The sequence below is a fragment of the Rhinichthys klamathensis genome, unplaced genomic scaffold, assembly GCF_029890125.1.
Source record: "Rhinichthys klamathensis goyatoka isolate OS25496 unplaced genomic scaffold, OSU_Roscu_1.1 h1tg000783l_1, whole genome shotgun sequence".
Taxonomy (NCBI): Eukaryota; Metazoa; Chordata; class Actinopteri; order Cypriniformes; family Leuciscidae; genus Rhinichthys; species Rhinichthys klamathensis.
In genome coordinates this window covers 12,501-122,300 of record NW_026607180.1, presented here as the reverse complement: position 1 = coordinate 122,300, position 109,800 = coordinate 12,501, and the positions used below count along the sequence as shown (strand labels likewise).

The 109,800-nt window shown below is 42.0% G+C and overlaps 1 protein-coding gene across 4 annotated transcripts; it reads right to left on the bottom strand.

Annotated features, from left to right (window-relative positions):
* Positions 1-4,923: 4,923 nt before the first annotated feature.
* On the bottom strand, positions 4,924-82,961 carry cdh19 (cadherin 19, type 2). Of its 4 annotated transcripts, none has more exons than XM_056243265.1 (13): positions 82,802-82,961; positions 68,419-68,756; positions 65,215-65,509; positions 61,955-62,074; positions 54,137-54,304; positions 48,911-49,098; positions 48,322-48,575; positions 45,669-45,805; positions 42,282-42,403; positions 41,750-41,867; positions 31,379-31,630; positions 31,170-31,215; positions 5,892-5,978 (listed from the first exon to the last, which is right to left on the bottom strand). In XM_056243265.1, the coding sequence occupies exons 2-12, from the start codon at positions 68,623-68,625 to the stop codon at positions 31,199-31,201; spliced, it is 1,878 nt and encodes a 625-aa protein (XP_056099240.1). In that variant the 5' UTR covers positions 68,626-68,756; positions 82,802-82,961; the 3' UTR covers positions 5,892-5,978; positions 31,170-31,198. The 4 variants fall into 4 exon arrangements, with proteins under 4 accessions (XP_056099239.1, XP_056099238.1, XP_056099240.1 ...); XM_056243266.1 differs by having other exon boundaries at positions 31,170-31,212; XM_056243264.1 differs by lacking the exon at positions 31,170-31,215 and having other exon boundaries at positions 4,924-5,978; positions 31,379-31,558; positions 82,802-82,959.
* Between the last annotated feature and the right edge of the window lie 26,839 nt (positions 82,962-109,800).

Here is a 109,800-nt window from a genome sequence, read left to right as displayed (position 1 = left end):
ATCTAGTCCCATCTAGACTATCCATCTAGTCCCTATCGGGTCAGTTTAACGTCATGACCAGGACATGTATATACACATATATATAAATATATATTTCTTTATTTATAAACTTTGAGTGTTTTATAGGACTCTTTTTGCTGTGATCAGTGTAGTCTGGCCACTGCACAAACGATCGCCCCGAGCAGTTTCTCCTTTTATCATCGCGGGAGGAACGCTCGGAGGCGACGAACTCACGAGATGCAGTGTCCTCCGCCCGAGCCGAAGAAGCGCCGAGGCACGCTTCGGTAGTCAGGCAAAAGGACATCGCGATCTAGAGAGCGAGCGAGCGAAAAGGACACACCCGTCTCTCGCTCCTCAGCCAGATCGACACGCGAGCTCCACAATCGCATTGCGGGTGCTACCCCTTTGAAATAAGCAAAGCGAACGCGAAGCACTTAACTGTGAACATTCGACTCTGCTCGCAATCACCATGCTCAAACGCAAGGGCTGCATGCTCTTTCCCCAAACAAACAAAGCAGTGAGTGTGTGTATCCAGTTCTGACATAGAACGTGAACATGGAGGGACACAGCGCTTACTCTGTTGACTCATTTCTCTTTCTCTTTTTACTTTTTCTAAACTCTTTTTAGATCGTTGAGAGATGAGAAAGAGAAAATCTGCACACTGCTCAGTGATAAAATAAATAACTCCTAACAAAGATCTGTAGTAGATAGAGAGGAGATAAATGCTTGCACACCAAACACAGAGAGTTCTCTGAAGACAAAAGACCTGACGATGCACCTGCGGCTCATCTAATTATAGCCTCGTGTCGCGGGTGCGCTGATGACGTTACCGACCGAGGCTATATTACTTCGGCTCGATTAAATCAACGTGTTTACACACTATATTCACCGCGGGTCACAATTAAAGATGTTCCCCAATGCGCTAAGCAGCGCAGCATCGGTTGTAGCTTTTGAAAGGGAACTACATTTATCAAACTTATCGGACGGAAGGAAGTACAGTCTAAAGGCCTGTACACACCGGGACGAATATCGGCTCGCGTTATTCGTCAGCGTTTTTCAACGCGTTTTTTGTGTTCACACCCAAGCGATTTTCGCTGACGATGAGCCGAGTGAACACGCAAATTCATTCCCTGACATTAGATGGCGCTTAATGTAAAACAGAAATACCCCGGTCCACAAAGTGGCGCTGCGCAACTACGCTTCTGACACTCGCTTGTCACTCAGAAGAAGAGAGCAAGTTTGTCGCGTTTGTCATATAGTTCTTTATTGTCGTTGGTGTCTCTTTATAAAGACACCAACAAGACCAGCAGCTCTACATTCATCTAGCCTTGCATCTTCCTCGTCTTATTTCTTCCCGGCAGAGTATAGACGCTGTATATCTTCTTCGCCATTACGTATGTGTGCTCAGCAAGACCGTTTTGTGTTTGAGCGCCCCCAAGTTGTGTTTTACTGTAACTTCAGAAGCTCCAGACACGTGAGCAAAAGCGGCAATCTCATTGGTCGGAAAGTTTTTGACGTGGCGCGTCAAACCAAAAAAACGAACCCGAGGCGTTTTTTAAAAAATGACGCTTTTACGCGTGGCGTTTTACGCGTCGGTGTGCACACTCGCATAGGCGCCCTTTGTTTAGTCACGAGGCGTTAAACGTCGGCGAATAACGCGCGCGAAATTCGTCCCGGTGTGAACAGGCCTTAATGGGTCAAAAGAAGAGAGATAGAAGCCTGACTGAAGGTCTGAGGGAGAAGGCCTTTTTCCAATTATTCATGAAACATATCCAATAATCCAAAACCAAAAGGTTTTGCCAAAACACTTTATAGAATTCCACCAGGTATCCGTCTGGTCCTGGACTTTCCCCAGACTGTAAAGAAGAAACAGCTACATAAAGTTCTTTGATAGTAATTGGCTAATCTAATTCATCCGAAGATGATTTTTCAATGGAAGGCATAAAAAAATTACTGCAAAAAAAATCATCAAAGCTGGAGGAATTAAAAGAAAGCTCTGATGAATACAAGGACATTTAAAGATCTTTGAATACAGAATTAATCTGTAAAGGATTTGTAGTAATACCCGAGCCAGTTCGAATCTGGGGAGTTTGATTTGTAGGTACGTAATTTCAAATATTCGATTAGAAAACTATTCGATTAATGCAACCTCTGATGTGATCTGAACATGAAACTCACAGAGTGATTAAACTACTCAATCCTGAGCACTGAGAAATGCTTCAACAACACTGCAATGATAAAGGGGGAACTTAAACTTGTGTGGCTTAAAAATATGTTTCATGATAATGTTGCTTTATGTATGAACCCACACGCGCAGTGCTGTCAGCATCATTAGGGCAGGACTCATTCTGGGAAACAGAGAGAGCAATAGAGCAGAACTGTTGCATGTAAGCGCTGTCTGTGTCAACATGATAAACAAATGCACGCATGCCACCCACACACACACAGCAGCCCAGGCATGTCTAATGATGACAAACACAGAACAAACTGTAAACTGAACTTAATTATACGCATCAAGACTCATAACCCAACCCCCCCCCCCTTCTTTAAAGTTGTGTAGAGAGAGAAGTGTGGTGTAAAGCTCATAAATCATGTACAGTAAGGTCTGAAGAGACTCATGAAGTCAAAAAGGGGATGAGAAGCCAGTCAGTGGAGTTTGTGGCAAAACCTTTTACAGTGCTTGAGTATTATTGTCTTTTACTGCATATGATAATTCATACATAGAAAGGGGAAGTGAAATGACATTCATTACAAGATTATTAGTTAAAACATTTCAAATGCACCTGCAGACTATTTTTCACGTCATGTATTTCATCATTGAGGATTTCTTACAAATACTTTGTAAAAATCTCTTCTCGTCTCGTTCTCGTGAACTCAAACTGTCTCATCACACCCTAGGAAATATATATTTGCTAAGCAAATTAAGCCATCTAATGTGATTCATTCATATCAGTATCGGACTTGTTCTGGAAAAAGTGGTATCGGTGCATCCCTAATATATACAGTATATATAGTATGTACAGTATATTATATTATATTATATTCTTGAGATAAGGGACAAAACATGTCCTACACACAAAAGCCCTCTTTATCTAAAAAAATAAAGACATTCATCAAAATAAAAATATTTAAAAAGATACATCTAAAGGAAATCTGGATACTCAGGACATTCATTGCTTTTATTTTTAAATAGTTTTGTTAGTATTATTTTAAATACATGCTCTATACTTGGAAAATACATGTAATTTAACCTGTCCTCAGCATTAGGTCATAATGTAAAACAGCCAAACAAGTGTTTAAAAATGCGACAAAAAAATAAAAAAAATCATTTAAATTGAAAGGCATAGATCTGTAATATATCAAACAATATAAAAAGTAAATCTTGAATTATATTTTCCATAAAAAAATACCTATCAAAATTGTGTCCTCACTTTGCGTCAACTCCTTCAGGATTTTTTATAATTCTGAATAAATCAGGCAATGTCATGGTCATAACTCTGAGGACCCCTTTTCTATTTCCTGCTCATTGTGGATCTCACACTAAGACACACAGTCCTAAACGTTTTATATATTTTTTGTACTTTATGTAAACAGTGTTGAAGTCTCTGCAGTCATAGCTTTAACACGTCAACTTCGTCATCCCAGTGTTATAGTTTCTGTAAATAGTTGTGATATATCTATACATTTTTTATAGATAATATCTAGACATTTTTTATGTTTATTAAGGCAGCTACAACTAAAAAAAGTTTAGGAAAAAAACAAAATTGCTTCCCGGCACAACACGTGGCGAAGGTGGAAATATGCAGTTTTGTCAACTCTGTCAGGTTTTATGTCTGATGGAGTTGACAAGTGCTCACAAAACTTGTCATATAGTTATATTATTATTATTTATTTATTTATTTTAGCATATGGGGAATTATTCTAATGTTGTTTCATGATTTTATTTACATATATATTTGGCCCGATTTACACGCCTTATATACATGGCATCTTTACATCTACTGTCACCATGAAATCAAAATGAATAATTCTTCTTTTTTTTTTATGGAATATTGCAGTTCATATTATAAATGGTAAATGGAGGTCGGCACAAATTAAATGTACGTAATTGATGTGGGTTAGGGTTAGGGTTAGGCTTTTGCTAAACTCAGGCTACAGATCCTCTGGATTCACATTAGGGAGATTTCTGTTTCTGCTACAGGGCGGCACATAATAATGCTTACCATTACACTCAACCTAAAATACGCTTCTCCTATTCTGTGAGCTAGTGGAGACCCAGAATGAGATGCACTGTACCGCTAAAAGGAGAGAAATAAACCTCTGGAAGGATTGTTGTTTTAAATTAAATATTAATTTGTTGTCTTGTCAATCGTTTGTTGTACCCTCAGTTGGACCTTTGTCAACAGTTTTTAACACCGTCAGATGAAGGTTTCTATTAATTTTGAAAGAAATATTTTATTCTTTTTTTCCACTTGTTTTTTTCTATTTCCATTATGTCTGATTTACCTAAGAACATTGGTTATATATGTTTAATATTAAAAAGGAGGGTAGAGATTTAAGGAATTTAGGAACTGATAACCCCAACCGAATTTTTTTTATATACCAGTATTACATAATTGAAGACTTTACATTGTTGTTGGATAAATCAAAATAAAATAGCATGCTTTTTAATGTGTTTTTAAGTTATGCAATTAGGTTATGAAGTGAATAAATTACATTTTTAGAAAAGAAAATAAACATTTTCAGAAAAACCTGTTCCCTCACATGGTTAATTAGCTGAGACCTTTTCTACAAATATATCAGTTTATAATTAATGTACTATTAAATAATTAAAACTAACTTCTAAAACATGTTTTGTCCCTTATCAGTGATTATTATTATTATATTATTATCATTGTAATAACACTGATGTAGAAGAACCTAACCCTGGTTGCAATCCTAAACTTTAACTTTAAACTTGTCCCTCAAATCTTATTGGTTGATTGGAATGTTGTTCCAGGAACATGTTGCACTTCTGCGTGTAGGACAGTTCAACTTTTATTTTTTATTTTTTTAGTGGCGGGTCCAACTCGCAACCGCCAATAGCAGGATTCGAACCGGCATGAGAGGTGGGCACGTTAACAAGAGCGCTAAAAAAACTACACCGCTTTACCATCAGTCGCTAGTGCTCCTCTTGAGATATAAATATAAATTCAATTATTATTATTATAATGTTACATAAAGATGGATGTGTGTATGTACACATGATTATTAGTGCCATATAGGACCATCATACCAATGTTAGGGTCTCTGCAATATACATTCTCTGATCCCCAAAGAGTTTCAGAAGTAGTAGTAGTAGAAGAACAGGGTTCAAGATCCTTCTTCGTTTTGACCCCTAAAAGTTCAGTTCAGTCACTCCAAGATTTGTAGGTATGATCATAAAAGCCACAGTGAGAATAGTTTTTTGTCGTCAGGTCAGAATAAGGTGTCATCATCTGCTGCTCCCAGCCATGGCGAGAGCCTCAAGAGCTGTGGCCCCGAATCACGAGTTTGACTCACGCAAGGGTCAGATGTGTCAGACTCCAGCGAGCTCGGGGACCCCGTGACCTCAGACTCCAGCGAGCTCAGTGACCCCGAGACCGACCCCGTCCCCTCAAACGCATATGTGTGCAGACAGTCAAAGGGTGGGACGCAGGGGTCTTCATCTGCCTCAGCCAGACGATCCATAATAAACTGTTGAAAGACCCCGTCTTCTGGTCCTATGAGGTGAGAGTGGCGTAGAGACATGCGGATGCTGGTGGTGACTTGTTCTCGGCAGAGCTTGCGCTCTCGCCGGTGCGGATGCCGAAGAGAAACTGTTTGGTTGGACTGTGTCTCTGGGACTGTAAAACTCAGGATTTTCTCAGAGAACTCTTCTGTTTCCAGCTCTTGTGTTGCCATTTTCTCCTGCCGTAATGTCTTGTATTTTCGCACAGCTAGAATTAACGTGGATAGCACTGCAGGGCAAGCCAGAGAGAGAAGTGTTTTACAATACAATACAATACAATACAATATCTATTTATAAAGCACATGTATAAACAACCAAAGCTGACCAAAGTGCTGTACAGAACAGAACAGAATAAAACTAAGAAAAAAAAAATTACTACTTTTTAAACTGGATACAATTAAGAAAATCTTACCAGGGTCAGGTCCAGGACTTCATAAAAATATCAAATACATTAAAACCGGTATTAAAATATGTAAAAATTTTGGATTACAATTAGGAATATCCCAAGCCGATCTCAAGGATCAGGATCAGGGCTGATTAAGCATTTCTTTAACTGATCGGTATCGGCTACTCTAAGCCCGAGCCTTTATTTTACATCAACTGTCACGCCGGTGTTGTGTAGTAGGATTGCCAACCAGCGACTGCCATTAAATGGAAAAGAAGAAGCTCAAATGTGCTCAAGAACCAATGTGGTCTGTTCTAGCATGTCTCACACACACGTTCAAGCTTCCATGTTTAGCATATTTGATGTACACTCGAACGTCATTTATTTACTATTAAATGTTAACTGCCGTCAGACTATCTTAGACATCTTTCCCATCATGTGTTGCTGTCGGTTGCGTCTTGGTTCGGACTTGACTGACAGACTGGCATTCTGACACCGGGAGCATCATGCTTTCTAACCTAAAATCCACTTTTTCCCCTTTATGTTGCAATTATTCTGCTTATATAAAAACATAATAAAATAAAAAATAGAAGAAGTTTATATCAGTAGTCTCATATTCAAAATTGTGACAACACAGTCATGTTTACATCTACTAATGTCTTTATACAGTGTGTGTACATAGACATATGTATCAGGGGCGTTTCCTCCGAGGAGGAAAAGGAGGCAGTGTCTCCTCCAAAAAAAAATCAATATTACAAAAATAAAATGATTGGATGTGATCAGTTATGATTGGATATGATTGGTTTGTGCGATAAATCCTTGGTCTTGTTTTCGTGTGGATTCTCGAATCGTCCCAAATGAAGACGATGGCGTTAATGGGAAAGCTAATTAAAAAGTAAGTAAACAACACTTAAGCCCTATTCGCACGGGATAAGTATTACCTGGGGACGTGTGATTTAGAAATCACCCCTCCCACATCTGAATTTCGTGTGGCACATTCGCACGGGATAAGTGAAGCCTGTGATTTTACTCAAATTTACTGACTTATCTCCCGGATATGATGTCAATAGGCTATTGCTTGGACAAGTCTTGTAGTTATAGGTCTAGCTGTATGATATATCATAAACAGAATAATGTTCCTTACCGCATGCTGCTATATACATGTCAGTCATCTCCATCTTATCATTAGGTGTTCAAGCACGAAGTGCTGAAAACCTATTGTATTTGTACTGATTTTTATTATTATTATTATTAGGTGTTCAAGCACGAAGTGCTGAAAACCTATTGTATTTGTAAGGATTTTTATTATTATTATTATTATTCTGCCGTAAAACGCATCGTGCAGACCAAACCGTAAGAGCTAGAGACTTGATATTTGGGATTAAGGTAGCACAGAAATCGAGGAGAGGTTATCAAAATATGAGCCCGATTGGCCCATAGGTGGCGCTGTAGCGCAAAAAACAAAAAAATTCGACTATTTTGCTTAAATCTCAATAACCCTTTGTCCCAGCATCAAGTGTCTTATATCATTGGAATCCTTGGCTCAAGCCGAACAAAAAAGGCCTCAAGGATTTCATTTCCGGTATGCAAATTTTTTCGCTATTTCCGGTTTTGTCCAAAACCTACTTTTGCGAACTAGTCCCTGGTTTTTTGCCCGATTGGAACCAAACCAGTGCAGAAAGATTCTCTGGACACTGAATATCAATAATTATCGAAAAAAAGTTGAAATTTCGATTCACGGTCGCTAGGGGGTGCCCAAACGTTCGAAGGAGGCGGAGCTAATTTTACTAAAATGGGTATAACTCGTGAACAAAATGAAATATTTTCACCAAACTTGGTACACATGTGTATGAGCTCAATTCGAGGTCACAGTAAAAAAACCGCGGTGATTGGCCTCATGGTGGCGCTATAACATTAAAAAAACATAAAAGGGGGTGTGGCCACCTGACCGTTAGTCCGATTGACTTGAAATTTGGTATGCAGTGTCTTGGACCAAGGTACCATGTATGTGTAAAAGGATATTGGAGTATCTCAAAAAACATGGCCGCCATCGGCCAATGAAGTTTGAGCACCTGTGAGACGAGGTTAACGGAGGCCGATCGGAACGAAACTCAATGGGCATGTTCGACTCATGGCCCAAGAGGTCTGTAAGAGTTTTGAAAGAAATCGGCCACTAGTTGGCGCTAACGAGTTTTATGGCTCTGTAATCACGTGGTGTTGCACACATCCCCCCAAAATGCATATCAATTGAACGATCTCCTCATGCTGAACAACTTTGCCTCTAGAACTATTGCTGTCAATCAAATCGTTCATTAAATATTCATGAATATGTTAAAAACCTACTTTTGCAAACTAGTCCCTGGTTTTTTGCCCGATCAAAACCAGACCAGTCTAGGACAATTCTCAGGACTCTCTAGATCAATAATTATCGAAAAAAAGTTGAACTTTGCCATTTGGTTCATTATAACAGGTTCATTTATAAAAAGGGGCGTGTCAAAACACTCTCAAAAGCCTATAAATCATAAATAAAAACTCAGAACTTCACAAAAATTGGTGAGCATATGTGACATAACATCATGAACATGCATGCAAAGTTTTATGGAGATCGGACAATAGGTGGCGCTATAACTGTTGAAAAGCTTTAAAACCATGTATTTCCTATGGTAAATTGCCTGTATTGGCTGTAAATGGTGTGTTCCATCTATGATCATATAATATTTATATCAAAATGTTCAAAATCAGTGCAGTACAATTCTCTGGACTCTCTAGATAAATAATTATCAGAAAATTTATAACTTTTTCATTTGGATGGCTATAATAGGGTCACTTCAATATGTAGCCTTGACCAAGAAAGCCTATATCTCTTCAATGAATGCTCAGATCTTCTTAAAAACAAGTCAGAACATGTGACTCTAAATAAGATAAGAAATAATGCATCTATAACAGTTAAAAAGGTGAAAATTATAACATAATGGCATATTAAGCCAATAATTGGTATTCTACTGCCCCCTGCTGTTTAAAATAGTCATTTTGTCATGCTACTAACTAATAATATTCTATAATTCTTATTTAGACTTTATAAAATCACTATTTTAACATTTACACTCACATTTTGTCAAAATGCATCTATTGAAGCATTGTGTCACAGACAAATGTTAATCCTGAATGAGACACAGTTCAGATCACTTTATCTACAACAGAATGTGTGTGTGTAGTCCCATGTTTCTGAATAAATCCTGAATAATCTGATTAATAGCTTGCAAAGACATATATTTTAATGGTCTATAAGCATTTCATATATTTTCATAATGACTTGTGTGTGTGTGTGTGTGTGTCTAGATATGAATGCAAAAAGACTTTATTAATAAGTAGAGTGGCCAGCAGAGGGCAGTAGAAGACCACTTATTGGCTCACTTTCATTTTAACAGCCTTGAGTTTCAACAAAATTCTGAACTAAAGCAAACCAGTTTTTCCATGTTAACTGCATTAGCCATGCTTACTATAAAATCCATTATATAACAATTACTATTATAACACAATCATATTTTGTCAGAGTGTAACACTTTATTTGTACTGACACATTCTAGATGCATGGTAAATCATACTAGAACGCAGTAAATCATGGTAAACAATGGTAAATCATGCTAGAACAGGGTAAATCATGTAAAGCATACTTCAACATGGAATATCATGGTAAAACTATGGTAAATCATGCGAGATTCATGGTAAATCATACCAGAGCGTGGTAAATCATGGTAAACGATGGTAAATTATGCTACAACAGGGTAAATCATGTGAAGCATACTAGAACATTGTGAATCATGCTAGATTCATGGTAAATCATACTAGAACATGGTAAATCATGGTAAAACTATGGTGAATCATGCTAGATTCATGGTAAATCATACTAGAACATGGTAAATCATGGTAAAACTATGGTAAATCATGCTAGATTCATGGTAAATCATACCAGAGCGTGGTAAATCATGGTAAACGATGGTAAATTATGCTACAACAGGGTAAATCATGTAAAGCATACTAGAACATTGTGAATCATGCTAGATTCATGGTAAATCATACTAGAACATGGTTAATCATGGTAAAACTATGGTAAATCATGCTAGTATCATGGTAAATCATGGTAAACGGTTTTCCATCTATTATGTCAGTGGTTACATGCTTGCTAAATGTCTTTAATGCTTATGTGCTAAAAGGCTTAACTGCTTGATTATTATTATTTTTCTTCTGCCGTAAAACGCATCGTGCAGCCCAAACCGTAAGTGCTGGAGCCTTGAAACTTTGCCAGATGGTAGTACAAAAATCGAGGAGAGGTTATCAAAGTATGAGCCCGATTGGCCCATAGGTGGCGCCACAGCAACACGATTTACTAAAATGGCTATAACTCCTCAGCCGTTTGACCTAGAATCAAGATTTTCACATCCCTGTGATCCCTGGCTCAAGACGAACAAGATGTATATCTCGGATTCGCGATTTGAGCCTCGGAAAAAATTTTATGGCCGATTTTGTCCAAAACCTACTTTTGCAAACTAGTCCCTGGTTTTTTGCCTGATCGGAACCAAACTGGTGCAGAAATGTTCTCTGGAGTGAGAGGATCAATAATTATCGAAAAAAAGTTGAAAATTTGCATTTGGTTGGCTATAACAGGGTCATTTAGGAAATGGTTCAGGGCAAAATGCAGTCAAAAGCCTATAAATCCTGAAGAAAAAGTCCGAAGTTCACCAAAATTGATGAGCATATGTGTCCTAACATGCTGAGGAAGCATGCAAAGTTTCATGGAGATCGGACCATAGGTGGCGCTATAACCGCCAAAAAGGTCGCTTATTATTAGGTGTTCAAGCACAAAGTGCTGAAAACCTATTGTAATTGTAAGGATTTTTAGGTGTTCAAGCACGAAGTGCTGAAAACCTATTGTATTTGTACTGATTTTTATTATTAGGTGTTCAAGCACGAAGTGCTGAAAACCTATTGTATTTGTAAGGATTTTTATTATTATTATTATTATTCTGCCGTAAAACGCATCGTGCAGACCAAACCGTAAGAGCTAGAGACTTGATATTTGGGATTAAGGTAGCACAGAAATCGAGGAGAGGTTATCAAAATATGAGCCCGATTGGCCCATAGGTGGCGCTGTAGCGCAAAAAACAAAAAAATTCGACTATTTTGCTTAAATCTCAATAACCCTTTGTCCCAGCATCAAGTGTCTTATATCATTGGAATCCTTGGCTCAAGCCGAACAAAAAAGGCCTCAAGGATTTCATTTCCGGTATGCAAATTTTTTCGCTATTTCCGGTTTTGTCCAAAACCTACTTTTGCGAACTAGTCCCTGGTTTTTTGCCCGATTGGAACCAAACCAGTACAGAAAGATTCTCTGGACACTGAATATCAATAATTATCGAAAAAAAGTTGAAATTTCGATTCACGGTCGCTAGGGGGTGCCCAAACGTTCGAAGGAGGCGGAGCTAATTTTACTAAAATGGGTATAACTCGTGAACAAAATGAAATATTTTCACCAAACTTGGTACACATGTGTATGAGCTCAATTCGAGGTCACAGTAAAAAAACCGCGGTGATTGGCCTCATGGTGGCGCTATAACATTAAAAAAACATAAAAGGGGGTGTGGCCACCTGACCGTTAGTCCGATTGACTTAAAATTTGGTATGCAGTGTCTTGGACCAAGGTACCATGTATGTGTAAAAGGATATTGGAGTATCTCAAAAAACATGGCCGCCATCGACCAATGAAGTTTGAGCACCTGTGAGACGAGGTTAACGGAGGCCGATCGGAACGAAACTCAATGGGCATGTTCGACTCATGGCCCAAGAGGTCTGTAAGAGTTTTGAAAGAAATCGGCCACTAGTTGGCGCTAACGAGTTTTATGGCTCTGTAATCACGTGGTGTTGCACACATCCCCCCAAAATGCATATCAATTGATAGATCTCCTCATGCTGAACAACTTTGCCTCTAGAACCATTGCTGTCAATCAAATCGTTCATTAAATATTCACGAATATGTTAAAAACCTACTTTTGCGAACTAGTCCCTGGTTTTTTGCCCGATCAAAACCAGACCAGTCTAGGACAATTCTCAGGACTCTCTAGATCAATAATTATCGAAAAAAAGTTGAACTTTGCCATTTGGTTCATTATAACAGGTTCATTTATAAAAAGGGGTGTGTCAAAACACTCTCAAAAGCCTATAAATCATAAATAAAAACTCAGAACTTCACAAAAATTGGTGAGCATATGTGACATAACATCATGAACATGCATGCAAAGTTTTATGGAGATCGGACAATAGGTGGCGCTATAACTGTTGAAAAGCTTTAAAACCATGTATTTCCTATGGTAAATTGCCTGTATTGGCTGTAAATGGTGTGTTCCATCTATGATCATATAATATTTATATCAAAATGTTCAAAATCAGTGCAGTACAATTCTCTGGACTCTCTAGATAAATAATTATCAGAAAATTTATAACTTTTTCATTTGGATGGCTATAATAGGGTCACTTCAATATGTAGCCTTGACCAAGAAAGCCTATATCTCTTCAATGAATGCTCAGATCTTCTTAAAAACAAGTCAGAACATGTGACTCTAAATAAGATAAGAAATAATGCATCTATAACAGTTAAAAAGGTGAAAATTATAACATAATGGCATATTAAGCCAATAATTGGTATTCTACTGCCCCCTGCTGTTTAAAATAGTCATTTTGTCATGCTACTAACTAATAATATTCTATAATTCTTATTTAGACTTTATAAAATCACTATTTTAACATTTACACTCACATTTTGTCAAAATGCATCTATTGAAGCATTGTGTCACAGACAAATGTTAATCCTGAATGAGACACAGTTCAGATCACTTTATCTACAACAGTGTGTGTGTAGTCCCATGTTTCTGAATAAATCCTGAATAATCTGATTAATAGCTTGCAAAGACATATATTTTAATGGTCTATAAGCATTTCATATATTTTCATAATGACTTGTGTGTGTGTGTGTGTGTGTCTAGATATGAATGCAAAAAGACTTTATTAATAAGTAGAGTGGCCAGCAGAGGGCAGTAGAAGACCACTTATTGGCTCACTTTCATTTTAACAGCCTTGAGTTTCAACAAAATTCTGAACTAAAGCAAACCACTTTTTCCATGTTAACTGCATTAGCCATGCTTACTATAAAATCCATTATATAACAATTACTATTATAACACAATCATATTTTGTCAGAGTGTAACACTTTATTTGTACTGACACATGCTAGATGCATGGTAAATCATACTAGAACGCAGTAAATCATGGTAAACAATGGTAAATCATGCTAGAACAGGGTAAATCATGTAAAGCATACTACAACATGGAATATCATGGTAAAACTATGGTAAATCATGCGAGATTCATGGTAAATCATACCAGAGCGTGGTAAATCATGGTAAACGATGGTAAATTATGCTACAACAGGGTAAATCATGTGAAGCATACTAGAACATTGTGAATCATACTAGATTCATGGTAAATCATACTAGAACATGGTAAATCATGGTAAAACTATGGTGAATCATGCTAGATTCATGGTAAATCATACTAGAACATGGTAAATCATGGTAAAACTATGGTAAATCATGCTAGATTCATGGTAAATCATACCAGAGCGTGGTAAATCATGGTAAACGATGGTAAATTATGCTACAACAGGGTAAATCATGTAAAGCATACTAGAACATTGTGAATCATGCTAGATTCATGGTAAATCATACTAGAACATGGTTAATCATGGTAAAACTATGGTGAATCATGCTAGATTCATGGTAAATCATACTAGAACATGGTTAATCATGGTAAAACTATGGTAAATCATGCTAGTATCATGTTAAATCATGGTAAACGGTTTTCCATCTATTATGTCAGTGGTTACATGCTTGCTAAATGTCTTTAATGCTTATGTGCTAAAAGGCTTAACTGCTTGAACACCGCTAAAATGCTGCTTGCAGCTTTAATTATTATTATTATTATTATTCTTCTGCCGTAAAACGCATCGTGCAGAACAAACCGTAAGTGCTGGAGCTCTGAAACTTTGTCAGATGGTAGTACAAAAATCGAGGAGAGCCTCAGAAAGTATGACCCCGATTGGCCTATAGGTGGCGCTACAGCAATCAATTGCGCGAAACTGCTCATAACTCCTAAACCGTATGTCGTAGACTCAAGTGTCTTATATCATTGGAAAGCTGGAGGCCTGAAGAACAAAACGTATATCTCCGATTTCATTTCCGGTATGCAAATTTTTCCGCCATTTTGAATTTTGTCAAAAACCTACTTTTGCGAACTAGTCCCTGGTTTTTCGCCCGATCAAAACCAGACAAATGCATACATGTTCTCTGGAGTCTGAATATCAATATTCATTGAAAAAAAGTTGAATTTTCGATTCACGGTCGCTAGGGGGAGTAAAATGATCGTTGTGGGAGGAGCCTATTTTACTAAAATGGCTATAACTCGAGAAAGAAATGAGATATCTTCACCAAACTTGGAACACATGTGTATGAGTTCAATCTGAGGTCACAGTAAAAAAATCGCGTCGACCTAACACTAGGTGGCGCTATAACACACAAAAAACCTAAATGGGGCTATGACAACCTGACCGTTAGTCCGATTGACTTGAAAATTGGTATGCAGTGTCTTGGTCCAAGGTGCCATGTATGTGTATGAGGAAATTGGCGTAACTAAAAAAACATGGCCGCCATCGGCCAATGAATTTGAGCACCTATTAGACGAGGTTAACGGAGGCCAATCGGAACGAAACTCGATGGGCATGTTCGACTCATGGCCAAAGAGGTCTTTAAGAGTTTTGAAAGAAATTGGCCACTAGTTGGCGCTAACGAGTTTTACGGCTCTGTAATCACGTGGTGTTGCACACATCCCCAAAATATGCATATCATTTGATACATCTCCTCAGGTTGAACAACTTTGCCTCTAGAACCATTGCTGTCAATCAAATCGTTCATTAAATATTCACGAATATGTTAAAAACCTACTTTTGCGAACTAGTCCCTGGATTTTCGCCCGATCGGAACCAGACCAGTCTAGGACAATTCTCTGGACTCTCTAGATCAATAATCATTGAAAAAAAGTTGAACTTTTGCATTTTTCGTATGGCTATAACAGGGTCATTTAGAAAAGGGGCGTGTCAAATACACACAAAAGCCTATAAATCATAAATAAAAACTCAGTACTAAACAAAAATTGGTGAGCATATGTGTCATAACATGGTGAAGAAGCATGCAAAGTTTCATGGAGATCGGACCATAGTTGGCGCTAAAACTGTCAAAAAGCTTTAAAACCATACATTTCCTATGGTAAATTGCCTGTATTGGCTGTAAATGCTGATCTCTTAAATGAATGCTCAGATCTTCTTTAAAAACCGTCAAGAACATGTGTAATATCACTCTGTACGGCATTGAAAAATTTCAGACAAATCAGATAAAATTTGCCTCTATAATTAATTGTCACAGGAAGCCTCAAAACGAAAGTAAAACATTGGGCCACGCCCCCCAAGTACAAATTCACTCATAACTCGAAAACGGAAAGTCTCTGCGCGCTCAAATTTTGATGGTAAGGTCCTCTCGGGGATCTTGATCCAAATCTATCGTCGCGGGGCTCGGGAGCGCCCCCCCCCGCCCGCCCGAGGATCGCTAATCTGTGAGAACCCCAACTTGAAACGGCTGTAACTCTTGATCCAGACCATCTAGATCCTTGTGGAAGAGCTTGTTGGAAAGGGCCCGTCCTCATCTAGCTTCGATTCGAGTTTGGTGCGATTTGGCCTGGGCATTCCCGAGATATAAGCCCACAAAGATATGCATTTAAACGGACATTACTCCCGCCCCCAATCACCCAGCAACACCGGAATGGTCTTGATCAACAGAGCTCCTCTAACACTATCTAAGTTCTGAGTTTCAGATTTTTTCACTTTCTCGTTCCCGAGATATAAGTAAAAAAAAAAACGAATTTCCTGTCATTCATTTCAACCGTTTATGTAGGCTGTAAAACCGCTGTTGTCCACTAGAGGGAGCAACAGCATTAGATATTTTTAATCTTTTTTAACCAGTTTTCAGCAATGGCTAACAAACAAATGCTTATAATATAATATTAAATAATGATTTATTAGAAAGTTTAATATTTTTACATCACAAATAAATATCTGAAATGCTTAAGGACCACAAAAAGAGATTTTCACAATATCATAACCCACAATTGTGTGTGTGTGTGTGTGTGTGTGTGTGTGTGTGTGTGTGTGTGTGTGTGTGTGTGTGTGTGTGTGTGTGTGTGTGTGTGTGTGTGTGTGTGTGTGTTGTGTGTAAGCATGCATAATGGTATTCACATTGAAAGAATGGTTTGCTTTAGTGCACAATACTCAGGGTTTCTGCAGGGTTTAGTCAGTCAAATTTAAGACCTTTTAAGACCTTTTTATGACCAATATGATTTAAATTTATGACCTACTCGAATTACGAAAAATAACTTCCTTTCAAAAGTCTTTTTTTTATTGACTTTCATTAAAAGTAATAAGTTTAATTATTTAAAGGTTCCATTTTCTTAAGAGTAACAAACTGAAGGCTCCCTTTTCCTAAGTATCAATAACACAGGAACAACACAACACTTATCACGATAATATATCAGTCAATATCGATAATTATGACGATAAATGTCAATTCTTTATTTCTTTGAACTTTGAAGGCTTTCTTAGTTTTAACTTTTAGTTTTACGGCTCTGTTATCACGTGGTGTTGCACACAACCCCACAAAATGCATATCATTTGATAGAAACCAGAGCGTTAATTGTGGTTTTAAACTACTCTTTATTGTCAAAACATATCATGACAAACACTTGCCAAACAGGTGAACATTTCACAAATCTGAGGTAGAACATTCAAACATTTGTATTTTTTCCTTAACAAAAATAATATCTTTATTTCAAAATTAATTTCTTAGTTTCTGCATGTGCTAATGGGGGATATTGTTTCAAGTCTTGAAACAGGTTTGTGTTGCCTGACTTTGATGGCACGTATATTTATGAAATGTATGAAAAACAGTAGGCTATAGCCTAAATACATAAATACTGTAATTATATTCCATTAGTCCTTTAATACATTGTCTACATTAATAATATAATACAATTCAATATGTATCCCACATTTCATGGTGCAGTTAATATTACTAGGCTAACGTTACAGTAAAACCATGGTAAAGGATGTAAATGTGTAGATGGAAAAGCTTTCTGACTGTATAGTTGCGCACAGTGTTTCTCCTGTTCGTCAGCGCTGTTTCATCTGCCTTTAAACTGGTTTAAATCACTGAGACATTTGTGTTCTTCGCTGAATTCAAGTGCTTCTCACTGGATCTCGTGATCGAGACTGATCAAAGTTAACCATAGACAGTAAAAGAACGCGTCTGCTCTAGTGAGCTTGATCGCGCTACGCTGCCGTTTGGACTTTGAGCCGAGCGGATAAACGCTCCGTGAGGCGCGCGCGGTTCAAATGAGTTTCGTTCCGCTTTTGGCGCATAAACATGATCTAACATTTATCGAACTCTTAATATCATTTTATAGAGAAAACATTATATCGCGATAATGAATGAATGAGCATATCAATTTAAGATGTGGCTAAATGTAATTTATGACCTTGTATGGAAAAACCGGACGTTTTTATGACTTTTTATTGCCTAAAATTCTTATTATTAAATTTAAGACGTTTTATGACTTTTTATGACCCCGCGGAAACCCTGATACTGATTAAACCAAGTAGTTCAAAATAAAAGTGGTACTATAGCAATAAGTGGTCTTCTACTACCCTCTGCTGGACATTATACTTATTAATAGTCTTTTCACATGTGCTTTTGCATTCATATATTCAGACACTAAAAAATAACCTTATGTGACAATTACTATAATAACACAATCATATTTTGTCTTTCAATTCACTTTACTGTTCTGAAGCTTCACATAATTGCTAACAACGTGGTAAATCATAGTAAATCATGCTACAATCCTACTGAATCATTCTAGAATGTGGTATATCATGATAAATTATTGTGTAACATTCAGTCACAACAAGGTAACATCAAGGTAAACTAAGACAAACCATGGTAAACTGACTATTGTAGTACATTGAGAAATATGAATCCTGAAGGACCATTGCAGTAAACATTTCTTTTTTCCATCACATAGTTCAAATATCTGTATCTACAACAGAATGTGTGTGTGTAGTCCTAGGTTTCTGAATAAATGCTGAATAATCTGATTAATAGCTTGCAAAGACATTAAATGCTTATAGACCATTAAAATATATTTATATAATGACTTTGTGTGTATGTGTGTGTGTGTGTGTGTGATCAAATGTCTACATATGAGTGCAAAAGCACCTGTGAAAACACTTTATTAATAAGTAGAATGGCCAGCAGAGGGCAGTAGAAGACCACTTATTGTCTCACTCTCATTTTGACACACTTGATTTTCAACAGTAAATCAAAGCACTAAAGCAAACCAGTTTTTCCATGTTAACTATTATAACACAATCATTTTTTGTCAGAGTTTATCACTTCATTTTTATTGGCCCTTCACATCAATGCAGCAATGTGGTAAATCATGGTAAATCACGATAGAAACATGGTAAATCATAGTAAAAAATACTATTACATGGTGGATCATGGCAAATCATGCTAGCAATGTGATGAATCATGGTAAATCATGCTACAATCCTGGTAAATCATTCTAGAATGTGGTATATCATGGTAAATCATCCTATAACATGGGAAATCATGGTAAACTGTGGTAAATCATGCTAGATTCATGGTAAATCATACTGGAACATGGTAGATCATGAAAAATCACACTAAATTTGGTATATCATGGTAAATCATGCTAAAACATGGTCTATTCCATCTATGATGTCAATGTTTAAATGCTTGCTACATAAAACTTAATGTCTTTTGATGTTTTTGTGCTTAACGGCCTTAAAGGCCTTAACTGCTTGAACACCGCTAAATGCTGCTAGCAGCTTTAATTATTATTATTATTATTATTATTCTTCTGCCGTAAAACGCATCGTGCAGAACAAACCGTAAGTGCTGGAGCTCTGAAACTTTGTCAGATGGTAGTACAAAAATCGAGGAGAGCCTCAGAAAGTATGACCCCGATTGGCCTATAGGTGGCGCTACAGCAATCAATTGCGCGAAACTGCTCATAACTCCTAAACCGTATGTCGTAGACTCAAGTGTCTTATATCATTGGAAAGCTGGAGGCCTGAAGAACAAAACCTATATCTCCGATTTCATTTCCGGTATGCAAATTTTTCCGCCATTTTGAATTTTGTCAAAAACCTACTTTTGCGAACTAGTCCCTGGTTTTTCGCCCGATCAAAACCAGACAAATGCATACATGTTCTCTGGAGTCTGAATATCAATAATCATTGAAAAAAAGTTGAATTTTCGATTCACGGTCGCTAGGGGGAGTAAAATGATCGTTGTGGGAGGAGCCTATTTTACTAATATGGCTATAACTCGAGAAGTAAATGAGATATCTTCACCAATCTTGGAACACATGTGTATGAGTTCAATCTGAGGTCACAGTAAAAAAATCGCGTCGACCTAACACTAGGTGGCGCTATAACACACAAAAAACCTAAATCGGGCTATGACCACCTGACCGTTAGTCCGATTGACTTAAAAATTGGTATGCAGTGTCTTGGTCCAAGGTGCCATGTATGTGTATGAGGAAATTGGTGTAACTCAAAAAACATGGCCGCCATCGGCCAATGAATTTGAGCACCTATTACACGAGGTTAACGGAGGCCAATCGGAACGAAACTTGACGGACATGTTTGACTCATGGCCCAAGAGGTCTGTAAGAGTTTTGAAAGAAATTGGCCACTAGTTGGCGCTAACGAGTTTTACGGCTCTGTAATCACGTGGTGTTGCACACATCCCGAAAATATGCATATCATTTGATAGATCTCCTCAGGATGAACAACTTTGCCTCTAGAACCATTGCTGTCAATCAAATCGTTCATTAAATATTCACGAATATGTTAAAAACCTACTTTTGCGAACTAGTCCCTGGATTTTTGCCCGATCGGAACCAGACCAGTCTAGGACAATTCTCTGGACTCTCTAGATCAATAATCATTGAAAAAAAGTTGAACTTTTGCATTTTTCGTATGGCTATAACAGGGTCATTTAGAAAAGGGGCGTGTCAAATACACACAAAAGCCTATAAATCATAAATAAAAACTCAGAACTAAACAAAAATTGGTGAGCATATGTGTCATAACATGGTGAAGAAGCATGCAAAGTTTCATGGAGATCGGACCATAGTTGGCGCTATAACTGTCAAAAAGCTTTAAAACCATACATTTCCAATGGCAAATTGCCTGTATTGGCTGTAAATGCTGATCTCTTAAATGAATGCTCAGATCTTCTTTAAAAAAGGTCAAGAACATGTGTAATATCACTCTGTACGGCATTGAAAAATTTCAGACAAATCAGACAAAATTTGCCTCTATAATTAATTGTCACAGGAAGCCTCAAAACGAAAGTAAAACATTGGGCCACGCCCCCCCAAGCACGAATTCACTCATAACTCGAAAACGGATAGTCTCTGCCCGCTCAAATTTTGATGGTAAGGTCCTCTCGGGGATCTTGATCCAAATCTTTCGTCGCGGGGCTCGGGAGCGCCCCCCCGCGGATCGCTAATCTGTGAGAACCCCAACTTGAAACGGCTGTAACTCTTGATCCACACCATCTAGATCCTTGTGGAAGAGCTTGTTGGAAAGGGCTCGTCCTCATCTAGCTTCGATTCGAGTTTGGTGCGATTTGGCCTGGGCATTCCCGAGATATAAGCCCACAAAGATATGCATTTAAACGGACATTACTCCCGACAGCAATCACTCAGCAACACGGGGATGGTCTTGTTCAAGAGGGCTCCTCTAACCCTATCTAAGTTCTGAGTTTCAGATTTTTTCACTTTCTCGTTCCCGAGATATAAGTAAAAAAAAAAAACGAATTTCCTGTCATTCATTTCAACCGTTTATGTAGGCTGTAAAACCGCTGTTGTCCACTAGAGGGAGCAACAGCATTAGATATTTTTAATCTTTTTTAACCAGTTTTCAGCAATGGCTAACAAACAAATGCTTATAATATAATATTAAATAATGATTTATTAGAAAGTTTAATATTTTTACATCACAAATAAATATCTGAAATGCTTAAGGACCACAAAAAGAGATTTTCACAATATCATAACCCACAATTGTGTGTGTGTGTGTGTGTGTGTTTGTGTGTGTGTGTAAGCATGCATAATGGTATTCACATTGAAAGACTGGTTTGCTTTAGTGCACAATACTCAGGGTTTCTGCAGGGTTTAGTCAGTCAAATTTAAGACCTTTTAAGACCTTTTTATGACCAATATTATTTAAATTTATGACCTACTCGAATTACGAAAAATAACTTCCTTTCAAAAGTCTTTTTTTATTGACTTTCATTAAAAGTAATAAGTTTAATTATTTAAAGGTTCCATTTTCTTAAGAGTAACAAACTGAAGTCTCCCTTTTCCTAAGTATCAATAACACAGGAACAACACAACACTTATCACGATAATATCAGTCAATATCGATAATTATGACGATAAATGTCAATTCTTTATTTCTTTGAACTTTGAAGGCAGATTTTTGTTCCTAACTGAAAGTTGTAGAAACCAGAGCGTTAATTGTGGTTTTAAACTACTCTTTATTGTCAAAACATATCATGACAAACACTTGCCAAACAGGTGAACATTTCACAAATCTGAGGTAGAACATTCAAACATTTGTATTTTTTCCTTAACAAAAATAATATCTTTATTTCAAAATTAATTTCTTAGTTTCTGCATGTGCTAATGGGGGATATTGTTTCAAGTCTTGAAACAGGTTTGTGTTGCCTGACTTTGATGGCACGTATCTTTATGAAATGTATGAAAAACAGTAGGCTATAGCCTAAATACATAAATACTGTAATTATATTCCATTAGTCCTTTAATACATTGTCTACATTAATAATATAATACAATTCAATATGTATCCCACATTTCATGGTGCAGTTAATATTACTAGGCTAACGTTACAGTAAAACCATGGTAAAGGATGTAAATGTGTAGATGGAAAAGCTTTCTGACTGTATAGTTGCGCACAGTGTTTCTCCTGTTCGTCAGCGCTGTTTCATCTGCCTTTAAACTGGTTTAAATCACTGAGACATTTGTGTTCTTCGCTGAATTCAAGTGCTTCTCACTGGATCTCGTGATCGAGACTGATCAAAGTTAACCATAGACAGTAAAAGAACGCGTCTGCTCTAGTGAGCTTGATCGCGCTACGCTGCCGTTTGGACTTTGAGCCGAGCGGATAAACGCTCCGTGAGGCGCGCGCGGTTCAAATGAGTTTCGTTCCGCTTTTGGCGCATAAACATGATCTAACATTTATCGAACTCTTAATATCGTTTTATAGAGAAAACATTATATCGCGATAATGAATGAATGAGCATATCAATTTAAGATGTGGCTAAATGTAATTTATGACCTTGTATGGAAAAGCCGGACGTTTTTATGACTTTTTATTGCCTAAAATTCTTATTATTAAATTTAAGACGTTTTATGACTTTTTATGACCCCGCGGAAACCCTGATACTGATTAAACCAAGTAGTTCAAAATAAAAGTGGTACTATAGCAATAAGTGGTCTTCTACTACCCTCTGCTGGACATTATACTTATTAATAGTCTTTTCACATGTGCTTTTGCATTCATATATTCAGACACTAAAAAATAACCTTATGTGACAATTACTATAATAACACAATCATATTTTGTCTTTCAATTCACTTTACTGTTCTGAAGCTTCACATAATTGCTAACAACGTGGTAAATCATAGTAAATCATGCTACAATCCTGCTGAATCATTCTAGAATGTGGTATATCATGATAAATTATTGTGTAACATTCGGTCACAACAAGGTAACATCAAGGTAAACTAAGACAAACCATGGTAAACTGACTATTGTAGTACATTGAGAAATATGAATCCTGAAGGACAATTGCAGTAAACATTTCTTTTTTCCATCACATAGTTCAAATATCTGTATCTACAACAGAATGTGTGTGTGTAGTCCTAGGTTTCTGAATAAATGCTGAATAATCTGATTAATAGCTTGCAAAGACATTAAATGCTTATAGACCATTAAAATATATTTATATAATGACTTTGTGTGTATGTGTGTGTGTGTGTGTGATCAAATGTCTACATATGAGTGTAAAAGCACCTGTGAAAACACTTTATTAATAAGTAGAATGGCCAGCAGAGGGCAGTAGAAGACCACTTATTGTCTCACTCTCATTTTGACACACTTGATTTTCAACAGTAAATCAAAGCACTAAAGCAAACCAGTTTTTCCATGTTAACTATTATAACACAATCATTTTTTGTCAGAGTTTATCACTTCATTTTTATTGGCCCTTCACATCAATGCAGCAATGTGGTAAATCATGGTAAATCACGATAGAAACATGGTAAATCATAGTAAAAAATACTATTACATGGTGGATCATGGCAAATCATGCTAGCAATGTGATGAATCATGGTAAATCATGCTACAATCCTGGTAAATCATTCTAGAATGTGGTATATCATGGTAAATCATCCTATAACATGGGAAATCATGGTAAACTGTGGTAAATCATGCTAGATTCATGGTAAATCATACTGGAACATGGTAGATCATGAAAAATCACACTAAATTTGGTATATCATGGTAAATCATGCTAAAACATGGTCTATTCCATCTATGATGTCAATGTTTAAATGCTTGCTACATAAAACTTAATGTCTTTTGATGTTTTTGTGCTTAACGGCCTTAAAGGCCTTAACTGCTTGAACACCGCTAAATGCTGCTAGCAGCTTTAATTCTTTTTGTTTTTGCTCTTCTGATGGTTTTCAGCTTTCTCTTTCTGCAAATTGTATAGTTGTATGGTGTATAGACCCAGCACCCAAAATACTATCAAAACACTCCATTATTCACGAAAGACTGATAAAAATGTTTTTTCCCGTGTGTTCAGTGTCGTAACTTGACATGTCTAAAATGTACACAAGCTCTTAGAAGCTCTAAACAAGCTCTTTGCCGTTGTACTGTACACTGAATTCAGAAAAATGTTGTTCTCTTTCAAGGGAACTCGTGTTGTGTCAAAACGCTGCACAGACCGATCGGTTTATGACATCAAAGTACTGCGAGAGCGATTGAAAAGCAAACGGAGCCGTCTGTCATGTCATTCACCGATCGCTCTGTGCAGCGCCGGCTCAAGTCGAACAAGCCTATTGTGTTGTGAAGCAGGAATGAAATCAGTCCAACGGCGTGACAAACATCATCGACCGGGAAACTGTAAAGCACACCTGAATCAAACAGTGTTAGCTTCTGCGCCTTCAGCTAGCGCTCTGTGTGAAATGTCTCTGTCTTTTTATCCATTTATTGTTTGTTTGTGACAAGCATATCAAGACACGAGTATAATGGCGAGCAAACAGCTTTTTGAATCGTGTGTCCCTCCCTGCCCTCGCTACATTAGAGAAATCAGCAATTTAAACAAGTGTCATTTCGTCGGATATGATGTCATTTACAGGCGACGAAATGACACTTGTTAAAATTGCTGATTTCTCTAATGTAGCGAGGGCAGGGAGGGACACACGATTCAAAAAGCTGTTTGCTCGCCATTATACTCGTGTCTTGATATGCTTGAGACGCCAAAGATGCTTAACCCCCTGGGGTCGGCTATCGCGCCGGCGCGATTGTCTCGCTTTTTTTCTTATCAGTGTAAAAGAGACTCAAAATACTCGGTTAATTTTGATCTTACATATAAGTGTTGTACATCATTAGATCCTGTTAAGTTTCTATTTTTTTTGTGGATACTCACAATAAAAACAAAGTGTTGTGCTTTTCACCAAATAAAGAAAAACAAACATGATGCGAGTTCTGCGTTCTCTCTGTCAGTGCAGTCCATTCTGAAACGCGTCCTAAGATTAACTGTAACTCCGCGATTACTTGTCACACAGGCACGAGAGGTTTTTCTTTATGAAGCTTAAATTCTCTTCTTTTAAATGAAGTAATTTATATAAAAAACAAATATTCTCAGTTTATGCAATCTGTATGAAAAGAGAGTGCTGTCAGTATTTTTTTCCCCAGCTCATTACACTTCATTACGCGTTAATCTGACACGCGCACGGAGGACGCGCGCTATTCAAACGCAAATGTCGAGGCAAGCCATGACAATGCCCACATCAGCCGTTCCACCGCGGCGGTAAAATGTGTGGTGTATTTGCTGCCTTTTACCGCTAAGAGGCGCTACAATCATAGACTCTGAAAAGTGTTTGTTTATTCCGGTTTATTCTCTCTAATGCGTAATCTGCTGCCGCACCGCGCTGATTCAGAGCGATTGAAAGCTGGTAGCAGAAGAATTCAACAAGTGAAATGTAGTTAAAATAATTCATAATCACAATACTGAAATTAGGCTACTGAAATGTAATTGAATAAATAATGAAAACATTTCAACATAAAACATTGCAATAAAAACATTTAGGCTACATGAATGAGGCTTTACAATAGACAGTAGCTCAGTGATCAACGCAACAACACGAGCTTCGAGGAGCTTCATTCGACCCGAGATCGAATCTCAATGTAGCATACATGTTGTTAACCGATGTTGTCCTACGTTTATATTTTCCCACCTTGATGCTTAAATAGGTAACTGTTTATATCTGTTTACTTATTTAAAGTCAAGAGTTTTGTTTGATTATCATTACAACATAAATTTGCTACATTCCTGTAGAACCGCAGCCGCTGCACAAACGACAAAAACTGATGAAGGAAGATTGTCAGCCGATTGCATCAGAAAATGAAAATGAAGAAGCTCGTCTTTAGTCTGCTAAATTATTGTGTAATGTAAAAGAACACAAAAATGACTTATGTTTGAAACCAAGTTCGAACATTTCAAGGTTTAAATAAAGTGTCGGGACAGTTTTTTTTTTAATTTAAAACAGGGTTGCATCGGTTTAGAGTTTATTTCTTTTGCGATGCAAAATAAGAAACCCTAGGCTAATCTTATTCTTGCGACATTTTAAATTCGTATTGCCAAAGAAATTACAGCTAAATTAAACAATTAAAACAGTACAAAACGAAAATTGTCCAAAGAAACATATTTAAATTAAAAACATGCGTTTCTCTTTGCCTCTCTCGCGCTGGATCTCTTTTTAACAAGTTTATTTAGTCTCCCTCGCTCTGATAATACTACTGTATATGTCGCTGTGTGTCAGCCATACAAATCACGAAAAAATTATTTAGCCTTTAATTGTTGCTTCAAAGACACAGCATGCCTTGTTGAATTCACCGTACAATAACTTCAATTGAAATTTTGTGTGAAAAAAAAACTTTAAATAGGCTACAATAAATAAACTACAATATTTATAATATACTAAAACTACTATTATAAATTTATATAAAATATGGGGCCTACATTTGGACACAGATTTATCCTTACAATAATTTTGCCTGCTCATCAGGCTGGCTATCCGACACTCTCCATATGAAAGAGGAACATTAACACCTTTGTCCAGCAACTGTCCCTCCAACCCCCCACAGGCTATCGGAGTCTGAGGCTGACTTAACATAGCCTCGTGAGACCATCCTGATCTCGCGAGCTTTCAAGGTTTCACTCGCAGATCAGTCTGGATACTTTCCGTTAAAGAAAATTTGGGAGCAGTTCACCAAACGAACGTCCAATCAGCGTTGGCTTTGAGGCGGGTTGAGGTGTGACGCAACGAGAAGCGCGTCAGTTCAGTCTAAAGAACATGTCGGCTTCAGCGGATGAAACTAGCATCAGCGTGGCTATCGAGCAAGTTTTATCGGAATTACAGAGTATTTCTTCACTGAAAGAAGAGCAAAACACTGCTCTGGAGGCTTTTCTCAGAGGAAAAGATACGCTCTGTTAGTACGTCATATGCTTCGTTGATCTGATTGGTTGATTTGGCCCGTCTATCACCAACATAGGCCAATCAGCTAACCAGTATTTTCGCCCCTTACCAAAACTACTTCAACGGAAGGTTTCCAGATGGATATGCGGAGCAAATCCATCTGGCGGAGTCAGGTTAGACTTAACACAAAGAGAAGTCGCAATTCACACTTAAATCGCTATTCTAGACAGTGTTGATAATGAAGGAATTAAATGGAATTACATGTAGCCTAGTGATATTTCTGTCATAAAAGTTTATTACTAAATATTTCATTATTTCAATAATTGATGAAATAAAACTGGTTTGGGGCAGCTTTTTCCAAGCAAAACTAAATATAATCTGAAAAAACGCTTGTTAATTTGTTGTCATGAACAAAATGTTCAACTCAATATTAAATTCTACAGGGATCTTTGGATCCTTACAACCAGGCATGCAATTTGTGAATTAAGTTTTTATTTGATTTTGTATTATTCAAATAAATATCGAAACACGGTGCTTCGTGGTAATGCTGCTAAATTAAATAACATTTATAGAACAATTATGAACTTAAATGAAACAATATCGCAACATTTCGACAAATACATTATTTGATCTGTTTTTACATTTTAATTCAGGGCGATTTAGCCTACATTTAATTAGAGCGAGATTTTCACTCTTGTCATTTTCTCATTGGGAAGCGCTTACATTGCATGTTTGAGTAGATCCTCTGTTCCTCTAGTTTTCATATGGATTAGCCTATAATCAGATAACATTTATTAGCCTAAATATTTAGACATTTAAAGGCTTTAGACATAGCCGATTTCTTATCGTGACTGAGCTGAAGTGGCTTTCGGTTAATTTTTGTTACGCGCAGTTCCCGGAGACAGAGACGACAGATAGCCTATACTGTTTTTGTCGTTAGCCTAATATGAATACAAGTTTACAGTTTTGAACGATGTAAGCTACTCTACTCTTATCTGTATGACCAAAAAATTACGGAGTCGCCTACTAAGTTATTTTAGCTGTAATAATGAGAAAAATAAATTAATCTAAATGAACGCGCCGCCGTGTTTGTCGAACACTAACTCACCATGCCAGAATAAAACCCGACTTTAGAAAAATGCATAGGGCCACTCGGCGTGGTCTGCCAAAACACTTAATTATAAACTTCAATATTTCATTCAAAATAATCTCAACACGCTTTGTGAAATTTGAAAAGCCGTGCATGCATTAAGGCCACTGGAACTAATGAACAACTGAAACGCTGGTTTTGATTTTATTGTTTGTCGTTTAAACGTGCCTGTTGCATATCTCTATTTTATATATTTGATATTGGTGAAGTAGCCTATAGCATTGATTAGCTGTGGAGGGAGGGGTGTGGGGATTAAAATAATTCAGCAGAAGCAGGGATGTTTAGACCAGAAGGAAATCACAATCCCCCCTGGCAAATCACACTTTACTTAAAACAATGTTTTTAAAAACTCTAGGTTAGGGAACAGACCTCTCTGCCATGCGCGCGCACGGTTTGGAGCACAATATCTGTCTCGCATGCACGCTCGCTCTAGATAGATTACGGGATATTTTAACTAATTTGCGGTATAATAACTAGTCGATCACGAGTGGCTCAACAGGTATCTATAGATAAACTATATCCTTCAGGAATTTGACCGACCGGGTTGACACTTCAGCGTGAGAAATCGGGGGTGTGGCATGAGAGCCTGGAATAAAAAAAATAATATATATATAGCCTATATATATAGGCTATATATAATTTATTTTTTTACAGAACTGCTTTTGAAATTACGATTGGTAGCCTATTATTATACAGATGCAAAGTCGTTCTGTTGGATACTATTTTGTTTTTTTTGTATTTTTACTTAGTGTGAAATGGAAATGCATGATAATTGTATTTTATAAATATAAGCAAAAAAAAAAAACTGTATGGTGTAACAGAGTTTTAGAGCTAGACAAATCTCTTTGCAATAATAAACATAAAATTTACAGCAGACCATGTTTGTGCGGGATTTGAACCCGTGTCATCTTGGTGATGAACCGTAAGTTCTACCGCTCAGCTATGAATTTTCTCTCTGAGAAATACCCAAACGTCTGTTTCTGACATGAGCGAGAAAACGTTTTGTCTTTAGCCTGTGAGAGTGTAGGCCTACTTTAGCCTTTTAAAGTTTTAAAAGATTATATCTTATCTGTATGACCAACAATTTGTTGTAGGCTTATTTGGAAATTACCATAACTTGTAGTATTTCATCCTTAGGCTACTGTTAATAGACATTAGCCCCACTTACGTTTTGCTAAATGTCCCTTTGCGCCACCTGGCGGTCATTTCGCGAACGACTTTGCAATGCGACTGGTTTATTTTTACCGCGGTGGATGGCTAAAAATGGTATGTGGATGGCTAAAAGGTGTGACTATAAATGTGCTTTTGGCTTTCATTTAAATTTTGATTGTTTGTATATATATATATATATATATATATATATATATATATATGTGTGTGTGTGTGTGTGTGTGTATAAACATTTTATTTATATACACTACCGTTCAAAAGTTCGGGGTCGGTACGATTTTAAATACTTTTAAAAGAATTCTCTTCTGCTAACCATGGCTGCGCTTATTTGATTAAAAATACAACAAAAATCAGTTATAGTATTAAATATTATCTCCAGTGTAAATCAGCTGTTTTCTGTGTGAATATATAGTAAAGTGTAATTTATTCCTGTGATCAAAGCTGAATTTTCAGCATCACCAGTGTCAGTGTCTTCAGTGTCAAATGATCCTTCACAAATCAGTATAATATGAGGATTTGATGCTCAAGAAACATTTATTATTATTATCAATGTTGAAACAAATGTTGGTCAGTCAGTTGTACAGTTTTTTTGTTTGTTTTAGGATTCTTTGATGAATAGGAAGTTCAAAAGACTTTTGTAACATTATAAATGTCTTTACTGTCACTTTCGATCAAATTAATTATTCCTTGATAAATAAAAGTATTGTTTTCTTTCCTCCAAAAAATAAAAATAAAATTCTCACTGACCCCAAACTTTTGAACGGTAGTGTATATATATTGTCCTTGCATTCTTTCTTGTGTGACACCCCTGAATGAAAGGCTCATTAGTATGCAGACTGCTCAGGTGAGAACTGCCTAATTATTCATGAGGGGGTTGGGCCGTTCCGCCCATCCGCATATTGCCTTTGCAAACAAAAAAATGTTTTTCACAATTTAAAACAATCTATTGTTTTATGTGAATGATAAGGCAGAATGATTTTCAGATCAATTTGAAGCAAAAACTCTAGGCGATAACATCCACTAGTCAAAAGTCTTGTGGACAAATATTTAGTATGTTATTTGTGGCCTTATATTATAAACTTTATTTTTTAGTTTTTTCAATAACCACGCATAATATTCTCTAAAAAATACAAACATGTACATACATGTTGCTCACATATTATGGTAGCCCTGTGTGTGCTATATAGAGTGTAATTTCACCTGTGCCATTAATATGTTTATAAGCAACTGAAAAAAGCACAAATGTCAGAGCATGCCAAAACATCTCAAGGACCCCGAAAACACCTCAGACCCCAGAGGGTTAAATAAATGATGTGTTTTATTAGACAGGTGAGCAACTGTTTGGATACCTTTATCGACAGAAAACGAATCATTGTAATACATGCTCAAACTTTTGGTGATACTATTTATCTAGATTAGGTATGGTGAAGATCACAAGTCTTCATTAGACCTAGATTAGGTCTATTTAACGACTGACTTTGAAGAATGCTCATTATGTTATACCCAATATTGCACATCTGCAAATTATATATGCAGTCTCATTTGTGTACAGTATGTAATTAGCATTATGACACTTGATCAAGCATCAATGTTATTATATTAGTGTGAGGTCACACTGGTATATCAGTATATTGATTATGAGAGCTTATTAGATTGTTCACTGCTGTCATACTTGCCTGGTTGAAGTTTGAAGAATATTCCCTCATTAACACAAAAGCTCTGCTAGAAAAGAGAGTCTTGTGATTCAGTACTAATGCAACCTCAAATGTATCCCACAATTAAAGACAAATGGAGAAATCTATCCTGGGCTATGTACCACTTTTAAAAGATTCCCTTAGAATCAGATGGTCATAATTGCATAGTGCCACTTCTCATTTAGCCTCACCTGCAAGTGTGATGAGGCAAACGGACAGGCCCAGTAGAATCTGCATGTTGAGATCCAGAGCGAGCGCCTGGGCTTCAACACCAGCTGATGGACAGTGACCGTTCGGCTGGCACACACACACCCTGATGGTGAGAGTGGTGGTGCTGGACAGAATGGGGGATCCGCTGTCTCTGATCACCACTGGAAGATAATAGTGTGTGCGGTCATGTTGGGTGAAGGTGCTCCGCCGTGCCAGAATGCTAGCTGTGTTATCTGCAACAGTTTCAGATTACCATACAATTATATACACACAGTGCATTATACAAAAAAGTATCCAGAAGACTTGATCATTTGATCTGTATGTCAGTGGCATGCAGTGCTTTTCTGAAATGAGGAGGCAAAGTCCTCATTATTATATAATGCTTTATTTGAATCTATTGTAAATTAATGTTCCAGTTGCACTTAATGTTAACAAATTTTCCAGGTTAAATAAACATTACAGTTTAAAGAGAAATCCCGTCCACACATGCCAGGCGGCGATTTAACCCTAACCGCAAAGCCACGTTGGCCAATCAGAAGCCTAACAAAAAGTTATTACCGGTTCCGGTAGGCGGACAACGGCGCACACTCTGACGTCAAACACAGCGGATAACGGCGCACACTCTGACGTCAAACACAACGGATAACGGCGCACACTCTGACGTCAAACACAGCGGATAACGGCGCACTATCTGACGTCAAACAGCGGATAACGGCACACACTCTGACGTCAAACACACCGGATAACGGCACACACTCTGACGTCAAACACAGCGGATAACGGCGCGCACTCTGACGTCAAACACAGCGGATAACGGCGCACACTCTGACGTCAAACACAGCGGATAACGGCGCACACTCTGACGTCAAACACAGCGGATAACGGCGCACACTCTGACTTCAAACACAGCGGATAACGGCGCGCACTCTGACGTCAAACACAGCGGATAACGGCGCACACTCTGACGTCAAACACAGTGGATAACGGCGCACACTCTGACGTCAAACACAGCGGATAACGGCGCGCACTCTGACGTCAAACACAGCGGATAACGGCGCACATTCTGACGTCAAACACAGCGGATAACGGCGCGCACTCTGACGTCAAACACAGCGTATAACGGCGCGCACTCTGACGTCAAACACAGCGGATAACGGCGCACACTCTGACGTCAAACACAGCGGATAACGGCGCGCACTCTGACGTCAAACACAGCGGATAACGGCGCACATTCTGACGTCAAACACAGCGGATAACGGCGCGCACTCTGACGTCAAACACAGCGTATAACGGCGCGCACTCTGACGTCAAACACAGCGGATAACGGCGCACACTCTGACGTCAAACACAGCGGATAACGGCGCGCACTCTGACGTCAAACACAGCGGATAACGGCGCTCACTCTGACGTCAAACACAGCGGATAACGGCGCACTATCTGACGTCAAACAGCGGATAACGGCGCACACTCTGACGTCAAACACAGCGGATAACGGCGCACACTCTGACGTCAAACACAGCGGATAACGGCGCGCACTCTGACGTCAAACACAGCGGATAACGGCGCGCACTCTGACGTCAAACACAGCGGATAACGGCGCGCACTCTGACGTCAAACACAGCGGATAACGCCGCGCACTCTGACGTCAAACACAGCGGATAACGGCGCACTATCTGACGTCAAACAGCGGATAACGGCGCACACTCTGACGTCAAACACAGCGGATAACGGCGCACACTCTGACGTCAAACACAGTGGATAACGGCGCACACTCTGACGTCAAACACAGCGGATAACGGCACGCACTCTGACGTCAAACACAGCGGATAACGGCGCACACTCTGACGTCAAACACAGCGGATAACGGCGCGCACTCTGACGTCAAACACAGCGAATAACGGCGCGCACTCTGACGTCAAACACAGCGGATAACGGTGCACACTCTGACGTCAAACACAGCGGATAACGGCGCGCAATCTGACGTCAAACACAGCGGATAACGGCGATCACTCTGACGTCAAACACAGCGGATAACGGCGCACTATCTGACGTCAAACAGCGGATAACGGCGCACACTCTGACGTCAAACACAGCGGATAACGGCGCACACTCTGACGTCAAACACAGCGGATAACGGCGCGCACTCTGACGTCAAACACAGCGGATAACGGCGCGCACTCTGACGTCAAACACAGCGGATAACGGCGCGCACTCTGACGTCAAACACAGCGGATAACGGCGCACTATCTGACGTCAAACAGCGGATAACGGCGCACACTCTGACGTCAAACACAGCGGATAACGGCGCACACTCTGACGTCAAACACAGCGGATAACGGCGCGCACTCTGACGTCAAACACAGCGGATAACGGCGCGCACTCTGACGTCAAACACAGCGGATAACGGCGCACACTCTGACGTCAAACACAGCGGATAACGGCGCACACTCTGACGTCAAACACAGCGGATAACGGCGCGCACTCTGACGTCAAACACAGCGGATAACGGCGCGCACTCTGACGTCAAACACAGCGGATAACGGCGCGCACTCTGACGTCAAACACAGCGGATAACGCCGCGCACTCTGACGTCAAACACAGCGGATAACGGCGCGCACTCTGACGTCAAACACAGCGAATAACGGCGCGCACTCTGACGTCAAACACAGCGGATAACGGTGCACACTCTGACGTCAAACACAGCGGATAACGGCGCGCACTCTGACGTCAAACACAGCGGATAACGGCGCTCACTCTGACGTCAAACACAGCGGATAACGGCGCACTATCTGACGTCAAACAGCGGATAAAGGCGCACACTCTGACGTCAAACACAGCGGATAACGGCGCACACTCTGACGTCAAACACAGCGGATAACGGCGCGCACTCTGACGTCAAACACAGCGGATAACGGCGCGCACTCTGACGTCAAACACAGCGGATAACGGCGCGCACTCTGACGTCAAACACAGCGGATAACGGCGCACTATCTGACGTCAAACAGCGGATAACGGCGCACACTCTGACGTCAAACACAGCGGATAACGGCGCACACTCTGACGTCAAACACAGCGGATAACGGCGCGCACTCTGACGTCAAACACAGCGGATAACGGCGCGCACTCTGACGTCAAACACAGCGGATAACGCCGCGCACTCTGACGTCAAACACAGCGGATAACGGCGCACTATCTGACGTCAAACAGCGGATAACGGCGCACACTCTGACGTCAAACACAGCGGATAACGGCGCACACTCTGACGTCAAACACAGCGGATAACGGCGCGCACTCTGACGTCAAACACAGCGGATAACGGCGCGCACTCTGACGTCAAACACAGCGGATAACGGCGCACACTCTGACGTCAAACACAACGGATAACGGCGCGCACTCTGACGTCAAACACAGCGGATAACGGCGCGCACTCTGACGTCAAACACAGTGGATAACGGCGCACACTCTGACGTCAAACACAGCGGATAACGCCGCGCACTCTGACGTCAAACACAGCGGATAACGGCGCGCACTCTGACGTCAAACACAGCGGATAACGGCGCACACTCTGACGTCAAACACAGCGGATAACGGCGCGCACTCTGACGTCAAACACAGCGGATAACGGCGCTCACTCTGACGTCAAACACAGTGGATAACGGCGCACACTCAGACGTCAAACACAGCGGATAACGCCGCGCACTCTGACGTCAAACACAGCGGATAACTGCGCACACTCTGAAGTCAAACACAGCGGATAACGGCGCGCACTCTGACGTCAAACACAGCGGATAACGGCGCGCACTCTGACGTCAAACACAGCGGATAACGGCGCGCACTCTGACGTCAAACACAGCGGATAACGGCGCACACTCTGACGTCAAACACAGTTGATAACGGCGCACACTCTGACGTCAAACACAGCGGATAACGCCGCGCACTCTGACGTCAAACACAGCGGATAACGGCGCACACTCTGACGTCAAACACAGCGGATAACTGCGCACTCTGACGTCAAACACAGCTGATAACTGCGCACACTCTGACGTCAAACACAGCGGATAACGGCGCACACTCTGACGTCAAACACAGCGGATAACGGCGCACACTCTGAAGTCAAACACAGCGGATAACGGCGCACACTCTGACGTCAAACACAGCGGATAACGGCGCGCACTCTGACGTCAAACACAGCGGATAACGGCGCGCACTCTGACGTCAAACACAGCGGATAACGGCGCACACTCTGACGTCAAACACAGTTGATAACGGCGCACACTCTGACGTCAAACACAGCGGATAACGCCGCGCACTCTGACGTCAAACACAGCGGATAACGGCGCACACTCTGACGTCAAACACAGCGGATAACTGCGCACTCTGACGTCAAACACAGCTGATAACTGCGCACACTGTGACGTCAAACACAACGGATAACGTCGCGCACTCTTACGTCAAACACAGCGGATAACGGCGCACACTCTGACGTCAAACACAGCGGATAACGCCGCGTACTCTGACGTCAAACACAGGGGATATCGGCGCACACTCTGACGTCAAACACAGCGGATAACGGCGCACACTCTGACGTCAAACACAACGGACAACGGCGCACACTCTGAGGTCAAACACAGCGGATAACGGCGCACACTCTGACGTCAAACACAGCGGATAACGCCGCGCACTCTTACGTCAAACACAGCGGATAACGGCGCACACTCTGACGTCAAACACAGCGGATAACGCCGCGCACTCTGACGTCAAACACAGTGGATATCGGCGCACACTCTGACGTCAAACACAGCGGATAACGGCGCACACTCTGACGTCAAACACAACGGACAACGGTGCACACTCTGACGTCAAACACAGTGGATAACGGCGCACACTCTGACATCAAACACAGCGGATAACGCCGCGCACTCTGACGTCAAACACAGCGGATAACGGCGCGCACTCTGACGTCAAACACAGCGGATAACGGCGCACACTCTGACGTCAAACACAGCGGATAACGGCGCACACTCTGACGTCAAACACAACGGATAACGGCGCGCACTCTGACGTCAAACACAGCGGATAACGGCGCACACTCTGACGTCAAACAGCGGATAACGGCGCACACTCTGACGTCAAACACAGCGGATAACGGCGCGCACTCTGACGTCAAACACAGCGCACTCTGACGTCAAACACAGCGGATAACGCCGCGCACTCTGACGTCAAACACAGCGGATAACTGCGCGCACTCTGAAGTCAAACACAGCGGATAACGGCGCGCACTCTGACGTCAAACACAGCGGATAACGGCGCACACTCGGACGTCAAACACAGCGGATAACGCCACGCACTCTGACGTCAAACAAAGCGGATAACGGCGCGCACTCTGACGTCAAACACAGCGGATAACGGCGCACACTCTGACGTCAAACACAGCGGATAACGCCGCGCACTCTTACGTCAAACACAGCGGATAACGGCGCACACTCTGACGTCAAACACAGCGGATAACGCCGCGCACTCTGACGTCAAACACAGTGGATATCGGCGCACACTCTGACGTCAAACACAGCGGATAACGGCGCACACTCTGACGTCAAACACAACGGACAACGGCGCACACTCTGACGTCCAACACAGCGGATAACGGCGCGCACTCTGACGTCAAACACAGCGGATAACGGCGCACACTCTGACGTCAAACACAGCGGATAACGCCGCGCACTCTTACGTCAAACACAGCGGATAACGGCGCACACTCTGACATCAAACACAGCGGATAACGCCGCGCACTCTGACGTCAAACACAGCGGATAACGGCGCGCACTCTGACGTCAAACACAGCGGATAACGGCGCACACTCTGACGTCAAACACAGCGGATAACGGCGCACACTCTGACGTCAAACACAACGGATAACGGCGCACACTCTGACGTCAAACACAGCGGATAACGGCGCACACTCGGACGTCAAACACAGCGGATATCGGCGCACACTCTGACGTCAAACACAGCGGATAACGGCGCACACTCGGACGTCAAACACAGCGGATATCGGCGCACACTCTGACGTCAAACACAGCGGATAACGCCGCGCACTCTGACGTCAAACACAGCGGATAACGCCGCACACTCTGACGTCAAACACAGCGGATAACGGCGCACACTCTGACGTCAAACACAGCGGATAACGGCGCACAATCGGACGTCAAACACAGCGGATAACGGCGCACACTCGGACGTCAAACACAGCGGATATCGGCGCGCACTCTGACGTCAAACACAGCGGATAACGCCGCGCACTCTGACGTCAAACACAACGGATAACGGCGTGCACTCTGACGTCAAACACAGTGGATAACGGCGCACACTCTGACGTCAAACACAACGGATAACGGCGCACACTCTGACGTCAAACACAGCGGATAACGCCGCGCACTCTGACGTCAAACACAGCGGATAACGGCGCACACTCGGACGTCAAACACAGCGGATATCGGCGCACACTCTGACGTCAAACACAGCGGATAACGCCGCGCACTCTGACGTCAAACACAGCGGATAACGGCGCACACTCTGACGTCAAACACAGCGGATAACGCCGCGCACTCTGACGTCAAACACAGCGGATAACGCCGCGCACTCTGACGTCAAACACAGCGGATAACGCCGCGCACTCTGACGTCAAACACAGCGGATAACGGCGCACACTCTGACGTCAAACACAGCGGATAACGGCGCGCACTCTGACGTCAAACACAGCGGATAACGGCGCACACTCTGACGTCAAACACAGCGGATATCGGCGCACACTGTGACGTCAAACACAGCGGATAACGCCGCGCACTCTGACGTCAAACACAACGGATAACGGCGTGCACTCTGACGTCAAACACAGTGGATAACGGCGCACACTCTGACGTCAAACACAACGGATAACGGCGCACACTCTGACGTCAAACACAGCGGATAACGCCGCGCACTCTGACGTCAAACACAGCGGATAACGGCGCACACTCGGACGTCAAACACAGCGGATATCGGCGCACACTCTGACGTCAAACACAGCGGATAACGCCGCGCACTCTGACGTCAAACACAGCGGATAACGGCGCACACTCTGACGTCAAACACAGCGGATAACGGCGCACACTCTGACGTCAAACACAACGGATAACGGCGCACACTCTGACGTCAAACACAGCGGATATCGGCGCACACTCTGACGTCAAACACAGCGGACAACGCCGCGCACTCTGACGTCAAACACAGCGGATAACGGCGCACACTCTGACGTCAAACACAGCGGATAACGGCGCACACTCTGACGTCAAACACAGCGGATAACGGCGCACACTCTGACGTCAAACACAGCGGATAACGCCGCGCACCCTGACGTCAAACACAGCGGATAACGCCGCGCACTCTGACGTCAAACACAGCGGATAACGGCGCACACTCTGACGTCAAACACAGCGGATATCGGCGCACACTGTGACGTCAAACACAGCGGATAACGCCGCGCACTCTGACGTCAAACACAGCGGATAACGGCGCACACTCTGACGTCAAACACAACGGATAACGGCGCACACTCTGACGTCAAACACAGCGGATATCGGCGCACACTCTGACGTCAAACACAGCGGACAACGCCGCGCACTCTGACGTCAAACACAGCGGATAACGGCTTACACTCTGACGTCAAACACAGCGGATAACGGCGCACACTCTGACGTCAAACACAGCGGATAACGGCGCACACTCGGACGTCAAACACAGCGGATAACGGCGCACACTCTGACGTCAAACACAGCGGATAACGGCGCGCACTCGGACGTCAAACACAGCGGATATCGGCGCACACTCTGACGTCAAACACAGCGGTTAACGGCGCGCACTCTGACGTCAAACACAGCGGATAACGGCGCGCACTCTGACGTCAAACACAGCTGATAACGGCACGCACTCTGATGTCAAATACAGCGGATATCGGCGCACACTCTGACGTCAAACACAGCGGATAACGGCGCACACTCTGACGTCAAACACAGCGGATAACGGCGCACACTCTGACGTCAAACACAACGGATAACGGCGCACACTCTGACGTCAAACACAGCGGATATCGGCGCACACTCTGACGTCAAACACAGCGGACAACGCCGCGCACTCTGACGTCAAACACAGCGGATAACGGCGCACACTCTGACGTCAAACACAGCGGATAACGGCGCACACTCTGACGTCAAACACAGCGGATAACGGCGCACACTCGGACGTCAAACACAGCGGATAACGGCGCACACTCTGACGTCAAACACAGCGGATAACGGCGCGCACTCGGACGTCAAACACAGCGGATATCGGCGCACACTCTGACGTCAAACACAGCGGATAACGGCGCGCACTCTGACGTCAAACACAGCGGATAACGGCGCGCACTCTGACGTCAAACACAGCTGATAACGGCACGCACTCTGACGTCAAATACAGCGGATATCGGCGCACACTCTGACGTCAAACACAGCGGATAACGGCGCACACTCTGACGTCAAACACAACGGATAACGGCGCACACTCTGACGTCAAACACAGCTGATAACGGCACGCACTCTGACGTCAAATACAGCGGATTTCGGCGCACACTCTGACGTCAAACACAGCTGATAACGCCGCACACTCTGACGTCAAACACAACGGATAACGGCGCACACTCTGACGTCAAACACAGCGGATAACGCCGCGCACTCTGACGTCAAACACAGCGGATAACGGCGCACACTCGGACGTCAAACACAGCGGATAACGGCGCACACTCGGACGTCAAACACAGCGGATATCGGCGCACACTCTGACGTCAAACACAGCGGATAACGCCGCGCACTCTGACGTCAAACACAGCGGATAACGGCGCACACTCTGACGTCAAACACAGCGGATAGCGCCGCGCACTCTGACGTCAAACACAGCGGATAACGGCGCACACTCTGACGTCAAACACAGCGGATAACGGCGCACACTCGGACGTCAAACACAGCGGATAACGGTGCGCACTCTGACGTCAAACACAGCGGATAACGGCGCGCACTCGGACGTCAAACACAGCGGATAACGGCGCGCACTCGGACGTCAAACACAGCGGATATCGGCGCACACTCTTACGTCAAACACAGCGGATAACGGCGCGCACTCTGACGTCAAACACAGCGGATAACGGCGCGCACTCTGACGTCAAACACAGCTGATAACGGCACGCACTCTGACGTCAAACACAGCGGATATCGGCGCACACTCTGACGTCAAACACAGCGGATAACGGCGCACACTCTGACGTCAAACACAGTTGATAACGCCGCGCACTCTGACGTCAAACACAGCGGATAACGCCGCGCACTCTGACGTCAAACACAGCGGATAACGCTGCGCACTCTGACGTTTTTTTATTAAAAATGATTGCTTGCAAGAAGCTTGCGATCCCAATTGTCTGTGCGCTGATTTGCAGAGAAAAGGAGAAAAGAAAAACAGATTATGCAGGAGGAAATGGTTGGGGAGACGAGAGCAAGGATTGTGTGTTCTGCAAAGAGAGTTGGGAGTAAAAAAAAATTATTTTGCAATATGCTGCTGGTCAAGCAAATGTGTAGGCTACTTTGTTTCTGTTTGATATAATTGTAAATATATCTATTAAAATACTGATATTCTGGTCTAACTCCTCCCCGAACATCCTGCTGTCCTGTATCTTGCTCTCTCATTGGCTGTCGGTCATCGCCGATGTAGTTTTCAGTCAGAACACATTTACACAGCAGGATTTTGAATCGCCGACAGGTCCAGATATTTGGCATGCTAAATATCTGGACTCGTCGGCAATTCTCTCAGATCGCGTCTTTGCTCATTCACACTGCGTGATTGTCAATCGCGTGAACGAGCACCGATTTGCCTTTGATTTCGGGCCTTTGTCGGCGATTTCTCAAAACCTGTCGGCGAGCCAAAATTGGGGCTAAAATCGTGCAGTCTGAACTCGGCTTAAGTTTCCCACCAATTATTAGTTTCTAAGGACACTGATTAAACGTCACAGCTGCTTATCATTTAGATCATTGTTTCTGTCTATTTAAGTTCCTCTGTTTGTATCACTCATTGTCTGGTATTATTTGTGCACAGCACAAAGTTTTTTATTGATGGATCGTTGTTTGTTTAACTATAGTTATTTAATAAGTCTTGTTTTATTTTAAAATCAACTTCATCTTCCTTGGAAAGCGTTACACCAATATAGGCAGCAAAAGGCACTGTTTGTGCCGCAGGTGTAAGATGTGTGAAACTGGCCATTCTAAACGTAGAAAGCTAATGTTGTGACAAACCTTGGTTGTCTCTGATGGTGAAGTTGGGATTGATGTGTTTGTCTGGGATCATGGAGAAATAGAAATGATGGCCATCTACAGGATCATCTGCATCAGTGGCACTGATCAACTCAATTAGCTTCAAGTGAGACATACAGAGAACATTATGATCTGTGCATGTACATGAATTCATCGACAGTTCAAATGCAACCAGTTAGAACCTTGCCAATAGGACATATACTTTGATTATTGTGTGTGTATATACAGTATATCTGGGGATTGTTGAAATGTTGGTTTTATGTAAAAAAAAAAAAAATCATCCAGTTAGATACAGAATATGCACTTATTAGTGTAAATATATTTGTTTTGTATGTTTTTAATACATCGGGCCACTGTTAGCTGTTAATCTTTCTGTGATTTCTCTTCTTCACTGATCTAAATAGTTATTGTAACTAAAAGGGGTGAGCAAGTAATTCTCATAGGAGACAGAAAAAGCTCTATAATGTCAGGACCGATTATGAAAAAATTTAAACTGGCCATTTGTGTGTGTTACCTCTCCTGCCTGTGTGTCCTCACATACATAGGGCTGATAGTCTTGTGACAGGGTAGGCACATTGTCATTGACATCCAGGACTGAGATGAGTAAAGACACAGAGGAGGACAGCTGGTCATCTCCTGAAAGGTGCAGCAACACATACATGTTACTGTCTGTTGCCCATCAATTAATCAATCTTGTTCATTTTCAAAGTGTGTTTAAGTAACTATAAAAGATATATCTTAGAAAAACGACACTATAGTCTGAAATGAGTGATATTGTAACCTCGCTCCTTCCTTGAATCATATGAGGCAATTCATTAGGAAGAGAATAGGCTCTTGGCATAGATTGGTGGATCCCCACTAGGGGTCGCTAGAAATTTTTGAGGGGTTGCCAAACTCACTCTCAGTTTGAGGGTTATAAGAGTAAGAAATGTTTTCTTTTATTATTAATTGAAACGACACAATAAATAATTCTTTGAATAAAAAAAGAGAAGTAACTTTCTTAAAGTGTCATGTCAAAAAATATGTGCAGTACATTAAAGATGCTGAAATAGGGCATTCTTTTGTCTACTAATTTGTCAACAACACCATGCAGAGAAGATATTTTCCACGCAATTGACACATACTTCACGAAGAAAAAAATTCCCTATAATTATTTAGTCACATGCTGCACATATGGAGCTGCTTCAGTTATGGTGAAAAATAAGTGTTTGAAAGAAAAGACTCCCCAATGTCTCGTGATTCACTGTGATACATTATCAAGCCCTGGCCAACAAACACCTCTTTGATGAGCTGAATAAAATGCATTCGCCAACATGAACATCTACATTACAAAATCAATCTGGTCGAATGCGTTTTCTACTACCTCTGAAAGTGGTCGGCGTCATCCACTTGTGATGATAGATGATAGATTGAGATATGTTATTCTCAGCCGGGGTAAACTTGCCGCCATACATGCTCAGAACTCTCTTGGACAATCAAAGAAAAGTTCTGTGCAGGGGATTATGTGGAAAAAAACATCTTTTGCCAGCAGCCATATCACCCTGTAGCCCAAGACTGGTTGCCCACTGAAACTAAGCAGGGTTGAGCCTGGTTAGTACCTGGATGGGAGACCTTCTGGGAAAACTAGTTTGCTGCTGAAAGAGGTGTTAGTGAGGCCAGTAGGGGGCGCTGTTCACCCTGTGGTCTGTGTGGGTCCTAACGCCCCAGTATAGTGATGGGGACACTATACTGTAACAAGCACCGTCCTTCGGATGAGACGTTAAATCGAGGTCCTGACTCTCTGTGGTCATTAAAAATCCCATGGCACTTCTCGTAAAGAGTAGGGGTGTAACCCCGGTGTCCTGGCCAAATTCCATCCATTGGCCCTTGCTAATCATGGCCTCCTAATAATCCCCATCCATTGAATTGGCTCTATCACTCTCTCTCTCCTCTCCACTGCTGTGTGGTGAGCCCACTGGCGCCGTTGTACTGTGGTTGCTGTTGTATCATCCAAGTGGATGCTGCACACTGGTGGTGGTTGAGTAGAGATCCCCTGATATGATTGTAAAGTGCTTTGGGTGTACAGTAGTACATATGAAAGCGCTATATAAATGCCTCATTCATTCATTCATTCAATCATTCATTCATCTTTCAGATTGACTGTGAACTAGTCATTCTGATTAATTGAATGAAAAAGAGTCACTTCACTGAATACTTGCCGGCTATGAAATAAATAATTATTACGTTTGCAACAGGAGAGATAGCCAGGAGACAAGCGGTTTGTAAGTAGCTCAAGTGCAAATGACAAACACCTGTGTCTTGTTTCAGTAATTGGTGTGGAAAGACTGGATAAAAGCCACCGGGTAACAGGAAGCTGGAGAGAGATTGACTTAGGGCTTGTGGCGATCGGGTCAATGCTCTGGAGAGCTGCCGTTGGATTGTGGAAAGTGTCTGTTGTGAAACTCAGCGTGTCACTGACAAAACATTTACAAAAAAAAAATGTGCATATCTTACCGTTGTCTTCAAATTCTATCCTTCAAATACAATAGTATTTTTCATAATATTGGGAAGACCCCGAAAACCTGTCTGTGCATGACACCAACAGCACCTGCTTGCAGCAGAGGTTTTACAGCCTACTGTCATCAGACATATTCAATCCGGCCAATGGACTGTTCGATCACCGAGCGTGTCCTTCAGTGTCTGTCATTATAGGGCTACTGACTATGTTGCTAAGCCATCTGCTTAGACGAAGTGCACATCATTGATCATTACTTGCGCACAAATATTTTCTTAGAACATTAGTTCTGCTATTTAGAACACAATTCAAAGCGAAATTGTCATGCGCCAAGGAATCCTAGCTGTAGTTAAAACATTAAAACACAGCATTCCATAGAAAAAAGTGAGCTCAAGATCTCTTCCACCCTCAGTACCCTCGACGTTGGGACGACCAGGGGGCTATACAGACGTCCCAGAGGTGGAAAGTGCTGTTGCGGGCCATGTATGCCCACAAAATGCCACCACCTGTCAGGATGGTCCCAGACTCCTGTCCAAGCCCCGTAAGTTCACTTCGTCTCTAACGAAGGCTTATAGTGCTGCTGGATAGGCCGCCTATGTCCTGCATGCCATGGCCATTCTGCAGGTCCATCAGGCCAAAGCTTTAAAAGAGCTGCAAGAGGGTAGTTCTGAGCCAGAATTGATGCAGGAACTGCACTTGGGGACAGACTTTGCTCTCCGAGCTACAAAGGTCACAGCACAGGCTCTCTGCCAGGCAATGAACTAGCGCTGATGAAAGCCGACTGTGTTGTCGCCTCGCGTCGGGGTAAAAAGCTGCACTTGAACACACCGAGAGAACTACTGCCGACTGTTAGCTAGAATGCACGTTCTGCGCCGGCGTGTAAATGAGACAACTGTCTATTTCTGCACATATATTCGTCTATATTCGTCATTCAAAAAGAGAAACCGACACTGCAGGCTGCAGATACACACCGTAAACAAAGCAGTGCGTGCTTACCGTTTTGAATATCAATCCTGCTAAACATTTTCTTCATTTCACTCCGCTCATGTTGATATTAAAATATTCGCCAAGGAACACTCAGGTAAGATGACGTAACATAAGAACAGCCTTCTATCTGTACAGTTTTGACTGCTTTGCTCGCTGTTTGGCTATTATTCTCGTGCACTGACTCTTTCACTAAGCTGATCAGCCAATCAGAGTTCCCTCTTTCACAGACGGCCCGACGCGGATTCAACTTGTCGAATCGGCTGAAACAAAGCCGACGAGGACCAATTTCAGCCGACGGTGCGGAACACACTGAGAAAACTTAGTCGGCCGACGCACAAAAACTGCCCGACGGCCGACCATCGGCTTGGTGTGTTCCAGGCTTTAGAGGTTGATGCATGTTAATGACAAGAATGTGCTCACTGATCTCTCTGGCGTTGATGGTCAAGTTGTACCAGGCTGCTGTTTCTCGATCCAAATGGTTGGCCACACACACTGTCCCATTACTAGGATCAATTCTGAATATCTGTCGTGTGTCACTGCTCTTTGAAATGCTGTATCTGTTCAAGGAAAACAATTGTTATTTGGGGCAATTTTTCTCATATACTTCTATTGTTTGTTACCACATGCAGATTTCAACTATCCACAAAATATGTGGACTGTCTGGACAAGCACATGGACTATATGGCAAACATAATGTATTCTGTTCTGTAGATTCAGAATCTTTCGGTCTGTTTCTCCAGATTGCTCCAAATTTACAGGGGGTTCTCTTCTGGTCTAACAATATTAAACACAAAGTGATTGATGAATGTAAGCTAAGTAATTAAGTTAATGTTTGGAAATGTATGGTATTGGAATTTAACCCTCTGGGGACGGCAAACCCACCGGTGCGTTTTGGCTTTTTTTTTTCAGATAGCAGAAAAATAGACTTAAACTACTCCATCATTTCTGGTCATACAGAGTTAAGACATATTAAAAAATAAACTGTTAAATGTCTACTTTTTTATGTGCCCACCTACAATCGAAATAAAATATTGTGCTTTTGTAAAATAAAGAAAAAAACAGGGTGATCGTTCTGCCTCTCCATGTCCGTGAACTTAACTCAGTGAATACTATTCACCCAGACATGAGCAATATATGTTTATGATCATTTAAGTTTGTACTTTTAAATTATCTAATTTAAAACTAAAATAAATTTTCTCTGTTTATGTAATCTATATAAAAATAGTGAGGTGTCAGCCGTTCTCATTATCGTTCTCGCATCTCATTATTCCGCTAATGTGACACGCCCACGGAGAGCGCGCGCTATTCAAACGCTAATGATCTGAAGCAACACATTGAGACGTGTAAACGCCCACATAAACTCGGTAAACACACTATATTTAGTCAGATTAATGTACTGTCGTCTTGCGCGGCTGTGAGGAATAATCCTGGGACATTTACCTACCTCAGAACAAGTGCTGGTTTATTTTCACTTCGAGGAGCGAGCTGAACTGTAAGTGTTTTTATTCTTGTGCTTTGTTCTAATCGCGATATATAATAACGTTAGTGTCTGTAAACACAAAAATAGCCTACTGTTTAAATTTGAATCATGTTTCTGTGTGTGTGTGTGTGTGTGTGTGTGTGTGTGTGTGTGTGTGTGTGTGTGTGTGTGTGTGTGTGTGTGTGTGTGTGTGTGTGTGTGTGTGACTAGTTTTGGATAGATTATAAAGTTTTAACTCTAAAATAGACATCAAATAAGCTTTTGTTAGCAGTTTCTGCTCATATGTTAAATATATAGTATGTTTTGTCAATAAACTAATCAACTAAGAATAGTGTTTGTTCCAATGCAAGCTATATCAAAATAATGAATCCTTAACTTTGAAATATGTATGATAAAATGTATTGGCCTACTAAGACATTTATGGAAAAAGACAATTTTCTTTTCAAGATGTTTCCAACTCTAACTTTGAACCAATTCTGTAGAATGGCCCATATAACCTATTTGAACAGGATTTGTTTCCAGGTATGACTAAAAATGTGCTTTTGACTTTCATTTATATTTTGATTACATATATATATATATATATATATATATATATATATGTATGTATGTATGTGTGTGTGTGTGTGTGTGTATATTGTCCTTGCATTCTTTCTTGTGTGACACACCTGAATGAAAGGCTCATTAATATGCGGGTCGTCTTTGTCTTCTCAACCACCTAATTATTCACAATGGGGTTGGGCAGTTCACCCCCATTCGCATATTGCCTTGGCTAACAAAAAATGTTTTTCACAATTTAAAAGAATCTATTGTGTTATGTGAATGATTAGACAGGATGATTTTCAGATCATTTTGAAGCAAAAACTCTAGGCCACAACTTCCATTAGTCAAAAGTCTTGTGGACACATATTTAGTATGTGTTTTGTGGCTTTATTTCAGAAACTTTAATTTTTAGTTTTTTCAATAACCATGCATAAACAATATTCTCTCAGAAATATAAACATGTACATACATGTTGCTCACATATTATGGTAGCCCTGTTTGTGCTAAATAGAGTGTAATTTCACCTGTGCCATTAATATGTTTATAAGCAACTGAAAAAAGCACAAATGTCAGGACATGTCAAAACATCTCAAGGACCCCAAAAACACCTTGGTCCCCAGAGGGTTAAAGCAGCTCCTCTCCTAGCATGGGTTGTGATGGACCTAGATAAGATCATGGATCCACCCCTGGGTGCAAGGCCAACATGGATAAGAGTCGAATGCCTACAAAACACCATACATGTCTGCCTCAATTGGCGCGAAACAGCATATTCTCAATAAAGTCTCCTGATCTTCACTTCTGAGTTTCCTACAATAGCCCTGATTCTCACTAGCCTGACAGTAGAAAGGCGGCTATTGTGTCATGTTGCTAGGTGGGCTTTGAGGGGTTGAGTTTTTTTTTTTTGGCGTTTGGGTTCATGTTTTTTTGATCTGGCCCTTGCAGTTCTGCCCTGGACGTATTACATTGGTTGAGTTAGAGTCACCTGGCATTTAAGGGTTAGTATGGGTCCAAACGGGAAAGGAGAAAATGAAAAATAAAAATGAAAATTACCTTATGGGGTTGTTGGTTGTGTCTGTGTCTCTAGCATAGATTGTACCGACTTGAGTGCCAATTTGGGCGCTTTCTAGAACTTTCCAGCTATAAGGTGTTTCAGAAAAGATGGGTGGTTCGTCCACATTTGTCACAGTAATTTTGAGTGTTGTCCTGTCTTGAAACTCATATGCACTTAAAAAACGTGTGTCTATGTTTTCATTGATGGCCTCTACAGCAATGACAAACCGCCTCTTGCTCTCAAAATCCAGTGGCTACAGAGAAGAGAGAACACTTATAAAAGACAGAAAACACATAAAAGATCTCCCAATGGGGGATGTAAGGCTTTTTGTATATCTAAAAGTACTGCCTCAATATGATTGAATGTTTCATAATATAATATAATATAATATAATATAATATAATATAATAAATTAAAATAATATCAACACATTTTAATGATTAATTAAAATATTATTCAACAAAATTGTATATAAAAATAAAGTGTCTTGAATGTTTGATGCTTGAATCTGAGAACATCATGTCCAACATTTGTAAACAATTATTAGATGATAATACATATACATATAAAAGGATTGTACTATGAGACCTGATCCAGTATGACAATCCCCTCTTGAGTGTCAGGGTCCGTCTGGATTGTGAAGGTGCTGCTCTCCTCGAGATCCTCTAAGCTGTAGTTCATTTTAGCGTTCAGACCAACATCACTGTCATCTGCCATTATTCTTCCCACTGTGGTGCCCACTGGGGCTGACTCTGATATAGCAAATGTGTACAAATCTGGACATAAAGAGGAAAATGATAGAACACTTTCAATGTTCATGTGCTTTGGCAACAGAAAAACAAAAACTACATAATGTAATAAATCACTGAATGCTGATAATGACATAAATTGTCACCACTCACACACCTATGTGTTTTTTTTCTGCTACTGTGCAAATGTTCCATGGACATCTATTATTTAACCCTCTTAGAAATAGTTTCCATCACCACATTATAAGATGTTATATAATGTTATTTATTAAGCTGTTTTCTATGTGAGCAACATTGGCTGCTCTACAAAAAAAAGCATAAATTGAGTCTCTTTTATAGTTTTTTACTGTGCAACTGCAACGTGTCAGTGTAGAAGGCAGGGAGTATATATGAGGGTGATAATAATGAACTAAATAAGACAGCAGATAATCATAAGTAACCATAGAAACTAACAGGGACATGATCAGAAATCGAAACTAAACGGCAGGAAACAGGAACTTAAGGGAAGCACAACAGAATATCAAAAAGAGAGTCAGAGACCGTGACAGTAGTTTCCCCTCCCGGAAGGTGAGTCCTCGCGCCATAACTGAACTTCCAACAGTGGAGGGGTGGAGAGGGCTTTGGAGGTGGGCGTGGAGCAGGTGATGGACGGGGATGAGGAGTAGTTGGTGGAGACGAACACCACGGAGGAGGGTGCCAGGGTACGTGGAAGAACCGGCAGAGCAGAGCGGCTGACGGACCAGGGCGACACCCACCGCCCGGAAGCCCAAAGTGGAGCTGCTGACTCGCGGGACCGAGGCTGAGACTCGGCTGACCGGGGCGATGATGGAGCAATCGAGGACGATCGAGAAGCCCAGAGAGAAGGAGAAGCCAGGTGGAGCTGAAGGGGTGGAGGGTCGAGGCACAGCCAGGGACCCAGAAGTCCGAGTTGGAAGCTGAGCGCTGACCGACCGAGGCTGGTTCAGATGGATGAGGGAGCCCAGAGGAGTCCTAGGGCAGACCTAGATATGGCCACTGTAGAGTAGACTGGGGGGGCGGGGGCGGGGGGGGGGTGGGGGGGGGGTGCAGAGCCAAGGAGCTAGATGACACCAGTGGTACAAGGAAGGAAGATCTACACCAGAGCTTGAATTTACGCAGAAAGGCAAAGCTTTTTAAAGCATTTCAACCCCAGCAATTAAGCAATAACCCTGGATGACAGCATCAACCAAGAAGCTAAAGCTTACTTCTGGAATTGTTTGCTGTTTGGGTAAGTTATTTAAAATCAAATAGGTAACAGGACTAAGTTTATTCTGGCCGCTGCCGCTGTTTTATATGTTAAGCCTTAGTTTAGAAAAGTTATTTTGCAGAATTACTGGTCAGTCTGAGCGCTGTCATGATGGCTTACATTAAATTCTGTTGGTTTTGTGGCCAGTTGTCACCATATTCCACTGAAATTGTCACGATCCACACTCAAGGAGACAGAGAAGATCCAAGCGCAGTATATTTATTAAGGGCCAATCCGTTACATCATAATCCAGTCCATGCAGAGGTCAAAATCCAAAGAAGCAATCCAACACAAGAACAAAACAAGACACAGTCAACAACCGACCTAAGAAGTGGTGTGATACAAACAAGGACTCCGTGACACATACTGAAACAGACAGGGTTATATACACAGGGAAATGACAATGCTAATGGGGAACAGGCTGAGTGCAATAATCAGTGATAAGAGACAGCTGAGTGCAATGAAAAGACAAGGATCATGGGGGATGTAGTTCAAGAGTGTGATGGACACCGTGGGGAAGGAGGACATCTAGTGGTGACCCAAGGAACATAAACCAGACACTGTGACAGAAATAACACACAGATTGTGTGATGATGCAATTTTTTGTAATGATTTGCATTTTATTACTTTTTGTATAATTTTGGTGTTAACTCTCATGCTCACTCTGATGTTTGCTTGTGGCATTTCTTGTCAAAGGTAACATGCAGTATTATAGAAGAGGACACAGTAAGCTAGGCTGATTTTAGGCTGAGTTTACTTTTTTACAGATGGGATAAGGGGGTGAGAGGGCCAAGATTTCCATTACACGAGAGTAGATGTTAAAACTTCATGCTGATTTGTACTCGGCTTTCGCCAAGATAAGCAACACTAAGACGTAGCTTTACAGTAAACTATGCTTCACCCATTTACGCTTCTTTCCATATGGTGGTGTGACTCCCCTTCTGTCCGGCGTTAACGACTGCAGTGTACTTGGCGCGTCAGCACACACGACGGCTGCAACTACAGTGTGGTCTCCCTAGTGGACCAGCACGACAACCGTCTGGATTGAGCCAAGTAGGGGACATCTCTAGGGTCTTCAAGTGGGCACCTTCCGTCCTCAGTGTTTCGTCGACTAGCCCACGACACCTCAAGAGGGCTCGACAGTGACTCTGGCGTCCCAGAGTCACCCCCCTCCGTCCCCCACTCAACTCAGCCCAGCTTACTGACCTCTACATCCCTCCTGCTGCTGAGACCTAACCACAATCTCACAATCTCTCCGTAAACCCAACCATACGCGCCAACCCGTTTGACTAAGGCTGTCGAGCCCCACTGGTGCGTTAATATGCAGTTTCAGTGGCAACGGTTCCGTATGGCATACCACCTACCGCAAAACACAATATCTGCCCAACCACCCTTCATTCACGCAATATACACAGGAACGTAATGACTGTAAATACTATACAACCTATACAAATAAACCAACAGACTCTTCAAGTTTTCAAGAATTCTACGAAACCGTAGCGTGGCGGCCTGTACACAGCCAGCTAGAATCTTTCCGTCTCAACCACAGCCAGTTGCTGCTCCTTTCTGCTGCTTCAGATAAGTTCTTTACTGTGCGACGCAACTCTTGGCCACTGAATCCGACGTCTCTGAGGAACCGGGTTGTAGAGTGTGCCACAAAACCTCGACAACCCACTTCCACTGGATAAACCTGGACTCTCCATCCTCGCTGTTCTGCTTCAGTGGCCAGATGAGCATACCGCAGTTTCTTCCTCTCATATGCCTCATCTACTGCATCCTCCCATGGCACTGTTAACTCTATCAGTTGAACAATGCGTGCTGATCCAGACCACAAAACAATATCTGGTCGTAGGTTAGTGGTGGCAATCTCAGGTGGAAAAATAAGCCGTTGATCAAGATCAGCCAGCATCTTCCAGTCCCCAGCAGCTTCCAGTTGTCCTGGGCGAGAATTGGTGTTAGCACCTTTTCTTGGTGGTTGCTCGCCTGGGCGGAGGAATATTGTCTTCTGCGTGTAATGTTTTGCTAGAACAGGCGGCAACTTATTGGTCATACTACGCTTGCCTTCCAATGCTAAAGCCAAACATCGCAATACTTGGTCATGGCGCCAAGTAAACCGACCTTGGCTAAGAGCCACCTTACATCCTGTCAAAATGTGCCTTAATGTGGCAGGTGATGAAGACAAAGGACAAGAGGGATCCTCTCCTACCCAGAGGTTTAGGTTCTGCGGTGATGGGAGAACATCATATGTTGACCTAATAAAGAAACTGATCCTACTCTCTTCCATTGACCAAAGGTCTTGTCAGCCCATTTTGCGTTGTTCCACACTCTCCCATCTCATCCACTCTCCCTGCTTGGCCTGGGAAATGGCCTTTATACATCTCATCTTCTCCTCCTGCTTTCGCACCTCGTTGACTACCAGATTCCTCCTTTGAGCTGGGCCTGCCTTGTGCCATTTAGGAGGAGCTAAACTGAGCCCAAAACCCCCTCTTCCATGCTGTACCTGTCCCACGATATCCCCAATTTGAAGGTCAGCCTTTGCCTCTACTACAGATTTCTTTGCTGACCACTTTCTACCAGTTTTTAACACAGGGGCTGCCTCCCTTACACATTTGTCGCGTGACTCTACTAAGGTAATTTCCAGTCTGACCTTGGCACACTTAAACTCCTCGGTTAAAGCAGAGACTGGCAGCTGCAATACTCCTTTACTATAAAGTCCCACTCTGCTGAGGCAGCGTGGAACTCCCAACCATTTCCTGATGTATGAACTTATTAACGCTTCCAGCTTATCCACTGTTGTCAAAGAAACCTCGTACACAGTCAGTGGCCACAGCAACCTTGGCAGTAGACCAAACTGAAAGCACCAGAGTTTTAGTTTGCCTGGTAGAGCACAGCTGTTTATGCTCTTCAACCCTTCCACTGCTTGTCGTCTAACTTCTCCCACTCGAACTGTGTCCTTTAGATCCCCATCGTACCATCTCCCAAGACTCTTCACTGGCTTCTCAGAAACTGTTGGTATTGCCTCACCATTAATGAAGAATGTTTTATCTACTACCTTTCTTTTAACTATCGAGATGCTCCTTGATTTAGAGGGCTTAAATTGCATTCGTGCCCATTCAATATTATCTGTTAACTTCCCCAATAACCGATTAGTGCAGGCTACTGTTGTAGTCATGGTTGTCATGTCATCCATGTATGCTCTGATTGGTGGTAGTCGCATCACAGAAGCCAAGCGCTCTCCTACTACCCATCTTGATGCCCTAATGATTACTTCCATTGCCATGGTAAAAGCCAGTGGAGAACTGGTGCATCCTGCCATTATTCCAACCTCTAAGCAGTGCCATGCGGTGCTGAATTTTGGAGTTGAGAAACTAAATTGCAAATCTCCAAAATAGGCTTTCACTAAATTTGTTATTGACATTGGTACTCTGAAAAAATCCAATGCTGCCAAAGAAGCTCATGTGGCACTGAACCATATGCATTAGCCAAATCCAGGAATGTCACATGGAGCTCCTTCCTCTCCTTTTTAGCTGACTGAATTCGTTGCCAGATAACATTGTTGTTTTCTAAGCATCCTGAGAACCCTGGAATGCCCGCCCAAGGTTCGAGAGTCACGGTTCGCTACTGATATATTCAAATTTGATATTTAAGAAAACCTAAAACCTTTCAAAGAAATATAATATAATAATATATAATGTGATAAAGCCATTTTTAATGGGTATAAAAGGTCCTGTCTTTCCCATAAGTTTAATATAATTAATTTGTTTGTTTGATTGACTGATGTGTCATGTTTTGGATTCTCACTGTGCTGGAAAGTGGGTCCGTTGTCATTGACATCCATTAGGCTGATGGTCACGGTGGTTGTGGCGCTGTAGCCTCCATTAAGTCCCAGCATATCTTTCACCTGAACCACAACCAGATATACCTCCCTGGCTTCTCTGTCCATATTAGACCATGACGTCACAATTATACCTGTGTTGGAGAGAAATAAGAATAAACATTAAGCACAGACTGTCCTTGTTCAAGAGTGCTAAATGTTATTTCTAGTAAGACATGTACGTTTGCACTATATCAGGGTTTCTCAAATCTTGCCCTGGAGGGCCAATGCCCTGCAGAGTTTAGCTCCAACCCTGATCAAACACACCTGAGCAAGCTTATCAAGGACTTCAAGATCACAAGGGTTCCGTTCCACTCCACTTTTAGACACGCACTCGCAAACTTCCCTAAGCACTTTCCCTCAGGGGGATCCCAGCCGCCATTTTGAAGTGTGTTCTACTTCGTGAAGTGGACGAGGCAAGTTCTATGTCAAGTCTTTGTCGTCAGTTAGGAACCTGGGTGTGCTCTTTGATACCTTTCTTTCATTTGAAAGCCACGTTTCTAGCATCTGTAAAACTGCATTCTTCCATCTTAAAAAATATATCTAAATTATGCTATATGCTTTCAATGACAAATGTGGAACAGTTCGTTCATGTCTTCATGACCTCAAGGCTAGATTAATGTAATGCTCTACAGGGTGGTTGCCCTACACACTTAATGAACAAACTCCAGCTGGTCCAAAACGCAGCAGTTCGAGTTCTTACTAGAACCAGGAAGTATGACCATATTAGCCCGGTTCTGTCAACACTGCATTGGCTCCCTATTAAACATCGTATACATTTTTAAATCTTGCTGATTACTTACAAAGCATTAAATGGTTTAGCTCCCAAGTACTTGAGCGAGCTCTTAATGCATTATAGTCCTTCACGTCTATTGCTAGGGCTGGGCGATAAAACGATGGTTATCGCGATATAATTTTTCATATCAAGAGTTCGATAAATGTTCGATAATGTTTATGTGCCTCACGGACTGTTTTTCCGCTCGGCTCAAAGTCCAAACGGCAGCGCGAGCTCACTAGAGCAGACGCGTTTACTCTGATCGGCCTCGGTCACGAGATCCAGTGAGAAGCGCTTGAGTTCAGCGAAGAACACAAATGTCTCAGTGATTTAAACCAGTTTAAAGGCAGATGAAACAGCGCTGACGAACAGGAGAAACACTTTGCGCAACGATACAGTCAGAAGGCTTTTCCGTCTACAAATTCCCATCATTTACCATGGATTTACTGTAACGTTCGCCCTACTAATATTAACTGCACTATGCAATGTGGGATATTCATATTGAATTGTATTATATTATTAATGTAGACAATGTGAGGACTAATGGAATATAATAACATTATTTAATAATGTATTTAGGCTTCAGTTTTTCATACAAATACCATAGAAACCATAAAGTAACATATTGCCATGATAGTGAGGTGCTATAGGCTATGCCCGGTTTTATCTGTGGTTATCATTATCTAAATGCATGATGCTGGATGACCAATGGTTAATTTTAATAAAACTCAAACAGTCAGAATATTACATTTTACCAAATAAACATTAGCACATTTAGAAACTAATATTTTTTTTCTATTAAGATATTTATTTTGTTAAGGAAAAATGACACGTTTGAATGTTCTAACTCAGATTTGGCAAATGTTCTCGTGTTTGGCAAGTGTTTGTCATGATATGTTCTGACAATAAAGAGTAGTTTAAAACCACAATTAACGCTCTGGTTTCTACAACTTTCACTTAGGAGCAAAAAATCTGCCTTTAAACTTGAAAGAAATAAAGATTTGACATGTATCGTGATAATTTATCGATATCGACTGATATAAAAAAATTATCGTGATCATTTTTTATGGCCACATCGCCCAGCCCTATCTATTGCTATTTCAAAATTCTGGCCAGTTCACGAGTTCACACTTACATCAATTAAACAGAGTAAAGATTATGCGTATTTGGCGTGCTGTCCGGGGGGAGGGCTCCGAGCTCGGAATTTTGCCCGAACCCAGAGTACTCCCCCCGTTGTTGTAAGAGTATTAGGACTATAAGTGAGGAGATGGGGTGGTGGAGGGATGCTGTTAAACTGTCAATGAACCGAGGTAAGTTTGCTGTATATATACACAGCGCTTAACTCGTTGATTAAGCACCACTCGTGTCTAATTAGGTTTGATTATCTGAATGTGCTCCACGTGTGTTTAATTAGGTTTAATTATCTGAACGTGCTCCTCCCGAACTTTGTTAATAAAGCATCATTTCACGAGTTCACACTTACATCAATTAAACAGAGTAAAGATTATGCGTATTTGGCGTGCTGTCCGGGGGGAGGGCTCCGAGCTCGGAATTTTGCCCGAACCCAGAGTACTCCCCCAAAAGGCAAAAAGAGCAAAGGACAGCCGCCAGACTAAAGACCCCCCAAAACGCAGAGAATTTGGCGGGCCTGGTTGCTTGACCAGGAGGGCCTGCTGGCTCACGAACGGGGAGCAGTCGTAATTTGGAACAACAGTCGGGAGGGCTCGCACCGTTTCTCGACGGGAGTAGCTCACAGCGTCAGACAGGCGAGCTCTACCGGCTGATGAACAGCGTGATTTATGCCGCCTGACCAGGAGGGCCCATGTTGCTTCTGGCGGAAGCAGCTCACTGCGCTAGGCGGACGGGCCCTATTGGCTGACGAATGAGGAGCAGCAAGATTTGGGAATGACGGGTGATCTCTGCCGACCGATGGGCGGGGAGCAGCGAGATCTAAGATGGCCGACCGATAGGGCCCATGTAGCTTCCGACGGGAGCAGCTCACAGGCTCTACCGGCCGACGGCGGAGTGACAAATTTTGGAAGCCCGGCCGGGAGATTTCTTGCTGTGTCTGCTGGGAAATCAATACCTGCTGGATGGGAAAGAGGAAACATAGATGAATGCTACGTCCGCTGGGAGACCAAAGCTTGCTGGACGGAGAAGGAATAACAGATGCATGCTATGACTGCTAGGAGACCAATGCTCGCTGGACAGAGGAAGAGGAAACAGATGCATGCAACGTCCGCTGGGAGACCAATGCTCGCTGGACAGAGAAAGAGGAAACATAGATGCATGCAACGTCCGCTGGGAGACCATTGCTCGCTGGACGGAGAAAGAGGAAACAGATGCATGCAACGTCCGCTGGGAGACCAATGCTCGCTGGACAGAGAAAGAGGAAACATAGATGCATGCAATGTCCGCTGGGAGACCAATGCTCGCTGGACAGAGAAAGAGGAAACATAGATGCATGCGACGTCCGCTGGGAGACCAATGCTCGCTGGACAGAGAAAGAGGAAACATAGATGCATGCAACGTCCGCTGGGAGACCAATGCTCGCTGGACGGAGAAAGAGGAAACATAGATGCATGCAACGTCCGCTGGGAGACCAATTGCTCGCTGGACAGAGAAAGAGGAAACAGAGGCATGCAACGTCCGCTGGGAGACCAATGCTCGCTGGACAGAGAAAGAGGCATCACGTAGGGGTTTTAACAGGAATATTAATTCTGAATAGTGAGGTACTGGAGAGGAGACATCACTGCTGCGGCAGTGGAAAAAAAGCCAGAGAAACAGAGCTCCTGCGGGAGCAGAGGAGACATCACTGCTGCGGCAGTGGAGAAAATAGCCAGAGAAACAGAGCTCCTGCGGGAGCAGAGGAGACATCACTGCTGCGGCAGTGGAGAAAATAGCCAGAGAAACAGAGCTCCTGCGGGAGCAGAGGAGACATCACTGCTGCGGCAGTGGAGAAAATAGCCAGGGAAACAGAGCTCCTGCGGGAGCAGAGACATCACTGCTGCGGCAGTGGAGAAAATAGCCAGGGAAACAGAGCTCTTGCGGGAGCAGAGGAGACGTCACTGCTGTGGCAGTGGAGAAACTTACCTGGAGAAAAAAGAGCTCCTGTGGGAGCAGAGATATCACTGCTGCGGCAGTGGAGAAAATTGCCAGAGAAACAGAGCTCCTGCGGGAGCAGAGGAGACATCACTGCTGTGGCAGTGGAGAAAATAGCCAGAGAAACAGAGCCCCCGCGGGAGCAGAGGAGACATCACTGCAGCGGCAGTGGAGAAAATAGCCAGAGAAACAGATCAGATTATTTTATTTAATGCCATGTCGGCATTCAGAGCTATTTTCATGGCAAAAATTCAATTACAAAAATACAAATATCATATAAATACAATAGAAACAAAGCAAATATAAACAACAAGTCATATTATATAATTTTAAATTAACATGATAAAAAAAAAAATCCAAAACCTTTTCAGGCATAATCTTATTAAATATGTCCTTCAATGAAAAAAACTTCATAAAAGAGCATTCTGCTTGCGTTAAGGCCAGAACAATCTAATAAAACATGTTTGACAGATAAGGGAATTTTACAAAACATACACAAAGTTGGGTCTTCAACTTTAAGCAAAAAGCATGGGTCAAACTTGTGTCCAGAGAAACCGAGCTCCTGCGGGAGCAGAAAACTTACCTGGAGAAATGAGCTCCTGCGGGAACAGAGAAGACATCACTGCTGCGGCAGTGGAGAAATTTACCTGGACAAATTGAGTTCCTCTGGTGTGAGGCTGAGCAAAGGGAGGAGTAGATTGGGGCCTGGTGGGCCGATGCTCGTCTTCTTGCGCGTTAATCAAAAACGCGAAGAGGAGGTGAGAGATTAAATCCTTGCAGGATTATGCGCATCTGAAGTTTAAGTGGCCGAGCAAAGATAGCAGTTCGCGTTTTAGAACAGTGGGAAGGTGGACGAGATCAAAAATATCCTATCGATTTTTTTCTTGTGCAGTGAGGCCTGGAAAACAACTGTATCCAAGTAAATGCACAGAATTCAAATGGACGAGGCTGAACCCATGGTTTTAACCTGTGCAATTGGAATCCCGAGCTCAGCAGAAACTGTACGGGCTGAGAGATCGATTATTAAACGTACGAAAATGTTCTTATTTTCTCAGTTTATTTTGATCATTTCTATGGGTCATATTCCCTGCCGATTTGTTCGTTCTGAATCAGAAAAACCAATAGTGAAACTGTGGGTTTAAACTAGCCTACCTACTTCAAAAAATAAATAAAAATACCTTTATGCTATAACTTTAAGTTTCTAAGCGATTTTTGTAAATAAATTGCAGGACAGTGTTAACGAAAGGTTCTTAATGATTCTGTGTGCAATCTGCACGTAATGTGCGACCTATTGTTTACGTGTGAGTTTACCACAAGGAAGCATCGCGTTAATGAACGGCAAATCATTTGTACGGAAACTATTTAACGCGTGTTCCCCCGATCAAAATTATTATCCAGATAGCATAACTTGCTCGTGATTCAACAACTGAAGTGATGCGAAGTTCAATTAGGGACAGAAAACGAAAAGGTTTTGAGCTGAGCACTCAGAGTTGACCCGGCAGATGTTGAGTGTGGACTGACCGGGACTGAATCTGCAGCGCGGCTTACTTAGGGTCTGCTGCGGCGGCCTGACGCTGGAGGAAGACCCGTTCCTTCGAATTAAGAGGGCGGCATTGCCTTATGACCATTTCTCTACGGCAGGAATTATTGAATGGTCCGGTTTAAAAAAATACGCGGAAGTAGATTGTGGATGTTTCGCCCGCGGTGGCGTTTGTTTGGCCTGACGCCCACGAGATAATACCAGAGGATTGTGGCAAAGATTCCTAATCCTGAAGGACGAAAGATTCTTCATCAAACGGGAAGAGCTCGATTCGGACATGTTAGGAAGGTACTGCGGGGCCAAATGCTGTTAAACTGTCAATGAACGGAGGTAAGTTTGCTGTATATATACACACAGCGCTTAACTCGTTGATTAAGCACCACTCGTGTCTAATTAGGTTTGATTATCTGAATGTGCTCCACGTGTGTTTAATTAGGTTTAATTATCTGAACGTGCTCCTCCCGAACTTTGTTAATAAAGCATCATTTTATAATACCTAGAATATCTAAATCGACTGCTGGCAGTAGATCTTTTTCCTATTTTGCACCAAAACTCTGGAACAGTCTTCCAGCATTGTTCAAGAAGCAGACACACTCTGTCAGTTTAAACCCAGACTAAAAACACATCTCTTTGACCTGGCATACACATAGAACATTATAAATGTCTATTATTCCAATCAGTTAAATGATTGTTAGGCCGCATAAACTAGGTCAGTCGGAACCGGGAACACTATTGACACTATTATATGAGAACTGAACTGAAATCAATGTTTTCTCCAGAGTGGCTGTATAGATAAATGAACTAAATTAATACATTTTTAACAGCAAAAATTAACCATCACTGAACTATTTTCTTCTAGATCTGCTGTACAGCCGAAACAAACTTTTGTTGCATTATTTTCCTGTTATTGCTGTAAAGCTGCTTTGAAACAATCTGTATTGTAAAAACATTATATAAATAAAGGTGACTTGACTTGACTATTGATATTGCGATATATCGTTACCATGAATTATTTTGTCCACGATAACCATGGTGTGAAAAATCTGATATTGTGACAGCCCTGATGTTTATTTATGTATTGTTTGGTATTGACATGCCTGAGTGTTCCCCTGTTTATTAAAATCGTTGTTATTTCTGCGTCACATATTTAGGAATTACAACTACATTATGTTACAATTTATTTCTTGTTCCTGGGCTAGTAAATAAGACACTGCATTAGCACAATAATTATTTGTTATATTTCATAAATTACCCACAACCCACCCCCTGCCACTTTTAGCAAGCGAACTAGGCCTCTAAGATTGCGCCAGGCTCCAGTGTTGTCTTTTCATTCATCAAAGATCTCTCTTTTTCATGAATACAACTCCCAACAAGGACTAACTGGAGCCTTAACAAATTAAATCAGGACACAATTTCAAATGAAATGTATCAAGCTCAGTGTTATAATTATCACCTGCCCAGCCTGACACTGGACAGACCTCCTTTAAAGAAACAGCAGAGACAATTTTTTTTTATCTTTTCAAAAATGCACAATGGTTTTGTTTGGAGAAAAAGGGACATTGCACACCAACACCAAAACCTCTTTCCAACTGCGAAGCATTGCAATTGAATTTCATTGAATGAACAATGAATTTAACAGGAGAATGCCAGAACAGCATTTTTTAACTTAAAGCTTTAGAGAGGTTGGGTGGTGCAGCAAAATAACGATCCAAAGCAAACAAGTAAAGAACACAAGTAAATCTGTGTTAGATAACTATTCATAAACAAATATTCATAAACAAATATTCATAAACTGAAACCGATTTGTGGAGAAGAATGGTAATTAGTACATAATTTGTCAGAATTCATATAGGCAGCTAGAAGAAAGAGCCTCTGTTGTTAAAGGAGGTTATTAGAAGGTTCACTGACTTTCTCGACCCTGCACTGTGAATGATTGCTCAGTGTATTAAATAAAAATGTGCAAAAGTAAGGGGAGGACCAGAGACACAAAAAACTGACAGAGAAGCAAAAAGGAAAGAAACAAACAACATAAACAATTGTGCCATGACCCTGCCACAAAAGATTAAAAGCCAAACGACCAGCCCGAAGTATCAGGACTTTGAAACGGGTATCCTAGCAGAGTAACAGGTGTAGTTTATAAAATGGACATGTTTCACAATACTTCATTGTGACACAGTATCTTCGTTTTAATCACTATACTGTACTTACAATGTTGTCTTTATTTTACATAAATGCCATTTAACCCTAACCCTAATGCATTGAGATTCAGATAACTTTAAACATGACTGTTTAAAGCACAAAGGTTATTGCTGAGCAAGGAATCTGCACCTGTTTTGGGTTCCACTGAGAAGTAGGGCTCCCCCTGCAGGATTGAATAGATGAGTTTAGCATTGTTCCCAAACAAAGGGTCATCTGCATCTGTGGCTGTTACCTGGATAACTGTGGTCCCTGTAGAGAAGAGAGAAGGGTGAATGAGTGAATAGTGGTTCATTCACACATATTTATTGTGCTACTGTCCATTGAATCTGCCATTGCGTGTCTGTCTCTCATTCTCAATTTTTTTCTCCATTCTGTCACTGATGGGGTTTGGGTTGTTGCCACTGTCGTCTTTGGCTTGCTTAAGGTAAGCATACACTGTGCGATTTCAGCATGGTAACCTACTGACACTGTACGAGTAGATCGCATGTGATGTAAAGCCAAAGCTCGGATTTACAGTGGAGAAAATATGTATTTGATCCCCTGATGATTTTGTAAGTTTGCCCACTTACAAAGAAATGAAGGGTCTTTTATGGTAGGTTTATTTTAATGGATAGAGACAGAATATCAACCAAAAAATCCAGAAAAAAAACACATTATATAAAGGTTATGAATTGATTAGCATTTGATTGAGTGAAATAAGTATTTGATCCTCAACCAACCAGCAAGAATCCTGGCTCCCACAGATTGGTAATGTGCCCATGTGAAACACAGATTAGTCCTGTCACTTTAAGAAAGTTTTCCTAATGTCAGCTCGTTATGAGTAAAAAAAACTATATCTTCCATTCCATCCTTTCCACCACCATGGGCAATACCAAAGAGCTGTCGAAGGACATCGGGGACAAGATTGTAAACCTGCACAAGGCTGGAATGGGCTACAAGACCATCAGCAAGAAGCTTGGTAAGAAGACAACTGTTGGTGCCATTATTCGGAAATGGAAGAAATACAAAATAACCATCCATCGCCCTCGGTCTGTAGCTCCATGCAAGATCTGGGCTCATGGGGTGCAGATGATCATGAGAATGAGTTAAGGATGATCATGAGAAAGGTGAGGGATCAGCCCAGAACTACACGGGAGGAGCTTGTTAATGATCTTAAGGCAGTTGGGACCACAGTCACCAAGCAAACCATTGGTAACACACTACGCCGCAATGGTTTGAAATCCTGCAGCGCCAGCAAGGTCCTCCTGCTCAAGGCGGCACATGTACAGGCCCTTTTGAAGTTTGCCAATGAACATCTATGATTCAGAGAAGGCTTGGGAGAAAGTACGGTGGCCAGATGAGCTCTTTGGCATCAACTCAACTCGTCATGTTTGGAAGAAGTGAAATGCTGACTATGACCCCGAGAACACCATCCCTACAGTCAAGCACGGAGGTGGAAACATCATGCTTTTGGGCTGTTTCTCTACCGTAAAATCTTGGACGAGATCCTCCTTCCCTCAGCCAGAACACTGAAGATGGGTCGTGGATGGGTCTTCCAGCATGACAATGACCCAAAACATACTGCCAAGGCAACAAAAGAGTGGCTCAAGAAGAAGCACATTAAGGTCTTGGAGTGGCCTAGCCAGTCTCCAGACCGTAATCCTATATGCATTCAGTTCTCATCCGATAGCGTCAGTGCATTCAAGTCAATAATACTGCTGAATATTAAGTGTCCCCAACTAAGCAAGCCAGAGGCGACAGTGGCAAGAACCCAAACTTAATCGGTGACAGAAATGGAGAAAAACAAAAACAAAAAACCCTGGGAGAAACTCAGTCGAGGGGCCAGCTCTCCTCTGGCCAACTAACGAACATGGTGTGATTATGATTTCAGGCTGCATCAAAAAGTCAGATTGTGGATTGATATTCAACACCAGACTCAGTAAACCATTTATGGAACTTCTCTTTCTGAATAGGGGTATTGCCATTTTGGAACAGAAAGGACTCTCCCCAAATTGCTGTAACAGCTTTGCAAAAACAAACTTTTCCAGGATGTCATTGTGTGAGCCTTTTCACAGAGCAAATATCAACCAAGCTTTCTGTGAATATTTGGTTTCTCTAAAACATTTAATGTAGTAGCTTAATCATTTTGTTGTCTCTCTTTCAGAATCAAACTGTGTAACACTTTAGAAAGTGTTCCTTCATTAATGAATAACTACACAGGAACAAATGAGTAACGCATTATTAACACTCTATTAACTACTATTAACTAACAATAAACTCTGATTAACTGATTAGTAAGAGTGCTCAGTTCAAGGAGGTAGTTCACCGGAAGGAATTACTATCCAATACCTTACAAAAAAACTCAAAAACTTACAATGCCTTCAGCCAATATTAAGGAGTTATTATGGTTTTCACAGAATACTGATCCAAATAATTAGTAGTTCCTTCTGAAGGATTTGATAATACTTGAGTCATTACTATCCAATACTTTACAAAAACCTGAAAGCTTACAGTGATTTCAGTCATTACTAGTGAGTTTTCATGCTTTTCACTTTTTAGAATAATGATGCAAAAAATAATTCCTTTAGATGGATGTAGTAACACTTGAGTCATTAGTAGTGGCTTACCATGATATTTACTTATTTAATTATACATTAATTATGCATTATTCATGTTAATTATGAACCTGTATATCATAGTTCTTAGTAGTTGTCTGGGAGGTAAGAAAATATATTTCTTTTTGATTAGCTAATAGTGAACTACCTCATTCAACTGAGTGCTATTACTTACTAATTTGTTAATCAGAGTTTCTTGTTAGTTAATAGTAGTAACTAGAGTGTTAATATTATTAATAATATTAATAATAATTTGTTACATCTATATAGGGCTTTTCTGGGTACTCAAAGCACTTCACATAAAAGGGGGTGGAATCTCCTCAACCACCACCAATGTGCAGCGCCACCTGGATGATGCGATGGCAGCCATATTGCGCCAGAACGCCCACCACACACCAGCTTACTGGTGGAGAGGAGACAGAGTAATGAAGCCAATCAGAATGTATGGGGATGATTAGGAGGCCATGATGGACAGGGGCCAATGGGCAAATTTGGCCAGGATGCCAGAGTTACACCCCTACTCTTTTTTCCGAAGGATATCCTGAGATTTTTAATGACCACAGAGAGTCAGGACCTCAGTTTAACGTCTCATCCGAATGACGGGTATTGTTACTCATTTGTTACTGTGTAGTTATTCATTAATGACAGAACAGTATTCTAAAGTGTCACCTCAAACTGTGTATGAACAAACTTTTTTTTTTAGCACTGATAAGATAATTTATTAACATAGACCATGCATAATATTTTAAGTTTTCTTTATTTTTCATGAACATATGGAACAGTGGGTCAACGCACCTGTGGGACACATCTCTGGGATGCTGGATATGTAAGGCTCATTGATAAATTCTGGAGCATTGTCATTGATGTCCTGGACTTTAATGATAAACTCAGATTCAGGTTCAACAGGCTGTTTGGATCTGCGGTTGATGGCCTGGGCTTGCAGTAAGTAGAAGGACTTCAGCTCGCGGTCCAGACACTGTAATGAGTGAAGGTCACCTGTGTACTCATCAATGATGAATATCTCACCAGCTCCTTCACCTGATAGGATGTACTTGATAGTAAAGTCGCCTGTGTCGTAATCTGATTTCAGCTGAAGGAAAATAAACAGGATGTAAAAGAGATTTTGCAAGACATATCAACTATATATCAATATCTAATTATAATTGAGAAGTGCTAGGACTGTCACTTGTGCCCCTTAGAAAAAAGACACCCTTGAGTCCTCACATTGACTACACCATCTGTCACGGTTTGGTGGCTGTAGTGAAGCGCATGATGAGGAAGTAAACAAAATAGTATTTAATTGCAAATTCAAAACAAAGAAACACGCAGGAGATCACTTGGAGACCACTTGAAGACCACTTGGAGACATATAGCAACCACTACAACATAAATTTTAAATAATACAGAACAAGAAACAGACTGAAACTTAGGGCTTAAAGGGTTAGTTCGCCCATTTAAGACATGAAGTTGTATGCAATCCTTACCAGCACTATAGTGCATACACCCTGACCCACTCTGTTGTCACCTCCCTGGTCAGAGTTCTGGCCGCTGGAAGTTTTTCAATAAAGTACTCCCGGTTATTTTCCGGGGCCACAAAACTGTGCGTTTTTACGTGAAAAAATGATTTGCGTTTCAAAGCTTGATTAATTTACCACACAAAAAACACGCCGGTCAAAATTCATAACTCAGTTTTAATCGGCACTATTTTCTATCCATTTCTATCAATCCGCGCTGCTGTCAACGTCAACAGTGCGCACGTTCCGATCAGCTGTTCCATAGTGTTTACACAATCGATTGACAACGACGTAAAAAGTATTAAATTAACAATGGTGCGAACTTGTAAATTCCCAGGCTGTGACCACAAGGATGTGCCGGGATCAAAGTTCAGATTCCATCGTTTTCCTGTTTCGAATATAACTATGAGACAGCTTTGGCTGGTTGCCATCGGCTTCTCTGCGGGAGCTAAAATATCCAGAATAAAGGATTTTCGTGTGTGTAGTGCTCACTTCAGCGAAGACGATTACATCCCCAACCAAGGAGGAAAAGGAAAATTAAAGAGTTTTGCTGTACCAGTACCACGGGTAAGCTCTATTTACTAACTTTATGATCCCATGTCTAAACTGTACGGTAAACAAGCTGATGTTTAGGGTGTACTCACACTAGGCACGGTTGCCATGAACCGGGCCCGAGTACGATTGTCCCCCCTCCCCACTCCCCCTCTGGCCTGCACTCACATAGGGTTTCAGCATTCGTGCCGGAGCACGCTTACTTCATTATGGTGCGTGCGACGGTTTCGGGATAAACAAGAAGAGCGGCGCTCTCTGAACACAATGAAGTCCATCGCTCTGTTTTCTTTGTGGATAATTTTGTGTCGTTTGGTCCACGGTGGTCCACAGCCTGTTGTTAAACAGATGCGTCGCCTTAGTGGCGCGAAAATTTTCACGTAATCGTGCTGCTCGTATGAGGAGGTTTGCAAGGTACCAGCTGAAGTGCAGCAAGGACTTTGCAGCTTTGATTACGGACTGTGTTGGTTTTGGAGCGTCGCAAAACCATGACGCCACGCGTCCTGTTCCGTGCTCCAGCACGGTTAGCGCTCACACTGCATGCGAACCGCGCCCGAGTCCAACTGAACCGTGCTCTGGCCCACCTCTTCCAAGCGGGCCAGGGCCGGCTAATCGAGCCGCGCCCGGGCACGGTTCGGAGCACTCACACTAGTCAAACGAACCGCGCTTTGGTGGTCAAACGCACTCGGGCACGGTTCAAACTGGCTAGTGTGAGTACACCCTTAGACTCCATTATAAAACACGTGAAAAGATGTCTAATATAAAAACAGTATATAGGGATATTGGTACAATTTGCTGAGAAAACTATTTGATTGAACACACACACAATTGAGGTTTTGTGTTGCAATCAATAACATTGTCGTTGTGCTAAAATTACTTTCATCATCTGATCCGTCTGACATTGTGCTAAAATTGGTTTCATCATCAGAAGTTTCGCAGTCAGACATGCTGTCAGCGAGTCGCGCTATCAACAGCTGATCGGAACGTGCGCACTGTTGACGTTGAGAGCAGCGTGGATTGATAGAAATGGATAGAAAATAGTGCTGGTTAAAACTGAGTTATGAATTTTGACCGGCGTGTTTTTTGTGTGGTAAATTAATCAAGCTTTGAAACGCAAATCATTTTTTCACGTAAAAACGCATAGTTTTGTGGCCCGGAAAATAACCGGGAGTACTTTATTGAAAAACTTCCAGCGGCCAGAACTCTGACCAGGGAGGTGACAACAGAGTGGGTCAGTGTGTATGCACTATAGTGCTGGTAAGGATTGCATACAACTTCATGTCTTAAATGGGCGAACTAACCCTTTAAATACATGAGGGCAAATAAAGGAGCTGGTGAGTTAACACGACACACCTGAACAGAATACTCAAATCAATCAGAAACCATGGAAACCAACAGGCAGGTGACGAGGAAGACAGAACTAATTAACAGACTAACAGCAAACTCTCGAACAGAAAAGGAAAGCTAAATCAAACAATACAAAGCGTGAAAACAGACTCAGACTCTGACACCAGCTGAGCTGAGTAAGTACTATATTGCTATTGGAGACTAAAATGTGAATATGCTTAAATGAGCGTTAATACGGTTTAATGTTTTATTGGTTTACTGTTCAAAAGTACATGTAATTGGGTATGTAAGACATTGCTTACAATTTTATTGAAATAATTAACAACATTTTCTGAACTCACACTTTAATAATAATAATATTATACTTTAATAACATTTAATAATATTTTTATTATTGCAACTTAATATCGTAATGTTAGGTTTTAGGGGTTATTATTATTATATTTGCTGGTAAATAAAATGGCTGTCACTGTAAGACTGTCACAGAATTCATTCATGAGCTCCCCATCCCTGTCTTTAAGCTATGTGACCTTTTCTCACATTTCTTTAGTTTAGAGGTGTCAAAGCCCTTTGTGAACTACAGTTATACCTGACCAATCTTCCTTGGTGTTGGATCTTCTTCTTCAACAAATATTTGGCTCCAAATCCAGCCACGTCTCACTCTCAGATGTGACCCACGAGAGGCTTTACTCGAACGGATCTCTTGCTGTTTTCTTGAGATAATAGGGTCACCCCCAAGCCAGCCAGGTATGATGAAGATCATGAGGAGCACATGAAGAACAGAACAGTTGTCCATTGTTGAGAAGTTTTTTGAATCAGTGTTTCATTGAGTGTTAGGGCTGGATGTCAGGGTGATAATGCCAACGGGGGAGACGGACTCAAACAGGATATGAGGCAAAACTCCATTAGAAGGAAATGATGTCTTTTCTGTTATTGAGAAAGAGGAAAGAGATTCTTAGAATGATTTATAGGGTTGAGGTGAAGGTGAACAGAATTCTTCAATAGACTGAAGTGTTGGAGTCTAGTTGGAGCACAAAAAAATCCATTAGAGTGAGACTACTGGGTAATGATCAGGCTAGGTGTAATCTGCAAGGGTTTTTTCATTTTATGAAAAAAACAACAACAACAACCATCTCATATATTTAATCATGTTTTAAATGTTTTAAAATATGCAACCAAAATGTTTAATAAACAGAAATGCAAGAGGCAGATTAATTATTTATTATTAATTATTATATATATAATTATTAAATATTAATACAATTTTACTATTAATAACTATTTGTAGATAATATTTAGATCATGCTTCTGTTTCTTTTGTACCGTTGTATTATGTGGAGTTTTAGTTGGTCTCTTCTGATCCTGTGTTTCTCCTCGTCAGCCTTGATTGTTCCCAGCTGTGATTAGTTATTATTATCAGCCCTTGTGTTTCCTGTATTCATTGTTCTGTGTTGTTCTTTAATGGCTGTCATGTATGTGAGCACAGTTTTGTCTCCTTGGTTGTGTGATCTATGTATTTTTGTTATTATTTTATTAAAGGTGATATATTATGCCCCTTTTCACAAGTTGTAATATAAATCTATGGTGTCCCCAGAATGTGTCTGTGAAATTTCAGCTCAAATTACCCCCCAGATCATTTATTATAGCTTGTCAAATATGCCTCTTTTGGGGTGTGAGCAAAAACCCGCCGTTTTTGTGTGTGTCCCTTTAAATGCAAATGAGCTGCTGACCGGGTTGTTTCAATGTAAATGAGCAGCTAACTGGGTTGACACTTTTCACGTTTTCTGGGATGGTACATGCACCGGGGACCCGATTACAGCACTTAAACACGAAAAAATCTGATTTTCATGATATGTCCCCTTTAAACATTACATTGCATTTGGATCCCTACTAGTGATGGTTAGTCTGAGGTCCTGAAGCTCTGTGTTCGGTCCACGTTAAGGCGCAAAGCACAAACGGGACAGAGCAAAGCAAGGGCTGGGTCTTTGTGGGTCACTCGTTTATGAATACAGAGCATAATCAGACTGAAACGCTCGGCTCTGAAGCGAAAGCTTGAAGTGAGATCACACATGCGCTCCCATATACCCTCTCAGGCGAGATCCCAATTCATCAGTTCAATTCTGGCATAACGTTGAACGTGACTGACAGGGAAACGGTTCTTTCAGATGGTTCTTTTCAATAAACCAGTTAAAAAAACCTGATTCAGCGTTTCTTTTATGTAAACGGGTTATGGCAGTAGTCGAATATGTTTAACATCTTAGTGTCATGGTATGATCACGCTGAAACATTCAAATAAATGTGTGAACTCATATTGCAGATTACTTTTCATCCACTTAAGTTAATGTTGTTTGTCACAGTTTCCTTTTGTGATCCTGCATGTCGAATAAAGTGACATATATTGAGTATACAGGTTCAAGCAGGTGGAGAGGCCATGATAGATATATTATGGAATATCGGCAATAAAATCTGGCAAACAGGCGAATGGCCTACACCATGGACTCAATCGTTGATAATCACCCTCCTGAAGAAAGGCAACCTTCAGCTATGATTAATTATCGCACCATTAGTCTAATCAGTCACCCAAGCAAAGTGGTGCTGAAAATCCTACTAAACAGATTGAGACCGCAAGCAGAGGAGATCATTGCCGAAGAACAAGCAGGCTTTAGAACAGGTCGCAGCACGACAGAACAAATCTTCAATATTAGAATAATTTGTGAGAAATACCTACAACACCAGCAAGAACTCTATCATGTATTCATAGATTTCAAAAAGGCATTCGATAGGGTCTGGCATGCAGCTTTATGGGCTACCATGAGGTTATATAACATCAATGCCAACCTGATCAACACAATAGAAAGCCTATATGACAAGGCTACTAGTGCAGTCTACTTCAATAACACCATAGGAGAATGGTTTCGAACCACAGTCAGAGTCCGCCAAGGCTGCCTGCTCTCCCCCATTCTCTTCAACATCTATTTAGAACGAATTATGACCAACGCATTGGAATATCATGAAGGTACAGTCAGCATCGGAGGCAGGACGATTACAAACTTGCGTTTTGCCGATGACATCGATGGATTCGCTGGAAAAGAACAGGAACTCATCAATCTTGTGAAACATCTTAACGAGGCCTCGGCAGCATTTAACATGCAGATTAATGCAGAGAAAACCAAGCTGATGACCAACAACCCCAATGGAATCAGAACTGAGATCAAGATAAACAATAAGAAGCTTGAGAATGTTAACAGCTTTAAGTACCTGGGAGCCATCGTTTCGGATGAAGGATCTAAGCCAGAAATACTCTCTAGGATAGCACAGACCATAGCCGCCATGACTAAATTGAATGTCATCTGGAACGACAATAACATCGCCATTGGCTCAAAGATCAGGCTGATGCGTTCCCTGGTCATGTCAATATTCCTATACGCATGCGAGTCATGGACGTTGACAGCATATATTGAGAGAAGGATTCAGGCGGTGGAGATGAGATTCTTCCGCAGACTTCTTGGCATCTCCTACAGAGATCACATCAATAATGTAGAAGTGAAAGCCCGAATTGAGAGCGCCATTGGGTCATATGAAGACCTCCTATCTTCAGTAAAAAAAACGCAAGCTAAACTGGTATGGGCATGTCACAAGATCACCAGGACTTGCCCACATAATATTACAAGGCACAGTACAGGGAAGTAGATGAAGAGGCAGACAGAGGAAGAGATGGGAAGACAACATTAGAGAGTGGACAGGTCTAGAGCTGAGTGACACAGTGCGGAAAGCAGAGAACCGGGAGGAATGGAAGAAGTTGGTTGCCAAGTCTTCAGTGGTGCCCCTACGGTCCAAAAGACTACGGGATAAGTGAAGTGAAGTGAAGTGATATTGAGTAACCTAATCTTATTTGGAAGTTTTCTAAATTAAAGTTTTACAACTGAAGTAAACAATGCAGAAATTGCTGCACAAATGCAGATTGAATAATAGTATCGGACATCTGCCTGTCGGTTTGATTCTTTGGTTCAAGAACCGGTCTTGTGGCTCTTACTGTAGCCTTTAAAGTAATTAATTTTCAAACTGGGTCTCCAGCTTGTGTCAAGGCACACACACTGGCTTGTTGATCTGTGCATTTATAAACGTTTTATTCGGCCACTGCTAGTAACGTGAGACATATGGCAATTCCTGAGTAATCTTCTGCAAACTTCGACACTTAGTTGAACCGGCTCATTTGGTTCTTGCATGCTACTTTGGCTCAATCCCAATTCTCAATCTCTGTCGTATGGGCTGTATGCATCTTTCTGCACTTGTCTGCCACAATGCGGACAAGAAAATGGAGACATCTTCAACGCCTAGGAATGCTGATGGATACGTTTGTGGTATGTTTCCCGTAGCCCTCCGATCGGAGTGTGCCTCTGAAAAATCTCCGTTTCGAGGGCTATGTAGCCCTACCCCTTCGCCCTACCCTCTATTGCAACAAGAATCGGGACACCCTACCCCTAGACGTGAACGTGCAAAATGGAGGGGTAGGGCAAAGGGGTGAATTAGGATTGAGCCTTTGTCTGTTCGTCTTGCATCATCAACCCAGAACTAACGTTGGATTCAGTTTGATTTTGTGAATCGTTTCGACCGGTTCCTTCCTATTAACCAAGAACAAATCATTCAAGAATTGGACATCACTAATCCCTGCTCTCCCTCATTTCTGAGTTTGCCTAACTTTACAGTTTACATGTAGAAATATGTATATTTTTGTAAGTTTGTATATATGCTTGACTGTACAATTTGGATGTATTGACAGTATCTGACAGGTAAAATATTTACTTGCACACAGCTTTTGAAACTTAAAGCTGCTGTAGGTAACTTTTGAAAAAAAATATTTTTTACATATTTGTTAAAACTGTCATTATGTCCTGACAGTAGAATATGAGACAGATAATCTGTGAAAAAATCAAGCTCCTTTGGCTCCTCCCAGTGGTCCTATTGCCATTTGCAGAAATACACCGCTCCCGGTCAGAAACAACCAATCAGAGGCAGGAGGAATGTCTTAGCAGTGTCAATCACGCTCATGTACGCGCTGACCACACCCCTCTCTTGCACAGCGCATACCGTCGTTCAAACCAAACTCAAGATTGCCAGTGTGCCGCAGCTGTGCTAATGGCGGAGAAACAACCTAAACTGCCAATTTCTCGAGTGGCACCTGCTCATAAAACAAAGATGGGTAAAAGGAAAAAGACCGATGACGATAAACAAGCGAAAAAGAAAGAATTAGACAGAGCCCATTGACTCGGTGTCAAAACTCTAGCCGCGTAACATGTAGATAAAATGTCACGCACTGTGCAAAGCAACAATTGAAACCTGCTAATTCACTGGCTTGTCATGTTGCTGAAATAATGTTGTGGCGAGCAGGACGAGGCCGAGGGACGTGAGAGCGGCGCGAGGCCGGTGGCGTGAGTGATAATGAACGACACCTGTGAGACGCACCTGTCTCGTATCTCTCACGGAGGAGCGTAAGCATAAAGGAGAAGCCACGACAGTGGAGAGAGGAACAGGCCTGATTTTACGTTGTGATTTTATGTTCTGTTTTGTGTGCCAGCAGTCGTCCGTGAGGGGCTGCTGGCTTATACTTTCATTTTGTATTTGTTTATTTATTATTAAACTTGTTGAACGTTCGCCGGTTCCCGCCTCCTTTTTCCCATAACAACTGAACCCCATTACAAATGTACTAGCAAACCTTATCTAGCATTAGGCCTACATATCGCTAGAATAATTACTTGAATTATATTATATATGTTATGTTAGTTACCGTTATATTATCTTACTAGCTATTTATAACTTATAGAAAGGGTGCAACGTTATAAAGTTACATTACATTTATTGCAAAATACGTAATGATTTGAGGACCAAGTTTGTAGTCAAAGTATGGGCAGGCCTTGGTCAATGTAAAGCATATTGTTGATGTTTCGTCCCTACTAGTGAATGTGCCATAACTGGTTATCCGCCGTCAACGGTGGCCCTGCTTACGAGCCTGCGCATTCACGGCAGGCTCTTCTGTGGGGGAGGAGCTGTGGAGGGAGGAGCTGTGGGGGAGAAGCTGTGGAGGGAGGAGCTGTGGAGGGAGGAGCTGTGGGGGAGAAGCTGTGGAGGGAGGAGCTGTGGAGGGAGGAGCTGTGGGGGAGGAGCTGTGGAGGGAGGAGCTGTGGGTGAGGAGCTGTGGGGGAGGAGCTGTGGGGGGAGGAGCTGTGGAGGGAGGAGCTGTGGGGGAGGAGCTGTGGAGGGAGGAGCTGTGGAGGGAGGAGCTGTGGGGGAGAAGCTGTGGAGGGAGGAGCTGTGGAGGGAGGAGCTGTGGAGGGAGGAGCTGTGGGGGAGAAGCTGTGGAGGGAGGAGCTGTGGGTGAGGAGCTGTGGGGGAGGAGCTGTGGGGGAGGAGCTGTGGAGGGAGGAGCTGTGGAGGGAGGAGCTGTGGAGGGAGGAGCTGTGGGGGAGGAGCTGTGGAGGGAGGAGCTGTGGAGGGAGGAGCTGTGGGTGAGGAGCTGTGGGTGAGGAGCTGTGGAGGGAGGAGCTGTGGGGAGGAGCTGTGGAGGGAGGAGCTGTGGGTGAGGAGCTGTGGGGGAGGAGCTGTGGAGGGAGGAGCTGTGGGGGAGGAGCTGTGGGGGAGGAGCTGTGGAGGGAGGAGCTGTGGGTGAGGAGCTGTGGGTGAGGAGCTGTGGAGGGAGGAGCTGTGGGTGAGGAGCTGTGGGGTGAGGAGCTGTGGAGGGAGGAGCTGTGGGGGAGGAGCTGTGGAGGGAGGAGCTGTGGGGGAGGAGCTGTGGAGGGAGGAGCTGTGGAGGGAGGAGCTGTGGGTGAGGAGCTGTGGAGGGAGGAGCTGTGGGGGAGGAGCTGTGGAGGGAGGAGCTGTGGGGGAGGAGCTGTGGAGGGAGGAGCTGTGGAGGGAGGAGCTGTGGGTGAGGAGCTGTGGAGGGAGGAGCTGTGGGGGAGGAGCTATGGAGGGAGGAGCTGTGGAGGGAGGAGCTGTGGAGGGAGGAGCTGTGGAGGGAGGGCTGAAGCGCAGCAGAGAGCAAGGGGGTGGGACCTGTAAGTTGTGCTTGTTCAAATTTTCAGGCTAAGTCAGGCTAAGGCAGCTTTAATATGATTCCCTTATATTTATATAATAAATATAGTTTGCTTCATAATAAATTAATTTTGCAACAGTCTCAGTCATTGAATTAAATTGAGCTGAATAATGACACTATTGTCTTTTTGAAACTTATTCACAGATGAAATTGTATATGTTCCATAATTGAAGAACTATGCATAATTAATACTGTTATTTAATCCTGTTAATTACAGTAAAGCTGCTTTAAAACAATGTTTTGTTAAAGCGCTATAAAAAATAATGTGACGACATAAAAAAAGGTATTTTATAATCGGACAAAAAGACAAACATACAAGACTGTTTCCTTCCTGTGAGGGAAACTACAATTCAATGAAGTATTTTGGCAGCTCTCTGATTGGTGAAATTTTCTCTATATGTTGTTTTTCAACACAAATTCAGATGTTACACATTATTATTTTATAAATAATATGAAATAAAGTGAACGAATGGCTTCAACAACATATAAGTATGAAATATGGTATTGTATGAAAGTTTTCACCCCTTCATTTGAAGGTCTATGGGAATTTGGGCCTGTTCGTAAGCCCAATATTGGAATTCTGTAAGTCGGATCAATTAGACAAGATATAGCATACTTAGTGTTAATAATAAATACACTTTTAGTGTAGTGTTAGTGTGATTTTATTTTTAACCAAACCAATTGCAGTGATATGTTATTTTTATATTTTATTTTTTATGTTTTAAATAAATTATTGTGACTAACATTTACCTGCCTGTTACCTGTGTTTTTCTGTTGTTGTTGTTGTTGTTGTTGTTGTTGTTGTTTTAATTGTCAAGAAATGGGTTATGTTTAGGGGTGTCGGCCTGTAAACCGGACTGAAAAATAAATTCAACATTTTTCACTTAAATAGTATCAAAATTCATTTCAAATTCAAATTCAACAGTGTTGAAATTAACAAAATGACAAATAAAAATGTGTTAATTTTGCTGAATGAGATTGAACAAGAGAGTCAGTAAAATGACTTGATGTTCCCATCACTGTTACCCAGAATATTAGGGACAACAAATAGTTCATTGTACATGAAGAATGAAGATGAAACTATTTTGAACACAGTTCATTCAGTATGACAAGAGTTTTCCATCTTGTGAAAGTCTTTTAATTTAGTTATGATATCACAGAGCAGGAATGCATGTGTGTTGCTATTTTAAATTTCTCATTATAGTTTATAATTCACTATAAACCAAACCTAAAATGAAATCTTATTTTGCAAAGCTGTGAAACAATTATACCACAATATCAACAAAAATATATAAATAAGTGCCTAACCAGCCAAATATGTCTTGGGTCAAAATCCCAAGCTAGTATATTTTACTTTTAATCTATGTGTCAGAACGTGGTTGAGGCAAAGATGAAAAAAACTGGAAGCTGGATCTAGACAGTAGTATTTCAAACAAAATCAAATGTTACAAACTCAAACCAGATCAGACGTTACACTGCAGCAATGGATGTATAACTTTAAGCAATTGGAGTCCTTTTTGTTGTCTTTTGAGTGGCATTGTAGGTTGATTCTTATCATGAACCTAATCAACCTAATGTAGCAGAGAATTTAAAATCTAATGTTTCAAGGTATTTATGCTCGGATATGGGTTCATAAAATGTGCTACTTCTGCTATTTCAAGTAAAAATAAATAAATATATATATATATATATATATATATATATATATATATATACACTCACCTAAAGGATTATTAGGAACACCTGTTCAATTTCTCATTAATGCAATTATCTAATCAACCAATCACATGGCAGTTGCCTCAATGCATTTAGGGGTGTGGTCCTGGTCAAGACAACCTCCTGAACTCCAAACTGAATGTCAGAATGGGAAAGAAAGGTGATTTAAGCAATTTTGAGCGTGGCATGATTGTTGGTGCCAGATGGGCCGGTCTGAGTATTTCACAATCTGCTCAGTTACTGGGATTTTCACGCACAACCATTTCTAGGGTTTACAAAGAATGGTGTGAAAAGGGAAAAACATCCAGTATGCGGCAGTCCTGTGGGCGAAAATGCCTTGTTGATGCTAGAGGTCAGAGGAGAATGGGCCGACTGATTCAAGCTGATAGAAGAGCAACTTTGACTGAAATAACCACTCGTTACAACCGAGGTATGCAGCAAAGCATTTGTGAAGCCACAACACGCACAACCTTGAGGCGGATGGGCTACAACAGCAGAAGACCCCACCGGGTACCACTCATCTCCACTACAAAGAGGAAAAAGAGGCTACAATTTGCAAGAGCTCACCAAAATTGGACAGTTGAAGACTGGAAAAATGTTGCCTGGTCTGATGAGTCTCGATTTCTGTTGAGACATTCAGATGGTAGAGTCAGAATTTGGCGTAAACAGAATGAGAACATGGATCCATCATGCCTTGTTACCACTGTGCAGGCTGGTGGTGGTGGTGTAATGGTGTGGGGGATGTTTTCTTGGCACACTTTAGGCCCCTTAGTGCCAATTGGGCATCGTTTAAATGCCACGGCCTACCTGAGCATTGTTTCTGACCATGTCCATCCCTTTATGGCCACCATGTACCCATCCTCTGATGGCTACTTCCAGCAGGATAATGCACCATGTCACAAAGCTCGAATCATTTCAAATTGGTTTCTTGATCAGGACAATGAGTTCACTGTACTAAAATGGCCCCCACAGTCACCAGATCTCAACCCAATAGAGCATCTTTGGGATGTGGTGGAACGGGAGCTTCGTGCCCTGGATGTGCATCCCACAAATCTCCATCAACTGCAAGATGCTATCCTATCAATATGGGACAACATTTCTAAAGAATGCTTTCAGCACCTTGTTGAATCAATGCCACGTAGAATTAAGGGAGTTCTGAAGGCAAAAGGGGGTCAAACACAGTATTAGTATGGTGTTCCTAATAATCCTTTAGGTGAGTGTATATATACACGTATATATACAGGTGAATCGTGACAATTTCACTGATTTACACCCTTAAATAACCCTTATCATACGAGTGGTTATATAATGGTAAATTAATAAATCTCAATTAAATAAAGATTATTATTTCCATAAGTCATATTTACTATCTCTTTAAAAGTACTTCCCCCCTTAACAGGTTTTTTGATCACTTTATTTTAAGGATCCATAATTATGCATTAGTTAAATGGTAACTCTGAACAATAGCTACAGTGAGTCGTACAAAACCTTTCTTTTTAGTAAACTTTGTGTACACAAACAATGTAGTCAATGCTCAAGTTCATGTCTAGAGCCCCTGGTGATACTTCGAGCACAGTTTTATGTTGTGTCAAGCCTTCTTGGTGTTTTAAAAATAGCGATTTTGATGCTATCATAGAAGTGCCCCATGCACTCCCATTCAAAAGGCAATTTGACCTAAAAGGAAAATACGGTCAATCTTAAAAGTGGCGTTTCCATTCTAATTATGCTTTTACACAAAAGTTTGACTCGGGTAGATTAACAAAAAGAGCCTAGGTTCAATTTTGGCAAGAGTTGCCCTTTAAGCATGAATGCACTAGTAATTAGTGTTTAACTTGTTCATAATTATATATTAGTTAAGCACCAACACACTAGTGATTAATGATTAACTTAACATAGCCATTGAAGAATCCACATTAATTGTCTTTATTTGAATTGGGTTAGTGACAGTTTAGCCACAATTATTGGCTTATTCTGGTCTAACTTAAATATCACTCAATAAGTGCCATAATTAATAAGGATATAACTTTCACTTTAGAACAGGTGATAAAATTGTCTTTTTACACTATTATAGCAATTTATAACTAGAAACAACACTAATTAAACATTGTTATTAGCTTCATATTGTTCAGTTAACTTAATAGATGGTGAATCACTGAAATATAACCAAGTACATTACTACACAAAAATACTACATGGTTTGCTATGTTGAAAATAATGGCTAAGAGACATTTACTGTTTATTCAGTTAATTATTAATTACTAGCTTATTTTTGCTTATATCGCATGAATGTGGATCCTTAAAATGTTTTTAAAAAATGTAAAGAATAACTAATATGCCCTTACTATATGTTAAAGTCCCACTCCGATCATATTTTGAGCTATTTTTAAACATTCCCAGTGGTCTTTAAATTATGACAATGCCATTTTTAGCCAAAATCACAAAACCTGTGCCGTTTTCTGGGACTTCGCTTCAGCAGAGCGGCAGTAGCTCATTAGCAATTCGCCTCTGCGTTGGGGGCGGAGCCGTTGGCACGGAGACGACCCTCCCCCTGCCCGTTGCTGAGAGCTCTGTCTCTCCCGCTAGCTTACACCCCCCAATACCGGTGGGGCAACAGTATTATATACACGTTAATTATTATTATCCGAAGTTAATCAAAGTTATCACCGATCACCGATCATTATTTCACTCCAAGACGTCGCGTGTGGAGACGCCCAGTGGAGTTACTACGTCACAACTCCAGTCTATTTTAGCCGGCATTTTAGCGTCTGCTACTGATTCACAGCCATTTGAATGTAGAAATACTCAGAAATACAACTTTGAGCTTATTTTTCTCAAGATATGTCCTCTAACATCAGAAAAATGGCACAAGAACATGTTAACACCTAGAAAAACATTATTTTCATCGGAGTGGGTCTTTAAGTTAATCATTAATTACTAGTGTATTTTTGCTTAACTAATGCATAATTCTGGACCCTTAAAATAAAGTGTTACCAGTTTTTTTTTACACCACACAACTCAAACACATTTAACCTCTCAGGGTAACACATTCTGCTGCTTTATACTGAACTAAAGCATTATTTAGATTTCATACACATCCATGCATGGCATAAGTGAAAATAATTAGAATTTTTTTGATATAGAGACACTAGTGTTTGAGTACTATATATATATCTTCTTTCGGATTGTTTCAGCGGCCATTCTATCATATATTGCATTTGGAAAATTTCAACTCCCCATCTTTCTCCGAAATTTATTAGGATCCGTGACATGAAATTATTTAACAGTGATTTATTTATAAATGATGTGAGAAGAATAAATTGGAATAGACTTAGCCTAATTCCTGATGCGGAAGCTGCTTTGAATTTCTTTTATACAGAATTTGTGCAAGTTATTGATAAGCATGCCCCATGGACAACTATTAAGGTCAAAGGTCATCATTTACCTTGGGTAAATGGGGATCTTATCAGTCTGTTTAAGCAGAGGGATAGGGCGTGGAATAAACACAAATATACAAAACTTTCAAGTGATCGGGAGGAATACAAACGGCTTCGAAACACGTGCACTACTCAAAAAAGAAATGCTAAAGCCAATTACAACATAAATAGCTTGTCAAATGATTTCAATAATCCTAAACAATTTTGGAAAAAAATGAATACGTTACTTGACAAATCTAACAATACCAGGAGTAATATGACAATTAATAATGAAACTGTTAATGATCCAGCAGTGATCTCAAATGCATTTAGTTTGCATTTCTCCCAAACACCGCAGGTACAGCCATCGCTCTTTCACCCAGAGCTGACTGTTAATTCTCAGCCCTGCGTTAGTTCTTTCACATTTCGTCAGGCTAGCTCAGCTGATGTCCGGCTGGCCATTAGCAACCTTATCCTCTAGCAGTGGACCTGGCCCTGACGGCATTGAGGGTAAGTTTATTAAACTTTCTTCACATGTCCTATCTTCTCCATTGGCTGAGCTTTTTAATTTGTCATTTCTAACCCATGAAGTGCCTCTGGCATGGAAGTGTACCAAAGTCATTCCATTGTATAAAGGATGGGGCACCCAAAATATGAACAATTATAGACCTATATCAATAATTAATAGTATTGTGAAAATTTTTGAGAAAATTATCTTCGATCAACTATCTAACTATCTTTCTGATAACAATTTACTATCTCAATGCCAGTCAGGTGTCAGGAAACACTTCTCAACTACCACTGCTCTTTTGAAATTTACAAAAGATAGAAATAATCTTAATCAGCATTTTCTGGATTCTTCTCCTCTAGAGCAAACCGAAAAATTGAAATATCTCGGTGTTTGGCTAGAAAATGATCTTTCATTCAAAGCTCATATACACGCGCTTAACAACAAACTTAGCTTTCGTCTTAAAACATTATATCAATCGATAGACTGCTTTACCTTTCAGGTTAGGAGAAGAATAGTCTCTCAGTTGTTGCTACCTATACTGGATTATGCAGATATTATATATGCTAACACTACTGCTACATGTTTACATTCTCTTGATGTGGTCTACAACAGCCTGTGCCGATTCGCCCTTCGCTGCCCCTATAGGACACATCATTGTGTGATGTATGAACAGCTGTCCTGGCTTGCACCTTCAGCCAGAACACAATATCATTGGTTTCAGCTTATTTTTAAATGCATTTACTTTCAATATCCATATTACTTATCGCAATATTTAGTGCCTTACAGTTCACAATATAACCTTCGTCACAACGAACAGGACTTCTTTACTGTCCCTAGAGTTAAGAGAGAAATTGGGAAATATACTTTCTGTGTTAGAGCCCCTCGTGCCTGAAACAGCCTTCCTCCATCTATTCGCTCGCTTACGTCTTTTCCTCTGTTCCGAACTGCTCTGTTAACACATCTTCAGAATACTTGTCTATGTTTCTAGCATTTCAGATTTAGTATTGATATGTGTCATGTTATTTATGTGTGTATATATGAATGTGTTTTTGTATATTCATGTATATATCTAGTGATGTCAACTTTGTCAGTTATATTTGGGATCATTGTGTTTTATGCTATATGTTACACCAGTTTTTCATACTTCTTACACTAAATACCTCTCTTAAAATGCATGGCTTCCAAAGCAACTTCATGCTGAGTCTTAGATTAAAAAGTTTTTATTTTAAAGTGGTATAAAATAAATTGTGTGTAGTGGTAGCTCGGGAACCACTATGACTTACTTTACTTTATCTGTGATGGGGGGATAGTGAGAGCTTGGGTGTGTGTGCGGGCGGGCGTGGGTGTGTGTGGTGTCTGCGTGGTGCGTGTGACTGATTGTGAGTGTGTGTTTTAGGTTTTTTCTTATATTTTGTATTTTGTATGTACTCTGTTGTTTTGCTGTTTAATGTTGTTTGGTGTAATGTATGATCCTGAGGACCCCCATGAAAACGAGATGTTTCATCTCATGGGGCTGATCCTCTAATAAATGTTCATAAATAAATAAATATATATATATATTCACAAACATGTATTGTATGCAACTTCATGTATTGTATGTGAAAGGGTGTGTTTAACATAGAGTATCATTTTGTGTTTAGTATTTTAAATGTGCATTTATTACAGCACACAACTATTGTGGTAAAGCTTTTTTGAAAAGACTGCGAAGATGCGACTGAAGATTGTCAAACTTTGTCCCATGCTACAGTCAAATCTTTAGCACACTTTAATTGGTCATTAGGGGAATCATGTTGTGATGTGTTGTTTACCGTCATGCATGATGGGTAATGACACGCTGGGTTCAAGTGTAACTATGGAAAAACTAAACATCACATAAAAAAGGCATTTTACGTATGTGAAAACTTTGTTAAAAAAGCAAAAGTTAAAATGTTGTGTATATGTATGCTAATTAACAAATGGAATCATTGTTTTTTTTTTTAAGTTTAGACTGACATTAAATATTTCGAAAATGTTTATTTACTTAACTATCATTGACAAGCTGACAATATATATATATTTTTAAATCTGTTATTGAGGTTAGTGACATATGGACAGTCCAAATGTTTGTCATTATGTAATGGTGATGTTGTGCTGCCAAGTATAGACTTATGCAAAATAGTATTTTCCGTTTTGGATACTCTTTTTAAAGTCCCTGCAAATGTTCATGAAAAATGATCAGATTTAGTAAGTTAAAACAGCTCACCTGTGTCTCTGAACAGTATCAGCAATTCCCTCAAAATCACCATCAAGCTTTCCTTAGTAGTTCATTAACACAATTTTAATGTGTTAACTGGTCACAGACGGCAGTGCTAATGCTCACATCTCTCAAAATGGTTCGTCCCTTCTATGACCACCTCCTATTTGTCCCCCATTTGTCTTTTTTCCTCATACATTCTGGAGGAGAGCAAACAGTGCTTGTATTGTCCGAGCACAGTGACACACACACATCATTCTTCTTCAAGCAAACAGCCTAGACCAGTGGCTACAAATCTCAAACCTCAGACTCCAACAATACAGCATTTATTAGCTTTATCTCGCTGCAGGCCTGCACTACATCCAACTGTGTGTCAAGTGTTCCCTAGACTGATAGGAAGAATGTTTCTGACATTTAAAGGCCCAGTGAGCCCCATCTTCCTTATTAATACACAGGCATTATGACGCTACCTTCAATAACATGAATGGTTTGTGAAATGAAGCAGAGTGCTGGCAAACACAACAGTCCACAAAATGGATAAAAAGGGCTTGGTAAAAAGTGATGTTTGCTCTTTTACAATGTCAATTTGTAGAGATATGACCAGTGGCCCAAAAACAGGGTATGCAGTATATGAAGTGCATAGGGGCGCCACACCAGAAAATCTCCTTTAATAAAACTTTTTAAATAATCAGAAGTTATTTGTTAAATTTTTTTAAAGGAAACGTTTTATATAACTTTTATTCAGCATTTTAACTGAGTTAAAAATGTATGTATTATATAAATATCAACTGCTCACCCTCTGACATTAAGTCTATGAATAAAATGTATAGCGGAAGCATTGTGGGGCGCAGAACTGAAAAAGGAAAAGGGGAAATGATAATGTAACATCTGCTCCCTCTAACCAGCAGAGGGAGCCCTGACCTGAATACTGGCCACACTTCCACAGTTACTTCCTGTTTGTTAGATATAAAGAGCCATGCTTTCCACTAAGGCTTTGCAAAGTATTGCCATTTTTTCTTTCATTTTATTCATATTCTGTTTTTGTTAGTAAAACAAAAGTCATCTTTATTCATCTTTCTTGAAAATATTTAACTTGTTCATTTACACACATTGCCTATTGTTAAGTATTGTCCATTCAACAATAAATTGCCATGATGTTGTCACAGAGTCAGCCCCGCCCTCAGCATCAGATTCCTACACACGCTCTCAATCACCTGATTACTGATCAGCACCTCCTGCAGCCAATCATCACTGCACTATATAAGCACACTCACTTCAGTTCATCCTTGTCTGGTCTTGTCATTCTAACTTGAACACCAATCTGACTACCTACCTCTGGATGCTCACCTGAATGTTCCAGTCCTGATCTACCCCATTTTCAGTCTTCTTCAGTCCTCTGTCTGCTACTCATCTCCAGTCTTCCGGTTCACCTGCCAGCCATCCTCTGCAACCACAATCAAGATAAGAACTGTTAATATTTTGCCAGTAGCACCCTATATGCCTGCCATCTTGCGTCTTGTTTCTAAATAAACTAAGTTGGGGTATTACCTGTGTTCTCCTTCTGTATCATGACAGATGCGACACATCTGTCTAATTAGAAAACAAAAACAAAAAAACTCTCCAAAGGCGTGCTCTTCAAGCAGCAGCCCGATGCCTCCTTTGTGCTGATGTTTGGAACTGCATGAAAAAATGAAAACCGGAGTCATATCGGCAGGTAAGGCTGTCATGTAAGTGATGAAGGTGTTTGTGTGAATCTACTGTAGCTTGGCCTCTTTAAATTTAGGACTTGTGATGATGCAAAAGTCACATGACAAAGCTAACATGGCTGATGCAGGGAAGAAAATGCTTTTTTTTTTTTTTAAATGAGTACCTACTCAAGATTATGCGGTTTTTGGATGCATCCTGAGAGGTTGAATCTCGTTTGCAGTTTTGGGCCTGTACATCAACATAGCCTACTTACATTTGTGAATGTTTTTTTTTTTTTAAATGATTTATTTTCTTTTGTATTATAATTTGTCTTGCTTATTGTATATTGATATTTTTGCATTTTTTTGGAATTAAAACCACTCTGAACTTTTTTTTTTTTTTTTTTTTTTTTGGTCACATCATTTACGCCGCTGGTACATCCTGATAGATACCTTTTATTAATCTTTTCTAAAAGAACACATTACACAGACACTTATTAGATTAATTGCATTTGATATATTTTACTTTCAATAAAACATTTGCAATGGGTTTGTAAAAGGTGTTTTTATGCATGTTTGGCCTGAGTTTTCCGTTATAATTCCAAGCTTTTTAATTCCCCATTTTACCTTAAATTGTGTAAAATGAGGTACAGCTTTGAGTTGTTGTGAGCAATTTTCCAATATTCCTGTTACTCCTACACACATTTGTAACTCAGCCTGTCTTTAAGTCATTGTGTAGAGACGTTTTACCTGCACAAGGACGAAGGCAGTGCTTTTCCCATTGCTCACACCACCCACTGCTCTTTTTCAGCTCTCTGGCAGATCCAGAGTCCCAATGTTGACTTCCAGCTGTAGCTGTGCTCAGCTCATCTGGAACTGACTGACCTGGATTCGACCAAAGGACACCAACACGGTCAATGACTTCCACACCCCCAAGGATTAGAGGAACAGGTTAAACTAATTAGAATTTTCTCTGCACCTCTCCCACATCTGTGTTTACAGCTCTCTGTCAGTTCTGTAGTCCCAAAGCTTAAATTCCCTCTCCGCTCCTCTGGACACAGTGACACATCTAGTTTCCTAACTTCACCTTCTTCCAGACCCCACATCAAAAACTGTGATGCTAGGGGTATACTTATTCCTGATGCCTGGAGATATAATTATCCTCTACGCAAATAACGTTTTTTTTTTGTCGTTAAAATAACACCAAGCTCAACTTGTATATGTACAACACTTGTCCTCAGGTCAGCGGGGCATGTTGGAGCTGCTGGATGTGCTGTTATCCTGTAACTTAATGGGAGCCAATTTGTGGTTGATGACTCCAGCTTGGGGCTTATTCAGATGAATGCTGAAAAAAATATATATATATATTCCATACAGGGGACTTAACTGAAATAGCTTGGAGTTTTTCAGCATTCATCTGAATAAGCTCCAAGCTGGAGTCAAGTCCCCTGTATGGAATATATATATATATATATATATATATATATATATGCATGCATACATACACACCTTTATACCTTACAAATGCCAAATGCAAATTTGTCTATGTGGAGAGCACTTCAGTAAAATAACTTTGGTCATCGTCTCAAGTCCTCATCTCATCAGCTTCTCTGTGTATGGTTTTCTTTGTCCAGCCTCCAAAAGATATAAGACTCCATTTAAATATCATTACAGTATTCTGAATTTGTAATAGTTTCTACTGGCCTGCAAATTTGTCTGATCCTGACGCTTCCACAAACTTTTTTTTTTCTTCTCATCTCTTAGGGTCTCGCATATTGTGGCAGGATTTTTTTGGTTAAACTTTGCTTGTCTGAATGTGTCCCTTTAAAGGCATAGGCTTAAAGTTTAATGTTCTTGTTTTCAATCTGTGCCCCTTTGTAGTTATGCTATTGTATTTATAACATCCTGTAATGATATATATATATATATATATATATTTTAGTGCTGTCAAACGATTCAAATATTTAATGGCATTAATGTCATAGTTAACTCGCGATTAATCGCACATTTTTATCTATTCTAAATGTCTCTTGATTTTCTTTTTGTCCCTTTTTTTTTTTTTCTCGTTTTAATGCTCTTATCAACATGGAAAAGTGGATCGGCTTGCTTTGTGCAAATGTTTTTTATTGAAAACAACATTCGCATATACTCTGTTCAATTTCACACTAACATTCTCACTTGGAGCAAATAATCTCTCACACAATGTAACACTGTCCATCAATAAAAGGGTGAAAGAAATACTGACGAGGTCCTGATATTGACGAGGGGCGGAGAATTCGCATCAGGTGTGTGTGTGTGTGTGCTTGGCCATCATCAAGTGATATTTCAGACTGGACGTGCTGCGACGATGATAGCTCAGTTCACAACGACAAAACACACAGATCACTTTGGTCTTGTCAATGGAACCATTTGGCAACTTTTTAAAAGTAAACTTTCCATTCAGAATCTTATTGGCATCTATTTCGGCGTCTCGCGTTCGTCATCCACTCAAAACGTAACGTTAACCTACTATTTGGCCGGCTCGCAAGCCCAAACAAGTGTGTGCGGCATCGTGCCTGTTTTGTTTCCGGTCTAGCTAGATCCGCTTGCGCTTTGGTCGACGAAGCAACAAAATGTCCTCGCAAAATATATATATTTATATATATATTTTTTTAGTTCTGAAAGTTTTAGACCCCTTTCATTGTCATCTTTTTTGTACAATTTGTCTTTATTTTTAATAAATTGTATCTGTAGTTTACTTACATTTTTCTGCAAGAAATAATTGTGCCTTTTCAGCCTGTTGTGAAACACACATTGGGCCCTATTTTAACGATCTGAAACGCAAGTGTCAAAGCGCAAAGCGCAAGTAACTTTGTGGGCGGATCCCGGCGCTGTTGCTATTTTCCCGGCGGGATAAATGCCTCTTGCGCTCGAAGCAAATCTAAAAGGGGTTGGTCTGAAGTAGCTTCATTATTCATAGGTGTGGTTTGGGCGTAACGGGAAACAAACCAATAAGAGCGTCATCCAACATACCCTTTAAGAGCATGATGAACGAGGTGCGCTTGTTCCATGGCGCAAAACTATTATAACGGCGCACTTACCAGGCGCGCTTCAGAATCGGTTCACAGCCGAGGAGATCGATGTTCTCGTCAGGGCCGTAAAAGAAAGAGAAGTGACATTGGGGACGGGACAAACCCACCCAAATTAGCTTCGGTTAAACATGCATAATAATCGGGGTAAATTTATAAGCTTTATGCCTATTTTTCAAATTGTCATGGACACAACAATGATTTCCCTCGTGTTTTAATATTTTTCCTTATAATAATATATCATTTGCAAAAAGTAAAATGCATCTGTGTAGATGAGAGAATCATCTACAGTGTATGCGCGTTGTTCACACTCTGTATTATGGCCAAGCATGCGCGCTTAAAATAGCATCTGAATGTACGCGCAACGCGCCACTGACTTTAGACTAGTTTTTTTCTGGTCAGTGGCGCAATTGTTTTCTGGAACTGCAAAATAGCACTAGGGATTGTTTGCGCCGAAACACGCCTTCTTTTTGCGCCGACCCGCCCAGGGAGCGCAAGTTCATTTCCTAGTTTACCGACGTGCGTCTGTGGAGGGAAAAGCCAGCTTTGCGCGGGTGCAAAATAGGAATGATAAATGCGTCAGTGTACAAAGTCATTTGCGCCGTGTGCAAGATAGGGCCCATTGTTTTGAGAAACTTGAAGAGTGGGTCTACTAGCACAAGTTTACTGTAAAGGCTGCAGTAATGCACTTAATTCAAATTTAAGTAGAAAAGTAAAAAAAAAAAAAAATAATCTGCACATTGCTATTTCTCCTGTTTCAAAAGCATGTGATTATGCAGTTCAATTTTGCACCTCTACCACACTATTCTTTTTCTGTTCACGGCTGTATGGCTATTCCAGAGTTCAAATGTTGACTTTATTCCAGATCTAACCAGACTCCACTTTTCTTGGGTCCGAATGAGACCAGGATTTGACCAGAGGACACTGAAACTAAAAACTGGCAGTGGAGATGAATCAGGTTTCCTTTGCAAATGATTGGAAATAGTCTTTTGATACATTTACTTTTGAGTTTTACGCTAAACTCAACTTCACCATGTCTTCTTGATCTGTGCAGCTTCTTGAAGTTTGTCCTGCTGTTGTGTTTGTATTTCTGCTGTTGTGCATTTATGCCTCTGCCAGTTTTAAGTCCCTTTTTTGTGCCCTGTTCTAGTGATGGTTTTTACAGTTTACATTTATTCCTTGTGGTGTTTCATTAAATTTGAAATGCCCTTTATGCCTCAAGTGCCTAAGACAAAAATAAAGGAGCATTATGTCCTTATCGTGGTCTCAATAGCCATTTAGTATATGTACACTTTCCCATCTTTGTGTTTATTGTATTCCTATCTCTTGCCTTCGCATTTATATTTATCACTGCTCTTGTCTTTGCATTTTTTTTCTAACCCTTTTTTTATTTTATTTTTATGATTTAATGTCTTCCATACATCTTTAATTTATGCTCCTTGCCTTATTAGCCATTATGCTGTTTTATGGCCCAGTCCCATTGACTATTTTATGCCCATTCCTATTTTTCTGAAATGGTTGTATTTTGTATTTAAATGTACTGCATAAAATGTTTTGTCTTTACTGTTTGTGTATTTTGTATATTTATGTACTTGTTTTTATTCTCTGACTGCCTTCTGTATGTTAGCATTAGTGGCTGTGTTACTATGCCCTTTTTCTGCTTTGATTCTTCTCTATGCTCTTGTGCCCATTTGTATTTGTGCCTGATGTTGCTATTTCATTCAGCCTGTTTGAATTTCTTTCTCCCCCCTGATGGGATGGCTATCGGGGTCACTGGGTCCTTCATTCATTTTCATGAAGTTCTTGAACTGTGGAGAACTTTCATTTTAAGTGTTCAACAGTTGGACTTTGGTGGGTGGGACTTGTGTTTGACTTGGGTGGGTTGGACTTGGGTGGGACTTCGGTGGTGGGACTTGTCCAGGGTTGATTGCAACCCTGCACCCCAACAGTCTATCAACTTATATCAAAGTCACTTAAGCCACAATATATAGAGGTGCCTCCCACTCACAAAGAAAATGTTAATCTTTTTATTAAAGTGTTTATTTATTTATTGTAATAATTAGATTTTTGTATTTATGGTTTCGCCTCTTGTTTCATTTAAGATAAAGTTTTTCTTTGTCCCTTTTTTATTAACCCTTTCTATTTATATTTTATGACCCTTTTTGTCTGTCTTTGCATTTATGATATATTTAGGTCTTTATTTTTGCTTTTAATGTTTTTTTAAAGCCATTTTTTTATTATTATATATCTTTCACTTGTTTCTTATATTGTCTGTCTCCCTTTTATGCCATTGTTTGCCCCTTCTTATATTGTAAAGCTTTGTTAACTTACTTGTCTTGTATTCTGTTACACTTTGTTTTGTTTGTTTTCATTTTACAGTCTTTTGGTACTTGGGTTATGGTCCACATTTATGTTTTACAAAGCCTTTGATAACCTTTTTGTTTCTACCCTTTTATGATTTTACTTGTGCCCATATGCCACTTTGTGTAATTTGTAATACCCTATTTGTAAATCCTAATCTTTTTTATTTTAATTTTCAAAATTACTTTAAAGTACTTGTCTGATGTTCTTCCCATCTCCTCTACCCATGTCATCTAGTAAATGCGGCCAGTGTCCGCTGGCTCCTTTCAGCCCTTTGGCTCATCCTTCATTTGCCACCCTTTGCACCTTGGGTCCGTCTTTGGCTTCCAGATTACCAGCTCCGCCTAGGTGTTGATCCTCTGTCTTTGTGCCAAGCCCCGGACTTAACTTTCACTTTGTCGACCTATCAGCTCCACCATGGGCATTTATCCCTCAAGCTGTATCGGGCTCCCTCGTCCCTCTGACTCCACCTTGGTCAGTTATCCCCCTGGTTGCACCACAGACTTCCAATCCTACGGCAATGCCTTGTCCCTCCACCCCTATGGTTCTGCCTTCGCCCTCCAGTGCAGTGGTCTTGCCTTGGGTCTTCGGCTCTGCCTAGGTCCCCATCTCTAATGGCCCCATCTGAGTTGATTGCCCCCCAGGTTCTGCCTGGCCCATTTACCAAAGGTCCACCTATCCTTTAATTGGTTGTGGTGTGGCGCTACATCCTGTTGAGCCTGTTGGGGCATCCTGCCATGTTCTCCCTCACTGTTCTCTGTTCTCTTGTCTGTGGTGGTTCCCTCTGTCAGCACCTGCCTCTCCAGCTCCACACCGTGAAGCTACCACTCATCCTCATTTGCCTCTTTATTCATACTACTTTCAACTTTTTTGTGATTTCACTTTGTACAGTTTTGTATTCTTGTTTCCTCTGAGTTTACTTGTAACTTCATGCTCCTTTTTGGATTTTTTACCCTTTTGTATAGATGTGAATGTTTTGTATTTATGCTGTTGATTGACTTTTAATGTATTTTTGTTTTATTGTGAAAGTGTTTAACAATAATAATTAAATGTGTTAATTTAGTATGTTTTAATTGTATGTATTTTTATTTTTGAAGGGGTAGAGTCCCAGGGGTAGAGTCCCAGGGGTAGAGTCCCAGGGGTAGAGTCCCAGGGGTAGAGTCCCAGGGGTAGAGTCCCAGGGGTAGAGTCCCAGGGGTAGAGTCCCAGGGGTAGAGTCCCAGGGGTAGAGTCCCAGGGGTAGAGTCCCAGGGGTAGAGTCCCAGGGGTAGAGTCCCAGGGGTAGAGTCCCAGGGGTAGAGTCCCAGGGGTAGAGTCCCAGGGGTAGAGTCCCAGGGGTAGAGTCCCAGGGGTAGAGTCCCAGGGGTAGAGTCCCAGGGGTAGAGTCCCAGGGGTAGAGTCCCAGGGGTAGAGTCCCAGGGGTAGAGTCCCAGGGGTAGAGTCCCAGGGGTAGAGTCCCAGGGGTAGAGTCCCAGGGGTAGAGTCCCAGGGGTAGAGTCCCAGGGGTAGAGTCCCAGGGGTAGAGTCCCAGGGGTAGAGTCCCAGGGGTAGAGTCCCAGGGGTAGAGTCCCAGGGGTAGAGTCCCAGGGGTAGAGTCCCAGGGGTAGAGTCCCAGGGGTAGAGTCCCAGGGGTAGAGTCCCAGGGGTAGAGTCCCAGGGGTAGAGTCCCAGGGTTAGGGTTAGAGTGGGTTAGGGTTAGAGTTAGGGTTAGGGTTAGGGTTAGGGTTAGGGTTAGGGTTAGGGTTAGGGTTAGGGTTAGGGTTAGGGTTAGGGTTAGAGTTAGGGTTAGGTTAGGGTTAGGGTTAGGTTAGGGTTAGGGTTAGGGTTAGAGTTAGGGTTAGGGTTAGGTTAGGGTTAGTTAGGGTTAGGGTTAGGGTTAGGTTAGGGTTAGGGTTAGGGTTAGGTTAGGGTTAGGGTTAGGGTTAGGGTTAGGGTTAGGGTTAGGTTATAGGGATAAAAACGAAAAGTGCACCCCCCTGAAGTGCACCCCCTGAATTGGATTTCCCTATATCTCGAGTTCTATAGGTCCTAGAGAGCTGAAACTCCGCCCATATACTAATTGGGGGGCGGGGCGTCGATTGCACCTGGTTTGGGACCTCTAGCGCCACCAGGCGCCGAGATATGGAAGTGCACCCCCCTGATTTTTGTACTTAGAGAGCTGAAACTCCGCCCATATACTAATTAGAGGGCGGGGAGTCGAATGCACTTGGTTTGGGAGCTCTAGCGCCACCGGGCGCCGAGATATGGTACTGCACCTAGTGTTTTTTTGTGGGTGGGATTTGTGTTTTTTTGGGCTGGGACTTGTGTTTTTTTTTTTTTTTTTTTTTGGGGGTGGGACTTGTGTTTTTTTTTTTTTTTGGGGTGGGATTTGTGTTTTTTTGGGGTGGGACTTGTGTTTTTTTTGGGTGGGACTTGTGTTTTTTTTTTTTTTTTTTTTTGGGTGGGACTTGTGTTTTTTTGGGGTGGGACTTGTGTTTTTTTTGGGTGGGACTTGTGTTTTTTTGGGGAGGGACTTGTTTTTTTTTTTTTTTTTTTTTTTTTTTGGGGGTGGGACTTGTGTTTTTTGGGGGTGTGACGTGTTTTTGGGGGGGTGGGACTTGTGTTTTTTTGGAGGTGGGACTTGTGTTTTTTGGAGGTGGGACTTGTGTTTTTTGGTGGGAATTGTGTTTTTTTTGTGAACCTATAGCTCCGCCCAGGAAGTGGTCAGCGCCAAAAGCTAGGTATCATTCGAAAGGTCTTGGTGAGGCCTTTAAAATGACACCATACTTGTATCGTTCAGACCTTTGGGGGCGGAGCTATGGGACCAAATGCAATCATGTATCCAAAAATTATCTCGGTCTAGGAAAGTCGAAACGACTCGTGATTGGTGTCATTGGAAAGGTCTCGGCGAGTGCTTTCCAATGACACCTTGTTTGTGTCGCTGCGACCTTCCTAGGCCGAGATACATTTTTGATACATGAATATATTTTGTCCCATAGCTCCGCCCAGGAAGCAGTCAGCGACATGAACTAGGTATCATTCGAAAGGGCTTTCTCAGACCTTTCCAACGAGACTACTCTGATGTCTCTGTGATGTTGGAGTCATGAGATATTGGCACTCGAAATTTAACAGGAAGTGACCTTATAGCTCCGCCCAGGAAGCTTATCTTTCCCAAAACTCACCCAGACCTTTCCGATAACTCACCCCAGATTTTGGGGGCGTGACTTTGGGGGTGTGTCTTGTGTTTTTTGGGGGTGGGACTTGTGTTTTTTGGGGGTGGGTTAGGGTTAGGGTTAGGGTTAGGGTTAGGGTTAGGGTTAGGGTTAGGGTTAGGGTTAGGGTTAGGGTTAGGTTATAGGGATAAAAACGAAAAGTGCACCCCCCTGAAGTGCACCCCCTGAATTGGATTTCCCTATATCTCGAGTTCTATAGGTCCTAGAGAGCTGAAACTCCGCCCATATACTAATTGGGGGGCGGGGCGTCGATTGCACCTGGTTTGGGACCTCTAGCGCCACCAGGCGCCGAGATATGGAAGTGCACCCCCCTGATTTTTGTACTTAGAGAGCTGAAACTCCGCCCATATACTAATTAGAGGGCGGGGAGTCGAATGCACTTGGTTTGGGAGCTCTAGCGCCACCGGGCGCCGAGATATGGTACTGCACCTAGTGTTTTTTTGTGGGTGGGATTTGTGTTTTTTTGGGCTGGGACTTGTGTTTTTTTTTTTTTTTTTTTTTGGGGGTGGGACTTGTGTTTTTTTTTTTTTTTGGGGTGGGATTTGTGTTTTTTTGGGGTGGGACTTGTGTTTTTTTTGGGTGGGACTTGTGTTTTTTTTTTTTTTTTTTTTTGGGTGGGACTTGTGTTTTTTTGGGGTGGGACTTGTGTTTTTTTTGGGTGGGACTTGTGTTTTTTTGGGGAGGGACTTGTTTTTTTTTTTTTTTTTTTTTTTTTTTGGGGGTGGGACTTGTGTTTTTTGGGGGTGTGACGTGTTTTTGGGGGGGTGGGACTTGTGTTTTTTTGGAGGTGGGACTTGTGTTTTTTGGAGGTGGGACTTGTGTTTTTTGGTGGGAATTGTGTTTTTTTTGTGAACCTATAGCTCCGCCCAGGAAGTGGTCAGCGCCAAAAGCTAGGTATCATTCGAAAGGTCTTGGTGAGGCCTTTAAAATGACACCATACTTGTATCGTTCAGACCTTTGGGGGCGGAGCTATGGGACCAAATGCAATCATGTATCCAAAAATTATCTCGGTCTAGGAAAGTCGAAACGACTCGTGATTGGTGTCATTGGAAAGGTCTCGGCGAGTGCTTTCCAATGACACCTTGTTTGTGTCGCTGCGACCTTCCTAGGCCGAGATACATTTTTGATACATGAATATATTTTGTCCCATAGCTCCGCCCAGGAAGCAGTCAGCGACATGAACTAGGTATCATTCGAAAGGGCTTTCTCAGACCTTTCCAACGAGACTACTCTGATGTCTCTGTGATGTTGGAGTCATGAGATATTGGCACTCGAAATTTAACAGGAAGTGACCTTATAGCTCCGCCCAGGAAGCTTATCTTTCCCAAAACTCACCCAGACCTTTCCGATAACTCACCCCAGATTTTGGGGGCGTGACTTTGGGGGTGTGTCTTGTGTTTTTTGGGGGTGGGACTTGTGTTTTTTGGGGGTGGGTTAGGGTTAGGGTTAGGGTTAGGGTTAGGGTTAGGGTTAGGGTTAGGGTTAGGGTTAGGGTTAGGGTTAGGTTATAGGGATAAAAACGAAAAGTGCACCCCCCTGAAGTGCACCCCCTGAATTGGATTTCCCTATATCTCGAGTTCTATAGGTCCTAGAGAGCTGAAACTCCGCCCATATACTAATTGGGGGGCGGGGCGTCGATTGCACCTGGTTTGGGACCTCTAGCGCCACCAGGCGCCGAGATATGGAAGTGCACCCCCCTGATTTTTGTACTTAGAGAGCTGAAACTCCGCCCATATACTAATTAGAGGGCGGGGAGTCGAATGCACTTGGTTTGGGAGCTCTAGCGCCACCGGGCGCCGAGATATGGTACTGCACCTAGTGTTTTTTTGTGGGTGGGATTTGTGTTTTTTTGGGCTGGGACTTGTGTTTTTTTTTTTTTTTTTTTTTTGGGGGTGGGACTTGTGTTTTTTTTTTTTTTTGGGGTGGGATTTGTGTTTTTTTGGGGTGGGACTTGTGTTTTTTTTGGGTGGGACTTGTGTTTTTTTTTTTTTTTTTTTTTGGGTGGGACTTGTGTTTTTTTGGGGTGGGACTTGTGTTTTTTTTGGGTGGGACTTGTGTTTTTTTGGGGAGGGACTTGTTTTTTTTTTTTTTTTTTTTTTTTTTTGGGGGTGGGACTTGTGTTTTTTGGGGGTGTGACGTGTTTTTGGGGGGGTGGGACTTGTGTTTTTTTGGAGGTGGGACTTGTGTTTTTTGGAGGTGGGACTTGTGTTTTTTGGTGGGAATTGTGTTTTTTTTGTGAACCTATAGCTCCGCCCAGGAAGTGGTCAGCGCCAAAAGCTAGGTATCATTCGAAAGGTCTTGGTGAGGCCTTTAAAATGACACCATACTTGTATCGTTCAGACCTTTGGGGGCGGAGCTATGGGACCAAATGCAATCATGTATCCAAAAATTATCTCGGTCTAGGAAAGTCGAAACGACTCGTGATTGGTGTCATTGGAAAGGTCTCGGCGAGTGCTTTCCAATGACACCTTGTTTGTGTCGCTGCGACCTTCCTAGGCCGAGATACATTTTTGATACATGAATATATTTTGTCCCATAGCTCCGCCCAGGAAGCAGTCAGCGACATGAACTAGGTATCATTCGAAAGGGCTTTCTCAGACCTTTCCAACGAGACTACTCTGATGTCTCTGTGATGTTGGAGTCATGAGATATTGGCACTCGAAATTTAACAGGAAGTGACCTTATAGCTCCGCCCAGGAAGCTTATCTTTCCCAAAACTCACCCAGACCTTTCCGATAACTCACCCCAGATTTTGGGGGCGTGACTTTGGGGGTGTGTCTTGTGTTTTTTGGGGGTGGGACTTGTGTTTTTTGGGGGTGGGTTAGGGTTAGGGTTAGGGTTAGGGTTAGGGTTAGGGTTAGGGTTAGGGTTAGGGTTAGGGTTAGGGTTAGGTTATAGGGATAAAAACGAAAAGTGCACCCCCCTGAAGTGCACCCCCTGAATTGGATTTCCCTATATCTCGAGTTCTATAGGTCCTAGAGAGCTGAAACTCCGCCCATATACTAATTGGGGGGCGGGGCGTCGATTGCACCTGGTTTGGGACCTCTAGCGCCACCAGGCGCCGAGATATGGAAGTGCACCCCCCTGATTTTTGTACTTAGAGAGCTGAAACTCCGCCCATATACTAATTAGAGGGCGGGGAGTCGAATGCACTTGGTTTGGGAGCTCTAGCGCCACCGGGCGCCGAGATATGGTACTGCACCTAGTGTTTTTTTGTGGGTGGGATTTGTGTTTTTTTGGGCTGGGACTTGTGTTTTTTTTTTTTTTTTTTTTTGGGGGTGGGACTTGTGTTTTTTTTTTTTTTTGGGGTGGGATTTGTGTTTTTTTGGGGTGGGACTTGTGTTTTTTTTGGGTGGGACTTGTGTTTTTTTTTTTTTTTTTTTTTGGGTGGGACTTGTGTTTTTTTGGGGTGGGACTTGTGTTTTTTTTGGGTGGGACTTGTGTTTTTTTGGGGAGGGACTTGTTTTTTTTTTTTTTTTTTTTTTTTTTGGGGGTGGGACTTGTGTTTTTTGGGGGTGTGACGTGTTTTTGGGGGGGTGGGACTTGTGTTTTTTTGGAGGTGGGACTTGTGTTTTTTGGAGGTGGGACTTGTGTTTTTTGGTGGGAATTGTGTTTTTTTTGTGAACCTATAGCTCCGCCCAGGAAGTGGTCAGCGCCAAAAGCTAGGTATCATTCGAAAGGTCTTGGTGAGGCCTTTAAAATGACACCATACTTGTATCGTTCAGACCTTTGGGGGCGGAGCTATGGGACCAAATGCAATCATGTATCCAAAAATTATCTCGGTCTAGGAAAGTCGAAACGACTCGTGATTGGTGTCATTGGAAAGGTCTCGGCGAGTGCTTTCCAATGACACCTTGTTTGTGTCGCTGCGACCTTCCTAGGCCGAGATACATTTTTGATACATGAATATATTTTGTCCCATAGCTCCGCCCAGGAAGCAGTCAGCGACATGAACTAGGTATCATTCGAAAGGGCTTTCTCAGACCTTTCCAACGAGACTACTCTGATGTCTCTGTGATGTTGGAGTCATGAGATATTGGCACTCGAAATTTAACAGGAAGTGACCTTATAGCTCCGCCCAGGAAGCTTATCTTTCCCAAAACTCACCCAGACCTTTCCGATAACTCACCCCAGATTTTGGGGGCGTGACTTTGGGGGTGTGTCTTGTGTTTTTTGGGGGTGGGACTTGTGTTTTTTGGGGGTGGGTTAGGGTTAGGGTTAGGGTTAGGGTTAGGGTTAGGGTTAGGGTTAGGGTTAGGGTTAGGGTTAGGGTTAGGTTAGAGTAGGGTGAGGGTTAGGGTTAGGGTTAGGTTATAGGGATAAAAACGAAAAGTGCACCCCCCTGAAGTGCACCCCCTGAATTGGATTTCCCTATATCTCGAGTTCTATAGGTCCTAGAGAGCTGAAACTCCGCCCATATACTAATTGGGGGGCGGGGCGTCGATTGCACCTGGTTTGGGACCTCTAGCGCCACCAGGCGCCGAGATATGGAAGTGCACCCCCCTGATTTTTGTACTTAGAGAGCTGAAACTCCGCCCATATACTAATTAGAGGGCGGGGAGTCGAATGCACTTGGTTTGGGAGCTCTAGCGCCACCGGGCGCCGAGATATGGTACTGCACCTAGTGTTTTTTTGTGGGTGGGATTTGTGTTTTTTTGGGCTGGGACTTGTGTTTTTTTTTTTTTTTTTTTTTTGGGGGTGGGACTTGTGTTTTTTTTTTTTTTTTGGGGTGGGATTTGTGTTTTTTTGGGGTGGGACTTGTGTTTTTTTTGGGTGGGACTTGTGTTTTTTTTTTTTTTTTTTTTTGGGTGGGACTTGTGTTTTTTTGGGGTGGGACTTGTGTTTTTTTTGGGTGGGACTTGTGTTTTTTTGGGGAGGGACTTGTTTTTTTTTTTTTTTTTTTTTTTTTTGGGGGTGGGACTTGTGTTTTTTGGGGGTGTGACGTGTTTTTGGGGGGGTGGGACTTGTGTTTTTTTGGAGGTGGGACTTGTGTTTTTTGGAGGTGGGACTTGTGTTTTTTGGTGGGAATTGTGTTTTTTTTGTGAACCTATAGCTCCGCCCAGGAAGTGGTCAGCGCCAAAAGCTAGGTATCATTCGAAAGGTCTTGGTGAGGCCTTTAAAATGACACCATACTTGTATCGTTCAGACCTTTGGGGGCGGAGCTATGGGACCAAATGCAATCATGTATCCAAAAATTATCTCGGTCTAGGAAAGTCGAAACGACTCGTGATTGGTGTCATTGGAAAGGTCTCGGCGAGTGCTTTCCAATGACACCTTGTTTGTGTCGCTGCGACCTTCCTAGGCCGAGATACATTTTTGATACATGAATATATTTTGTCCCATAGCTCCGCCCAGGAAGCAGTCAGCGACATGAACTAGGTATCATTCGAAAGGGCTTTCTCAGACCTTTCCAACGAGACTACTCTGATGTCTCTGTGATGTTGGAGTCATGAGATATTGGCACTCGAAATTTAACAGGAAGTGACCTTATAGCTCCGCCCAGGAAGCTTATCTTTCCCAAAACTCACCCAGACCTTTCCGATAACTCACCCCAGATTTTGGGGGCGTGACTTTGGGGGTGTGTCTTGTGTTTTTTGGGGGTGGGACTTGTGTTTTTTGGGGGTGGGTTAGGGTTAGGGTTAGGGTTAGGGTTAGGGTTAGGGTTAGGGTTAGGGTTAGGGTTAGGGTTAGGGTTAGGTTAGAGTAGGGTGAGGGTTAGGGTTAGGGTTAGGTTATAGGGATAAAAACGAAAAGTGCACCCCCCTGAAGTGCACCCCCTGAATTGGATTTCCCTATATCTCGAGTTCTATAGGTCCTAGAGAGCTGAAACTCCGCCCATATACTAATTGGGGGGCGGGGCGTCGATTGCACCTGGTTTGGGACCTCTAGCGCCACCAGGCGCCGAGATATGGAAGTGCACCCCCCTGATTTTTGTACTTAGAGAGCTGAAACTCCGCCCATATACTAATTAGAGGGCGGTTAGGGTTAGGGTTAGGGTTAGGGTTAGGGTTAGGGTTAGGGTTAGGGTTAGGGTTAGGGTTAGGGTTAGGGTTAGGGTTAGGGTTAGGGTTAGGGTAGGGTTAGGGTTAGGGTTAGGGTTAGAGTTAGGGTTAGGGTTAGAGTTAGGGTTAGGGTTAGGGTTAGGGTTAGGGTTAGTTAGGGTTAGAGTTAGGGTTAGGGTTAGGGTTAGGGTTAGGGTTAGGGTTAGGGTTAGGGTTAGGGTTAGGGTTAGGGTTAGGGTTAGGGTTAGGGTTAGGGTTAGAGTTAGGGTTAGGTTATAGGGATAAAAACGAAAAGTGCACCCCCCTGAAGTGCACCCCCTGAATTGGATTTCCCTATATCTCGAGTTCTATAGGTCCTAGAGAGCTGAAACTCCGCCCATATACTAATTGGGGGGCGGGGCGTCGATTGCACCTGGTTTGGGACCTCTAGCGCCACCAGGCGCCGAGATATGGAAGTGCACCCCCCTGATTTTTGTACTTAGAGAGCTGAAACTCCGCCCATATACTAATTAGAGGGCGGGGAGTCGAATGCACTTGGTTTGGGAGCTCTAGCGCCACCGGGCGCCGAGATATGGTACTGCACCTAGTGTTTTTTTGTGGGTGGGATTTGTGTTTTTTTGGGCTGGGACTTGTGTTTTTTTTTTTTTTTTTTTTTTGGGGGTGGGACTTGTGTTTTTTTTTTTTTTTGGGGTGGGATTTGTGTTTTTTTGGGGTGGGACTTGTGTTTTTTTTGGGTGGGACTTGTGTTTTTTTTTTTTTTTTTTTTTGGGTGGGACTTGTGTTTTTTTGGGGTGGGACTTGTGTTTTTTTTGGGTGGGACTTGTGTTTTTTTGGGGAGGGACTTGTTTTTTTTTTTTTTTTTTTTTTTTTTGGGGGTGGGACTTGTGTTTTTTGGGGGTGTGACGTGTTTTTGGGGGGGTGGGACTTGTGTTTTTTTGGAGGTGGGACTTGTGTTTTTTGGAGGTGGGACTTGTGTTTTTTGGTGGGAATTGTGTTTTTTTTGTGAACCTATAGCTCCGCCCAGGAAGTGGTCAGCGCCAAAAGCTAGGTATCATTCGAAAGGTCTTGGTGAGGCCTTTAAAATGACACCATACTTGTATCGTTCAGACCTTTGGGGGCGGAGCTATGGGACCAAATGCAATCATGTATCCAAAAATTATCTCGGTCTAGGAAAGTCGAAACGACTCGTGATTGGTGTCATTGGAAAGGTCTCGGCGAGTGCTTTCCAATGACACCTTGTTTGTGTCGCTGCGACCTTCCTAGGCCGAGATACATTTTTGATACATGAATATATTTTGTCCCATAGCTCCGCCCAGGAAGCAGTCAGCGACATGAACTAGGTATCATTCGAAAGGGCTTTCTCAGACCTTTCCAACGAGACTACTCTGATGTCTCTGTGATGTTGGAGTCATGAGATATTGGCACTCGAAATTTAACAGGAAGTGACCTTATAGCTCCGCCCAGGAAGCTTATCTTTCCCAAAACTCACCCAGACCTTTCCGATAACTCACCCCAGATTTTGGGGGCGTGACTTTGGGGGTGTGTCTTGTGTTTTTTGGGGGTGGGACTTGTGTTTTTTGGGGGTGGGTTAGGGTTAGGGTTAGGGTTAGGGTTAGGGTTAGGGTTAGGGTTAGGGTTAGGGTTAGGGTTAGGGTTAGGTTATAGGGATAAAAACGAAAAGTGCACCCCCCTGAAGTGCACCCCCTGAATTGGATTTCCCTATATCTCGAGTTCTATAGGTCCTAGAGAGCTGAAACTCCGCCCATATACTAATTGGGGGGCGGGGCGTCGATTGCACCTGGTTTGGGACCTCTAGCGCCACCAGGCGCCGAGATATGGAAGTGCACCCCCCTGATTTTTGTACTTAGAGAGCTGAAACTCCGCCCATATACTAATTAGAGGGCGGGGAGTCGAATGCACTTGGTTTGGGAGCTCTAGCGCCACCGGGCGCCGAGATATGGTACTGCACCTAGTGTTTTTTTGTGGGTGGGATTTGTGTTTTTTTGGGCTGGGACTTGTGTTTTTTTTTTTTTTTTTTTTTGGGGGTGGGACTTGTGTTTTTTTTTTTTTTTGGGGTGGGATTTGTGTTTTTTTGGGGTGGGACTTGTGTTTTTTTTGGGTGGGACTTGTGTTTTTTTTTTTTTTTTTTTTTGGGTGGGACTTGTGTTTTTTTGGGGTGGGACTTGTGTTTTTTTTGGGTGGGACTTGTGTTTTTTTGGGGAGGGACTTGTTTTTTTTTTTTTTTTTTTTTTTTTTGGGGGTGGGACTTGTGTTTTTTGGGGGTGTGACGTGTTTTTGGGGGGGTGGGACTTGTGTTTTTTTGGAGGTGGGACTTGTGTTTTTTGGAGGTGGGACTTGTGTTTTTTGGTGGGAATTGTGTTTTTTTTGTGAACCTATAGCTCCGCCCAGGAAGTGGTCAGCGCCAAAAGCTAGGTATCATTCGAAAGGTCTTGGTGAGGCCTTTAAAATGACACCATACTTGTATCGTTCAGACCTTTGGGGGCGGAGCTATGGGACCAAATGCAATCATGTATCCAAAAATTATCTCGGTCTAGGAAAGTCGAAACGACTCGTGATTGGTGTCATTGGAAAGGTCTCGGCGAGTGCTTTCCAATGACACCTTGTTTGTGTCGCTGCGACCTTCCTAGGCCGAGATACATTTTTGATACATGAATATATTTTGTCCCATAGCTCCGCCCAGGAAGCAGTCAGCGACATGAACTAGGTATCATTCGAAAGGGCTTTCTCAGACCTTTCCAACGAGACTACTCTGATGTCTCTGTGATGTTGGAGTCATGAGATATTGGCACTCGAAATTTAACAGGAAGTGACCTTATAGCTCCGCCCAGGAAGCTTATCTTTCCCAAAACTCACCCAGACCTTTCCGATAACTCACCCCAGATTTTGGGGGCGTGACTTTGGGGGTGTGTCTTGTGTTTTTTGGGGGTGGGACTTGTGTTTTTTGGGGGTGGGTTAGGGTTAGGGTTAGGGTTAGGGTTAGGGTTAGGGTTAGGGTTAGGGTTAGGGTTAGGGTTAGGGTTAGGTTATAGGGATAAAAACGAAAAGTGCACCCCCCTGAAGTGCACCCCCTGAATTGGATTTCCCTATATCTCGAGTTCTATAGGTCCTAGAGAGCTGAAACTCCGCCCATATACTAATTGGGGGGCGGGGCGTCGATTGCACCTGGTTTGGGACCTCTAGCGCCACCAGGCGCCGAGATATGGAAGTGCACCCCCCTGATTTTTGTACTTAGAGAGCTGAAACTCCGCCCATATACTAATTAGAGGGCGGGGAGTCGAATGCACTTGGTTTGGGAGCTCTAGCGCCACCGGGCGCCGAGATATGGTACTGCACCTAGTGTTTTTTTGTGGGTGGGATTTGTGTTTTTTTGGGCTGGGACTTGTGTTTTTTTTTTTTTTTTTTTTTGGGGGTGGGACTTGTGTTTTTTTTTTTTTTTGGGGTGGGATTTGTGTTTTTTTGGGGTGGGACTTGTGTTTTTTTTGGGTGGGACTTGTGTTTTTTTTTTTTTTTTTTTTTGGGTGGGACTTGTGTTTTTTTGGGGTGGGACTTGTGTTTTTTTTGGGTGGGACTTGTGTTTTTTTGGGGAGGGACTTGTTTTTTTTTTTTTTTTTTTTTTTTTTGGGGGTGGGACTTGTGTTTTTTGGGGGTGTGACGTGTTTTTGGGGGGGTGGGACTTGTGTTTTTTTGGAGGTGGGACTTGTGTTTTTTGGAGGTGGGACTTGTGTTTTTTGGTGGGAATTGTGTTTTTTTTGTGAACCTATAGCTCCGCCCAGGAAGTGGTCAGCGCCAAAAGCTAGGTATCATTCGAAAGGTCTTGGTGAGGCCTTTAAAATGACACCATACTTGTATCGTTCAGACCTTTGGGGGCGGAGCTATGGGACCAAATGCAATCATGTATCCAAAAATTATCTCGGTCTAGGAAAGTCGAAACGACTCGTGATTGGTGTCATTGGAAAGGTCTCGGCGAGTGCTTTCCAATGACACCTTGTTTGTGTCGCTGCGACCTTCCTAGGCCGAGATACATTTTTGATACATGAATATATTTTGTCCCATAGCTCCGCCCAGGAAGCAGTCAGCGACATGAACTAGGTATCATTCGAAAGGGCTTTCTCAGACCTTTCCAACGAGACTACTCTGATGTCTCTGTGATGTTGGAGTCATGAGATATTGGCACTCGAAATTTAACAGGAAGTGACCTTATAGCTCCGCCCAGGAAGCTTATCTTTCCCAAAACTCACCCAGACCTTTCCGATAACTCACCCCAGATTTTGGGGGCGTGACTTTGGGGGTGTGTCTTGTGTTTTTTGGGGGTGGGACTTGTGTTTTTTGGGGGTGGGTTAGGGTTAGGGTTAGGGTTAGGGTTAGGGTTAGGGTTAGGGTTAGGGTTAGGGTTAGGGTTAGGGTTAGGTTAGAGTAGGGTGAGGGTTAGGGTTAGGGTTAGGTTATAGGGATAAAAACGAAAAGTGCACCCCCCTGAAGTGCACCCCCTGAATTGGATTTCCCTATATCTCGAGTTCTATAGGTCCTAGAGAGCTGAAACTCCGCCCATATACTAATTGGGGGGCGGGGCGTCGATTGCACCTGGTTTGGGACCTCTAGCGCCACCAGGCGCCGAGATATGGAAGTGCACCCCCCTGATTTTTGTACTTAGAGAGCTGAAACTCCGCCCATATACTAATTAGAGGGCGGGGAGTCGAATGCACTTGGTTTGGGAGCTCTAGCGCCACCGGGCGCCGAGATATGGTACTGCACCTAGTGTTTTTTTGTGGGTGGGATTTGTGTTTTTTTGGGCTGGGACTTGTGTTTTTTTTTTTTTTTTTTTTTGGGGGTGGGACTTGTGTTTTTTTTTTTTTTTGGGGTGGGATTTGTGTTTTTTTGGGGTGGGACTTGTGTTTTTTTTGGGTGGGACTTGTGTTTTTTTTTTTTTTTTTTTTTTGGGTGGGACTTGTGTTTTTTTGGGGTGGGACTTGTGTTTTTTTTGGGTGGGACTTGTGTTTTTTTGGGGAGGGACTTGTTTTTTTTTTTTTTTTTTTTTTTTTTGGGGGTGGGACTTGTGTTTTTTGGGGGTGTGACGTGTTTTTGGGGGGGTGGGACTTGTGTTTTTTTGGAGGTGGGACTTGTGTTTTTTGGAGGTGGGACTTGTGTTTTTTGGTGGGAATTGTGTTTTTTTTGTGAACCTATAGCTCCGCCCAGGAAGTGGTCAGCGCCAAAAGCTAGGTATCATTCGAAAGGTCTTGGTGAGGCCTTTAAAATGACACCATACTTGTATCGTTCAGACCTTTGGGGGCGGAGCTATGGGACCAAATGCAATCATGTATCCAAAAATTATCTCGGTCTAGGAAAGTCGAAACGACTCGTGATTGGTGTCATTGGAAAGGTCTCGGCGAGTGCTTTCCAATGACACCTTGTTTGTGTCGCTGCGACCTTCCTAGGCCGAGATACATTTTTGATACATGAATATATTTTGTCCCATAGCTCCGCCCAGGAAGCAGTCAGCGACATGAACTAGGTATCATTCGAAAGGGCTTTCTCAGACCTTTCCAACGAGACTACTCTGATGTCTCTGTGATGTTGGAGTCATGAGATATTGGCACTCGAAATTTAACAGGAAGTGACCTTATAGCTCCGCCCAGGAAGCTTATCTTTCCCAAAACTCACCCAGACCTTTCCGATAACTCACCCCAGATTTTGGGGGCGTGACTTTGGGGGTGTGTCTTGTGTTTTTTGGGGGTGGGACTTGTGTTTTTTGGGGGTGGGTTAGGGTTAGGGTTAGGGTTAGGGTTAGGGTTAGGGTTAGGGTTAGGGTTAGGGTTAGGGTTAGGGTTAGGTTAGAGTAGGGTGAGGGTTAGGGTTAGGGTTAGGTTATAGGGATAAAAACGAAAAGTGCACCCCCCTGAAGTGCACCCCCTGAATTGGATTTCCCTATATCTCGAGTTCTATAGGTCCTAGAGAGCTGAAACTCCGCCCATATACTAATTGGGGGGCGGGGCGTCGATTGCACCTGGTTTGGGACCTCTAGCGCCACCAGGCGCCGAGATATGGAAGTGCACCCCCCTGATTTTTGTACTTAGAGAGCTGAAACTCCGCCCATATACTAATTAGAGGGCGGTTAGGGTTAGGGTTAGGGTTAGGGTTAGGGTTAGGGTTAGGGTTAGGGTTAGGGTTAGGGTTAGGGTTAGGGTTAGGGTTAGGGTTAGGGTTAGGGTAGGGTTAGGGTTAGGGTTAGGGTTAGAGTTAGGGTTAGGGTTAGAGTTAGGTTATAGGGATAAAAACGAAAAGTGCACCCCCCTGAAGTGCACCCCCTGAATTGGATTTCCCTATATCTCGAGTTCTATAGGTCCTAGAGAGCTGAAACTCCGCCCATATACTAATTGGGGGGCGGGGCGTCGATTGCACCTGGTTTGGGACCTCTAGCGCCACCAGGCGCCGAGATATGGAAGTGCACCCCCCTGATTTTTGTACTTAGAGAGCTGAAACTCCGCCCATATACTAATTAGAGGGCGGGGAGTCGAATGCACTTGGTTTGGGAGCTCTAGCGCCACCGGGCGCCGAGATATGGTACTGCACCTAGTGTTTTTTTGTGGGTGGGATTTGTGTTTTTTTGGGCTGGGACTTGTGTTTTTTTTTTTTTTTTTTTTTTGGGGGTGGGACTTGTGTTTTTTTTTTTTTTTGGGGTGGGATTTGTGTTTTTTTGGGGTGGGACTTGTGTTTTTTTTGGGTGGGACTTGTGTTTTTTTTTTTTTTTTTTTTTGGGTGGGACTTGTGTTTTTTTGGGGTGGGACTTGTGTTTTTTTTGGGTGGGACTTGTGTTTTTTTGGGGAGGGACTTGTTTTTTTTTTTTTTTTTTTTTTTTTTGGGGGTGGGACTTGTGTTTTTTGGGGGTGTGACGTGTTTTTGGGGGGGTGGGACTTGTGTTTTTTTGGAGGTGGGACTTGTGTTTTTTGGAGGTGGGACTTGTGTTTTTTGGTGGGAATTGTGTTTTTTTTGTGAACCTATAGCTCCGCCCAGGAAGTGGTCAGCGCCAAAAGCTAGGTATCATTCGAAAGGTCTTGGTGAGGCCTTTAAAATGACACCATACTTGTATCGTTCAGACCTTTGGGGGCGGAGCTATGGGACCAAATGCAATCATGTATCCAAAAATTATCTCGGTCTAGGAAAGTCGAAACGACTCGTGATTGGTGTCATTGGAAAGGTCTCGGCGAGTGCTTTCCAATGACACCTTGTTTGTGTCGCTGCGACCTTCCTAGGCCGAGATACATTTTTGATACATGAATATATTTTGTCCCATAGCTCCGCCCAGGAAGCAGTCAGCGACATGAACTAGGTATCATTCGAAAGGGCTTTCTCAGACCTTTCCAACGAGACTACTCTGATGTCTCTGTGATGTTGGAGTCATGAGATATTGGCACTCGAAATTTAACAGGAAGTGACCTTATAGCTCCGCCCAGGAAGCTTATCTTTCCCAAAACTCACCCAGACCTTTCCGATAACTCACCCCAGATTTTGGGGGCGTGACTTTGGGGGTGTGTCTTGTGTTTTTTGGGGGTGGGACTTGTGTTTTTTGGGGGTGGGTTAGGGTTAGGGTTAGGGTTAGGGTTAGGGTTAGGGTTAGGGTTAGGGTTAGGGTTAGGGTTAGGGTTAGGTTATAGGGATAAAAACGAAAAGTGCACCCCCCTGAAGTGCACCCCCTGAATTGGATTTCCCTATATCTCGAGTTCTATAGGTCCTAGAGAGCTGAAACTCCGCCCATATACTAATTGGGGGGCGGGGCGTCGATTGCACCTGGTTTGGGACCTCTAGCGCCACCAGGCGCCGAGATATGGAAGTGCACCCCCCTGATTTTTGTACTTAGAGAGCTGAAACTCCGCCCATATACTAATTAGAGGGCGGGGAGTCGAATGCACTTGGTTTGGGAGCTCTAGCGCCACCGGGCGCCGAGATATGGTACTGCACCTAGTGTTTTTTTGTGGGTGGGATTTGTGTTTTTTTGGGCTGGGACTTGTGTTTTTTTTTTTTTTTTTTTTTTGGGGGTGGGACTTGTGTTTTTTTTTTTTTTTTGGGGTGGGATTTGTGTTTTTTTGGGGTGGGACTTGTGTTTTTTTTGGGTGGGACTTGTGTTTTTTTTTTTTTTTTTTTTTTGGGTGGGACTTGTGTTTTTTTGGGGTGGGACTTGTGTTTTTTTTGGGTGGGACTTGTGTTTTTTTGGGGAGGGACTTGTTTTTTTTTTTTTTTTTTTTTTTTTTTGGGGGTGGGACTTGTGTTTTTTGGGGGTGTGACGTGTTTTTGGGGGGGTGGGACTTGTGTTTTTTTGGAGGTGGGACTTGTGTTTTTTGGAGGTGGGACTTGTGTTTTTTGGTGGGAATTGTGTTTTTTTTGTGAACCTATAGCTCCGCCCAGGAAGTGGTCAGCGCCAAAAGCTAGGTATCATTCGAAAGGTCTTGGTGAGGCCTTTAAAATGACACCATACTTGTATCGTTCAGACCTTTGGGGGCGGAGCTATGGGACCAAATGCAATCATGTATCCAAAAATTATCTCGGTCTAGGAAAGTCGAAACGACTCGTGATTGGTGTCATTGGAAAGGTCTCGGCGAGTGCTTTCCAATGACACCTTGTTTGTGTCGCTGCGACCTTCCTAGGCCGAGATACATTTTTGATACATGAATATATTTTGTCCCATAGCTCCGCCCAGGAAGCAGTCAGCGACATGAACTAGGTATCATTCGAAAGGGCTTTCTCAGACCTTTCCAACGAGACTACTCTGATGTCTCTGTGATGTTGGAGTCATGAGATATTGGCACTCGAAATTTAACAGGAAGTGACCTTATAGCTCCGCCCAGGAAGCTTATCTTTCCCAAAACTCACCCAGACCTTTCCGATAACTCACCCCAGATTTTGGGGGCGTGACTTTGGGGGTGTGTCTTGTGTTTTTTGGGGGTGGGACTTGTGTTTTTTGGGGGTGGGTTAGGGTTAGGGTTAGGGTTAGGGTTAGGGTTAGGGTTAGGGTTAGGGTTAGGGTTAGGGTTAGGGTTAGGTTATAGGGATAAAAACGAAAAGTGCACCCCCCTGAAGTGCACCCCCTGAATTGGATTTCCCTATATCTCGAGTTCTATAGGTCCTAGAGAGCTGAAACTCCGCCCATATACTAATTGGGGGGCGGGGCGTCGATTGCACCTGGTTTGGGACCTCTAGCGCCACCAGGCGCCGAGATATGGAAGTGCACCCCCCTGATTTTTGTACTTAGAGAGCTGAAACTCCGCCCATATACTAATTAGAGGGCGGGGAGTCGAATGCACTTGGTTTGGGAGCTCTAGCGCCACCGGGCGCCGAGATATGGTACTGCACCTAGTGTTTTTTTTGTGGGTGGGATTTGTGTTTTTTTGGGCTGGGACTTGTGTTTTTTTTTTTTTTTTTTTTTTGGGGGTGGGACTTGTGTTTTTTTTTTTTTTTGGGGTGGGATTTGTGTTTTTTTGGGGTGGGACTTGTGTTTTTTTTGGGTGGGACTTGTGTTTTTTTTTTTTTTTTTTTTTGGGTGGGACTTGTGTTTTTTTGGGGTGGGACTTGTGTTTTTTTTGGGTGGGACTTGTGTTTTTTTGGGGAGGGACTTGTTTTTTTTTTTTTTTTTTTTTTTTTTTGGGGGTGGGACTTGTGTTTTTTGGGGGTGTGACGTGTTTTTGGGGGGGTGGGACTTGTGTTTTTTTGGAGGTGGGACTTGTGTTTTTTGGAGGTGGGACTTGTGTTTTTTGGTGGGAATTGTGTTTTTTTTGTGAACCTATAGCTCCGCCCAGGAAGTGGTCAGCGCCAAAAGCTAGGTATCATTCGAAAGGTCTTGGTGAGGCCTTTAAAATGACACCATACTTGTATCGTTCAGACCTTTGGGGGGCGGAGCTATGGGACCAAATGCAATCATGTATCCAAAAATTATCTCGGTCTAGGAAAGTCGAAACGACTCGTGATTGGTGTCATTGGAAAGGTCTCGGCGAGTGCTTTCCAATGACACCTTGTTTGTGTCGCTGCGACCTTCCTAGGCCGAGATACATTTTTGATACATGAATATATTTTGTCCCATAGCTCCGCCCAGGAAGCAGTCAGCGACATGAACTAGGTATCATTCGAAAGGGCTTTCTCAGACCTTTCCAACGAGACTACTCTGATGTCTCTGTGATGTTGGAGTCATGAGATATTGGCACTCGAAATTTAACAGGAAGTGACCTTATAGCTCCGCCCAGGAAGCTTATCTTTCCCAAAACTCACCCAGACCTTTCCGATAACTCACCCCAGATTTTGGGGGCGTGACTTTGGGGGTGTGTCTTGTGTTTTTTGGGGGTGGGACTTGTGTTTTTTGGGGGTGGGTTAGGGTTAGGGTTAGGGTTAGGGTTAGGGTTAGGGTTAGGGTTAGGGTTAGGGTTAGGGTTAGGGTTAGGTTAGAGTAGGGTGAGGGTTAGGGTTAGGGTTAGGTTATAGGGATAAAAACGAAAAGTGCACCCCCCTGAAGTGCACCCCCTGAATTGGATTTCCCTATATCTCGAGTTCTATAGGTCCTAGAGAGCTGAAACTCCGCCCATATACTAATTGGGGGGCGGGGCGTCGATTGCACCTGGTTTGGGACCTCTAGCGCCACCAGGCGCCGAGATATGGAAGTGCACCCCCCTGATTTTTGTA

Bases quoted from the DNA above. Each gene is read 5' to 3' on its own strand.
- cdh19 (XM_056243263.1), bottom strand. From the start codon at position 68,625: ATGGACAACTGTTCTGTTCTTCATGTGCTCCTCATGATCTTCATCATA. The intron at 62,075-65,214 runs GTGCGTTGACCC...TCTTCTCTACAG, and splicing joins CCCAGAGATGTGTCCCACAG to GGACCACAGTTATCCAGGTA. The intron at 45,806-48,321 runs GTAATTTTCATT...TTCCTTGAACAG, and splicing joins ACAACCAACAACCCCATAAG to ATACAGCATTTCAAAGAGCA.